We start from the raw sequence: 123,165 nt of genomic DNA, 5'->3' as shown, positions 1-123,165 counted from the left end.
TGTATGTCTTTCCACAACCAATAAAATATAATTCTCTACAAGGGCAGGATTTATTCTCACTTTTGTTCACTGCTGTATCGCCAGCTTCTAGAACCGTGCCTGGCACATAGGAAACATTTATCAAATATTTGTTGAATGAATGAGTGGTTTAACAGCACTTTGTAATCTGCTCTGCCCTTCAGTAAGTAGGTTGATGAAAGCAGTATCTTCAGGGAGACAGACAGACACACCTTGTTCACCAGTAGTAATATCCCCACATTTGATTATGACAGTAACAAATATGTGGCAAGAAATTCAAATGGAATAAGAGGGTGTGCAGTGGAGAGAGTCCGAGAACCCCCAGCTTCGTATCCTAGAGGAAAGCACCACTAATGGTTTCTTCTGCATTCTTCCTGAAAGGTAACTATTAAAAATACCCAAGTATGGCATTACAGAGAAGACATAATAATAATTTTTTTTCTTTAAAAAGCTTTGTTGGGTGGCACCTGTAGCTCAATTGACCAGGGCACCAGCCACACACACCTAGGGTGGCCGATTCGAACCCGGCCTGGACCTGCTAAGCAACAATGACAACTACAACCAAAAAAAAAAAAATATATATATATATATAGCCCAGGGCAGCGCCTGTGGCTCAAAGGGGTAGGGCGCCAGACCCATATGCCGGAGGTAGTGGGTTCAAACCCAGCACTGACCAAAAATTGCAATTAAAAAAAAATAGCTGGGTGTTGTGGTGGGCACCCATAGTCCCAGCTATTTGGGAGGCTGAGGCAAGAGAATCACTTAAGCCCAAGAGTTTGAGGTTGCTGTGAGCTGTGATGCCACGGCACTCTACTGAGGGCGACAAAGTGAGACTCTGTCTCAAAAAAATATATATAAAAAGCTTTCTTTTTCCTAGATGTTAATATATTAATACATAGACTTGACACAGTAATAATTTTTTAAAATGCTAAGATACAAAGGAGAGACAAAGAGGTTTCAGAGAATTTCTACACACTGCCCCTACCCCAACCTCCATGCCCAGGTGCTTTTTCTCACACCTCACATATGCACACTCACGAAGCTTTTGGAAGGAGGTCTCATGCCAGAGGACTTGACAGGCAACCTCCTCAATGTTACTCATCTTCGCTCACATCTTCCCTCCAGATCCCCCGTAGGCGAGGAATACACATGAACACACATGCTCATATATACACAGGCCATCTTGTTTCTGCCTCTGTATCTTATAAATAAATAAACCAACCTGCTCTCATCTCCATAGAGTCCATACCTCTGGTGTGGTTGGCATCCCCTTCTACCTCAGGCTGAAGGACAAAGAGTAGAATGGATAGTTTCTTTCTCCAGATGGGAAACAAGGCCCCAAGATTGGTTCTGTGTCCACTGTCAGGTTGGTAAGGATGCAGAGCCAGCTGCAGCTTCCAGCTCAGACCTTCAGGCTCAGTGCAGAGAGGCCTGAGTTGAGGGGTTGGGGCACTAAGTGACAGGATCTGGGAATAGGGGCAGTGGACAGTCTATTGAGGCAGCATTATGGGGAAAATATCTCAGCAGGTGACAACATACCCGAATTGAGTCCTGACTCAGTTACTAACTAGCTCTGTGACCTTGCTCATGTCCCTTAAGCCCTCTAAACCTGTTTTCTTATCTGTAAAATTGGGGAGCAAAGTTCTCCTGCCTCACTTACTCACCTAGTTTGAGTATAGTGCAATTCCAATAGAGTAAATGAAAGCATGTTAGAAAACACCAAGTGCTCAGAGGATTTTTAGAGCAGTGAAACTACTCTGTATGACATTATAGTGGTGGGGTACATGTCATTATACATTTGCCCAAACCCATAGAATGTGCAAACCAACATTGCATGTAACAAGGCTGGGCAACATAGCAAGACCCTATCTCTAAAAACTAGCCAGGTGTGGTGGCACATACTTGTAGTCCCCAGAAGGCTGAGGCAGGAAGATCACTTGAGCCCAGGAGTTCGAGATTGCTGTGAGCTATGATGATGCCACTGCAGTCCACCTGTCCACAGAGCAAGACCCTGTCTCTAAAAACAAAAAGTAAAAAAGAGTGAATCATAATATAAACTATGGACATTGGATTTTGGGTGATAATGACATGTCCAGTGATTTCATCCATTGTAACAAATGTACCATTCTGGTGAGAAATGTACCAGTCTGGTGAGGGATGTTGACAGTGGGAAGCTATATGTGTTTGGGGGTTGGGGGGTTCCATCTAGTCAATGTTGCTATGAACCTCAAACTGCTCTAAAAAATGAAGTCCTGAAAAATCATTTTACCACAAAGACATTTGCACTAGAATGTTTATTGCAGCTCAATCCATAATTGTCAGGTTGTGGAAGCAACCCGAATGCCCATCAACCCATGAATGCATTAACAAACTGTGGCATAAATATACCATGGAGTACTATTCAGCCATAGGAAAAGATGGAGACTTTACATCTTTTATGTTTACCTGCATAGAGTTGAAACACATTCTTCCTAGTAAAGTATCTCAAGAATGGGGAAAAACATCCAGTGTACTCAAAACTAATATGAAACCAATATATAAACAAGTACACACTCATACGAACAATAAAATACAAATATAGTCTAGCAAGGGGGTGGGGAAAGGAGGGACGGGGAGGGGGAGGGCGATGGTGGGATCTCACCTAATGTGCACCACCCCAATGAGGGGCTCTTCCACAACTTGAAATTTACCTTGGAAGTAAGAACAATGTAATCTAAAGATTTATACCTTCATATTAATTTGAAATAAAAAATAAAGTGCTGTATAAACATAAGTCACTGTTGAATTCAACAGAAATTGTTTTTATTATGAAAAATGTCAGACTTGGGCGGCGCCTGTGGCTCAGTCGGTAGGGCGCCGGCCCCATATACGGAGGGTGGCGGGTTCAAACCCTGCCCCGGCCAAAACTGCAACCAAAAAATAGCCGGGCGTTGTGGCGGGCGCCTGTAGTCCCAGCTGCTCGGGAGACTGAGGCAAGAGAATCGCTTAAGCCCAGGAGCTGGAGGTTGCTGTGAGCTGTGTGAGGCCACGGCACTCTACCGAGGTTCATAAAGTGAGACTCTGTCTCTACAAAAAAAAAAGAAAGAAAAATGTCAGACTTGAACAACGCCCATAGCTCAGTGGTTTAGGGTGCCGGTCACACACACCCAGGCTGGCGGTTCAAACCTGGCTCCGGGCCAGCTAAACAACAAAGACAACTGCAACCAAAAATAGCTGGACGTTGTGGCGGGTGCCTGTAGTCCCAGCTACTTGGGAGGCTGAGACAAGAAAATCGCTTAAGCCCAAGAGTTTGAGGTTTCTGTGAGTTGTGACTCCACGGCACTCTACCGAGAGCCACATAGTGAGACTGTCTCAAAAGAAAAAAAAAGAAAACTGTCAGACTTATATACTGATGCAGAGAATAGCAAAAACTGTATATCGTATGATTCAGCTTAAATGAGATATCCAGAAAGGGCATATTTGGGGGAGACAGAAAGCAGACTAGTTGTTGACTAGGGCTAGGGTTGGGGGTGGGAGTAGGAATTGACTGCAGAGGGCCCAGGAAAACTTTTCTGGGATGATGGAAATGTTCTAAAACTAGTGATGATTACACAACTCTATAAATTTACAAAAAGTTATTCATTATACACTTACAATTGGTAGGTTTTATTGGTATGACACACAAAGATCTGCAGATATTTGTTGTGTACAATTTTATGGATTTGAACACATGCAAACACCGTGATTTCTATCAATACAATCAAAGTAATAAGCATGTCTAGCATCTCCTAAACTTTCCTTGTAGCTCTTGTTTTTGTTTTCTTGATAAGAACACCTAACCTGAGATCTATCTTCTTAACAAATTCTGACGTGCACAGTACTGTGTTGTTCACTATAGGCACTATGATGTATAGCAGATCTCTAGAATTTAGTCATCTAGAATAACTGATTTTTTTTTTTTTTGAGACGTGAGTCTCACTCTGACTCTGTTACTCCAGGCTAGCGTTCAGCAGTGTCAGCCTAGCTCGCAGCAACCTCAAACTCCTGGGTTCAAGTGATCCTCCTGCCTCAGCCTCCCGAGTAGCTGGGACCATAGGTGCCCAACACAACACCCGGACAATTTTTGTATTTTTAGTACAGATGGGGTCTTACTCTTGCTTGTGCTAGTCTCCAACTCCTAAGCTCAAATGATCCTCCTGCCTCAGACTCCCAGAGTGCTAGGATTACAGGCATGAGCCACTGCTCTCGGGCCTGAGACTTTAAATACATTGAAGAGCTCCCTATTTCTCCCACACCCCAGTCGCTGGCAACCACTATTGTATTCTCTGCTTTTTAGAGTTTGACTATTGGGTGGCGCCTGTGGCTCAGTGAGTAGGGCGCCGGCCCCATATGCTGAGGGTGGCGGGTTCAAACCCAGCCCCGGCCAAACTGCAACAACAACAAAAAAATAGCCGGGTGTTGTGGCGGGCGCCTGTAGTCCCAGCTGCTTGGGAGGCTGAGGCAAGAGAATCGAGGAAGCCCAAGAGTTAGAGGTTGCTGTGAGCCGTGTGACGCCATACACGAGGGTGGTACAGTGAGACTCTGTCTCTACAAAAAAAAAAAAAATAGAGTTTGACCATTATAGATGCCTCAAATGAGCTGAATTCTTGTGGTATCTGTCCTGCGTGAAAGGCTTATTTCACTTGGCAAAATAATCCTGCATGTACATTCATCTTGCACTTTCTGATTTCAAAATATACTACAAAGAGGCAGAGTGCAGGGGCTCACACCTGTAATCCTACCACTCTGGGAGGCTGAGGCAGGAGGATTTCTTGAGTTTAGGAGTTCAAGACCAGTCTGAGCAAGAGTGAGACCCTGTCTCCACTAAAATAGAAAAATTAGCTGTGTGTCATGGCAGGTACTTGTAGTCCAAGCTACTTGGAAGGCTAAGGCAGAAGGATTGCTTATACCCAGGAATTTGAGGTTGCAGTGAGCTAGGCTGATGAGTTGTGAACACTCTAGTGTTCTAGTCTGAACACAGTAGGACTCTATCTCAAAAAAAAAAAATTACAAAGCTATAGCCTATAATAAACAGTATGATAGTGGGTGGGATAAAGACATATGAACTAATGAAACAGAACAGAGAGCCCAGAAATAAGCCCATGCATAGGTCAACTCATCTTTGACAAAGGTACCAGGAGTCCACAATGGGTAAAGGAATCCCCTCAACAAATGATGATGGGAAAACTGGATATTCACATACACAAAAATGAAATTGGACCAATTCCTTACACCATACACAAAAATCATCTTAAAATGGATTATAGACTCAAATATAAGACCTGAAATTGAGCTGAGCATGGTGGCTTATGCCTGTAATCCTAGCACTTTGGTAGGCCAAGGTAGGAGGATTGCTTGAGACCAAGAGTTTGGGACCAGCCTGGGCAATATAGCAAGACTCTGTCTCAAAAAACAAAACAGAACAAATAAACAGAAACCCTGAAACTGTAAAACTCCTTGAAGAAAAACAGACTGGGGAAAGGGGGAAAGCTCCTTCCCATTGGTTTGATTATGATTTTTTGATACAACACCAAAAGCATAGAGAACAAAAGCAAAAATAGACACATGGGATTATATCAAACTAAAACACTTCTGCATAGCAAGGGAAACAATCAACAGAGTGAAAAGGCAACCCATGGAATGGGAAAAAGTATTTGCAAACTATATGTCTGATATGGGTTAATTTCCAAAACATATACGGAACTCCTACAATTCAATAGAAAATAAATAATAATAATAAATAACAATAAATGGGCAAAGGACTTGAACAGACATTTCTCCATAGAAGACATACAAATAGCCAACAAGTTTATAAAGAGGCTCAACATCATTCTCCTGGAAATGCAAATCAAAACTACAATGAGATATCACCTTACACCCATGAGGATGGATATTGTCAAATCTAATGGGTGAGGATGTGGCAAAATTGGAACCCTTGTACACTGTTGGTTGGAGTGTAGAATGGCACAGAAACTATGGAAAACAATATTTTTTTCCTCAAAATTTAAAGGTTGGGCGGCACCTGTGGCTCAGGAAATAGGGTGCCGGCTCCATATATTGAGGGTGGCAGGTTCAAACCCCACCCTGGCCAAATTGCAACAAAAAAATAGCGGGGCATTGTGGTGGGCATCTGTAGTCCCAGCTACTCGGGAGGCTGAGGCAAGAGAATTGCCTAAGCCCAACAGCTAGAGGTTGTTGTGAGCTGTGATGCCACGGCACTCTACCCAGGGTGGCATAGTGAGACTCTGTCTTAAATAAAATAAAATAAAATAAAATCTCTGGGCGGCGCCTGTGGCTCAGTGAGTAGGGCGCCGGCCCCATATGCCGAGGGTGGTGGGTTCAAGCCCAGCCCCGGCCAGACTGCAACAAAAAAATAGCCGGGTGTTGTGGCAGGCACCTGTAGTCCCAGCTGCTCGGGAGGCTGAGGCAAGAGAATCGCGTAGGCCCAAGAGTTGGAGGTTGCTGTGAGCCGTGTGACGCCACGGCACTCTACCCGAGGGCGGTACAGTGAGACTCTGTCTCTACAAAAAAAAAAATAAATAAAAAAAAAAATAAAAATAAAATAAAATAAAATCAGGATCCACATAATGTCCACATATTGTGATTGGTTGACATGTCTTTTAATATATACATCCCTCTTGCATATTTTCTCTCTCTCGTCCTGAATTTCTCACATTCTGGAGTTTGCTGATTATATCCCTATGATGTATTTTAACATACTTCTCTATCCTCCTTATTTCCTATAAACTGGAATTGAATATAGAGGCCTAATCAGATTCAGGTTCAAGTGGGGCAAGACTATTTAATAGGTGGTAGTGTCTACTTCCATCATGGGCACACAGTGCCTAAATGTGTCTCTCTTTTTTTATTAAAAAAAATGTTTTTTGGAAGGGGAGAGCACAGAGAGAAAGAAGGAGGGAGGGTGAGGGAGAGGAAGAGCAGAGAGAGGGAAGGAGGGAAGGGATGGGGTCTTGGTGTGTGTCACACCTTTTGGGGGCAGGACACAATTGTAAGAGGGACTTTACCTAACAAATGCAATCAGTGTAACCTGGTTTCTTGTACCCTCAATGATTCCCCAACAACAAAAAAAACAAAAAAAAAAATGTTTTTTGTAGAAACAGTGTCTCACTATGTTGCTCAGGCTGGTTTCAAACTCCTGATCTCAAATGATCTTCCTGCCATGGCCTCCCAAAGTGTTGGGATTACAGGTGTGATCCATGGTACGCCTCTCTTTCTTGATGCGAGCACTCACTGATGCTTGATGTTCATCATTTACTTGTTCATTCATTCAGGGGACATACTAATAAAGATATTTTTATTATAAAATCAAACCCAGCTCCAGAAAACCAACCACCTAAAACAAATGAATTATTATAAGACAAACACTTTTATAATACCCATATCGAGAAGTAGATCTTCTACTACCCAGAAGTTTCCATGTGCCCCATACCAATCATAACCCTCTTTTGCCCTCCAAAAATAACCACTGCCCTTACTTTTATAGTAAGGACAAAAAGGAAGGACTTAATTAAACTTCTTTAGGGTTTTGTCACCCAAATTTGCATCTCTAGATACTACAGTTTAACCTAAATCATTTTTTACATATCTTTTTTAAGTCTCTTTAAATCTACATGTTGGGAACCCCTTTTTTTAGCATTTATTTTGTGTGGGATATTCAATGGACACTAAAGGAGCTACAAAGGGAGTAAAGACGAATTTGAGACTTTGGACTCCATCTGGCTTTGGGAAGGGCCAGCCTTAGCTTGAGAACAGGAGAAACCAGATTAATGTCATGCAGCAATGTGCAAAGGGTTGAATGGCTCAAAGAAGGTAGAAACCATGCATTTGGAGGATGCCTTCCAGTTTATCTTCACACTCCTGCCTTTTAACCACCCAGATTAAATGTCTGCTTCTGGCCAAGATGGAGTAATAGGAAACAGATTTACCCTCTCATGTTTAATAACTAAAAACCTGGACAGAATACATAGGATGGTGATATTTGAACATTGGACATCAGGCAGCATAGAATAGTATTGTTATCCCTGAAAGACTGAAAACAAACTAGGTGAGCTTTGTATTTGCTCCAGCTTATTGCTTGCAAGGTTTCTAGACTGCAGGGAGGAGGAAGCCAGGCTGAGGCTAGCTGTCTCCTTGAGCTGAGGAGATAGAGTTGGGAGTCCAGGGAGGTCAAAGCAGCTAGTTGTCAGGACAGAGTGCAGGATAGGAAAGAGAACTCTGGAGATGTTCAGATAGTTTCCCATGAGTAGATAGCGAAGGACTGATCAGTACATGAATGTAGGAAATGGTGGTGGGGAAAGAAATCAAAGCAGCAGAGTGAACAATTGCTAGAGGTCACACAGGGCTGGAAATAGTGCTTGTTCCTCCAGCTGATGTGGAAAACCTCATAATTCATAGGACATTGGGAAAATTATGCAGAAGGGTTTTGCGTTGGTGATGAGGAAACATTAGCCCCAGGGTAGAGGCTGCTCTGGTAAAGCTTAAAAGTAAATTTTGAAAACATCAAACTGTTGTTTTTTAAATTAACTGAAACCCAGAACAAAGCTCATTAATATTCACTAAAAATGCAGAAATATACAGGACTGAATATAATAAAATTCACAATATTTGACACCTAATAAAAATGACTAGATACGACTTGGCTCCCATAGCTCAGCGAGTAGGGCAGCTGCCACCTACACCGAGGCTGGCAGGTTCGAGCCTGGCCTGGGCCTGCTAAACAACAATGACAAGTGCAACCAAAAAAATAGCTGGGCATTATCTGTAGTCCCAGCTACTTGGGAGGCTGAGACAAGAGAATCACATAAGCCCAAGAGTTAGAGATTTCTGTGAGCTGTGACGCCACAGTACTCTACCAAGGGCACAAAGTGAGACTGTGTCTCTAAAATAAATAAAAAATTACTAGATATGAAAAGAAGCACAAAAATATGACCCATAGCCAGGTGCGGTGGCTCACGCCTATAATCCTAGCACTCTGAGAGGCTAAGGCAGGTGGATTGCCTGAACTCATGGGCTCAAGACCAGCCCAAGCAAGAGCGAGACCTCATCTCTAAAAAATAGCGGGGCATTGTGGCAGGCACCTGTAGTCCCAGCTACTCGTGAGACTGAGGCAAGAGAATTGCTTGAGCACAAGAGTTTGAGGTTGCTGTGAGCTATGACACCAAGGCACTCTACCAAGGGTGACAAAGTGAGACTCTGTCTCAAAAAAAAAAAAAGACCCATAGTATGAAAAAAAATCCATTGCAATGAACCCAGAAATAAATAAATAAATAAATAAATAAATAAATAAATAATTTGAGACAGAGTCTCACTTTGTCACCCTGGGTAGGGTGCCATGGATCACAGCTCACAGCAACCTCAAACTCTTGGGCTCAAGTGATCCTCTTGCCTCAGCTTCTCAAGTAGCTAGGACTATAGGCACCCGCCACAGTGCTGGGCTATTTTCAAAGACAGGGTCTTTCTTGCTCTTGTTCAGGGTGGTCTCGAACTCCTGAGCTCAGGCAATTCACCACTTTGACTTTGGCCTCCCAGAGTGCTAGGATTATAGGTATTAGCCACCATGCCTGGCCTTATTTATTTATCTTAAAACAGAATCTCACTCTTTTGCTCAGGCTAGAGTGGGTGGGATTGGCCCAGCTCACAATAACCTCAAACTCCTGGGTTCAAGCAATCCTCCTACCTTTTTCTCCCAAGTAGCTGGTACTACAGACACCTGCCATAATGCCCAGCTAATTTTTCTGTTTTTAGTAGAGATAGGGCCTCACTGTTGCTCAGGCTGGTCCTGAACTCCTGAGATCAAGGGATCCTCCTGCCTTGTCCTCCCAGAGTGCTAGGATTATGGGCATGAGCCACTGTGCCCAGCCCCTGAAATTATTTAGATAAAATTAATAGGCAAGTACATTAAAGCAGTCATTGCAACTATTCCATATGTTTAAGAAGTTAGAAGAAAAATTGATTAGCCCAGAATGGTGGCATATGCCTGTAATCTCAGCTACTCTGGAGGCTGAGGCAGGAAAATTACTTGGGCCCAGGTGTTTGAGGCTGCAGTGAGCTATGATCACACCACTGCAATCTAGCCTGGGCAACAGAGTGAGACACTGTCTCCAAAAACAAAACAAAACAATCCTGAATGTGGTAAGTAGACATGTGTCAGATTTTTTCAAGACCCAGATTCTAGAGCTGTGAACTATAAAGAAAAATGGATTGGATGAGATTAAAACCAGATTAGATGTTGTTAAAGAAAAAATTAATGAAGTTGAATACACAGCAATATAAACTATCCAAAATGCAACACAGCAAGAAGAAAGACTGAGAACAAAACAAACAAAGCATCAATAAGCTGTGGAACAACATCAAGTGGCCTAATATAAAGGGTAACTGGAGTCCCTGAAGGAAAGAGGAAGGCAGAAAAAAGGAGAAAATAATGGCTGAAAATTTTCCAAATTTGATGAAAACTATAAATGCACAGATACAAGAATCTCAACAAATCCAAACAAAAGAAAACATAAATAAGACTGTATTTAAAAAGGCACATCATGTGCGGCGCCTGTGGCTCAGTGAGTAGGGCGCTGGCCCCATATGCCAAGGGTGGCGGGTTCAAACCCAGCCCCGGCCAAACTGCAACAAAAAAATAGCTGGGCATTGTGGCGGGCGCCTGTAGTCCCAGCTGCTCGGGAGGCTGAGGCAAGAGAATCGCGGAAGCCCAAGAGTTAGAGGTTGCTGTGAGCTGTGTGATGTCATGGCACTCTACCTGAGGGCGGTACAGTGAGACTCTGTCTCTTCAAAAAAAGAAAAAAAAAAGGCACATCATAGTCAAATAACTTGAAACCAGTGATAAAGAGAAAATTGTAAAAGTAGCTAGAGTCAGCCTGGCATGCACCTGTAGTCCCAGCTCCTTGAGAGGCTGAAGCAGAAGGATTGCTTGAGACCAGGAGATTGAGGTTGCAGTGAGCTATGATGGTGCCACTCCACTCCATCCTGGGTGACAGAGCAAGACCCTGTCTCTAAAAAAAAGAAAAGAAAAAATTAAAAGGAGCTAGAGAAGTAAGAAACATATTACAAACAGAAGAACAAAGAAAAGATAATTGTAGATTTCTCATCAGAAGCAATGCAAGTTAGAAGACAGTAGAGCAACATGTTTAAAATACTGAAAATACTCCCCCCCAAAACTGTCTTCCTAGAACTCTAACCTAATACTCACATCAGACAGGGTCTCAGCTCTGCTCAAAATTCTTCAGTAGTTTCCTATTTAAAGGTCAGGAGGTCAAGTTCGCTAGGACACTGCTTATAAGACAGAGATGATCAGCAAAATAGTTTACTGGGAAGTGCTCTGGTGATCAGTATCTGTGGAGGGTGAAAAAGGCAGGATTGGGTCAAGGGGAAGTGGAGCTCTGGCACAATCTCAACAGAAGCCTCCGCTTACCCTATCCTTTTTGAGAATGAGATGTCCCTCCAGAGCTGTCCTGACTTGGGGGAAGAGGACCAGGCCTTTATATTCATCAGTTGGATGTGGGATGTCTCAGGAAGGGGGCGAGATCTTGGGTAAGGCAGCTCCCTTGACCAAGGGCAATTCCCAGAGGGACAGTCAGCTGAAAGCAGCCAGTCTTCAATATTTCACACCTGCGGGAATGAGTACCTAGATTCTGAAGCAGGGTATGGACGGCTCACCACAGTGTCCATTACACTTCTAAATAAACAAAGAGATAAAATCTAATCTTCTTACACTGCATACAAGGTCCATTCCCTGCCTCATTTCATACTGTCTTCTCTGTCTCTTTCACCCTTTGCCCTGGCCCTACTTCTCTAATGGCAAACTTCCACCAATCCTTCAAATTACAGTTGAATGTGCCTCTTGTGGGAAGCCTCCCTGACTACTCTTGTACACTCAATAACCCTTCCTCCCAGCGTGGTTGATTAGGACCATGGATTCTGGAGCCAGGGCTTGAATCCCAGATCTGCCACTTGCTAGCTGTGTAACTGAATGCAAATTACTTAACCTCTCTGTATCTTAGTTTTCTCATCTATAAAACAGGGGATAACAGTAGTCTCAGCTCCATAGTGTTATGGTACTTGTAGATTTCTCATCAGAAATTAAATGAGTTAACATGTACAAAGCTAGAATAGCATCTTGCAGAAGTAAATAGATGCTGCTATTATTATTGTTTTTCTTAATATCCATTTGTTAAAGGCATAAAGAATGGAAAGAAGGAAGAAACTGAGAGAGACAGAGTGCAGAGTTTGTTCAGGGAATGTTGAGTAATTCAGTCTGTAAGAAGGGGAGTAATCACCTTATGGGCCCATGTTGGGAAGAGTTGTTAATGTCACAATAAAGAGTATGAATCTTGGCAGTGCCTGTGGCTCAAAGGAGTAAGGCACTAGCCCCATATGCCAGAGGTGGCGGGTTCAAACCCAGCCCTGGCCAAAAACTGCAAAAAAAAAAAAAAAAAAAAAAGAGTATGAATCTTATTTGGTAAGCAGTAAGAAACAATGACAGATTGTTAACAGATGGGAGAAAGGGCCAAAGAAAGAGAGAGACAGTTTGTGCCAGGAGATAAGGCATATATCTTACCCTCCTTCTTACAGGATGCAAGAAATGCAGGTGAGGGGTGGTGGATGCAAGTGAGGGGTGGTGTTAGAAGAGGTGGTTGATGGGGACCAAGGAGGGGATGAGGGGAAACGGGTTTAGAGGAAGGTAATGTGAACATATAGAAAATATAGAGGGGAAGTCAGGTCAGGCTGATGGGTCGGGCGAGGAATGATAGGGATATGCTGGGAACAGGGAAGATAAAGTGTGATGGAGACAGGTGAGGTTTATGGGGACAGGTAAGAAGTATTGGAGCTCTTGCTGGGCTATGGAGTCAAGTGAACTGCAGAGACCAGTGAGAACCGAGAGCTGGAGGGGGCCTATCAGAGAGAGTCCAAGGACTACGGAGGGTAGAGAGGGGCAGGGTAGACGTGATGTCAGAGAAAGGCCGGTGATGTAAGAGCCGGGGCGGTGGGCGGTGATGTCAGGGCTGGTGCTGATGCTGGCGGCGCAGTGCATTGTGGGCAGCTCCCCGCTCCGCTGCCGCTGCCGCCGCCGTCGCCCGAGAAGGTTCGGGGCCGGGCCGGGCCGGGCCGGGATGGTCCCGGTCGGGAGGCCGCCGCCGCCGCCGCCGCCACCGGAGGGAGCGGGCCGCCCAGCGCCGCACTGAGCCGCCCCCGCCCCGCCCCGGCCCCGGGGGATGCGCCGCCTGGAGCCGCTGCCTCCGCCGCCGCAGCCGCAGCCGCAGCGGGCACAGAGCAGGTGAGGCGGGGCGGGGCCGGGCGGCGGGCGGGCCGGGGTCTGCAGGGGGCTCCTTCCGCGGGCTCAGCGGGCCTCCCCCCGGGCTCGCCTCCCAGCGCAGCCTTCTCGGGCTCCCCCGCCCCGCCGCCACCGTCGCCGCCTGCCTGAGCTGGGACGCTGGCCTACACGGCCTGGGCCGCAGCCGAGGCCTGGAACCGCTCCCTGCCCCCAGCACACAAACCCACCCTCTCCAGCCTGTCCTCCAGGGAGTTTGCTACTCCCTACTCGCCTGGGCCCCTGGCCCTATGGCTTCACCCCTGACTCTCCTGTCACCCCTGACAAGTCTTTCATCAGTCTCCATAACCTCTCCCTGTCCTCAGACCTTCCTTCCTTCCACAGCCTCCTTACCCACTTGCTCACTCCCTCAACTGTGCCCAGAGACCTCTCTCTTGGTCCTGTCCCTTCCTCGCCTGTCATTATCATCTCTGGCCTATCTCTATCTTCTCTCATCCTGTCACCTCACCTCCCCTCTGTCCCCTTCCACACCTCTCTCACCTGTTTCTATTACCCCTCACTGGTCTCCTTCACCTCACCTTACCTGGCTCCCAGATTCACACACACACACACCCGACGCATTACGCATCAACACTTACATTCACATACCATGATGAGCTCCCAACCATTTAGAGATATGCCTCTCCCCCTCACACACACTCACACAAGCATCATTGGTGCTATACACTCTCATACGTGCACTCTGTGGCAGATATGCATATAAACTCCCTCCACAAGCCCTCTCCCTCACTACACACCCCTGCCTCCACACACACACAGGGGACTAAAGGAGGCAGTAATGGGGCAGCCAACTTTCTTGTGTTTGTGTCTGAGCTGAATGTACTTTTCTGAGGCAGACAGTGAGAATAGGGAGAGGCAGGTAAATCTCACATTTATATTCCTGCCTCCACTCTCACTTCTCCCACTTCACCTAATTCTTTTCATTTTGCCCCTCTATAAAATGAGAGCAGGACACAAATTTTCTCATCAACCTCATGAAAATTCTAATGGTGACAGAATCCACCATCACAGAACCGGGCGTCCCACCAGACTTCACCTAGTTGGACTTCCTAAGCCCCCTCCCCACCAGTTCAATTGCTTCTTCAGTCTTGTCCTCAACCTGTCTCCTCCACCTTTATACTAGAACCCTCGTCCCTACTTCCCTCTTCATCCTGCCATTGCCCTCACTGCCCTCCATATTCCTGATGCTCCATATCCCACTTTGGCAGAAGGAGGGAAGAGTCCAGATACTCTGAAGTTGTGTAGATAAAACAGTGTAGCTGAGTCATTTGAAGAAAAAAAGAGTGACAGTGTCCCTCCTCATGAAGATCCTTTCTCCACATGTCCCCCAAGGCACATCATAACCTGTTGAAGGTTGTTTCCACACCTTCACCTTGATCCTGTTCCCTGCAGGGTGTCTAGACACAGGAGGCCTGTGAGATCATCCCATTCCAAGGAAAGACAGGTTTATGTAGTTTTCACCCCATCTGTAGATACTGTTAGTCACTTTCCTGCTGTTCCACCTCTCCTCATCCCCAATCCTCAGCCTAAGTAACTTCCCTCTTTCTCTTCTGCTTGTGACTCTTTAGAGTCATTGTGACTGCACAGCAGTATACATGTAAAAAGTGTAGGGCGAAAGAGGAGAGGAAAAGATCCTGGTTCCAAATCCTGCCCTGGGTTGGCAGAGATCTCAGAAAGTCATCTCCTCTGGCCCTGTGCCTACATACACAAACATCACATGCAGAGAGACACAACCACACTCAGACACATCAATAAACACAGAACACACATGGACTCATTGCAGACACACAGACACAGAAAGATACACAAAGACACACACACAACGGGATACATGCCCAGATACATAGGTATGCACACATACATACATTTACATTTCCCTGTGTAACATGCGCCTGGCTTTCCCAGCCCTGATATCCAACTTTTACCCACCCTAATGCTACAAGAGGTGTAGTCTTTCTTGTTGACTCCTGAGCAGACACAGAAAGTTGTGGTTGGAGGCTCTTTCACCCTATTCCCAGTCAGACCTGCTACCTTCCCTTCTGGTAGGCTGCTCCCATTTTCCTCTACTCAACAGGGACAGCCTGCTGCCTCTGTCCTTCCAAAGTGGCCAAAGGACTGAGGTCCCTCTGACATCCATGTCTTAAGTCCATGGCCTGTGATCACCCCATCCTCACACCATCACTTACATCCTCACTTCCTAAAGCCCATGTCAGGTGCTTCAGCTCACCACTAAGAATGTTGTATGCCTCTCAGAAGCTGCACCCTGCTCACTCAGCACCATCCTCAAGAGGTTGTAGTGTCTCCATTCATTTTCTTGATTATCATATCTCCCAGGGTTGATAAGCGGGTCACTCTGGCATGGGTCACCCCTTGGTCAGCAGGTCTTCCCTTTTTGCCTAGCCTCTGCCTGATACACAGCTCTATGGGTATTTTGTAGCACAGAGAAGGTTTATGTGTGGGCGCTGGGGACCACAGACTGAGTCATCCAGACTGGTCCTTCTTGGCCCAGGTCTCCCTCCTGGTGGGCCTAGGAAGAATGTCTGCCAGGAAGAGTTCAACTTCCCTCCTCCATACTAGCAAGGTGGTCCTGGGTCCGAAGTCTGCCCCCAACTCACAGAACATCCCCACTCCCCCAGGTAGATGGCCCCCCCAGGGCAGGCCCTGCGGACACCCCTCCCTCCGGCTGGCGGATGCAGTGCCTAGCGGCCGCCCTTAAGGACGAAACCAACATGAGTGGGGGAGGGGAGCAGGCCGACATCCTGCCGGCCAACTACGTGGTCAAGGATCGCTGGAAGGTGGTGAGTGAGTGATTGGGGGGGGTGGGGGGAGAAGAGGGAATGGGGAAGGAGAAGAGGACCTGCAGAGTTGTTAAAACAGGTGCCCTCAGCTTCCCTACCCTGAGAGGGAGGTGCCTCTGAGCTCATGTGCATAGTACTCGCAGGTCATTTTTTTTTTGCCTACATGTGTGGACAATCGCTTTCTCCCAGTGCCCTCTCTCCAACCCTGCCTTGTCTCATCCCTTTTCCCGCTAGGTCACGTTGGTCCGGCCAGCCTGGAACAACTCCTGGTTGGATGTCTGGGCAGGAGCTGCAGAGCCTGGAATAGGGAGGAGGGAGGGGGTGAGGGAAGGGGCTCTTTCACCGCCGGACCTTGGAGAAGGGCAGTGAATGAGCATGTGTCCCTCCCCCCGCTTTCGCATAGGACGAAAAAGCTTGGGTTCGGGGAAAGAGGCCCTGCAGGCTGCTCCCACCGCATCCGCACTCCATCTTCTCCATCCACCCTCCTCCCCTCGCCGGTTCCTGCGGCAGGTGCAAAACGCCGAGACTCCATCTCCCAGCGTGCCTTGCTGCTCCAGCCCGGACTTCAGGCTGCTCGGCCTGCTGGGAGTTGTAGTCCGACCCTCCTTGGGGATTTGGGCCTTGATGGGAGGGGGGCACACGAGGGTGGGGAGAATGGCAGTGTCTGGGGAACTCCACCTACTGTAGATTAGCCCTAGTCCCACCTCCTTTTTTTCTGTCACGTAAGAGCTCTCTGATGTCTTATTATTATGGGGGCAGGATGATGTGGGGCAGATTGTGGGGCTGTAGTGTGGGTGGAACCAGTGTGTGGGCTTGTGGATCTATCTGCACCGGAGTGGTGAGCCAAAAGGAAAGGAGGGAAACCGTCAGAGGTCAGGTTCACTCTGAGTCCGTGTGTGTGTGTGTGTGTGTGTGTGTGTGTGTGTGTGTGTGTGTGTGTGTGTGCATGAAGCCTGTGTGCTTTAGTGGAGGAGAGGCTCAGCTTACCAGGGGTGCCAGGTTGGGGAGGAAGGTGGGACCCGAGTGGGGGAGAGTCTCCGTGGTAACAGCCGCCCAGGCCGAGCAGGTCCCTTAGAGGCCCAGGGAGAGAGGCAAAGGTGGGACTTTTGGGGAGGAGAAGAAGGGCCCAGAGTGGGTGGAGAAGAGGAGATTCTTAGGGGCCTGAGAGGTGAGAAAAGGAGGGCTTTATGTTCCAGAGAGGGACTTCCAGAGAGGGAGAGGACTGGTGCAGAAATTGGAGGAGGAGGAGCCAGGGCAGTAATGAAAGGAATGAGGGTCTGGCAAAATAAGGAGTGTTCAAGGGTCCTCTGGCACAGAGCTTAGTTCTGGCAGATTGGAGACTGAATGACATTTGTACTGAAGAGGTGAGAAAGAGTGTTTGTGTTCACACACATATTGAGAGTGTAGCCTAGACCTTTCTTGTGCTTTCTGAGAGAGGGAGCTGGAGATGAATGAAGAGAGAAATGGAGTGAGGAAGTTGGGGGAGGGTGAGTATGCAGTCTTTGCCACCATATGCTGACCTCTCCTTACTCCCACCTCCTACCCCTGCCCCTGGAGAACTAGAGAGGGTGGAGTGCCAGAAGCCATCCATGAGCTTATTCCCAGTGAGGGATGGAACCAAGACAAACTGCCTAGAGATGGGCTGTGGCCAGGAGAAAGTGGGGGGCAGGGTGCTAGGTGGGGTATTTAAAAATAATAACATTTTATTCTTTTTGAGGAGCGCTTCTCAGAATCAGAATAGCAAACAACAATAAAAACTTATCATTTGTTTTGAGCATTTACTGTTGCCAGGCACTGTGCAAAATGATTTGCATGCATTATCTCAGCAACCTGTGGAGTGGAAACTGTTATTACCCCCATTTCACAGGTGTGGAAACCGAGGCACAGAGATTAGCTAATTTGCCAAGTTTCTATGAGCAGTAGGTGGGACCAGGTCTATCTGACAAGAATCAACCCATCCAAGGATCAGGACCATAGAGCAGAAGGAATCTTTGTTTGGGCTAAATCTAGCCCAACTTTCTTCATTTTACAGAGGAGGAAGAGTGGACTCCCAGAGAGTTGAGAAACTCAACCCAGGTTACCCAGAGCTGGGCCAAGAAACCGGGTCTCCTTCCTTCCAAGGACTAGTTCTAGTCCTATTGTGTCATATTTCTCCTCTAGCTTAGAGAGTTCCTTTGGCAGGGTTGGAAACAACTTAGGCAGGGAGGAATAGGGTTTGGCAAAGGGAGTTTGAGAGGATATTTGTGGGCGGGGCTGTAGGTAGGGCCACGTTTTGACTTCACAGGCCCCTTCCTCCAGAAATAGGTACTAAAAATTGTACTTTATGACTCTATTGGTAAAATTAATATTATATGTTAGATTTTTCTCTTTGACCCAGAAGCCCATTTTTTCCCTTCTGATTTTAGCAGAAATTAAAACATTTTCATTGACTCCTAAAAGTATCAGAAGCCTGGTCACTGTGCCTAATACATACGTCACACCTAGTTGTAAGTCACAGGGAGGAGGGGGTATTAGTTAAGGGGTGGCTGCAGACACAGCTCCCCTGCCTTAGGAAGGTTCTGTAATGGGTAGGGGGTGGGTAAGTAAGGAGGGGACTACAGAAAGCTCTCTTTGGAAATAAAGACAATACCCTTGGGCACCCTGGTGTCCTGGTATCATCAATGTCTTGACTGCTCCTAGCCTTCCTTGCTTTTCTCTAGCAAGGATGTTGGAGCTTGGCTTGAATCTCAGCACTCACACTTTTAATACCAGCAGAGTCCACAGTTCCTGTAAAATTGTAGATTTTACATCAGGGTGGTTTCTGCATCAGATTGCCTGGGTTTGAATGAAACCTGGCTTTGCTATTTACTAGCAGGGAGACATGAGGCAAGGTGCTGCACTTCCTGTGCCTCAGTTTTCCCTCTGTGCAGAGTGAGGAGTCATATGACCTTCCTCATCTTTGTTGCCAGGAACCTTTGGGGATTAACTGAGATGACATCTGTGAACCCAAGACGCAGTCATTGTTCACTCCCCCTTGCCCTTCCCTCTATACTCACACAAGCAAACCGTAAATCTGCATCTCCCCTGACTTCAAACTTCCCCAGAGGAAGATGTGCTGTTGTTTCCTTTTAGCCTCAGTCTGTCCCTTCTTGCTTCTGAAATTCTTCCAGAGTCTGACTTTAACTTTCATCTGGAATAGAAAAGTACTGTTTCTCACTGTTCTTCCTCCTTCTTCTTTCCCTATGTCCTTCCTGGGCACCAAAACCTTGAAGTTTCCCCCAGCCTTCCACTTCTCTTTTAAATCTTGCCTTCGTCTTCCTCTCTCTTCCTGAGTGATTTCAATAGTAACATGCTGGGAAATCCCAATCCTCCGGCTCTGCCCTATCCTCTTCCTCCTTCCATTCCCAGGTGTCAACCACCATTAAACCATCACTGGGCATTCAAGTGCTGAACAGATGCTAAGGGACAGGCTCAGAGATGCAGGAGGCTTAGAGTTGGGCGTTTACAGGCTGATCAGAGCTCAGCTACAGCTGGTGAGATACAAGCCAACAGTGAGGGCTCCGAGGCTGCTCAGAGGTCAGACCACCATGAGGGTGGGCTCCCTGAGGGGTTGAAATCGAGCTGTACATCTGAGACCAAATGAGTCCTCACTTGGAACTCAGCATCTTCTTCCTGCTCCTCCGTCACTGCCAGTAGCACCCTCACCCTCCAAGACCCCTCGATCTCTTGAGTTCTGAATGATTTTTAATCCCTTCCTAGAACTCAGCTTTGCTCACCTCCCCTGCCAGGGACTCCATCACAGTCCCCCTTTCTGCCCTTCTCGCTGCTTGCTCTGGGAGCTGGAAGAAGAGGCCTGAGGGGGGTCAGATTGGTTCTGCAATCTTCTCTAAAGCACTGTTCCCACCATGCTCCAAGTGCCTACCGCCTGGAGAGGAGGCTCACCATGGTTTGGGCATCTGACCAGGCATGCAGAGAGGGATGTGAGCTTCAGCAGTGAATGTGGGCCATGAACTCATGGCCCTTTGCTGAGTCTCCTCCCTGAAATACTCTCTCCCTCTTTTTGGAAGGCATCTTTTAGGAGACTGCCAACCCTAAGAAGTGCTGGCTTCTCTGGGGCTTGATCCACCCTGAGGCTGGGAGGTCCTGGAATTGGTTTCCCTCCTAGTCGAGTGGGGGCGGAAGAGTTAGGGGGCATTGCTCAGTCCAGGCAGGGAATGGGGGAAGATTATATTTGTTGAACTTCCAGAGAAGAAAAGAACCAAGATAGCCTATTATCTCTCCGGAATCCTACATAGACTTGTCTCCATGTCTGTAGAGTCATAGTCTCTTACTTTTTCCTACTCCCCATTCTGACATTTGGCCCTACGTGTGTGTGTGTGTGTATGTGTGTGTGTGTGTGTATGGATGGTTGTATACCCATGGGCTGAGCTGTCTGCCTCCAGGCACTAGGAGATGAGGTCAGGACACTGTGGAGTGGGGCAAGGAGACATGGGCTCCTTCCCTTCAAGGATACCCTTGCCCCCAGTGAAAGGTGCAAACCCAGCAGGGGGTGGGGTGAAGAACTGTTCAGGCTGATCTCTGAGCATCACCTGTCCCCCCCATCTCCATAGCTGAAAAAGATCGGAGGTGGAGGCTTTGGTGAGATCTATGAGGCCATGGACCTGCTGACCAGGGAGAACGTGGCCCTCAAGGTGGAGTCAGCCCAGCAGCCCAAGCAGGTCCTTAAGATGGAGGTGGCTGTGCTGAAAAAGCTGCAAGGTATGGGCCTAGGGCACAGGGATGGGAGGGAAAAGATGATGGAGCCAGGGGCTACGAGAGGTGATGGGAGTAGGAGAGGGGCATGATATAGGATGGTGGAGATAAAAGCTGATGGAGCCAGAGTCTAAGAGAGTGTTGGGGGCAAGAGACTGGTTCATTACAGCAGAGGTGAGATGAGTTCCTGGCATAAGGGAGGTAATGGAGCCAGAATCTAGGAGAGATGAGTCTAAGAGCAGGAAATTGATGGCAGAGGCACTCATGGGGCCAGCTCTAGGAACCAGGAATCAAGTGTGCACCAGGAGCCTCCTTTAGGGTAGGAAATGAGGAAGAAAGAGTAAGAGCTGGACGCTCGTGTCTGTGCCCTGCAGGGAAGGACCATGTGTGCAGGTTCATTGGCTGTGGCAGGAACGAGAAGTTTAACTATGTAGTGATGCAGCTCCAGGTGAGCCCCACCACAGCCCTCCCTCCCCTCACCAAGAGCTTGGGCTGCAACTCCAAGATGGGAACTGGGGGAGGAAGACTATGGCCCAGGAAGTGGGGATGGGTACAACCATTTGGGGATGAGGCTGATCAGAGTGTCACAGTGGTGGTGGATGGGAGGGCAGCTGAGACAGGTCTGGCCGCACCATAACTTCCACCCCAGGGCCGCAACCTGGCAGACCTGCGCCGCAGCCAGCCAAGAGGCACCTTCACGCTGAGCACCACGTTGAGGCTGGGCAAGCAGATCCTGGAGTCCATTGAGGCCATACACTCTGTGGGCTTCCTACACCGCGACATCAAGCCGGTGAGCGCTGCCCCTCCCTGCCCCACTCCTCTGTCCCTTCCTCCAGAGCATATCCCCTCCCCTCTGTCTCCCTGGGTCCCAGTCCTTCTCCACAACAGCACTGGGTTGGGAGGAGACAGTCTCTTGTGTTCTCCATTTGAGCCTCATCTCCCCACTCCCCTGCTTCTCAGGAGGAAGCACCCCTGCCTGCCCCTTGGCCAAGCCATGCCCTCTCCTCTGTTCTTCTCTTCTCTTCCTCATCCCTCACTCCTAAAGAGTCCTTGAACCTAGTAAAGTGAAGGGGCTGGAGAAGCATGGAGGGATGGAGGGAAGGGGACTAGGGCTGGGGCTTACTAAGGAATTCTAAGTAGTTGACTTTGTGGCATCTTGGATCTTGGTGCTAAAAACACACCTCCCATTTAAAGGGATGAATACTAAGGCCCAGAAAGGTTAGTTGAATGGTCCAAGGTCACAGAGCAAGAGCAATGCAGGCCTGCTGCCCTAGATCAGGACGATTACACCCAAACCTCACTACCCTGCTGGGAGTCCCAAGGATTTAGACCTGGACAAACCTCGATTCAAACCCTGGCTGAGTCATCACTTGCTGTGTGGTCTCAGAGAAGCTCCCTAAGCTCTTTGACCTTCAGTTTCCTCATCTTGAAAACAAGTGTAATCACACCTGCTCCTCAGATGAGATACTGTGACCTGCACACATGTGATTGTTGATGGTCTCTTTATGTGTGTGAGTGTGTGTGGGTCTGAGGGTCCTTTACCAGCTGCAGATGTGGGCCAGGTAGGGATGGACCCCCAGGGCTCACAGCTTCTGTCTCCTCCTAGTCAAACTTTGCCATGGGCCGGCTGCCCTCCACCTACAGAAAGTGCTACATGCTAGACTTCGGGCTGGCCCGGCAGTACACCAACACTACTGGGGATGTTCGGCCTGTGAGTACCACACACAGAGACCTAGGCTTCCTTGCCTTGTCCCCTCTCCCTCTTTCTTATTTGGGGACCCTTTACCAGCTTTTCCCACAGCTGGCTCAGCTGGCCTGGCCTTGTGCTCAGTATCAGTGCCACCTGACTCTGGGGTCCACAGTCAGCCTGTTCCCTCTCTCCCTCAGCCTGGGCTCTTGAGGGATGTCACTTACACACTTTGTGATCTCTGTTCCCTCTGGGCATTGAGCACTATCAGGAGGCAGGTTAGGACTGCGGGGTGGGGGTCAGAGAGCAGATCCTAGGGTGGTATACCAGGCTCACAGGACAGCTGGTCAGGTTAGGGCAGACAGAGTTGAGCCTGGTAGTAGGGTTGAGATGTGGCCAAGGTCGGGAGTAGTGGATGAGGTTCTTGGTGGTCTCTCCTCTGCAGCCTCGGAATGTGGCCGGGTTTCGAGGGACAGTTCGCTATGCCTCAGTCAATGCCCACAAGAACCGGGTGAGTGGCAAAGCCTAAACTGTGGGGTGTGGGGGCAGAACAGACAAAGTCAGAGGTAAGCTGATGTCAAGGGGGGAGAGAAGAATGAGACTCTAGGTTAGAAGAAGGCCCCACTATAAGCCTCCTTGGATTCACCATGTTCCTTTTGGGAGGCCCTCGTCTCTATGTTCCCACTACAAATTGCCGTGAACTGAGAAAGCATAGACAAAAGTTTTTTTTTTTTTTCTTTGTAGAGACAGAGTCTCACTGTACTGCCCTCAGTAGAGTGCCGTGGCATCACACGGCTCACAGCAACCTCTAACTCTTGGGCTTACGCGATTCTCTTGCCTCAGCCTCCCAAGCAGCTGGGACTACAGGCGCGCGCCACAACGCCCGGCTATTTTTCTGTTGCAGTTTGGTGGGGGCTGGGTCCGAACCTGCCACCCTCGGCATATGGGGCCGGCGCCCTACTCACTGAGTCACAGGCGCCGCCAGCATAGACAAAAGTTTTGACTGTGGGATTCTAAGTGTGTTGGAGGGTTGGGTATGAACTTTGGCCTTGGGGAGACTTTAGCTCTGTCCATAGGGGCCTGGGTGTCAGACCTCCCCGACAGGTGGCCCTCAGAAAAAGAGGGAAGGACCTAAGAGCTGCAGGTGACTCACTCCCCCCTCCCCAGGAAATGGGCCGCCACGATGACCTGTGGTCCCTCTTCTACATGCTGGTGGAGTTTGCAGTGGGTCAACTGCCCTGGAGAAAGATCAAGGACAAGGTAAGCCCCATGCAGCTGGATCTGAGGGGGCAGAGGCGGTGTGGGGGCAGCTGGAACTCCATCTCCCCTGCCCTCTTGCTTCCAGGAGCAGGTAGGGATGATCAAGGAGAAGTATGAGCACCGGATGCTGCTGAAGCACATGCCCTCGGAGTTCCACCTCTTCCTGGACCACATCGCCAGCCTCGACTACTTCACCAAGCCTGATTACCAGGTGGGAGTCTGCCACTCTGTTCCCACCTCCCTGGATGCCCCTCCCCCCCACTGTGGGTGACCGTCCTCCTGCAGCACCCACACCTGCTGAGGAGCTGAGCCCCAAGCATCTCCCTGGGTCTCCCAACTGCACCAGACTGACGTGTGCTCTTACAGACCGTAGTCACAGCTAAGAATTATCAAGAGCCTACCCTGTTCTCAGTGCTTCTCATGCATTAACTCATTTACGTTTCAAATAAGCTTTTGAGGGCAGTGCCTGTGGTTCAAAGGAGTAGGACACCGGCCCCAAATACTGGAGGTGGCGGGTTCAAACCCGGCCCTGGCCAAAAACTGCAAAAAAGGCTTTGATGTTAATAGGTGCTCCTGATACGTAGTATTTATTCCAGCACTTAATAGGTGAAGACAAATGCTTTCAAATTCTTTGCACCAAAACTGCAGGAGGCCAAATGGGGCAATTGTTCCCATTTTACAGATAAGGCCTGATTTCATGGTTAGAAGCAGGGGTCAGGTATGTCTGGCTCTAAGTCAAGGCTCTTTCTAAGCCCTGATTCCCACACCTATGGGACACACTGACCCTGATTCGAGAATAAGAGAAATCTCAGTGATATTCTGCCGGGGATCCAAATGTGCCAGGCACAATGCTGCACAGTGTGGGGGGCTCAGATAGTGTCAGGCACATAGTCGCCATTGAATCAAGCTGTCAGCAGAGAGAACCTGCCCTGTGTTATGGAGAGAGCCAAGCCAGAGTGGAATGGTCTGGGGACCCTAGAGTGTCTACAGCTGCCTGCCATCTCCTGAACCTAGAGCTTCAGTTGCTGGTGGAAGTGTCCCCAAACCCCAGACTACACAGCGGCGAGCACCCCCATGTTGGGCCCTGGATGCTAGGGATGTGAAGTAGGCAAGTGAGCAGCTCAAACCAACACTGTGGCCAGTGATGAGTAAACAGAAGGGAAGCTGTATGGGTGGGGAGACTGCAGAGGAAGCAGTCTGTGCAGAGGCAGGGCCCACGTGGAGGGGTGGGAAACTCCTAGTGGTTCAGGGGTGCTGATGTGTGGAAGTGTCAGAGGAGGCTGGAGATGGCAATCAGGGGACCGATCTCAGAGGGTTTGTGTCCTGCCAGTGGGGCTTAATCCAAGATGATAATTTGCATGCTGATTTGCATATCATGTGCATGTTTTCACTTAAAATCAATGTGCCCTTCTCCTTCCAATGCCCCCTCCCCCAGGCCCATTTCTGTCCCAGGAGGCCCTCTCTTCCCCCTGCAATCGCCCTTCCTCCTGGCTAGCCCCGGGGTCACCTCTCTGTCCTCCGGCCACCCCCCATCCCCTGCAGTTGATCATGTCGGTGTTTGAGAACAGCATGAAGGAGCGGGGCATTGCTGAGAATGAGGCCTTTGACTGGGAGAAGGCAGGCACGGATGCCCTCCTGTCCACAAGCACCTCCACCCCACCCCAGCAGAACACCCGGCAGACAGCAGCCATGTTCGGGTGAGTCTGAAGGGGTGAGGGTAGGGTGAGGCAGAAAGCCAGAAGCCAACCCTCTCCTCCTTCTCTCCCTACTGGACACACTTGGCTGTCTCTCCAATTCTTGGTGCTCAGTAGGGGAGTTCTGGAACTTTGGGAAATTCTGCTCTATCTCTGCCCTCAATCTGAGCATAGAGTGGGAGTCCTTCTCATTTGGAGTTTTTGAACTTGGTGGGTTCCCTACCTGAAATTATCTGAGACCCACAGTTTCTCTCCTTTTTGTCATTCACATTAATCTAATGAACATGCTATACACCTAGACACCATGGGGGCTCAGAGACAAAAGTCATAGTCCCTGCCCTCAATGTACTGTCAACCAAGTCTAGGAAATCAATTTTAGGACCATGTGACAGGCACAAAGAGTTGGCCCAGGGAAGGGCTGGAGTGAGAAAGGGCTCTCCACCCAGTCCCAGAAATAAGCCAAGGAGAGCAGTGGGCAGGGATTCCAGGGGACACACTCAGGAGGGAGGCTTAACAGGACTTGGCAGCCCCTTATGGTGCCCAGCTCTATACAGACATTTCTCAGGGAACTCCAAAATGATTCTTTTTCCTAGACTTATCCCTGGGTCTGAAGGAAGCCAGGCAGTGAATGGCAATGGAAGGTGGGGCCTTGAATAACAGCAGGGTCTCCTAAGTAAATAGAGATGGGTGCCAACTTGAGGGTGGTCTGGTTTCAGAGGCCTTGTGGATGGTGAAGGGCCCGGGATACGCCTGCCCTGCTGGAGCCTCCTCTGTGCCCACTCTCATGGGTGGTCTCTAGTGCTTGTAAAAGGGGCCCTGGGAGAGAGGGCACCCCCATCAGCTTTGCCCATGCCTCCCTTTTGTCCTCTCCAGGGTGGTCAATGTGACGCCCATGCCTGGGGACTTGCTCCGGGAGAACACCGAAGATGTACTACAGGGCGAGCACCTGAGTGACCAGGAGAATGCACCCCCAATTCTTCCTGGGAGGCCCTCTGAGGGGCTAGGCCCCAGCCCCCACCTTGCCCCCCACCCTGGGGCTCCTGAGGCTGAAGTCTGGGAGGAGACGGATGTCAACCGGAACAAACTCCGGATCAACATCGGCAAAGTAACTGCAGCCAGGGAGAAGGGTGCAGTGGTCTTTCCCCCACCTCCATTCCCACCCCTTGGGCCCCCGCCCTATTCCCTTGAGCGCCCTCTCCCCAGCTATCTGCCACTGGCCCTGCCTTCATTTCCTGTCTCCTCCACCACCCTGGCCTTGCTGCCTCTCAGGATTCTTGGATCCCTCCTCCTCCACCCCAAGAAAATCTCTGCCCCTACCTCCTTGCCATCCCATGCCACTCTCTTTTCCTGCAGACCCCCTGTGTGGAGGAGGAACAGAGCCGAGGTGTGGGAGTCCCCAGTTCCCCGGTGCGTGCCCCCCCAGAATCCCCCACTACCCCAGTCCGTTCTCTGCGCTACCGGAGGGTCAACAGCCCCGAGTCAGAAAGGCTTTCCACAGCAGCAGATGGGCGAGTGGAGCTGCATGAGAGGAGGTGGGTCTGGGGCTGGGGGATGGGCAGGGCCCAGAGGTCCCTCTACTGTCTCATGGCTGGTCTAAAGGAAAAGTCAGATGCAGGGGGTGGCAGGGTGAGGAAGTGCTGAGCGGGTTATAGTGGGGCTTGCAGTCTGACTTGGTCTGACCCCAGGAGGGCTTGAGGGGTCAGCTGGTGGGTAGATATGCTTCTGGAATGTCTTCTCTTAGAGACTAATTACAGATGCTTCAGCCTTGTTGGAGGGGGCCTGGGAGCTGCTAGAGACAGGGCAGCTGAGTTTTAGGGGTCAGAACTAAGAGACCTGAGGTCAGACGGGGAGGAAACCAGTAGGGGCCTACTTGGTAAAAGTAAGCATTGGAGTTTAGGTGAGCCTTGTGGATGGGAAGTGGGAGAGATGAGTGGCTGGTCGGTTGATCTTGGTGGTGGATGAGACAACATCAGTCATGAGAAAAGCTCCTGAGAGATGTTTCCACCTTCCTTTGGCCTCTGAGTGGGGCTTCACTCTGCAGCAGGGCTAAGATCTTCTCTGCACCAGGAAAAGGGTCTCTTCCTAAGACCCAGTCCCAGGTGGGGAGGGGGAAACCTTTCTTGCAGCTACTCAGTGTGCCTCCTCATGACCTACCTCGGACCTGGTGTCACCTAGGGATTCTGTCCCAAACTGTTCTTCACTTTCAGGATGGGGTACAGTGCCATGTTGTGGAGACGCCCCAGGTGGGCATGTGGGCCCTGTGTGAGAGTGTGTCACTCCTCACTCACACAGGGTGGCCTACCTGGGACTGAAGACCACTATTTCTATCCATGGAGTTCCTCAGCATGGAAGGTTCTGGAAATGGAGAACCAAGGAGGGGCAGATAGGAAGGGATGTGAGTAGAGAATAGAGCTCTGAACAGGATGGTCTAAGAGCTGCCAGCATTTAGGGAATGATAAGCAATTTGGTTTGGCTCATAGTGAAATTAGGATTTCAGGATTGGTGGGGAAAGGAGAGAGCCAAAGAGAGATTTTCTGGAATAATAGGTTCAGGATCTCATAGATAGCAGAGGGTTTGGTTGGGCTCTGGAGCACTTGGGAGCAGGGGACAGTATGAAGAGTTTGGATTTGGATTTCCATCTCCCTCCCCTTTGTCTTCAACCCTCCCCCATCCCTGCCTCACACAACCACACATGCACAGTCCTGTGCACATACATGTACTCCCCCCACATGATTCAGCCCTGCCCTCACCTTCTCTCTGTGTTTGTCAAAACAAACTGCTCTCAGGAAAGGAAATGATATCATCCATTTATATGGGAGTAGAAGTATGTATAAACCCTAGGCCTCTCTCAGGGATGTTCTATTTTAAGTCTTATTAACGAATCAATAAAAATGTTGTACAGAGTTGGATGTAGCAGGGCCCATTTAGGCTGTGCCAGGTGTATTTTGAGAAAGGCCTGCAGGTGGTTCTGCTCTGCACCCCCCTTCTCTGGAGTAGAAGCAATTCTCCATCTAACCACAGGCTCAATGCTGGGGGAAAATTAAAGTCAGTCTCCTGCCATAAGCCTGAATGTGAGGAAGTGTACAAACCCCAGATGAGTTAGGCCCCTGTGGCATTCTCAGCAGGGTACCTTGGCATTTGGGAGAGGACTATTCTTCCTGTGTAGCACCCTACCTTTACCCCCTCCACATACACTATTGTACAACCAGAAATACTTTCACCTTGGGGCTGGTATCATCCCATGTGGAGAAGGTCTGAAAGTCATGTGAGATTCACAGTTTAAGATAATGACAAACAGAGATGTTCTAAGACAGAATCATTCCCTAAGTCAGATGAGACCCAGTCCCTGACTGGCAGAGCTCCCAGTCTCTTGGGGAGACGGGTAGGTAGCTAGACATGAGGTCCACTCTGTGGTGAGAGGGAGACACAGGATGCGAGCCAATCCTCCTTGCAGGATAGGAAGGGTTACCTCTTAGAGGTGTCATCCAACTCGGGTCAGTGAAGGGTATAAGGACAGGCTTTGTGGGGAGAGTTCAGGCTGGGGGACAGCTTGTTGAAAGGGACAGGTCATTAGGGGGACAGGCCCTGTGGAGGGAATCTGATATGGATCTGGCTAGGAGAATGGGGAAACTGAGTATTAGTCAGGCTGTGAGGGCCTTGAGTGCCAAACTAAGGAATGTGGACTTTGTTTTGGAGGCTGGGGAGTAGCTGGAGTTTGTTAAGCTGGGGCTAACAAGGCACATCTTATGGGTAATGATACCAGCCAGGCAGGTTTGAATGGTGGCGGTAGAAGAGGCTGGAGAAGACATCTGTAAACTCAGCAGCCAGCTGGGTATGTTTGCCCTGGATCAGCAGGATGGAGCCACTGACGGGTATGAGCACTGGACCACTGAGAACGAAGTTGGCTTTAGGAAGATTAGATTTCCTGGGGTGGCCAGAGGAGTGTGTTCCTTGGCACACAGACCAAAATTTATTTTCTCCCATCCAAATACTTATGGATGTACCCTGCTAACCAACCCAACCCTGCTTAGCTTCCAAGATAGATGACATTGGAGCTCATTCAAGGTGGTATGGCCATAGATGAGAATTTGTTTTCTGCTCGCACATACTACATATTCCTGGAATACAGTAAAGGTTCAAAAACATTTGCTGAAATGAATAAACAGATGAACTTGCTAAGTCTTTATAGGAAGTGAAATTGGGGGTGACAACCTAGGAGGAACCCAGCCTGGCCCAGGGCAGGAGTGGTGCTATGGTCACAAAGTTTCTGGAGTCGGGCTCTACCCTGCCCCCTGCTTGTGGGTCCAGGGGAGCCGGGCACTGAGCCAATGTGGGGTGGCTTTGCAGGTCACGGATGGATTTGCCCGGCTCACCTTCGCGCCAGGCCTGCTCCTCACAGCCAGCCCAGATGCTGTCAGTGGACACAGGTCACGCAGACCGGCAGGCCAGCGGCCGCATGGATGTGTCTGCCTCTGTGGAGCAGGAGGCCCTGAGCAATGCCTTCCGCTCTGTGCCGCTGGCTGAGGAGGAGGACTTTGACAGCAAGGAGTGGGTCATCATTGACAAGGAGACGGAACTCAAGGACTTCCCTCCGGGTGCTGAGCCAAGCACATCAGGCACTACGGACGAGGAGCCAGAGGAGCTGCGGCCACTGCCTGAGGAAAGCGAGGAGCGGCGGCGGGCAGGGACAGAGCCCACTGTCCGGCCCCGGGGACGCAGCATGCAGACGCTGGCTGAGGAGGACCTGCGGCCAATGCCGCCACAGCCCTTGCAACCCCAGCTGAGCCAGGCTGATGGCCGTTCAGAGACATCGCAGCCCCCCACGCCTGGCAGCCCTTCCCACTCGCCCCTACATTCGGGACCCCGCCCTCGACGGAGAGAGTCGGATCCCACAGGCCCACAGAGACAGGTAAGATTGGGCTTGCATCCCACTCCCTGTCCCCAGATGACCAGAGTCCTGGAGTATAGGCCGGGAGTGCTCCAGCTGTGTGGGCACTACCCACTAGTAACCCAAAATTGCAGGGCTATGATAAGTATAGGCAGGTTTGAGGGAAGGAAACCATGCCTGAAGGTGTCCACACCTGTGCTGCCATGTGTAGTGCACGTCATGGTGTGGGTGTAGACTATAGAGTAGGAGAAAGTGGGGCCTGAAGACAGTGTGTGCGAAGGCCTGGAGGGGGCGATCAGAGAGCACTGAGCACTTGCACGCCTGGCAGATGAGGCTTCAAATAGATCTTGGGACCTCGTTATGGAGGGAGGGACCTTGGGGCTAAGCCAAGGGGTTGGGGCTTGATTCTGAAGTCTTGGTGAGCCACAGAGGCTTTGAACAGAGGTGCAACTTGATTATACATGTGGTACTGCTGGAGGATCTTTGGGCTGTGGTGTGCAAAATGGATTGAAAGGGCACAAATCTAGAAGCAGGAAGGCCACACAGCAGATGGTAGTGAGAGAGGGCCCTGGTGGCTTGGACTGGAATAGGGATTATGGACAGGTGACAAGGTGGATGGAGCTAAGAGGTGATGGGGAGAGGGTAAGAGGGCTGTGGTGGAGTGGGAGTGACGCCCAGGGCTCTGAGTGGATGGCAGTGCTGTCCCTGAGTGGTTTCTAACAGAGTGTGGATTCATATGTAAATACAGGGACCTCGTAGTATCTGAGGGATTTCCATGTGGAAGCATTTGAGGCTCAGGAGAGAGATGCCCCAGAAATACAGATTTGGGGGGTTTGCTAACCATGGGAATGGATACTGTCACCCAAGAGCACTCCACGGGGTGGGGAGACCCAAGGGTGACAGCAGAAGCTGGGAAGTGCTCACATCTGGGGGGAATGAGAGGAAAAAGTCCCCCTAAGAATGACTAAGGGGGAGAGGTCAGAGTGTGGGAGGAGTGCGGGGAAATCAGGGCAGGAGAGGGATACAGGGTAGCAGGCAGCTCCCCGCATCAGGTAGGCTCCACGGAAGAGGTGAAGCCTGAGAGCTGAGGTGGATGCCATGGGAAGGCTTGGAGCCAGGGCAGGAGGACTCCAAGTTGTGCACAGGGATGGTTGTTTTGGGAGCCCTGGGAGGGACTGGGCTGGCTGGCTGCAATGGCACCTCTTCCTACAGGAGGACTAGAGGATAAGGCTGGAAGGGCAGCAAGGGGCCAGACGGTGGCCGAATCCCAAATGCTGGGCTGAAGGTCTGAGCATGTCTCATGGCATTTTGGTTGTTTTCTTCTAATAAGGAGGGTGTCAGAACAGGCAGAGAGACGCTGACCTGACCAAGCTTCTCTGTGTGAGGTAGCAGCTGACCTCTGACCTGGGAGGTGGACTCTAACTCTTGCACTGTGTGCTGAAAAGTGTCCATGATTCCTAAGAGAGGGTGGGGAGGTGATGCTGGAAGGGGTTCAAGGTCTGTGCCGCATTCCACTCAGTGGTCCCATGTCAGGGGCACACACCCCAGGTGGCTCTGGAAAGTGCCCAGGTGTAGGACCAACGGCCATTTTGGCTACTTGCTGAGACTGGGAGGACTGGCCTGGGATCACCTGGGTGCCCTAGGAAGGGCAGCTCTTGGCAGGAGTGTATTTAGGCTCTATCCTTGTCTCTTTTGGAAAGAACAGAGGATCTCTGAGCCATTATCCTGGGGAGTGTACCTCCTGGCTTTTCCCCGCACCTGGAAATTACGGGCTCACAACTGAGACCTGTGAGTCTCCACCCAGAAGTCCTAGTTGGCCTGAAGTGGGAGGCCGTACCCTGGCAGACCTGGCAGCCATGTGCGCTGGCATGACTGTGCTGTGACCTGGTCGTTGTTCCCACCACAACCAGCACCAGTAAGCAGGAAAAGGAGCAGGATCTGTCCCTCTCGTTCCTTCATGCATACTCACCGGTAGTTTGTGCCCACAGCAAGTACAGAGTCTAGGGAGGGCAGTAGAAGGTGGGGTGAGGTTGTGTCAAAAGAAAGCCCAGAGTTAAAGTCAAAGCCTCAGTTCTGGACTTGGCCTTGCCAGCCTCTTCCCAGTGACTATGGGTCAGGCACTGCCCCTTTCTGGTCCCAGAGTTAGGGAACTGAGGTTCTTCTGAGGTTTATCTCTGAGTTTGTTTTTCTCACCTTCAGATTCCTCCCTGTGTCCTGGGAATCCCCCTCACCATGGAGAATTCTGGCCTAGGGGGTGAGGAGGGAGAGATTTGGGAGCACAGGCCTATTGTAGTCAGTCTCGGGCTCTGGTCTGCTCATGACAGGAATGGGTGCAGCCTTTCTCGGACAAGAGCTGAGCTGAGCATGTCTGTGGGAGTGAGTGAGGTGTCTCACCTTGGTTCGTGGACTCACCTTGTGGCCTTGATTTCTCCACAGTATATAGAACTGCTGATTGGCAGTCTGTGACCACACGCGCACTTACGTGTCAGCTGAGCACGAGAGTGCGCTGGTGTACAGAGGTATCCGTACCCGTGCTCCTGTATGTAGTGCATGTCATTGCGTCGGTGTAGACCACATAGTCGGTCTGCTAGCGTGAAGGAGACCATGGTCGCCTAGAATGTCAAAGCTGGAAGGATCCTAATAACAAGAGTCATAATTCTGATGACAATAACAATAGGTAGCACTTACGTCGCTATGTGCCAGACACTGTTCTGAGCTCTTCCATTTTGTGTGTGTATTCCTCACAACAACACTATGGCTAGGCAATCCCTATTTAAAAGGTAAGAAAATTGGATGGTGCCTGTGGCTCAGTGAGTGGGGTGCTGGCCCCATATACTGAGGGTGGTGAGTTCGAACCCAACCCCTGCCAAACTTCAACAATAAAAAAAATTAAGAAAAAAAAAGGTAAGAAAATTAAGGCTCAGAGAAGTGAAGTTTCTAGCCCAGCTCCACAAGCTGTAAGTGGTAGAGCTGGGACTTGAACACAGGCAGCTGGTTCCAGGGTCTGTGATCTGAGCCACTCAACCTGAGGCCTTTTGTTTAGCAGAGGAGCAAACAAAGGTCAGGAGCAGATGGTTTATGAGGGGCTGGAGAGAGCCTGGAGCATGCTTGTGTGTGTTTGTGTGTGTGTGTGTATACATGAGTGCAAGTGCACACCTGCTAGATGGATCCTGTCAGCTGTGTGCCTATGGGAATGTCAGCGTGCATGGTGGCCTCAGCGTGTGCCTGTGAATGAGCATATGAGGCGTGACGTTTTTCCAAATACTTCGGGACAGCAGGGTAAACGTGAAACAGAGACCTTCCTTCATCAAGGACAGAGGAGAGAGAAATGGACTGGTGTATTTTTTCCTTGTCTTTAGGCTTGCCTGAAGGGAATGCTGAGCCCATCCCAGGGCAAAGTGGGGGCTTCCAAACCTGGCTGCACCCTGGAATCACAGTCTGTGGGACACCCCACTCCTGGGTGACTAGATTATATGGCTCAGGACAGGCAGGAAATCTCTACAGGGGCATACTCCACCTTTGCCCCCTCTCTTCAAGGAACTCTCTCTAGACCTAGCTCAATCTGCTTGGCATCTGATGTGTGAACTTCCTGATAACAGCAATCATTAAAAATATGAACACCTGAAACTCTGTCCCCTGCACATGTGGGGAACAAGGACAAAGATGATGTGGAACCAGGCACAATTTTTAAGCATCTATTGTTCTTTGGTGTGCATGATGTGATACTTAAAAATGTTTTCTGTACACACACCTGGCTTTCTTCTCAGGGAAATGTAAGGTACAAATTAGAAGTGGCCAGGAAAGCTAGGGGGACAGTAAATCAGGTTAGCAAATGTGTAATTTGGGGGAGGGCTGTTTGCCATCCTTTGCTGTTTGTCACTGGCTGATAACATGGAAGGTCAGCATTCCCTGAGTACACAGACATTTGCTTGGCAGCTTCCAAAACATTTCCCTACCACGTGCTGGACAGTGTGCTAAGGGCTGTGGGACAAAGATGAATAAGGTTGCACAGTCCTGCCCTTTTGGAGCTCACAGTCACGAGGGGCGGGGTGGGGATGCCAAGGTCCAGAAATGGATGTTTACAGTCAAGGGCCATCAGGGAGATAACAGAACATTCTTATCTGCTAGGAGCAGAGAGCTTGCAGGGGAAGCTGGGGGGTCTCACAGAGGAGACATTTCAGCTGGGTGTAGAGGACAAGTAGGTGACCATAAGTGGTGCCTGGCCTGAAGGGGTAGGAGTATGCTGTCATTAAATGTCCGCCTAGGAAAACAAAACTCTAGCTGGAATATTAAACTCAAGCACCCACATGTACAGGGAAATGGGCTTTGGGGAACTGAGGGTGCCTCGGTGTTTCTGGGTGGGTCTTAGACTCCTTACCCTCAGTGCAGATGGGACTAGCTTGGCCAGAAAGAAGCTGGAAGGGAAAGCAAGGGAAAGCAAGCAAAGACAACCCTGTTAGAATCTTTTTCTTGGCCAAGTGCCGCGACTCATGTCTGTAATCCTAGCACTCTGGGAGGCTGAAGCGGGAAGATCCCTTGAGCTCAGGAGTTCCAGACCAGTCTGAGCAAAAACAAGATGTCATCTCTACTAAAAATAGAAAAACTAGCTGGGTTTCATGGCAGGCGCCTTTAGTCCCAGCTACTTGGGAGGCTGAGGCAAGAGAATGACTTAAGCCCAAGAGTTTGAGGTTGCTGTTAGCTGTGACGCCATGACACTCTTCTGAGGATGACATAGTGAGACTCTGTCTCAAAAAAAAAAAAAAAAGAAGAAGAAAAAAGAATGTTCTCTCTCATCCTCACCCTGCTGGAGGTTCTGTGCCCCTGTGTCCCCGTTTGACATCACTGACATCAGCAATGGACTCTGGAGCTGAGTGTCTCCTGCCCCTACTCCTTTGGCTTCTCAGAATTGGCACAGCCAGTTCCCCACTGCCACACTAAAAGCTATTTAAATTGGCCTCAGTCTGGTAACTCCCAGGAAACCATTTCCACCCCCACATGCCTGGGACACTTCACCTTCCCTCTGAGGGCATGGGGTCACAAGGGCAGGACTCTTTCTGCTGGCAGAGACTCTTCTACAGTCTGCCACTTTGGAGAGATGATCTCAATTTGTCCCCTCCCCCTAGTCCTCCATCCCTCTCCTCATTCTGAAGAGTTCATTAAAAAAGATACTGCTCACATGACCCCAACATTTACTCTATGGCAGGCACTGTTTTGAGTGCTCTGCATGTTATAACATGAAATCCTCATGTGAGTACCACTATGACCCCCCCCTTTTGCAGACAAGGAAGCTGAGGCTTGGAGAAGTGAAGCGACAGGCTCGTGGTCACCGAGGTAGTAAGTGGTGGAGTTGGGATTCAAACATGCTTCGCTGGGCTACAGCTACCTTAGACCCTGACACCTCTCTGTGTTGGGGGTGGAGATGCCAAGGCGGAGAGTATGCAGGAAATGTTCTTTCAATCTAATGAGGGGCATAGTCTAGATAGGGAGACACGGTGAGGAACAGTCACAGAGCCGCCTTCCCGAGAGGGAGGGTTTCCCCAGCCTAGAGCAACCAGGAGCTGGGTAGAGCTAAGCCGGCAAGGCTTCCCCGAGGAGGTGAGTGGCCAAGGTCTCTGCGAGGAGACCATGGTGTGAAAAGTGCCAGACAGGTGATGGAGGGGGCAGGGTGCTGGAGGCCGGAACCTAAGTTCTGAGGAGGACCTGGGCGGGTGGTCTGCTCCCTCCCCACCCTCCTGGAGCCCGCCCGAGCCCTCCCACCTGCCAGGGACGCCGGCGCCGCAGGGGCTGTGAGCGGTGGGTGGCCCCCGAGACGGAGCTGTCGAGTCTGTGCCTGACGCCTCTTTTCCCTCCACTCTCTTGGTCTCTTTCAGTTGGAGGAGGACAGACTCTCGGGGCACTCCCTCCCGCGGTACAGCCCCCTGCGACGACTGGCGTCTTCCGTGTTCTCCTCCTCCACGCTGGAGACTGAGCATTACCCTCACCCTGGCGGCGGCAGCTCCTCGGGCTCCTCCGGTTCCCTCATTCAGCGCAGCCGCTCGGCCGAGAGCAGCCCAGTGCGGGCGCCCCACCGGCGCCACGCGCCCCTCGCCGCCGGCAACCACAGACTTGTGCCCTCGGTGCTCCGCATCTCGCGGTCCCAGCTGCAGCAGGTGTGGGCCCGGTTCACCCACAAGACCTAGGCTGGGCCCCCCCCCTCCTGGAGGGGGCAGGTGGGGGGGGTGGGGAGCAGACAGAGACCATGGTTTCTTCCCAGGACGCAATAATCACACACTTACACACCCCATCTCACACCATCATGCAATATGGCCCCCTTAAAATGTTGGCCCAAGGTACTGTAATACTCCCACCCACACTAGGGTCTCGGTCCCCCGCCCACTCGGCTCCCCTTGCTAGGTGCCAGCCAAATGGTGTCGGGAGGGGTGGGGCTGGTGGTGCAGTTCCAGGCACGGGGCAGTGGGCTGGAGATACCAGTGGGTCCGGGATCCAGTGGAAACCAAGGTGTCAGGGAGATGAAGCTTGCTAGGCCAGAGTCAGTCTGACAGGGCTTTTTTTTTTTTTCTGTTTAATCTGTGATCTCTTGGCATGGCTGGGTCTGATTCCCCCTTTAGGAGCTGGTGGGAGACAGGACCTTGTCCGAGTGCAGTGTGTGTGTGTACATAATTGGCATGGGGCAGGGCAGGTGGCCTTTTGTTTGGGATGGAGCGCTAACCAGCCATGTTTGGAATGTGACAGAGGAGTATCTTTGCTCAGTGATGGGTGTGGGCCACTCTGGGACCTAGTGAGCCTTTCCCATGCCATCATCACAGAGGTCAGAGTCCTTCCCTTGCACATCTTGCCCCAGGAGGCATAGGGCTCAGGTCCATGGTAGGCTGCCCCTCCCCCAGGACACTGGTAGGATTGGTTGTCTGGCCCCAGCTTCTCAGGAGCTGAAGATGGATGAGAGGGGGCCTGCCCCTGCTCCTCAAAGCAGCCTGGGACCAAGAAGCAAGGAGACCCAGTCTAGAAGTAGTGGCAGAGAATGTGATTGTTAATGTCTCAGGACAAATCCCAACCAGGAGCAGCCCTACCTCTGTCCCTCTCAGGATGACTCCTTCCTGTAGGTGCTCAGCTAAGCTGGTCAGCCCCCAGGGAGGGGCAGTGGTACAGACAGAGAATAGGCAGGCCAGATGGAGGTCTGGAGATGTGGGTGTGTGGTCAGGATGCCAGATTGCTCATGCCCCTTCCCCTCATTTCTTAGCCCCAAACCTGCCACTGCAGGGACCCCATGGTTGCCTTTCTTTCATTCTTACGCATGTCAGCCAGCACCGCTGTTCTCCTGGGGAATCAGTTACCAGTGAAGATGGTGGCAGAAAGGTCCGTGCCTGAGAAGGAGGCAGGAAGATTTGAAAAATGTTTATTTCAGTGAGATTGTATCTGTGTGTGCGCTTGTGTGCGTGCACGTACACTTGTGAGTAGAGTGTGCTTATGCATGGGCATTTGTGCATGTGGCAGGGCTGCCATGAATGAATGCTCAGGCTGTGCATTGTACAATTGCAGGAAGTGCCATTGACATGAACCCCAATGTGAGTGGCACCCACTGAAGTTGCACAGAGCTACAGCCCTATGCATATGGGTGTGTATGAGTGTGTGTGTACGTGTGTTAGGGAGCCAGAAAGATGTTTATGCAGTCCTCAGTAGTTTCCTATGTACCTATTTTCACCTCAGCTTCTCTCTACCCCTCTGACCCCCTAACCTCTGCTGCCCACCCAATTCCATGGCTTGTCAACTCCCCAGTTGCCTCTAGAATAGAGGCCTCAAGGCTGCTACCCTAGCCTGGGGATCCTGTAAGTGTGATGAGCAGTGCCCTGGAACCAAATTGTCTTCACGGGTAGCCAGCATTGTGGTATGGCTCATCCACATGAACTACTCCATACCTACCTTCTTTCTTCAAAATCTTTCTTTTTTAATATTTATTTATTTATTTATTAAGGATGCCTGGGCTAAGAGCACCTTCTCCACCTGGCATCAGAAGCCTACCTGGGTTCTAATACTTGTGCCCAACACCAACCCCCATCCCATCTACTCACTTTTGAACTTCCCAAACTCAAGCCTCTGTTGCCCTATGGGATGTTTTAGATGGCTCTGAACTGCCCAGGAAGACTGTAGAGGAGGGGTCAGGGTCGACCCTTTGAGTAGAGACAGAGAACAAAAAGCACAAAGGTAGAGATGAATAGCAGCCCCTTCCCCCTGTCAGCACTGTCTCCCCTTTCTAGCCCATCCTCTGGTTTTCCTCTCATCCACCTCAGGTAGCGGCAGGGGTAAAATGAAGGGGGTCTGCCCACCAACTGCTTCGTAAGTCAGCCTCAGTGGGGGCAGGGCCCCTTCTATCTGGGGTTAGTTGAATCCTGAAGTACTCTAAGATCCCAAAGTGCCTTGTGACTTATCAAAGATAACGGCACTAGCTTCGGACTCATTTTACCAGTACATACATATTACGGTTTCCAAAGCCTTTGAAGGTGGGGGTTGCATTTGCAAAGTGGCTGAATTTTCAAACACCCCTCACCCCCAGAAGTGATATGTGGGAGAGGATGTGTCCTCTAAAGCAAGACAATGATTCAAATCGTTTTGTCCTTTGGAGGACATCCTTTTACATATCGTCTCTGGTGGAGGACAGAATGTTTTGTAAGCCATAAAGCTCTGAGCTAACAGGAGGGGGTCTTGTTAATAGTACTAGCTTTTCAGGGTGGCTAAGATAATCTAAACCACCTGTGTTGGATCAAACTCACATGATGCATGGCAGAGCCCCACATGGTTTGGGGTTGAGTTGCCAGGCTCTGGGTCCCAGGTTAGGTTAGCGTTGCTGTGAGTCTGCGATGTTATACTCTTTTTTTTCTGAAGGATTTCCCAAGAGGAAGCCAGAATGTTTCAAGAAGTGATACCCTACTTGAGGGAAAGCACAGAGCCTCCAAGGACAGGCTTGAAAAGAGACAGTACACTCTGTTGTACTTTGAAAATGGAATTTTCATACCTGATAGTCACACCTTGCATATAGTGGTGGCTTCCAACTGTTATTTATCAGTTACTGGTACACAGTGCTTATAATGTGCCAGGCAGTGATCTGAGGACTTTACAATATTAACTCATTTATACCTCATAATAGCTTATGAGGTGATCCCAGTATTACCTGCATTTAATGAATTAATCAGAATATTTTATTTACAAGAACATATACAAAACCAATCCATGTCGAATAATCTGAGGTCTTGTTTGACAGGAGTTTTAAAAACTCCTCCTCACTCTATATAGGAAGAGGGGAGTTGTCTATGAGCCATACTTTCCTTCCTTTTTTTTGGCCAGGGCCCACCACGTCCGGTATATGGGGCCGGTGCCTTACTGAGCCACAGGCGCCACCCGTTCCTTCCTTTCCCGTTCCCACCTGGCCATGGGATAGTGTCCAGATGGGAGTCACTCCAGAGTATTGGAGTTGGTTGAAATGGCTGGATCCTGTCTCTCCAGAGACCCTCAACTTCTCAATAACACATGGCCCCAAACCATCCCAGAGTAGCTCTGGTGGATTGGGTGGGCAGGGTAAGAGTTGCGATGAGAAAGCAGGTGCTCAAAAACCTGACCTCAGTGGTCTTGGTGAGGTCCTAGGGGTTAGGCTCACAGATGGGGCAGACATTGGCATCACTGAACACTGACCAGGAAAATCTGAGTGGTTGTCACCAACTCACACATTTTTAATAGGTGTCAACCAGTGTCTGGGACTTGATAGGTTTGAGGACCATGGTAAACAGGGGACCCCCTCCAACCCCCACCATCTTCAACTAAACCAATTCTTGCTACTATCTTCTAATTTTTATGTGAAATTTCCCAATTTGTAATTGTAGGCATCTAATTTTTTAAAAAACAAATTTTTAAAAGAAAAATCACCATGTAAGCCAAACAAAACTGTTTACGGGCGGAGATGACCCAAGCTCATTTTGCAACCTCTGTGAGCCTGAGGACCCTCCACACTACCTTCTGTCCAGGTTGTAGCACTTGAAGAGTGACAGTGTTCTTCCATAAGAACTCAAACTGGGTGGGTTTCTTGGAAGGAGGCAGCTAATGGCCAGTGGGGATGTGTGGTGTGTGCTGTGTGCATAAGTGCCTGACTGTGTGTGTGGGCAGGTGGACTTTAGCATGGTGAGTAGGGTACTTCTGGTAGGATCAGTATTTTCTCAAGGGGAGAGTGTGTGTTCTAAGGACACTGGGTCAGTGAAAAATGCTCTATTAAATTCTCAATAATGAATATATGCACCCCACACACTCAAGGCAACTTGGGTCACAGCAATAACCATTCAACACTCTCATCCCAACCATTAACATCCTGAACCCCCAAATCTTCCTTTTTATTTCCAGTTTGGGGGAAAATAGACGCACACAGTCCTGCCCAGTGGGTGGTGGTGATGGTGGCACCTCTGAGTTATGGCTGGTCCTCCCTTTCTCTCTCCTCTGCCCTGCCTAGTTCTTTTGCTGGGAGGGGCAGTGCTGTCTGCTCAGGCAGTGGGGGGCTGGGGAGGTGCAGGGTCACTGGGGTGGCCACTGTCATGGTATCTGTATGGGTGGTCAGGGATAGGTACCAGGCCTAGAGAGGGTGTGGCTCTGGCTGGGGGTGGGGGGTGCATCTGGCTGTTCCAGCACAGAAAATGCTGTATTCTCTGCTGTCCTTGGGTTGATTTTATTCCACTCCACCCTGCCCCAAACTCTACCTAGATCTGGGACACTCCCAAGCCAAGGGGCAGGAACAAGTTCATCCCTATAGAGTCAATCTCTGAAAATTTTAAAGCATCCTTCTCCCTAAGGGAGAGGCTCCTAGCCTGAGGGCCACATCCCTCAAATATCCCCAGGGTTCCCCACACACCACCCATTGCCCCTGAGTGCCTCCTCCCTTGAAGTAAAGAACTGAGAAAGGGTGAGGAGGAGGGGGGATATCGAGGCCAAAGGACTGTGGGTACCTTCCTAGACCTCTCCTTCCACGCGGTTCCGCCGTCCGTCCTACCACTTACCCTCCCTTCCTGCACAGGCTGTGGGGGTGGGGGGAGTGGGGCTCCCCTGGCCCCCCACTAACCAGCCCTCACTCACTCGCACACACTCTCATTCGGTAGCTGAGCGCACAGTTCATCCACTCTCCGGAAGCAAACAGCAGCCCCCGCCCTTCGGGGCAGGTTTCTAACTGTAAGGGGACCCCTGCCACCTCCGCCCCCATTGGCCCGCGCACCGTTCGGTCCTTTAGGGGCTCCGCGCCCACCCAGGTGCGGCCTGGCCCCATCCCCGCCCCGCGGCGTCCTACCCACTTCACCCCAATCTGTTTACTTTTCCCTTTAGCTGGTTCTCAGCCTCTGGGTCCCTGGCCCGGGGGCGAGGGCTGGAGTCGGGGTTCGCCCCTAGTGCTTCCAGGGCTGGGACATAGACTAGGGGCTGGGGGTTGGGAGGGGGGGCTGGCTGATTCTCCAGGCTCGAAGGCTCCCATCGCCCCACCCTGATTCCTGTTACCTCACTGCCCACAGGGCTGCCCTCCTCCCCAAATAATTGGCCTTGCAATTGGATGCCAAAGAGCCCAGAGTTGAGGGGGAAGCAAAGCTTTGAGCCCAGGTCTCTCAGAGCCGCCTAACGCCCCCATTTTGCCCACGCCGTAGTCTGCGTCCCCTGCCCCATCGCACTCCTCCACTGTGGGCCCTGGAGGTCCCCAAACATGCTCCCCACTTCCAGTTCTTCCTGCACCCCCGCCCCCGAAAATAAAACTCAGGGACCAACATCTGCTTCCTTTGCACTTGCTCCGTCGACCCCTCTCCCCACTTGGAGGCACTTCCATAGGGGAGGGGGCGGGTTCCCGGGACCTTAGAGTTGACAGTATTGAGCGAGGAAAGGGGCTGGCCCCTGCCCCATGAAAGGTGGGACTGGTGGGAAGGGAGGACTCAGTTCTGGGGCCCAGCTGAGTCTTCTACCAGGCACGGGGTTTGCCCCGTCATTGGAGAATCTTCCTAATTGGGGGGAGGGATGGCGAGGAATGGAAGGGGGTGGTAAGAGGACCCCTACCCCCAGGTCCTAAGCCCCAGCCGGTTTATTCCTGAGCCTTTTCTCCTGTCATAAACCCTGACCCCTGGCCCTCCTTTTGTACTGCAATAATACTGTATTATACGCTTGCACTATTCCCCCGACCCCAGCCAGGCCAGCGTAAGCATGCACGAAAAACTCAAAATCACACACACCAAGATGGGACGCTTTTTTCCCCCCTCTTTTCTCTCCGGGGTGCGTCCTCCTTAGTGTACATAACGGCGTCGGGGACCCCGGGCCGGGTAGAAAGCATGCACTGAGCCCCCCGCCCCTAGACTGCGAGTACTGTACAAATCCAACACTTGAAATCGACACGCACACGCGCGGCGCCGCCATGGGGGTGGGACACGGACACGCACCCACGCGCACACGGCCGCGCACGGGCGGGGTGGGGGCGCCCCGCCTCACGCGTCGCTGTGCGAGGGATCTTGTGCCTTTTTAAGTCCCTGTATGTTAATGCAGACAATCCGGAGAGCTTGTGTACTACCAAATCCTGATTAAAGACGCCTTCTAGGAACCTGCGCCTCTGCCTGCTTTCTTTCACCCGCCCCCATCCTTTCCCACCACTGAATGCAGACCCCAACTTCGGGGTCTCTGGGCTGGGAAAGGGGTGGGAAAGTTCTAGGTCAATGGACAGATCAGCTTCTCCTCCATCCTAGCCAGGCAGTTGGGTTGGAGGAGACTCCAGGCATTTAGGTCCAGGGGACTTGTGTAACCCCCCTCCCCCCGCCCCCGCTGGCTGTTTCATCTCATGGTGAGGGGTATATGGCCTCTGGTCTCTGGGCCCCAACTCCAAATCTTGCCAGAGGTGGGTTGTTAGGAAATAGAGGAGTGGGTCTACTGAAGAGTTCTCTATGGGGTGGGGCTAGTGAGGTAAAGTGTATGGTGGGGTAGAAAACAAGGATGCCAAAGAGCCCTGTGAGGAGATGCTGAGGAGCCCTCCACTTCCACTCTGCTGTGATGGGTAACCCTGGCCTGTCTCTACTGACTCTACTGCCCAGGACAGGCGAGAGCCTGTTGGGAAGGGATCCCTGAGTGCTTGGATTGTGAAAGGCTGTGGGGTGGGCAGTGCAGGATGGAATGTGTGGCTTGATGGAGGACTTAAGTCAATGCAAGGGTTGGGCCACTAAGAAGGAAAGAACTGCAAACTTCTGAGACTACACAGAGAGGGTGAAAAGGGATGAGGGGTGCTGCAGAAGAGGAGGTTTTCCCCCAACTCCCCTGGGCACTTTTCTTCTTTGGGCCTAGAGCAAGCACAGGGCAGAAGGGCAAGCTATAGTTGCAGTTCTTAAGCCCTGGGCATTTAGAGGACTCCCCAGGCAGGGATGGATAGGGGACATTGAGATCTGGGGTCAGGTGTGTGAGATTCGACATAGACCTAGGGTAGGTGGCCATGTTTCCAGGTCATCTTACCCCTTCTACCACCTTCCCTTTCCTGGACAAGAGGACCCCTCACACCTGGGGGTGGGGAAGAAGAGCAGAGGGAGATCTCTTGGCTTGGCAGAGATGTTTGGGGAGTGGAGATGCAGACACAGACAGGTGTATGGCCTGTGTAAGGCGGTGGTGGGCAGAAGAGCTGATGGAGACCGTGCAGTACATATCTCCTCTTCTCTCAGGCTGGGCAGGTACACTGAGGTTGGTGTGTGGAGGGTGATTCTTCCAGAGCAAAGCAGGGGGATGGGAGGAGGTGTGCATTAGCAGGGAGGAAGGAAGAGGAGGGGGGGGGCTTCTGTGAGAGGTGCAAAGCACCCACACACACTCAGCAGGGCAGGGGTGGGGTGCCAGGGTGCACCCTCCTGCTTTTTTCACTTATCCCTTCCCCCCCTTCTTTGACCTTGGGACTGTGGGCTGATGTTCAATGCCTGGTGGTCTGGGCTTAGTGATGGCCCAGGTGGGAGAGTTGCTCTATGGACCCTGTGTGAGTACCAGGGATTGGGGGTATGAGTAATAACCTGTCCCCAGTGTCATGGCAGAGAAGTTTCCCAAGACCCTAAGAGCCCAATGTAATTGGTGACAATGGTAGATTGGGATCTATCTAGTCCATCTCCTGCCCTTACTTTTCCTACTGACTAGAATAAACCTGGACTTGGGCTGAGTTCTGAAGCTGATGAAGCCTAGCCCTTCACCCTCTGGACTGGACGGTGCTGAGCAGAGGGAAGGGCAAACTGGGCTTTCATTCTCCCCCACTGCCCCTCCTCCCCTGTGGTCCAGCCTTACCACATCTGGCTTAGGGTGAACTCCATCAGAACAACAGCCAGAGCTCTGAGCCTCATCTCTGACCTAGAGAATCTGGATGGGGGGTAGGAACTAGGGCTCTGTATTTTTAAATAACCCCAGTTAATGGTGTGCCAAGCCAGGCTTAGGAGACACAATTAAGCAAATTGGAATCTTAGAATCATTACCCTGGGAAGGAAGCTAGAAGGTGTGAGCTTCCCCAGACCTGACTTCCCTTTGTTGACTGAGAGCCAGCATAGCTGCTGAGCCCCTCCCATGGCATTCTTAGGCAGATAGGGCCAGGCACACAGAGGTGTGTAGTGATGGCTAGCTGAATGAATGGACACAAGACCAAATGGGGGATTGGATGAATTACTTCTTAGGCATCCAGGAGAGCATGGAGAGGGTTAGGCTACTGTCTGAGGAGAGAGTAACAGGCCCCACCTTTCCCCAACACAGAGGCAGATGGGAGTTGGGCAGAGGGACTTTGAAACAGAACTCATTATGCCTAGGCTGGCGTGGGGGTGGCAATGATCCTTAGGGCAAAGCTGTCCCCACTCTGAGATTCATGGCCCCTTTCCCAAAGGGCAGAGGGCCCCAGGTTTCCCCACATGGAATGGAGTTATAGGGCCAGTGAAGCACTGGAGAGAGTTCTAGATCCTGGGTCCATGCCTAAGACCCTGGGTCTGTGCCTGGAGACAGGCATGACTGTGACAGATTTCCAGTTCTCATTTCTCTTGTCTTCCAGGTAACAGGAGGGGAGGGCTTTAATGTGGAAGGAGAGGGGGTTCTACCTTCAATCATCCAATGTGGGCAGGATATGTGGGAGGGTTCAGTCCTCTACATGGGGCCTTTGCAGAGAAATCCAGAGCCTGGCCAGATGGCAAAGGAAAGGGTGGTTCTAACAGGAATTTCCAAGGTCTCAGGGATTAGACAGGGAGTATAGGCAGAGGTTCTGCCAAGACTGAGTGACCTGGTAAAGAGACATCCCTACTGACTGGGATGTGTCTGGTGCTAGGTGAGTGAATTCTGAGCTGGACAGGAGAGAGACTTGATCAGAGCTCTGTATTTGCCTGTCCCTGGCTCTCAGTGCTAGCACCTCGCCCATGGTCCCCACTTATCTGGGAGGTTACATCAGCCCCATCCACCTCTGCCCAGACATTTTCTCTAGCCTTAACTTTGAGAACTGGACATGGAAAAGCATCCCAGCACAAGGCCTGGTACAGAGTCAGTGTTTAATGTTTACTAAATGAATGAATGGACGAATAAGAATGAATGAATGGGTCAGGTACAGTGACTTATGCCTGTAATCCTAGCACTCTGGGAGGCTGAGGCAAGAGGATCACTTGAGGCTAGGAGTTCAAGACCAGCCTGAGGAAGAGCAAGACCACATCTCTACAAAAATATAGAAAAATTAGCTGGACATGGTGGTATATTCCTATAGCTGGGATTCCTATATCCCAGCTACTTCAGAGACGAAGGCAGGAGAAATGCTTGAGCCCAGGAGTTTGAGATTGCTGTGAACTATGATGATACCACTGCACTGTAGCCTGGGCAACAGAATGAGACACTGTCTCAAAAAACAAACAGAAAAGAATGAATGAATGGTATAGAAAAAGAAAATAATTCTGGAGTCTTCTAACCTGGATGTGGAAGAAACAAAGTTCTAAGGAAGTTCCCTGCCTGCCTCCAACAGGGTATGCTGGGGTCCTGTTGGGATCTGAGGCTACCTTCTTATATCATTTGCATTCCCATCAGCTCTGCAGGGATGGTCTGATCACAAGGAAGATTATGGCAATTGTGGGTGAGGGGAGCAGTTGCAGCATGGGCAGATCCTCAGCCTTGGAGATCCCTGCCTTCCCCTCCACCAGTCTTTGTGCTATTTGTAAGCAGGCCCCAGCTGGCTGAGCCCCCTCCTTTTCCTACACCTTATCCCCCAGAAGTGTGACATCAGGCTTTTCTGGGGTTGAGGAAGGGAGCATTGATCTCCAAACCAGAGAGAGCAGGAGGTAGGGGTTGGAGGGAGCTAAATTAATTGAGCAACTGTAAGACTCTTTGCTGTACACGTACGATCTCATTTGTGACGGCAACCTTGGTGAATATGCATTATCCCCATTTCATTTCTTGATATAGAGATTGTTTCTTCCATGAAAGCAACAACCATGCCTGTCTTGTTCAACACTTGATCCTCAGACTCCTAGCCACATGGGGACCAGGAAAACAGACATTCACATATTATTTTTTTCTTTTTTTTTTTTTGCAGTTTTCAGCCGGGGCCGGGTTTGAACCTGCCACCTCCGGCATATGGGGCCGGCGCCCTACTCCTTTGAGCCACAGGCGCCGCCCCACATATTACTTCTTAAATAAGTGAACTAGTGGGGAAAAAAAATGACCAAAAAACCCTTCGTGGGGCTTTATCAGGAGCATCACATAAATACATGCATGTAAAATAGAGGGTGGAAGGTTCTCTAATGGAAAGATACAGGAAAACAAGTAAAAAGGAGAGTAATGAAGTCTGCTTGGTGGGTAGACGGAAGGCAGGCAGGAAGGCTGTGCAGAAGAGGAGCTGTTTGAGCCAGTCTTGGAGGAATTCATCATGTGAATAGAGGGGAGTGAGTGGGCCCTTAGCAGAGGAATCTTCTGGGCTAACTGCAAGATATAGCACCATTTCGTGAACTACTGGTAACATGAGAATGGCTGGAGTATGAGGCAGGGGTCAGAGGGTGCTTCAGTAAGTGGGGCTGGAGCAGAAGGCAGGAGCCAGATTGTGGAGTGGTTAAGTGTTACTCATGTGGCAAGCCAAGGATCGGCTCCCAAGGACTGTGGGAGCCACTGCAGGTCTGAAGCAAAGAGGGATGGAATCAGATTTGAGTTTCAGGAAGATCACTCAGGCTGCTGTAAAAAGGACAGATGGGGGCGGTGCCTGTGGCTCAGTGAGTAGGGCGCCGGCCCCACATACCGAGGGTGATGGGTTCGAACCCGGCCTCGGCCAAACTGCAACAACAACAACAACAACAACAACAACAAATAGCCGGGCGTTGTGGCGGGCGCCTGTAGTCCCAGCTACTCAGGAGGCTGAGGCAAGAGAATCGCTTAAGCCCAAGAGCTGGAGGTTGCTGTGAGCTGTGACATCACAGCACTCTACCGAGGATGACAAAATGAGACTCTGTCTCTAAAAATAAAGAAGGCCAAATGGTGGCGCAGGATGGAAAGAGCAGGCAGATGGCTGAGGAAACCCCAGATAGGACAAGGATGTGTCCAGGGGCCTGGAGTAGCAGACACAAAGATGTATAAGAAGAATGCTTGGCAGGACTTTCTGGGAGTGTGGATGGGCATGAAGGTGTCAGAGGTGTAGGGATATTACCAGGCTTCTAGTCTGGAAGAGCTATTTTCTGCTAGTTCAGGAAGACAGAGGCCCAGTGAATTAAATAAGGCTAACAGGGTGCTGGACACCATCAGCACCACCCACAATGGAACAAAGCTCTGCGAGCCCTGATGGGCCTAGTGTCGGGAGATGTTTGTATATTAAATAGGGCAGAGCTGGGGAAGGGACCCAGGAGGTGAAGAAGACGCAGCAACTAAGGTCCTGACACGCTGGTCAGGGCTCTCTAGTCTGGAAAGAAGGAAGCTAAGGGGATGGGCAAAAGTCTAGGAAACCAAGAACAGGTTTAGCTACCTTATTGCCAAAGGCTGGGCACAAAGCTTCAAAAAGGAAAATTAATGGAGTTTAAGTACAATTATGGAGGGCTAGAAAATTCCTGGCTCACAAGATGGGGTGGGTGGGAAGAGGGTTGGAGCTCCAGAAAACTATCCTGCACTTCTAGGGGTAGAGGACAGCCCTAACTTTGCCCTTGTCCACTCCAAGATGCAAGATGTGGTGGCCCTGGGCAGCCGGAGTGGGCAGCCAGCAGCTATCTCACTGGCTACAGAGGAACTGCACTTGGTGAAGAGGTGGTGAGGGCTAACCATCCATCTATGAGCCAGCCTGGCACAGCCCATTCCAGGAGTTGACACGGACACTTGCTGCCCCTCTCTGGGCCTGGTTTTCTCATCTGTAAAAGGGAAAGTTGATCTAGTTGCAGTGCCTTCCGGATTTCATTTTCTGTTATTCATTGAACTCTAGGGTTGACTCTGGGTTCAGGGTATATGTGGTGAGGAGAAGAGTGAGGGAAATGGAGAGGACAAGGAGGATGGAAAAGCCACCAGGATCCGGGCTTGGGACTTCAGGGGACCGAAGTATCATCAGAGATTTACTGAGCACTTACTAGGTGCCAGAGATCATTCTAGGCCCTGAGGATAGAGCAATGAACAAAACGGGCCCATTGCCCGCCTTCATGGAGCTCATGCTCTGGGGGATGAACTGGGGCACGTGGAGTCTCCTAGCTTATGGGTGCGGTTGAGGTCTTCTTGGGCCCAAGAGGGTGGGTGACTTCAGAGGGTCCCTGTGTGTGCCCCTTGCAGGTGTTCTCCGTGGCGCCCCTGTTTGAGGTGAATGGTCTCCCACGAGCTGTGCCTCTGAGCCTGCCCTACCAGGACTTCAAGAGAGACCTCTCCGATTACCGAGAACGAGCACGGTTGATCAACAGGGTCCGGAGGGTGGGCTTCTCGCACATGCTGCTCACCACCCCTCAGGTGCCGCTGGCTCCTGTTCAGCCTCAGGCTAATGGGAAGGAGGAAGAGGAGGAGGAAGAGGAGGAGGAAGAGGAGGAAGAAGAAGATGAGGAAGAGGAGGAGGAGGAGGAGGAAGAAGAGGAGGAGGAGGAGGAGGAGGAAGCAGCTGCTGCAGTGGCCCTCGGGCAGGTGCTGGGGCCGCACAGTGACTCTAGCAGTGAGGGGAGTGAGAGGAGCACTGACCGAAGCCAGGAGGGTGCCCCATCCACGCTGCTGGCTGACGACCAGAAGGAGTCCCGGGGCCGGGCCTCCATGGCTGATGGAGACCTAGAGCCTGAGGAGGGCTCCAAAACGCTGGTGCTTGTCTCCCCTGGCGACATGAAGAAATCTCCTGTCACTGCCGAACTGGCTCCCGACCCTGACCTGGGCACCCTGGCTGCCCTCACTCCTCAGCACGAGCGGCCCCAGCCCATGGGCAGCCAGCTGGATGTATCTGAGCCAGGCACCCTGTCCTCCGTCCTCAAGTCTGAGCCCAAGCCCCCTGGACCTGGGGCAGGGCCAGGGGCTGGGGCAGTGACCACAGGGGCAGGGGGTGTGGCAGTCACCTCTTCACCCTTCACCAAAGTTGAGAGGACCTTTGTGCACATTGCAGAGAAAACCCACCTCAATGTCATGTCTTCCGGCGGACAAGCCTCACGGCTTGAAGAGTTCAGTGCTGGGGGCGAGCTGGGTCTGGATGTGCCCTCTAATGGGGGTGCTGAGGAGACGGCTCCAGTGCCCCTGGAGAATGGCATCGCCCCGTCAGGGCTGGATGGGGCTGACATGGTGAGCTGTACTTTGTCCGGCCCTCCCAGGGAAATCCCTTCAGAGGTGGCTACAGACTCACTGCCTAGTGGGCCAGCCATTGCTGATAGGCCAGCCCCAGTATTCCCACTGGAGCCAGGCCCTGAGAAAGTGGCTGTCTCCCCAAGCCGCCATGCCATGTCAGGCACTCTCCCTAGGAGCCGAATCCCTGTCCTGCTATCTGAAGAAGACACAGGCTCAGAACCCTCAGGCTCACTGTCAGCCAAAGAGCGGTGGAGCAAGAGGGCCCGGCCCCAGCAGGACCTGGCACGGCTGGTTATGGAGAAGAGGCAGGGCCGCTTGCTGCTGCGGCTAGCCTCAGGAGCCTCATCCTCCTCCAGTGAGGAGCAACGCCGTGCCTCAGAGACGCTCTCAGGCACAGGCTCTGAGGAGGACACACCTGCCTCTGAGCCCATGGTGGCCTTGTCCAGGAAGGCTGGGCGGGCAGTTGCCACCCGGAGCCGGATTCCCCGCCCCATTAGCACCCGCATGCCCATGCCTGCTGCAGCCCAGCAGCCCCCCAGCAGATCCCATGGTGCGGCCCCTGAATTGGACACAGCCATCACCAGCAGGTGAGAAACCACTGTCAGTCCGGGAGGGTGGCTACAGAAGGCCTCCACCAGCAGGGGCTTCCCTAGAGCCAAAGCCAGGGACTCTTAGCTATACCTCCTGTCCACCAACTCTGACTCAGGTCCTAGCCCTGTCCCTAGGCTTAAGGAAGTGGTCGCAGTAAGCATGTCTGGAAGGGTGCCTGGGAGATCAGGCTTGAGAAAAGTTGCTGGGAGTCAGAGGGGTCCACACAGAGCCTTTGGTATGCCATGGGGCATTGGAAGGTAAAGGATAAAGCCAAGAGCTTTGAATAGTTGGGAGAAAATATTATTCCATATTAATATAAACACAGATATAAGTTAGAATGCAAAATCCAGGAAAATTCTAAAGATGAACCAGGATCTCAAAGAAAGAAGCTACGAGTGTGTGGCCCCTAGAGGTACTGCCCTGGAGGATGGTGCACCAAGGCTCAGTTTACTAATCTGTACCATGGCATCCTCAGTCTCATCCAGCTCTGAGGATGCTGAACTCTAGGGCTCAGTGCCCAAAGGATTCTTAAATTGTCCTTTTTTTCTTTGCACTCTTTTCTCTTGCCTTCTGCTCCTCAAGCAGGCTCCAGCTGCAGAAGCTCGCAGGGCCAGCCACAGCTGCTGACCTCCGTCCCAAACAGCCTCCCGGCCACAGCCTTGGCGCAGGACGAGCCCAGGCCGGCGCCAGGGCTCCTGCCCCCCGCAGTCCGGGCCTCCCACCCACCGCGTCCCCACGGAGCCAGTCCCTGTCCCGAAAAGAGAGTCCCTCCCCCTCGCACCAGGCCCGACCAGGGGTCCCCCCAGCGCGGGGCGTCCCGCAGGCCCGGGTCCAGCCTGACACCACCCCCTCCCCGGGGGGCCCCAAAAAAGGACCCAGAGGGAAACTCCAGGCTCAGCGCGCAGCAACCAAAGGCCGGGCAGGGGGCTCAGAGAGCCGGGCCGGAGCCAGATAATGACGCCCGCGGCTCTCCTCAGCCCCCCACCCTCTCCCTGGACCCCCACCCGCAGCCGGCCACACTGGAAAAGCTCCCAGCACAGCCTTACGCGCCCTGAAGCGCGCCACCCGAGGCCCCAGCTTCCCGCCTGCGCCCGCCAGGACATACGCCGACCGCCAGCCCCCGAAGAACGGTGCGGGATGTTGCGGGCGCTGGGGGAGGGTCCGCCTTCCCCTCTTGGTCTCCTCCCCTCCCCCTTCCCTCCCTCAGGCGGGGCAGGCTGACACCCGGTCCTCTGCCCAGGGGAAGGCTCAATCACTCTTCACCAAGGACTCCACTTCTGGGGACACCCTATTGACCCATCAGGCCCTGGCTTCTCTCCATGCTCCCCCAGAGACCTCCGCTTACACCTCTTGCAGCACCTTGCCCTCCTCCCAACCCTTTTCCAGCTAACACCTCCTACCCCCTTTCAGTGAAGCAGCCTCAATTTCCAGAAGTGGAGGCTCCAGCCTCCCACTGAGGGCTAACCGCACAGTCTCCTGGGAGCGCTGGTGGTGGTGGTTAAGGGAGTGTGGGGGGGAGGAGGAAGACCTCTGGACTGCCCATCAGTCTACTCAGGTGTGAGGGGACAGGTCTGACCTGCCCCATAGTCTGCTCTATCCTGGACAACCCCCTGGGAGGCAGTGGGAAGATGATTCTTGGGGGCAATGTACTCCCCCGCACCACTGGGGTGCAGAGACCCTGGCCTTCAGTGGGAACCATGAGAGGTCTGTGTGGGCTCCCTTCCTGGGTAAATGTTTCTTTGTGGGAAGGTGGAGCTTTAAAAAAGGTTTCACTCTGGTCCATGGTCCCTGATCTAGTGCTCAGGATCCCTCACCATCAGGAATTCCTTCCTGTCATCTAACTTCAAATCTGCCTACTGAGTTCAATGCAGGTGGAGAGTGCCTGGTTATAATCTTTGCGCTGGCCCTTTGGAGATTCAGGGACCCAGTTCTGGTCAGGTTACCCTCCCTGTCCTCCTAGCTGTGGGGAGTGGGTTGGCTCTGGCATTATCTCCCCCAGTGGGCAGAGAGAGCAGAGCTGGCAGACAGCTAGCAGTGGACAGACAGCTGGCAGCTTGCCTCTGGAGACAGAAAGGCCCTTCCAACTTCCTGACTATATGCTTGTATGACAGGTCCCCAGCTCAAGCCCACTCCTCCCTCAGCTCACCCTTATCTAGTCCTCTCTGGCCCTAACCCCAGCCCATGTAGCTGCACTGAATAAACGAGGGGCCTCCTCCTGGGTTCTGGCTCCTACGTAGCTCACCCCACCTCATCAGGAGCCTCAACTGCCTGTATCTGGGGCAAGCAACACACCAGCTGCAGCAGAGACAACCAACACTGCTTGTCTGGGAGAAGCCCCCTACAGGCCTCCTCCATCCTCAGCACCTGCAATCTCTGTCTGCCCTCTGTACTGCCCCCTCTGTCCTTCCCTGAGCCACAGAGAGCAAGCCAAGACATCTAGGGGAAGAGAAGGGAAGGAAGGTCTCAGCATGCCCCAGTAGTCTGGCTGCATCCAGGCACCATCACCCAGAAGGATGCCCACGAAGAAGCTGGCCACAGGGGCAGGCTGGTGGTGCCAGATGAGCCCCTCCTGGAGTTCAGACTTGGGCAGCTGCTTCCTTGTGAAGGTGGCAGCTTCCTTGCAGACCAACCCAGGGGAGGACTCCAGGGTGGACAGCTTTCAAGATCCACCCCATGCTGATGCAGAAGCTCCCAGAACACTCAGGAAACCTCTCTGGACAGAGCCCTCGTTGTCAACCTGAGCCCCTCCTAAGGCCCTCTGGGTCCAATACAGGGGGTGGAGGAGGGGCCACTGCCTCCCACCTAGAGCTTCTCTGAATGACAATCAGCTTGTGCCAGATGGGGACCAGGGCATGAGCCCTGATGCCCAGCCCCTGGGCCTGTTCCTTGCCACCAACCGAACTGTGAATGTAGGGCCCCCAGCCTCACTTTGCTCCAGGACCAACACTACCCTGGTTTGGAGCTGGGAAGAAGGGCGCCTGAGAGAGCCCCAGGTCCATTCTACCCTCAGTTTTACCCAACACTGAAGCTGGCAGAGACACAAAACTCAGTCTGCCCTTGGGATTCCAGATCTTCCTAGGGCTCCCAACTGACCTCAGGCCTCTGAGTCATTGAATGTCACCAGGTGAGGGGGTGGGGAAGAGGGCCAGTGGAGAGAGGGGCAGCAATGGGACTAACTCTGCTCATCTCCCCAGGAAGGGTCCAGGGCAGAGGAAACCACATCACCCAGTGCTCCCACACCTAACTTCAGCCTCTTCTCCCTTGAGCATTGATTCCCTCCACCAGGCCCTCCAGGTCCTAAGCTCCTTCTCTATAAAAGAGTGTCATATCATAGCCGTAGCCCGCCTCCCCAGTATTTCCCCATCATGACATCTATGTTACTGGCTCAGATTGGAGTCTGCTGACCCCAGAATATGCCTTCCCTCTCTGGCCATACCATGCGTGAAGGGGACACTGGAGAGGGACTATGCCCCAGGTCCATGGGCTGCCCCTTCCCAGCTCCTTGCAGTCTCCTTGCAAGACTGGCTTGCTCAGTCTTCTCAGCTCCAGGGACCAGCCCTGGCAGGCATGGGGTGGGGAGCAGGGAGTTGCTCTCCCCCTCCCTTGGGAAGCCACCTAAGAATGTTTACATGCCAAACAGAATGTAACACCCTCCACCCCTTCCCAGTCACTGCATGGCCTCTGCCTATCCTGCGCCTGTCCACCTCACCCCAACACCCTGGAAGCCGCTGTCATGATAGATTGGGTCTCAGAAGGGAAGTAGCCATCAAACCATTAAAAAGCCTGTGGACCTTTCTTTCTGTTGGCCTGAACTCTTCTTCCCTTTGGGAGGGCAGGGCAAAACCCAGCTCTTGTGGCTGGGGGTAGGCAAGAGAGAAGAAACAGATTGGTGGGCAAATGGGGAGAGGTACTCAGAACAGATATAAGTAACTTGCTTGGGTGGCACAGGATGAAAGGCACTGTCCTATCACTGTAATGCACAAGCTGTCACTCTCTCAACCCCCTGGCCACTTATGAGCCAGAGACTCTAAGTCCGGCTTTATGCAGAGAGACAGGGAAGAAGAATTTTCATTGCCCTAAAGATAATGGACAAAAGTGAGAGTGTTTCTAAAACTCTAAAACCCATTAAGTGTAACAGCTCCCAGGCAAGGTAATTATTGTAGCAAAATCTATCAGATCACAAGTGACATAGCTGTGACACAGAATATCCACCTGCAGAAATTTACCCTGTGGATATACTTGTACAGCAAAATTACTGTCCAAAGTTGTTCATTGCAGCTTTCTTTGTATTAGCTCCACAAAGCCTCATCTACAATTCTGAATCCCAGGAAGTTCTGAAAACTGTTGTTTTTTTTTTTCATTAGATTGACACAAACTCATTTAAACTCATTTTAAAACCTGACAAGATCATTTATACAATCTTTATTAATTTCAGTTATCATACATATTTGCAGAGGAAATACTAGTGTGCTTGACTGATCATGGGATACCACTCCAGATCCTGTTATGGTATTTCATATCTGGTATACACGCTGAATTATCTTTCTAACTATATATATTTAAATATACAGTTGACCCTTGAACATTATGGGGGTTAGATGCACTGACTCTCCACACAGTTGAAAAATCTGTGTATAACTTTTGACTCCCCCAAACTTAACAGCTTGCTGTTGACCAGAAGCCTTACTGACAACATAAACAGTCAATTAATACATATTTTGTATGTTATATGTACTATGTGCTGTATTCTTACAATAAAGCTAGAAAAGAAAATGTTTTAAGAAAGTCAAAAAGAAGAGAAGATATGTTTACTATTCATTAAGTGGAAGTGGATCATTATAAAGGTCTTTGGGCCTGGCACAGTGGCTCACTTCTGTAAGCTTAGCACTCTGGGAGGCCAAGGCAGGAGGATAGTTTGAGCTTGGGAGTTCAAGACCAGCCTGAGCAAGACCCCCACCTCTACTGAAAATAGAAAAATTAGCCAGTTGTGGTGGCTTGGACCCATAGTACCACTCAGGAGGTTGAGGCAGGAGAATGGCTTAAGCCCAGGAGTTTGAGGTTGCTGCAAGCTAGGCTGAGGCCATGGCACTCTAGCTTGGGAGGCACAGTGAGACTTTATATTAAAAAAAAAAAAAGAGGGGGGCGGTGCCTGTGGCTCAAGGAGTAGGGCGCCGGTCCCATATGCCAGAGGTGGCGGGTTCAAACCCAGCCCCGGCCAAAAACCACAAAAAAAAAAAAAAAAAAAAAAGAGGGGGTGGGTGGTGCCTGTGGCTCAAAGGAGTAGGGCGCCGGCCCCATATGCTGGAGGTGTTCAAACTCTTCAAACTCGGGTTCAAACTCGGCCTCAGCCAAAAAAACCTGCAAAAAAAAGGGGGGGGGGTTTCATCTGAACCATCTTCTTGTGTAGGCTGAGGAGGAGAAGGAAGAAGTTGGTAGAGGCAGAAGAGGTGAAGAAGATGGAAGGGGAGGCAGGCACACTCAGTATAACTTTTATTGAAAAAAATCCATGTATAAGTGGATCCATGCGGTTCAAATTCCTGTTGTTGAAGGGTTAACTGTGTGTGTGTGTGTGTGTGTGTCTGATCTCAGTGGTTTGGATAAGAGGCTGTGGACATACAAAAATTCAGAAGCAATCTAAGATCCACTGATTGGTCAGTAGAGCATGGCCCATGCAGTGGAGGCCCCTTTGTGGGGTCCTGTGAGACTCTAAAATGAAGGAGGCTAGCTGGACATGGTGGTGCACACCTGTGGTCCCAGCCACTTGAGAGGCTGGGGAAGGATGATTGCCTGATCACAGGAGTTGGAGGTCAGCCTGGGCAACATTCCTTAATTAATTAAATTAAATTCCTTAATTAAATTAAGGAATCATCTCTTTGTATACACTTATGAACCAGTCTTCAAGATCAAGAAATAGAAAAAGAAGTGTGAATTTAATACACAACTCTCTGTGTGGAAAGGCAGGTTAGATGAGTTGGAGGCCTCCAGCCTCTGCAGGATAGGAGAGCTAGGTGGAAGGGAGGCTTCGCTGTCATGTACATGCTGTACCTTCTGCATTTTGAACCCTAGTTCACTGGGTGTGAATCATTCACCTAGTCATCAACAATTTTGGTCCCAGACCAGGTTCCTGGCTACACCTGGAATCGGGTAAAAATGTTCAGGCTCCTAAAGTTCTGCTCTCCCTCTGAGAAGGCCACTCTCTAACATGCCAGGACCATCAGGGCCCCCTGACACCTCCTTTCCTCTGACACAGATGCCAGTGGGCTCTAGGGCCTGACTTCTCAGCTTTCAGTGGAGCCCCACGTGCTTTCACTTTCCTTCTTGTATAAAATGTCCAAAGCAGGACACTTGTAGCCAATAGGCCAATGCCAAAAGCATATGAAACCTGAAAACTCCCCTCCCAGTCTCTGGGGCTAACCATCTGAACTAAGATAACTATTGTGGAGGACTTGGTGTGTACCAATTCAGACCTTCTTTTTCACATTTATAGTACATGTGTATATATATTTATATGTTTCTTATAAAAAAAGGAGCCTATTATACCTACTATCATGAAACGTGATTTTTTTTTTTTTTTTGAGAGAGTCTTGCTATGTCAGCCTTGGTAGAGTGCTGTGGTGTCACAGCTCACAGCAACCTCAAACTGTTGGGCTGAAGTGATTCTCTTGCCTCAGCCTCCCAAGTAGCTGTAACTACAGGCACCCACCACAACACCTGGCTATTTTTTTTTTTTTTTTGCAGTTGTCATTGCTATTTAGTTGGCCTGGGCTGGACTCAAACCTGCCAACCTCGGTGCATGTGGCTGGCGCCGTAGCCACTGTGCTATGGGCACCATCCCTGAAACATGATTTTTATACCCAACAATGTCTTGTCTTAAAGTGACAGATCTTCCTCATCTTTTTAAGAAATGACTTTATTGGGGGCGGGAATGATGGGTGATGTCTCTAGTCATCAGATGTTGGGGCCTGCTGAGATTTTCCCATTGGCTACTGATGAGTCAAGGCCAGGATAAGAGCTAAGACCAACTCAAGGTTGAAGGATGATTAAAATATCCTCTTTTATTTTCTTTTTCTTTTTTTCTTTCCTCTCCTCCCCTCTTTTTTTATTTTTTTTTGAGGCAGTGTTTACTCTGGTTTCATCATAGCTCACTCCAGCCTCAAACTCCTGGACTCACATGATCCTCTTGCCTCAGCCTCGTGAATAGCTGAGACTACAAGGAAGCACTACAACACTCAGTTGATTTTTCTATTTTGTGTAAAGACGGGGGTCTCATTCTTGCTCAAAATGGTCTGGAACTCCTGGGCTCAAGTGATTTCTCCTCCTCAGCCTCCCAAACTGCTAGGATTACAGGTGTGAGCCACCATGCTGGGCTCAAAATGTCCTTTCTAAGTCCTCAGTAGTTGCAGGAGCTTGATCATTGGCCAAGAAGATGAGATGATATGGAGGAAGAATCTGCATGGTTGTGGGAATTTGGTATGGGTCAGCGGCAATATGATCTAAGGCTATTTCCAGCAGCTCCAGGTGGCATCTTCTGCATTCCTCCTCATCATATGTAGCGTTAAACCTGAAGTGGTACACCACCACCCATTACTACCACCCCCGATTCTACTTCAATAATCAGCTTTGTCTCCATTACCCACCATTACGAGTATCATCATCACTCAGATCACAGACATTCTTCTCTCAAGCTATCACCATCACCATTAGCTCTGATGACACAACAAACAAGAGACACAGCCCTTGTTGTCGGGAAGCTCACACATCTTCATCACCTCCTTCCCCACCACCATCATCATTACCACCATCTACCACATAATCCTCATTGCCACCACTACCCTCATGACCACATCACTGCTACCAGTGGTCCTAGCCCCATCTTCCTCCTCCTATCTAATCACTCTTGTCACCATCACTTCCACCACCAGCACCTCCACCTCCTTTACTGTTACACCATCCCATCACCATGCTTATGCTGCAATTAATTCCATCATTACCACCATCATCAGTGTAGGAAATGATTACATGGGATGTAGCAATAGTTAAGGGTTATCAAAGCTCCAACTAAGATGGGGAGGTAATCTGAGATCACTCAACAGGGAGAGGGGTAGAGAGCAAAAGGCCTAAATTGTAAGAAGCTCCTATCACAAGTAATCCCAAATAGAGAATTATTTATCCCAGGAATTCATTCTTTCCTAAACCCACTAGTAGATCTAGTAATAATTCCAACTAAGGAGTTGTTACGTTTCCAGTGCACAAGACTCTTTCTTATCCAGTTTGGTATAAATGAAGGTGTCTAAGTTCAGGTTTGGATTCCCAGATTGATGGGGTGGGAGGATGGTTAAAAATTCAATCAATAGCTGGGCATTGTGGCGGGTGCCTGTAGTCCCAGCTGCTTGGGAGGCTGAGGCTAGAGAATCCCGTAAGCCCAAGAGCTGGAGGTTGCTGTGAGCTGTGTGGCGTCATGGCACTCTACTGAGGGCGGTAAAGTGAGACTCTGTCTCTACAAAAAAAAAAAAAAAATTCAATCAAAACCAGCTCAGCTCTTAACTGGTGATTCAGAGCTGATTTTTCCTCTGGTTAGTCTTAGCATTTCATACCTGCCTGCCCAGCTCCATCATCTGCCTCAAACATCACGGTCAATGTCAACCCCATTCCTCAATGCAATCAAAGAAGAGAGCTGCCAGGTGGGATAGAGTAGGGGAAAAGATGAAGCTGAGGGTACAACTAATGCTTTCTGTGCAGAAATTACTCTGTAGAAAGTGGCCACAGGCCAGATGTGGTCGATCATGCCTGTAATCCAAGCACTTTTGGAGGCCAATGCAAGAGGATCACTTGAGGCCAGGAGTTCAAGACCAGCTTGGGCAGTGGAAAGACCCTGTCTCTACAAACAACTAAAAAATAATTAACTAAGTATGATGGCATGTGCCTGTAGACCCAGCTAGTCAGGAGGCTGAGGCAGGAGGACTATTTGAGCCTAGGAGTTTGAGGGTACATGAGCTATATAATGATGCCGCTGCACTCCAGCCCAAGCAACAGAGACCCTGTCTCAGAAAAAAAGAAAGAAAGAGAAGAAGAAGAGAAAGGAGTGGGGGTGGGGGAAGGAGAAAAGAAGAAAAAGGAAAAAAAGGAAAGAGAAGAGGCCACAGATATAGATCTAAGTTTCCAAGGAGCTAACATAAAGCAGTAGAAAAATTCTCGTTGTGAAAACAAAAGGCTCCAATGCCTGAGGTTGACCTCACTGGCTGTTCTTACTGTGGAAAATCCTCAGATTATTCCCCTGTGGAGCCACTGGATAGGTCATGGAGATGAGGTGACCACAAAATTTACCTTTCAGGAGCTACAAAAGGTTATGGCATTTTATGTCTTTTTTCCTTTCCTTTTTTTTTTTTTTTTTTTTGAGACAGAGTCTATGTAGCTCTTGGTACAGTGCCATAGCATTGCAGCTCACAGCAACCTCCAACTCCTGGGCTCAAGCGACCCTCCTGCCTCAGCCTCCCAAGTAGCTGGGACTACAGTTGCCTGCCACAACACTGGCTATTTTTTGGTTGCAGTTGTTATTGTTGTTTAGCAGGCCCAGGCTGGACTTGAACCCACCAGCCTTGGTGTATGTGGCTGGCGCCCTAGTCACTGAGCTACCAGCGCCAAGCCAACGTTTTATGTCTTTTATATAAATATGATTGTGTGGTGCTTAATGAGGGAACGACCAGCAGTTTCAGGGGTCACACATGAATCAGAGTGAGAGGGATAGGAGGCATCTCCCCTTGAGCTGGTAGGGAGGACTAGGTATCTACCAGGTAAATAAGAAGGAGGAGGAGGCCAGCTCTGTTCAAGGGACCATACCTAGGTGTGATGTGCTGATTTATGGGCTAGAGACCTGGCAGGGAGGGAGTATTTGGGGGAGGGCCAAGGACAGCTAGGGGAGAGGAGCAGATCCTGGGAATATCACATGGACCAAGCTGAGGAGTTGGACTTCCCCGCTCAAGCAGTGGAAGCAGGTGAAAGGTTTTAAACAGGGACGTGGCCCTATTAGATCTGTTTTTAAATGTTTGTTATGGTGGGTATGTGGAGAATGGACTGAAAGAGCTGAGAGTTTAAGCAAGGAGGTTTGTGTAACTTGCTTAAACCCTCCCACGATCTCCCCAAGGGCACTGATTGGCCTGAGGCATCTCTGTGCCTACAGAATGCCTTGGCTGTGCTAGAGGCTCCATAAATATCTTACTATCTTCACCCTGTCACCATCTCCACCATCCTCTGTGTCTTGTTGTCCACCACTACCCTCAGCTCCACACCTGTCAACACCCACCTTAACACACATCATGCCACTGATTTAGCTCCCTTTCCAGAGCTTTCTCAGGAAGTCCAGGCTGGAGCACACTGGGACATCTCTAGCTCAGCAGCTTGGGTCAAAGGCGAGACTTCTGGGTTGGGGTCAGGGGCCCTGGTTTTCTCTTCAGCTCTGCTGCTGAGTCATTGTGTGATCCCAGAAGTTCCCTGCCCTGCCTCTGGTTATCTTTTCTGTTCAAAAAGGGAGCTATCTTAAATTAATGGCTCTGCCATTCTGTTCAAAATGGGAGCTATGGGTGGTGCCTGTGGCTCAAAGGAGTGGGGCACTAGCCCCATATACCGGAGGTGGCAGGCTCAAACCCGGCCCCAGCCAAAATAAAACTGCAAAAATAAATAAATTCTTACTTAAAAAAAAAAAAAGGGAGCTATATTAAATTAATGGTGTTTGGAGAATCAAACTGAATAAATCCGACATTGCTGGTTTCTGCTGCGCTTTTGTGGATAATTTAGCAGGAAGGTTGGATTGAGCAAATCTTGGTTCGCAGGCATTATGAATACCTATGGCAGGACCTTGGCATAGCCCCTCACTTCCTTCCCCTCCAAAGGGTAATTTGGGAAGCTCCTGAAAACAGGGAAATGAGGCAGACAGGAGGGATGATATGTATGGGTAAATGAGTAATGCAGGAGTGTGATGGGTCTGGGATCCCCAGAGTGTCAGACTGCCCAGTGTGATTCCAGGTGAAGCCTTAGGCCAATGAATTAACTCCAGTGGAGCCAGGGTATGATGAAGCTTTGTGGCTCAGCAGAAAGAACCCTTCACTCGGTGAGGGCCCAGCTTTCAGTGCTGAAGTCTGGGCTGTCAGCTAAGCCATGGTTGCAACTCCAAATAGGCAAGGCTCATCTAAGGTCTCACAGGACAAAGGGCACCCAGGGAGAGCTGGTACCACACCCCAGCTGCCTCCTCTTCTTAGGAATCTTTGGAGTGCTGCTGACACCTCCTGCTCTCTCACCCAGCTACCTCTTCATGGTGGCCCAAGGCTCCCTTATTTAGTCCCTAAGCACTGATGTGTAAGCTCCACAGCCATGGAGTCAGTGACCTTTGAAGAGATGGTTGTTCTTCCCTCAGGCACTAGGTCAGACAGGCAGGGGTCCCCGGAGCCCTGGGAGGCTAGGGAGGGCCCAGTCCTAGGCCAGCCCCTGAGGGCTGGATTCTGGCTACAGGCTGTCCACTGATCAGTCCCTCCACTCCTGCCTCCAGAGTCCAAGGGTCCATGTGGTGGGCAGGTTGAGCTGTGCTGGATACACAGAGGGAGGCTATAACGGGACAGTTGGCGGGTGAGCAGCATGGGCTTTGAGGAACTACTGGAGCAGGTGGGCGGCTTTGGGCCCTTCCAGCTGAGGAACTTGGCATTGCTGGCACTGCCCCGAGTACTGCTGCCCCTGCACTTCCTCCTGCCCATATTCCTGTCTGCTGTGCCCGCCCATCGCTGTGCCCTGCCTGGAGCCCCTGCTAACTTCAGCCAGGACACATGGCTGGAGGCCCACCTGCCCCGGGAGCCTGATGGCATGCTTAGCTCCTGCCTCCACTTTGCCCACCCCCAGGCTCTCCCCAATACCACGTTGTGGGGAGAAGGGCAGAGCCCTGGGGAACCAGAGGGCAACCCCTCCACAGTGCCCTGCTCTCAGGGCTGGGAGTATGACCACTCGGAATTCTCATCTACCATTGCAACTGAGGTACTTGAGCCCATTGGGTGAGGAACATGTGAGTGGGATGGGCCTGCCATGGCTGTGGGTGGTTACTTTGTGGGTATTAGATACATTAGTTTCCTTTTAGAGTCTCAGTTTACCAATCTGTAGATAAGATCTATGAATATAAAACATTTAGCTTAGTTCATGGCTGGTAGTAAGGGGCTAGTGCACAGGAGCTGCTATTATTATCATTAATTGCATTAATTGGGAGGTGATTAAGGCAGGAAAGAGCTAAAGGTAGCTCCAGAGAGTTAAGAGTTAAGAGGAGAGAAGGCTGTTTTTGCAGTAAGAGAAACCAAGTGCTTCCTTTCCTCCCTCCCTCTTTGTGGGCCCCAGGTCTGGTATTTACATAAGCCATCTGGAGGTGGAGTGTGGGAGGAGGCAGAGTCTCCTGGTGGGAGGGGGAGGGCAGCAGGATTCCTGTCCATCGTGGCCAAGGCCTTCCCTGGGAAGAAGCTGAGGCTGCAGGATTGGGGAGGGGCAAAGTCTCCTATTCTCCACACTGGGGTGAATAGTTGAGGGCTTTATTATCTGGTATGGAGGTACTGGAATGGCACAGTTGACCTCACAAGGCCCCAGGGTCTAAAGAGGAGGGGCTGGTGCCAGCTGGAAAGGGGCTGGTGCCTATAGGAGGCCCCTTCCTGACTGTCCTTGCAGTGGGATCTGGTGTGTGAGCAGAAAGGCCTGAACAGAGCCGCATCCACCTTCTTCTTCGCTGGTGTGCTGGTGGGGGCTGTGGCCTTTGGATACCTGTCTGACAGGTGCGGTGAGGCATTGGTCCAATCAGGGAATAGGCTGGGGGACCCTTTCCCGCTAGCGGGGGAGGGGGGTATGGACCTGGTCTACCTCTGTCCTGGAACCTCCCTCCGTAGGAAACTGACCCTGCATGACCCCTTTGCAGGTTTGGGCGGCGCCGTCTGCTGCTTGTGGCCTACGTGAGTGCCCTCGTGCTGGGCCTGGCATCTGCAGCCTCGGTCAGCTACGTAATGTTTGCCATCACCCGCACCCTTACTGGCTCAGCCCTGGCTGGCTTCACCATCATCGTGATGCCTTTGGGTGAGGCAGGCAAGGGACAGGCAGGGACTACAGAGGTGGAAGAAGGCAGTTGTCAGGGTGAGACTGAGCCAAATTGGCCCTTACTGTCTTCCTATCTCCTGCCCTGGCCCAGAGCTGGAGTGGCTGGACGTGGAGCACCGTACCGTGGCAGGTGTCCTGAGCAGCGCCTTCTGGTCAGGGGGCGTGATGTTGCTGGCACTGGTTGGGTATCTGATACGGGACTGGAGATGGCTTCTGCTGGCTGTCACCCTGCCTTGTGCCCCAGGCATTCTCAGTCTCTGGTGAGGACTGCAGGCAGCTGGGAGTGGTAGATATGGGAAACCAAAGACAGCATTAATCAGAAACTGAGATTTGAAGACAGAGAGGTTGAGAGATAAAGGAAAAGGAAAAAGAATCAGTGACCAAGAGACACACAGAAAGAGATACACACACAGAGACAGAGACCAATATAATGGAGATGGCAAGGAATAATGAGAAACAGAGAACAAGATAAAGACAGAGATGGAGAGACAGGGAACGAATCAGTGAGAGGAAGTGAACCACTGAGATCAATACTGAAAGATACTGTCAGTCCCTCAGAGGGACAGATGAGACAGATACAGTGAGAGACAGAGAGCTAAAGACGGAGAAACAAAAACAGAGCCAAGCACAAACTGAGGCTGGCTGCTTAGTGGTGTGGGATGGGGGCAGGGCCAGCATGGTGGGTGAGAGGCAGGCAGAGTGGGCATTTCATTGCTTTAGATGACCTTTCTGGGTATTTCTGTATGTCTCTATTATCCTGTGCCCTGCTACCTCTATTGGGAGAAGTGGGTGACTAGTGGTGGGAGGTGAAGTCTTGAGGGTGAGGCCAATTCAGTTGAGTAAGGGACTCGCAGGCCTGGGCAAGAAAGTATGGGAAGAGGTAGCTTTTAAATTGGGCCTTAAAAAAAGTAAGAGTTCGTCAGGTGTGGAAGGGTTGTAGAGGAGACAATGATCCAGGCTAAGGGAGTGCCTGAGAAAGAGCCTGGACCTTGATTGCCTGTGGTGTCCCCAGGAGGGAGATGTGGCTTAGGATGCTGTTCTGGCTGAAGGGCCTCCTCCCTGTCCCCTAGGTGGGTGCCTGAGTCTGCACGTTGGCTTCTTACCCAGGGCCATGTGGAAGAGGCCCACAAGTACCTGCTCCGCTGTGCCAGGCTCAATGGGCGGCCTGTGGGTGAGGACAGCCTGAGCCGGGAGGTGAGGGCGAATGTGTATGTGAGCCTGCATATGTGTGTGTGTGTGGGGGGGGCAGCCCACACATATGGTAGGAACCCCCCTCAACCCTAAGTGGAGAGTTTCGAATTGTTTAGGATGGCCTGCCTGGCTCTGGTGGCCTGCCTCCCTTACTCAGGTCCCATCCTTCTCTGCTCCCCTCTCCACCTCAACCACTGCAGAGGGAAGGAATGGAGACAGAGAAAGAGAGAGAGGAACTCATGCTAGCACTTGAGCAATGTGCCCTACTGAGGCCACAGAGCACAGAGCCAACTCTGATGTCACAACCTCACTTTCTCCCCCACCAGGCCCTGAACAAAGTGGCTGCTGCGGAACGAGTGGTCCAACGACCTTCGTACCTAGACCTGTTCCGCACACCCAGGCTCCGACACATCTCACTGTGCTGCATGGTGGTGTGGTAAGGAGGGGGCTGGCTTAGGTTTGGTGGGATGGGGGAGGAGCTGATTCCAGGAAGGTGCTGAGTATGAGAAGGGTGAGGATGAGGATAGTGTAACTGTGGAGGGCAGGAGGGGATCAGAAAATGGAACGGGCAGTGTAAGATGAAATTCAGGCTCTGCCACTTGGACAGGTCATTTAACACTCTTGAGTCTCAGTGTCCCTTCTGTAAGGATTAAGGTAAAGGCACTTTGACCACTGGCACACGCTAGGCACTCTGGAGGGCTTACTGGTGTTGGGGAAAGTCCTAGGCAGTGTGCTCTGAAGTGGGGAGAGGTCATGTCTCTAAAAGGCAAAGTCTTCTTGACAAGAGAAGACAAAGAGGGATGGGAAGGAAGGTGCCTTGAGTGGCATCATGACTTCTTTCAGGTTTGGAGTGAACTTCTCCTATTACGGCCTGAGTCTAGATGTGTCAGGGCTGGGGCTGAACGTGTATCAGACACAGCTGCTCTTTGGGGCCGTGGAGCTGCCCTCAAAGCTGTTAGTCTACCTGTCCGTGCGACATTTTGGACGCCGCCTCACGCAGGCCGGAACACTGTTGGGCACCACCCTGGCCTTGGGCATTGGACTGCTGGTGTCCTCGGGTGAGCAGGGTCCCATAGGCTTCATCCACCCTGAACCCCACCACTCCCCCCCCGCCCCAGGGCCTTTTCTTGGAGGTGACCGCTCAAGTTTGGTCCACTCAAGATACTCTGTGTCCCCTTGAGGAAACCCTTGGCTCTCCCTCAAAACCCTCTCCGTACCCTTACCACTTCCCTTCCAGAGAGGAAGTCCTGGAGCACTGCCCTGGCAGTGATGGGGAAATTTTTTTCTGAAGCCGCCTTCACCACTGCCTACCTGTTCACTTCCGAATTGTATCCTACAGTGCTGAGGTGAGGCAAGCCTGGGTTGCAGGTAACTGACCTAGGGGGGAGGGCTTGTTAGTCTCTTGTCTCAACCAGTACTTCTACATACATGCTACATCCCAATCATTCATTCTTTACATCACACCCAGAATAGAGTTAATTAGGCTCACCTGTGTTGAAGAAGGCTAAGCTTTTATCTTACATGCTATGGGACCCTGAGCCAAAACAGACAACCTCTCTGGGCCTCCTTTAGAGGAAGGTAGTCCTCAGGATCTCCCTCAGGCCTACTCCCATCCCACTCAGGGCTGGGAGACAGAGCTGCCCTTGAGGATTGTCTCTGGAAATAAGGGAGCTCTTTCATTTAGATATTGGTATGTGTGTGGACTTCTAGGCACCTGGTTATGTTTATCTTTTTTAGAGACTGAGCCTCACTTTGTCATCCTTGGTAAGAGTGCTGTGGCATCACAGTTCACAGAAACCTCCAGCTCCTGGGCTTAGGCCTGATTCTCTTGCCTCAGCCTCCCCAGTTGCCAGGACTATAGGCGCCCGCCACAACATTAGGCTATTTTTTGTTGCCGTTTGGCCAGGGCCAGGTTCAAACCCACCAACCTCGGCCACAGGCGCCGCTCCTGGTTATGTTTAGAAAGGCTTAAGCCTCCCCTTTTCTGGTGACTTTCTTCTCTTTCAGTGGTATTTGATTGGCACTCTGTCAGAATGGGAGCCCCATCCTTTGGTGGGTGCTGACTTGAGGGCTCCTGGAATAGGAGTGGGTAGGAAGACCAATGGAAAGACAGCCTAGCTTGCCTAGCTGTCTGGGGAGAATGGGTATCAGGGAGGGAGCCTTTGGGGCATGACTCTTAAGTAGGTGTGAGTTCCACCTGCCTCCTTAATCCTCTTTCCCTGAACAGACAGACAGGTTTGGGGCTGACTTCACTGGTGGGCCGACTGGGAGGCTCTTTGGCCCCACTGGCAACCTTGCTGGATGGAGTATGGCTGTCACTGCCCAAGCTTGCTTATGGAGGGATCGCCTTCCTCGCTGCCTGCACTGCCCTTCTGCTGCCAGAGACAAGGCAGGCACAACTGCCAGAGACCATCCAGGATGTGGAGAGAAAGAGGTGTGTGCACGGGACTATGTGTACATGTGAGCACATGCACGTGGATGCAGGTGCTCAGATACCTGACACCTTAGGATTCAGAGAAAGACATATCTGCACATGAGTACTTGGTGCATGTATGTGAGTGTACACAGGTTGAGTGTTTCAGGGTGCATGACCTAGGCTTTGTAAACTGCATATAAGTTTACATGAGTCCATATGTGTGTGTACATAAATAATTAATTTTCAGGAAGAGGTGTATATGCGCAGACTCAAGTATGCCTATACACCAGGAAATGTACACATGCTTGTATGTGAGTCACTTGTGTTTGCATACCAAGAGCTGGGGAGAACCTTGGGCCTAATGGGGCTAGCTGGGGTGGTTGGCTCAGGGATTAAACCCCATCATTGCTCATGACTCCTTCCTCTTCAGTGACCCATCCAGTCTTCAGGAGGAAGAGATGCCTATGAAACAGGTCCAGAACTGAGTGGCACTGGAAGGCCTGCCACAGCAGCTCTGCAGCAGGGGCTAGAAGAGCAGAAGGGCAGGGCCTGTGACTGGGCCTGAGGCCATCTCTGCTAGGGCCGGAGTTGCCACTGGTGCCCCTTCTTGTGCTCATTTAGCCTTGATTATTCGGGTTCCAGGAACAGGTGACTTCCCAGAATTTGGTGGGCTGCTGGAGATTCTGGCTACCCCTCTTGTGGCTGGGGAGGATTCTGTAAACAAAGGTATCCCTTGGGTTTGGGCAATGGTGATGAACTGTGAGAAGAGCCCTGATGGGAATCCACTGAGTTTGCCCTGGGTTCTGATCCTGGCTTCATGATTGATTTGCTGTGTAATCTTTAGCATGTGATTTTCCCTCTCTGGGCCTCAGTCTGTTCTTCCAAATGGATAATGAAGCCTCTTGGTAGACCTTAGCACAAGATCTGTTGTCATGCTCAAATGAGATGCTGAATAAGGTGTTTCTTCTAGAGATGGTGCTAAAGACAAGAATGTCCTATGATGACTTCTAGTACCAACAGGGCTAGTGGGCATGCTGTCCACTCTGTGGTGCTAGGGGCTTCCAATGCCAGACCTCAGGGAATGGAAGGACAGACCTCTTTGTTCCCATGGCTGGCCTAGCTACCTCTGAGGCACTCTGCAGGGCAATGCCTCCCTCCACCCCTACGTTGCTCATCCTCCAACCTACTGTCTAGGCCTCATGCTCAAAGAAAATTAGAAGACATGGGAGCCCACATTTTATTGGAGAAGGCAGAGATGCTGAGACTTAATAAAGTTTAACAAGTTTTATGAGTACCACGAAGCTCCACAATTTGCTGGGGAAAGGGTATGGGAGGGCCAGGAGGTCACCCTTCAAAATGGGGTGGCCTATATCTTCTCATCAAATAAGAATGGGAAAGGGAAGAATTGGCAGAGAAAATTTAGACTTTCTGGCCTACCACGGAGCCTAGGTCCAGGTCCCCAGGATCTCATCTTCCCACGTGCTAATAAGACTGGAGAATTTTGCAGTTCCCACTGGACCAGAAGGGGATGGCAGGAACCTGATTTAGGGTGGCATCTTCTGTGCACGTCTCATTTGGATTTTATCTCCACTGGGTCATAAATGTAGCAGCCCACATCACCAATGTTCACACCTGAAGGAGAGCCCAATCACCAAAGGCCTTGGGTCTGGTGGGTGTTGGGTTTAGAGCTGGAGGGAAATGGAAGGGGCCTGGGATATGTCTGACCACCAGGGAAGTTGTTTACACATCCCTATAGACCGTGTCATGCCATACTTTAGGCCTGGTGTCTGGGGTTGGGCTGCCCACCTTTAGGGCCAAACAGGTAGCCGTAGCAGGGGATGTGGCAGTAGGGGACTCCATCATGCTGGGACACAGAGAGAAAAGAGAGCTGTCTTAGCCTGGCTCTCTTCCCATCTCCAGCCTCCTTCCTCCCAACATTTACCCATCCATCCCTGCCTTGCTTACTTCGGCATGACTCCCAGCAGTCAGGGTCTTCCGGCAACGCTGGCACCTCAGACAGGGTCGGTGCCAATTTCTGCCCAAAGACATTACCTTCTCAGCTGGTGGTAGAGAGAAGTGGTAATTCTTCCATTGTAAGGGGCAATGCCCCTTACATCTGCCTTGGATTTGCCTCCCTAGCCCTTGCTGCCCACCATGTTCTCCCCTCCCCAACTTTTCCATTGTCACTTACCAAAATAGACAGGTTCACCACAGGCAGGGCACAGCGAGGTCTCCCCAGTGAATGTCTTCATGTGGGGAGGGCCTTTAAGGGGAAAAGGCCCTGGCTAGGGCTGAAGTGGGGGCCAGGGCCTAAGCAGGGTTAACGAAGAGCCTGACTTAACAAGGCACTGTCCTCTTCCATCCCAGAGCCCTCCATATGGGCAGCCATGAGTCTGCCTTCCTCGGGTTCAGAAGTGAGCCCTTTCTGACTCCACCTCTTGCCCCATCCCTTTCTGCCTTAGGGACTACCTGCTCCCTTCTCATTCTCTCAGGGGCTCAGGTGCCCACCAGCCCAACCCTGTCAGCAACTCAATCCTCAGGAAACCTGAGCTGATATAAGAGCTGGCCAGGGCAGGGGTGTCAGGTGTTGGGGAGCACAATGTCACTGCCCACTCTAGGGAGTGAGAGGAAAGAACAAGGACCAAAGGAGAGAAGTTGAAGAATATGAGGGGCTAGCCCCACTCCAATGACCCCTCACCCCATAAGTCAGTTCTTCCACGGTCCTGCTCTGAGAGAGGCCTGGAGCTTTGCCTCTGACTAGCTGTGTGACTGTACAAGGTCACTTGTCCTTTCTAGATCTATTTCCTCACCTATAAAATGGAAGTGACAATGCCCTCTGCACAATTTACCTCTTAACTCGGCAGCTGACATGAAAGAATATTAAAAAAGAAGGAGGGGGGCATGGATAGAAAAGACTTTGCCAAAACAAAATATAGAAGGCTGTCACTTGGCCCTGCTCCCTCCTCTAGCCTGGGTATGAGTTGGGAGAAGGAAGAGGAGAAAAAGCTGAGGTCTAGCATCACTTACTTTTCTTGCTTTGGGGGAGGCCAGTCCTTGGCCTGGGAGGGCTGAAGCTACTGGGGCTGAGGGGAGTAGTGCTGGCAGGAGTGGAAGTGGGGGAGTTGTACAGATAGGCACCCACACCACCAATGTTCACCCCTGCAGAGATTAGGGGAGGTCAGACTTGAGCCTCCAGCTCCCAGTCACAGGAAGCTACCCCCTGTGACTCCCGGCCCGTCTAGTCTGGTACTTACCCCTGGGTCCAAAGAGAGCCCCATAGCACGGCTTGTGGCAGTATGGCCTCCCGTTGTGCTAGGCATAAGCAGAGGAGAGGGGTCACTCTGGTCCAAAAGATGCCATGCCCCACAGGCCTTCCCCCAAGACAGCCTGTCAGGTATGTCTGTCCTCTGGCCTGGTCTGAGGGGTTGGGGAGGGTGGGGTGGGCTGGCATACCAGAATTGCCACTGTGGTCAGAGAGGAAGGACAAGAGTGGCCAGGAGGTAATTCTGGTTCCCTCCCTCCCTTCCCTGACCCCAAAGCCATGGGATCCACTGTCATAAATCAGGCTCCAAAAATCCCGGCTGACATGGGCCCACTGACAGGTAGTAATCTTGGGGTTGGCTGCTGAGGTTGCCTTTTGTAGGCCTTCAGGGTTTAATTTAGGAGGTTGATGCCAGGCAGGCAGCAACAAACACAGGGCTGTGCACCCTGACCAAGCCTCACCTCTGCATGCCCACCAGGAGACAGGACACTGTGGCAGCGCTCACATTTCAGGCAGAAGCGGTGCCAGTTTTTGCCCAGGGAGCTCACCTTCTCAGCTGTGGGGGAAAAAAATGGACTGGAGTTGCAAGGAGCGGAGCCAAATGCGGGGCACCTTCCTTTTCCCCCTCAGCACTCTAGGGGAACCAGCCAGGCCCACACTGCTCCTTGAACATGTAAAAGTCTTCTGAGAGGTCAGCACCCCCCTCCCCCATGCCAAACTCCCCCGCAGAGCTCCCAGTGGAGCGGAAATTGAACGGGAGCGAGTACTGGTGTGAGACCACACGGCTGGCGTTGCTAAGGTGGAAAAGGGTGTCTGGAGACCACGATGTGGCCAACACTTGCATCCTTGGGGAACCCTGAGGCTTACACTCGTCCCATTTTCTCCCCCTCCTCAGCCCAGGCCTCACCAAAGAAAACGGGTTGCTGGCAACGGGGGCAGGTCCAGCTCATGGCTCTGCTCCGGGCAGCCTACACTGCACTCACTAGGTAGATACAGCCGCTTGGGCTACGTTTTGCCCTTCCGCTGACTCCTCCCACAGCTGTTTTGTGCCTTACTGGATCCGGGCAGGCGCCGCAGCACTCACTGGCCACCAGAAATTTAGAACCATTCCATCTAGGAGACAAAGGCAATTTTGCAGTATTTTCAAAAACGTTAAAGCCCCCGTCTGACCCATAGAGAGGAGGGAGGGTTCTGAAGCGAATGGGCTCCAGACTGGAGGGTAGGTGGGCAATGAAGACACCAGAATGGGTGGCACTACTAGTTCTGGACTGGGAAGGACAGGAAAAATGTCCACAGTGCAGATGCCATGAGAAAACTATTCCCTCCCCAAAGCGAGAAGGCATTCTTTGAAACATTTTAATTCCACCTTGTCAGTCAGTCTAGCAAGTGGTTAAGAGCAAGGGAATCTAGGACCCATGTTTGCTTACTCTATTCTTTGGCTTCAGGCACATTACTGGACCTCCCTCTGTCTTCATTTTCTTATCTGTACAATGAGTATAATAGCAGTCTCTACCTCACAGTATTGTTTTGAGAATTACGTGAACTAACACCTGTAGGGTGCCTGAACAGCTTCTGGCACATAAATGCTATAAAAATGATGGCTATCACTATGATGGGTCTCTCTCTCTCTCTCTCTTTTTTTTTTTGTAGAGACAGTCTCACTTTACCGCCTTTAGTAGAGTGCCATGATGTCACAGGACTCACAGCAACCTCTAGCTCTTGAGCCTCTGCAATTCTGCCTCAGCCTCCCGAGCAGCTGGGACTACCAGCGCCCGCCACAACACCCGGCTATTTTTTGGTTGCAGTTCAGCCAGGGCTGGGTTTGAACCCGCCACCCTCGGTATATGGGGCCGGCGCCCTACTCACTGAGCCACAGGTACCACCTATGATGGGTCTCTTAATGAACTCAAGAAATTAAGTTTGAGTTTGGAACCCTCAAAACTGGTCTGCATATAGGGGTTTGCTTATTAAATTGTAATGCTTAAGTTTAAAAGCGTAATTTAAATACCAATTACATATTTTAATGTAGTTTAAAATTTTAAAATATTTGTTAAAATTAGCACAGCAGTGTTTCAGAGGATGCTTCAAGAAACTTAAATCCAGGGCGGCGCCTGTGGCTCAGTGAGTAGGACGCCGGCCCCATATGGCGAGGGTGGCGGGTTCAAACCCAGCCCCGGCCAAACTGCAACCAAAAAATAGCTGGGCGTTGTGGCAGACGCCTGTAGTCCCAGCTGCTCGGGAGGCTGAGGCAAGAGAATTGTGTAAGCCCAGGAGTTAGAGGTTGCTGTGAGCCGTGTGACGCCACGGCACTCTACCAAGGGCGGTACAGTGAGACTGTCTCTACAAAAAAAAAAAAAAAGAAAAGAAACTTAAATCCACAGAATGGGAGGAAATATTTGCAAATCTGATAAAGGACTAGTAACCAGAATATATATATATATTTTTTGTACAGACAGAGTCTCACTTTATGGCCCTCGGTAGAGTGCCGTGGCCTCACACAGCTCACAGCAACCTCCAACTCCTGGGCTTAAGCGATTCTCTTGCCTCAGCCTCCGGAGTAGCTGGGACTACAGGGTAACCAGAATATTTAAATAACTCTTATAAGGCAATAATAAAAACACCATTAAAAATAGGCAGAGTCTGAAGACATTTTTCCAAAGAAGATATACAAACAGCAACAAGCACATGAAGAAATGCTAAACATTATTAATCATTAGGGAAACGTAAATCAGAACGACAATGAGATACCATTTTATAGCCACCAGGATGATATGAAAAAGTTGGATTCCTCTTACATTGTTGGCAGCAACGTAAGTTGGTGTAGTCACTTTGGAAAACATGTAGTTCCTTAAAAAGTTCAACACAAAGTTATCAGGTGTCCCCAGCATTCCAACTTCTATATACACTCAAGAGAAACAAAAATATATGCCTACTCAAAAACTTGTACTGTGGGTCATGACTGTAATCTTAGCACTTTGGGAGGCTGAGGTGAGAGGACTGCTTGAAGCCAGGAGTTTGAGACTAGTCTGAAAAAGAGCAAGACTTCATCTCTACAAAAAATAAGAAAAATTAACTAGGTAGTGTGGTGCACACCTAATCCTAGCTATTCAAGAGGCTGAGGCAGGATTCCTCAAGCTCAGGAATTTGAGCTGCATTGAGCTATGATGACGCCATTGCACTCCTGCCCAGGCAACAGAGCAACTCTGTTTTAGAAAAAACACCACCCCCAGATAAAAAACTTGTATGTGAAATGTTCATAGCAGCAGCACTATTTATAATAGTCCCAAAGATAGAAATAACCCAAAATTCATCAACTGATAAATTTCGAATAAACAAATGTGGTACATTCATGATAGAAAATTATTCAGCCACAAAAATGAATCAAGTACTGATGCATGCTACAACATGCATAACCCATAAAAACATTAAGAAGCCAGATACAAAATGCCACAAATTGTATGATTACATGTTAACCAGTGTGATGAAAATATGTCAAATGATATATAAAACCAGTGTATGGTGCCCCATGATTGCATTAATGTACACAGCTATGATTTAATAATAAATACATTTAAAAAAACAGATAAAAGGTAGCTCAGCTAATGAGGGGCAAGAGGGAGAGCTGATCACTTTGTGCCAGTAGTTCCAGCAGAGGAGACAACAATCCCTTGATGAAGGATGGTGGTCAGTTTTCTGAAGCTCCTTAGCTCCATCAAGTTTGTTAAAAAAGGGATGAAGGGAATGTACACTCATTAGACTGCTGTGCTCTGTGCTGGACTGGGTGAAAAGAGCACTGCCCCAGGAGTCCCCTCTTGGGACTTTAGTCTTTTCCTCAGGGCAAAGGGGATGGAATTAGTGTCTATGAATTTCCACTCAACATCTGTTTTCTGAATTGTCTTCATCAATAATTTTTACTGGCTCAGCACCTATAGCTTAGTGAGTAGGGCACCGGCCCCCTACCCTGAGGGTGGTGGGCTCAAACCTGGCCCTGGCCAAACTGCAGACAAACAAAAATAGTCCCACTAACATACTTCATGGGTTTTGTTTTTGAGAGTTTTTCTTGTCCAGGTAGAGTGCAGTGGCATCATCATAGCTCACTGCAGTCTCAAACTCTTAGTCTAAGCAATCCTCCTGCCTCAGCCTTCCAAGTAGCTGGGACTACAAGCATATGCCACAACACCCAGCTAATTTCTCTTATTTTTTGTAGAGAGGGGATCTTGTTTCTGCTCAGGCTGGTCTCAAACTCCTGAGCTCAAGTGATCCTCCCACATTGGCCTCCCAAAGTGCTACATACTTCATGTTTCTAAGCTCTTTTATTAGTTATATTAGTTTTAAGATAATTGTGTTTTTCTGATGAATTGACCATTTATTGTTACAAAATCTGAATAAACAAGCTTTTCAACTCTAGGTGAATTTATGAATGGTGGTGGAGATAATGACTTTAAGCTCCTGGAGGTTTGGAAGAGGCATTATTATTAACAAAGGCTAGGTTGTAGCCTACAGAGTGAAATAAGGTATGCCAACTTCCTGCCCACCTCCACTTCAATCTAGGCTTTGTATGCCTCCTTAGTCTGTGAGCTCCATGAGTGTAAGGACCTTCTTTGCCATAGTGTTTCCAATGCCTATTTAATCTCCGTCACAGAGTGCTCAATAAACATTTGTTGGTGAATGATTGTTAAATGTTATACACAAGTCCCCTTGAGGTATGAGTAGATGAGTGCTAGTGGTAGAGAGGTGGGAATAGGAAGGGACTGGCAGGAGTTGAGAGTTAGTAAACAGCTCTGGGGTGAGGGAAATTCAGCTTCATAGGAATAAGGTCTTGGGAGTTTCTTAATACACATGAGGATCACTAGATATGACACAAAAAAGGAATATGATTTAACGTGATCCTAATTATAAATAGTAGGTAACTAGGGCGGCGCCTGTGGCTCAAGAAGTAGGGTGCTGGTCCCATATGCCGGAGGTGGCGGGTTCAAACCTAGCCCCGGCCAAAAAAAAAAAAGCTCCTTTGTTTAAAAAAAAAAAAAAAATAGTAGGTAACTGATAAAAAGAGAACTGAAAATTTGCTCTGGCAGCCAACTAGTCCCACTAATTGTAGACACAAGAATTAAGCTTAATTAGCATGTAGCACAATTATTTCTATCATTAAATATGTGGCAATAAGAGAATGTGGGAAAGTGTTATACAAACTATAAATAAATGTATTAATATTGCTGCTAGGCTCGGTGCCCGTAGCTCAGTGGTTAGGGTGCCAGCCACATATACCAAGGCAGGCAGTTTGAACCTGGCCCAGGCCTGCTAAAACAACAACTGAAACAGTAACAACAACAAAAAAAATAGCTGGGCATTGTGGCAGGTCCTATAGTTCCAGCTACTTGGGAGGCTGAGGCAAGAGAATCGCTTCAGCCCAACAGAGGTTGCTGTGAGCTGTGATGCCATAGAACTCTACAGAGGGTGACATAGACTCTGTCTTAAAAAAAAATAAAAAAGGGCAGCGCCTGTGTGACTCAAGGAGTAGGGCGCTGGCCCCATATACCAGGGGTGGCGGGTTCAAGCCTGGCCTCGGGACAAAACTACAAAAAAAAAAAAAAACATTGCTGCTATTGTGTGTCAGGTTAGCTTTGCAGTGAGTTTGATCACTACAAACTCACTACAAACTCCACCTGTTTTATATCTATATAGATTTGCTCAAGTACACGGTCATATGCTTGTGACTTTTAAGGCATCATCTATAACTTTATTCCTAGACGACTCTTTTGAAAGGGAAATCACTCCATCTGGTAAGTTAATAAAAAATCAGTCTTATTTCTTTAGAGTTGTGTTTCTTAATCTTTATTACCCAAAACCTTCTTACTCTGACACCCTGGCTAGAGTACAGCTCACTGCAATCTCAAACTCATGGGCTACCCCTGTGCTTTTCTCACTGCATCTTTTACATATCTCCTCCAACTAAAAAGCTTTACTTTCTATAATTTACATTACCATTTATTTAGACAGAGTCTCACTTTCTCACTCTTGTAGAGTGCTGTGGCGTTACAACTCACAGCCAAACTGAAATTCCTGGGCTCAGGTGATCCTCTTGCCTCAGCCTCCTGAGTAGGTGGAACTACAGGTGCCTGCAATAACACCCAGCTACTTTTAGAGACAGGGTCTTGATCTTGCTTAGACAGCTTGAATTTCTAAGCTCAGGCAATCCATCTGACTTGGCCTCCCAGAGAGCTAAGATTACAGGTATGAGTCACTGCACAGGCCTACATTACTTTTTAAAAAAGGAAACATACACACAAAAGACTGAATTTGCTTTCTTAAAAGCATAGTAACTTTCCCACCTGTAGAAAATTGATGCTGTATAATCACACATCATTTATGTTTCTTGCAAACATAAATTTTGCAAGAAACAAAATTTGTCTGATTTTTCCCCCTTGTTTTCCAGCATCATCTTGCCATTACACAAACCCATCAAATGCACTCTATATATGGGTACTAGTGGTTAGCTCCTTGAGGCCAGTGACTAGGCTACATTTTGTGATTTAGTGGCATTAACTGGACTAACTCATAATCAAGACTGCAGGGTAGAATCATGGCTGCTTTTAACGTATAATTGTGAAGAAATCAATAACAGCTTTGATGGTTTTCCATGTAAAAATGGATTTGGCTTTTCAAGTATCACTTAGAAATGTGTATTTCACCTGAGAGCATGCAAAAATAACTACTTCCAAACAATTTGCAGCACAAAAAAATGTACCCATATGCTAGAAACTGAAGAGAAAAAGAGAGGAATATAACTTTGTAGTCAGCTTATTTATAAATCTGACAGATGGTGGCAATGCTCCTTGGAGCTGGTGTAAAGTACTAGTAACTTCCTCATCTTCATAGTAAGGTCTTGCAGGTAATTTTTAAATAATATACAAAAATAGTGCAGTCAGGTCAAGTCATGAGACTGTATTAATGAAGCTAAAACAGGCAGAATTCCTACGAATTCAGACAAATGTAAATACTTACCTTCTATAGAGGAGTCTTTCATCTCCTCTATGAAAGTTCAAGGTCACAGAATCAGGAGTCAGGGTCTAGAGCCTTTTCCTAAATCCAAAATGACTAGACTTTCCTCCAAGCTTTGAAATAGGCAGGGCTATAATGTCTTTAATTGTAATCTCTACCTTTCCACCACCCACACTTATCAAAAAAGGCAGCATCTTAGTGGGGACAAGAATCTGAATACTCATCTCTAGATAAAAAGCCACAGTCTACAAGGAAGGGACTGAATCTTTATAGCTTCCTATTTTTATTTTCTTCCTAGAAGCATTTCCTTGGAAACATCATCTCTCCCTATTCCATGTCAATTCAACTTTGTCTAGATGGTTTGGTAGGGCAGACTCAAGAGTACTCTATCCACCTGGCCACAGTAACTGTTCAGGAATAGAGATGTGATTCAAATAAGACTAGTCAGTATCTTCCTGGGACTTTCTGGTACTATAAGAAAAGATAAAAGCCTACAAGGACCATGGCAGCCTGAAACTGAAGGGGCTGTTTTGCCCCTGAGAGACCTCTAAAAATGAGGCCACGTAGAGTAGAGGGAGTGGGGAAGAAAGAGTTCTGATGACATTTCTGATCTCCTAGATGTAACCTTTGCCTTGGTTTCCCAGTTCTAAGCCATAAGTTGCCCAACATCTATTGTTTTTCTTAAGTTTGTTTGCATTAGGTTTCTGATACTCAATAAAAAGGGTTCTAATAAATATAACATGCACCTTTATACTGACAGAATTGTTTCTTCTTACATATAAGAATTATGTTATATGGAGTTCTAACACTGTAGTTTTACATGCATATTTCCTTAATGCATGATTTTTAAAGATAACTTTTTTTTTTTTTGAAACAGGTCTTCCTCTGCTGCCAGGGCTAGAGTGTAGTCACATCATCACAGCTCACTGAAGCCTCCAACTGCTGGGGGTCAAGTCATCCTCCTGCCTTAGCCTCCCAAGTAGCTGGGACTACAAGTGCATACCACCACAGCTGGCTGATTTTCCTTATTTTTGGTAGAGATGGGGTCTTGTTCAGTTTCCCAGGCTGGTCTTGAACTCCTGGCCAAAAGTAATTCTCCGGCCTTAGCTTTCCAGAGTGCTAAGATTTCAGGCCTGAGCCCCACAACCAGCCCAAAGATAACCTTATAGAAAAAAAAACACACACACACAATTAAAAAGACAGTATTGGAAAAAGAGCAAAAAGGATGTAACTTATAGAAAACAAGTAACAAAGTGTCAATAGTCCTTTCTTATTAGAAATCACTTTAAGTGTAAATGGATTAAACTTACTAATTACAATAGTCTGAATGTTTGTGTGCCCCCCAAACTCATTTGTTGAAACCTAATCTCCAATGCAATCAGAAGACTAAGGGAACTTGTTTGCCCCTTCTTTGATACGAGGTTACAGCAAAAAGACTTCCATCAATGATGAAGGGGTACTTATAAGATTCTGAGTCCAGGGTGGCGCCTGTGGCTCAAGGAGTAGGGCACCAGCCCCATATACTGGAGGTGGCAGGGTCAAACCTGGTCCTGGCCAAAAACTGCAACAAAAATAAAAAAAAGATCCTGAGTCCATAGGTGCCTTGATCTTGGACTTCCCAGCCTTCACAATTGTGGGCAATGAATTTCTGTTGTTTTTAAGTTACCTAGTCTGAAGTATTTTGTTATAGTAGCCTGAACAGCCTAAGATACCAATTAGAAGACAGAAACCGCCAAAATGGCTTAGAAAAAAAATATAATTCAACTATATATATGCTGTGTATAAGAGACTCACTTTAGATCCAAAGATACATATAGGTTGAAAGTGAAAGAATGAAAACGCTATTCTATGGAAATGGTGACCACAAGAGAGTTGAGGTGGCTATACTAACATCAGACAAAATAGACTTTAAGTCAAAAATTGTTACAAGAGACAATGTCATTATATATTGATAAAAGGGTCAATGCATCAGGAAGATACAGCAACTATGAACATCTACATATCAGTCATCCTTTGGTATCTGCAGATGATTGGTTCCAGGTCCTCCTATAGATACTAAACTCTGAAGATGCTCAAGCCTCTTATATAAAATAAAATACCATTTGCATATAGCCTACACACATTATATACCTTGTTTTTTTCAAGATGGGGTCTTGTTATATCACCCAGACTGGTCCTGAACCCCTGGGTTCAAGCAATCCTCCTGCCTCAGCCTCCCGGTTAGCTAGTCTGGAGTCAAATTCCTGGCCTCAAATAATCCTCCTGCCTTGGCTTCTCAAAGTGCTGGATTTATAGACATAAGCTATGGCATCTGGCCTTGTATTATTATTTTAAATTTTTTCAAATATTTTTGATCCATGTTTGGTTGAATCCACACAAGTGGAATACATGGATATGGAAGGCCAACTGCAGGCAGGTCCTACAATAATTTTGGAGACTCTAAGACTCTACTTCAATAATAAACAGAACATCCAGACAGAAGTTTGATAAGGAAATAGAAGACTTGAATAACACTAAACCAAGTAGACCTAATAGACACACACAAAATACTTTATCCAATGACAGCAGAATACACTTTCTTTTCAAGTAAATGAAACATTCCCCACATATTAGGGGAATTTCTCACGTGTTAGGTCACAAAACAATACAATAAAAATATCTAAATTGACTGGGCATGATGGCTCATGCCTGTAATCCTAGCACAGTAGTTCTCAACCTGTGGGTCTTGACCCCTTTGGGGGTTGAATGACCCTTTCACAGGGGTAGCCTAAGACCATCCTGCATATCAGATATTTACATTACAATTCATAACAGTAGCAAAATTACAGTTATGAAGTAGCAACGAAAATAATTTTATGGTTGGGGTCATCACAACATGAGAAACTGTATTAAAGGGTCACAGCATTAGGAAGGTTGAGAATCACTGTCCTAGCACTCTGGGAAGCCAATGGGAGAGGATCACTTGAGGTCAGGAGTTCGAGAGCACCCTAAGTAAGAGCAAGACCCCGTGTCTACTAAAAATAGAAAAAAAATGTAGCCACATGTTGTGGCATACACCTATAATCCCACATACATGAGAGGCTGAGGCAAGAGGATCGCTTGAGTCCAGGAGTTGAGGGTGCAGCAAGCTGTAATGAGGCCACCGTACTCTAGCCCTGGCAACAGAGCAAGACTCTGTCTCATTTAAAAAAAAAAAAAAAAATATATATATATATATACACACACACACACACATATATATATATAAGCTAAGTTAAAAAATATTGACAGAGGTCATATATGATTCCATTTATATGAAACGTATAAAATAGGTAAATCCATAGATACAAAAAGCAGACTAGTGATTGCCAAGGGCTGTGGGCCGCATGAAGGTGAGAATGGAGACTAACTGATTATGTGGTATAGGGTTTTATTTTGGGGGGAATTAAAATAGCACCTGAGGGCGGCGCCTGTGGCTCAGTCGATAAGGCGCCGGCCCCATATACCGAGGGTGGCGGGTTCAAACCCGGCCCCAGCCAAACTGCAACCAAAAAATAGCTGGGCGTTGTGGTGGGCGCCTGTAGTCCCAGCTACTCAGGAGGCTGAGGCAAGAGAATCGCTTAAGCCCAGGAGTTGGAGGTTGCTGTGAGCTGTGTGAGGCCACAGCACTCTACTGAGGGCCATAAAGTGAGACTCTGTCTCTACAAAAAAAAAAAAAATAGCACCTGAGATAGCAGTCAGAACAGTGGTTACATTTTGGGGAAGTAGTGACTGGAAGAGAATATAAGAGGGGTTCCCGGGATGTTGGTCATATTTTAGTTTTTGATTTCAGTGTTGGTTATCCAGCTATATTCATTTTGTGAAAAATTTTAAGCTTAATAGTCGTGATGTGTGTTTTTTCTTTTGTGTATGCTTTTTTCATGTGAACATTATACTTTAATACAAAAACTTACTTCAAAAAAGTTAAATATAGTTATGACTATATATGACTCAGCAGTTCTATTACTAGGTATACATCCAAGAGAATTGAAAACATGTGTGCACAAAAACTTGTATCTGAATATTTATAGAAGCATTATTCATAATAGTTCCAAAGTGGAAATAATCTAAATGTTTACCAACTAGATGGATGAATGAAATAGTGATACATGACACAATAGAGATGAACCTTGAGAATATTATGCTAAGTGAAATAAGCCTGACACAAAAGATCACATATTGTATAGCTCCAGATACATGAGATGTTCAGAATAGATAAATCCATACAGGCAGAAAAGAGATTGGTGATTGCCAGCAGCTTGGGAGTAGGAGATAATTATGTCTGCTAATGGGTGTTTTTTTTGGGAGGTGATAGAAATATTCTGGAATTAGTTGTGATGGCAACAATGAAGATATTAAAAATCATAGAACTGTACATTTTAAAATGATGAACTTTGTCATGTGAAATATTATAGACAGTATTTCAATTAAAAAGTGAACCTTAAACTTTCATCTTTCAAAATATATGTGAATGCTAGCATATCAAAAGAAGTCCGAAGTGTTCTAAGAAAAGTTCTTTTTCCTCTGCCCATCCCCCCCACACCATTGGAAAATTGAGGTCTAAGCAGCAAAGCAGGGGATGAAGGTAGGACTGTGAGTCATAGTTCAGTATACAAGCTTGGGACCAATATCTTTGTCCCTGAACAAAGGAATGTGATAGTTGATGAGAAACAGATCTTAAGCTGGAGCAAAGGAAAGTGGTTGTGACAAAGTGTTGGCACCCTGGCACCAGGCTGCTTCCCATTGCTTCATCCAATGTGTCATCATGCATTAGAAATGAGTTGTCCTGGCTTGGTCCCCATAGCACAGTGGTTACGGAACCAGCCACATAACCAAGGCTGGGGGGTTGAAGCCCGGCCAAGGCCAGCTGAACAATGACAACTGCAACAAAAAATAGTTGGGCATTGTGGCGGGCGTCTGTAGTCCCAGTTACTCGGGAGGCTGAGGCAAGAGTATCACTTAAGCACAAGAGTTTGAGGTTACTGTGAGCTGTGACTCTACCGCACTCTACCGAGGGCGACATAATGAGACTTTATCTTGAAAAAAAAAAAGGAGTTTTCCTGTTATAATCACAGCAGGAAAAGGCTCTAAAGTACTTTTTACCCTTTACTAACTTCTTTTTTTTCCACTGATGGCTTTGGTTATATATTATCATAGATTTATTAAGCTAATAAATTAGACCTCCAGAACTCTAAAAGTATCTGGGTTTATAAATCAAAACCAAAACAGACTGACAGTTTTCTGGGTAAATCTGGAATTGAGGCAGCTTAGAATTAAATAAATCTCAGAGTTGATGGGACTTAAAGGTCAACAAAATTTTACTGGGTTCTGGTTCTCATTCCTGCTGTGTTCTGGAGCACACAGTCCCAAAGTACAAAGAAGAGTAAAAGAAGTACCTACTGGCATTTTAGAATATCAGAGAGTAGTAAGGGGTTTCACCTAGGTGTTTTGAAATAACACTTTCCTGCTCCAGTGTTCCAGAAGTTTCAATATTGTAGGAGAAGTAGTAAGACTGAGTAGAAACTGATAGATAGTTGTCTGGTATTTTTTTCAAATACCTTCTTTGTGATTGTCCCCCTTGTTGAGCCTCCTTTGCCTACATGTACACTATTCCTCTAAGGACATACTCAATTTTACTTTGTTTTTGTATAGACCAGTAAAGGAGGCTGGAACTGAGATGGGAGACATTCTACTTGATGAGGACTTTGGGGTCCAGGGCCCAGGAAGAACAGCAAGACCTGAACTCAACAGCATTTATATATCATAGCACAAAATGAAAAATGGAAATTCAGGAGCTAATTTATTCAGTGCCAAATGAGGTAAGAAATGCCAACTCTAAAATATATACCCTTGGCCAGGCATGGGCACTCCTGTAATCCTAGCACTTAGCACTCTGGGGGGCTGAGGCAGATAGACTATGTCAGCTGAGGAGTTCGAGACCAGCCTGAGCAAGAGTAAGACCCTGTCTCTACTAAAAACAGAAAAAACTAGTCAGGCACAGTGATGGCTACCTGTAGTGTCAGCTACTCGGGAGGCTAAGGCAAAAGGATCTCTTGAGCCCAAGAGTTTGAGGTTACTGTGAGCTATAACATCACGGCATCCTACCCACGGCAACAGAAGTGAGACTCTGTCTCAAAAACAAAAACAAACACATGCACACACATAAAAAGCATACCTTCTATGTCCATTCTCATCTTGTTCCTCTTCTACTGTTGTGTGTGTGTGTATATGTGTGTGTGTGTGTGTGTATATATATATATATATTTTTTTTTTTTTTCATTCACTTACCATTTCCTAGCAGCTAAAATGACAGGGCCTTCTCCACAACCCACTGAACTCCCAACAGCCATACCCACCTTCTGGAAGTCAGACCCTTGAAATGATTGCCTATTGGCCACAAGGGCGTTCATTATTCCCATGGTCTCTGTGGCTTCTATGTCTGCCTCCCTGGTCCAGAAATGTCTGCTGTAGTCCTTCCTTTTGAAAATCTGAAGACTTCTGGAATTGCCCCTGAAAAGAAAGGAAAACAGGTAGGTGAAGAGTCAGTAACAATGTGATCATAATCATCTTTATGTAGGTGAGCTATAGGAAGGCTGGATGAAACCTTAATAGGGGCAGAGTATCAGAGAAATGAAAAGAAAATAACACCTCAACATGGTTGATTTTATCTCTTTGCTATCTTTCTCCACATTCTCTACCTTTTGTTTTCCCATTATGTTAATTCAGCCTCTATTTTCATCCTGTTAATTCATTTCCCTTAAACATACTCACTTCCCTTATTTCCTAAAAACTCTTTTCTTGCTTGATCCTCTGCAAATAGAAGGAACAAAAGCCTACAAAGTTTTAAATCATTACATCTAGATATCTGAATTATCTTCTGTTCTTTTGCATGTAACAAACACTTTGTGATGTCGTTTCTGTAACTGCATTAAATTAAGCTTTGTGAAGACAGGTATCTTGATTTATGTCGCTTAATGTAGAAGTGCTTATACAACATTAATGGATATGCACAATCCGCTCAATTGTGCATAGAGGGGCAAGAGAAGGGGAAGTGAAAAAAGAAACGAGGAGGAGGAGGAAATAATGGTAACAGATTCTTGAAGAAGATATGTTGTCCAGCATTGATGGGAAGAGAGGAATTTAGGTAGTCTTGAGGAAAAAGGAGCAGACTTACTTATAATGATGAAAAATAGGCAAAAGAAGTGAAGACAGGGATTCACTGAGCATAAGATACACAACTTAAAAAAAAACCCAAACCATTATTTTTTAATACATAAAATTGTACAGCCTATACACAATACCAGATGACCCTTAATTATATAAACATTACATATTGTATGTGTTTGCATGTGTACACATTTTATGCATAAAAAATGTTTTTTCTAGAAAACGCATTTTCATGGTCAGAATGTTGAAACAAAACAAGAGATACAAATAAAAAGTGAAACCATCCCTCTTCCCAAGGCAAATTTTTTTTGATACGATTTAGTTTTGATGAAATGGTAAGAAAATTTGGGGCCATAAGGTACTGAATTACTCCTTTAGCCAAATCAGAGAGATCTGGGGCTGAACTGACTTCAACATGCTTATGGAATCTAGTTGGAAGGAGAAAGAGAGCCACCTAAAATTACAGACCCCAAACCTTTCTCTGCTACCTCTAATGTTAACGTTCTTTCCCATCCTCAGGTTCTCTTCTAGGAGCTGCAGGAGCAGTGTATTCCCCTTCTAGCCTAGCATCACTATTCCGAAATGCTGTGGAAATGAGGGAAATAACAGCAGCTTTCATATGTACTCACTGCTATTGATAGTGATTTGTATGCAAAGATTTAGGACACAAGCGAGAGGACAGTTAGCTTCAGAAGTGCTAAGCATCCAGCAAATACAATCAGCAATTTACAGTATTTATCTATTTATAAATTACTAAGTATCAACAATCAGTTAATAAAAACAGCTGATACTACCACATTAATTCTTTCAACAAATTTTTTATTGTGCACCATCTATGTGCCAGGCAATTGCACCGTGAATACAATGATAAAAAAAAAAAAAAAACAGTTAAGTAAAGACAAACTTCCTGCTTTGGAGAGTTTATAACGTAATTGGGAGAAGGTGGGGGAAACATATTAGTCAAAGAAACATACATGTAGAATTACAACTATGTTAAGTGCTACAACACAAATATACATATTTATTTTTTTTCTGAAAATTTATATGGATTGAGGGCAAATCAGGAGAGATGTACTATTTTTTTAAGAGAAGATTTTGATTATAAACTCTGATTTCCTTGGGTTATCAATAAATAGTTATCACATAGTTTTTTAAAAATTATATAAATATTACTGTAAAATAAAATTCCAAATAAACATGAAATGTGCTCACATTCCCAAACTATTTTCATTTGTTCATGCTTTCACATAAATGGTTAATAAATGAATACTTTGCTTAGGTTCTCATCCTGGGCTTGGTAGGTAAGCTTTGTTGAGGTAAGGAGAACCAAAGTTTAGGAATATATACATATATTTTTAAAAACCACTCCCCTTACTTCTTTTGTAGGTTACCACCTCCTCTTGAAACCTACCCCAAATTTTTAAACAATACACTTAATATCCCTATAGGATGCCTGTATCTGCCCTACCCCCTACCCCATTCTTCCTTAGTACCCAAACCTGGTAGTCTGAAAAATTATGGACTCATATTCTGGCGTACTGTTACCAAAACATTAACTTTTTGACTTTTTAGAGAGATGAAGTGGCTTGGGGTAAAGTGGTAACACTCACCTATATTATCAGCAGAAACAAAGATTATGTGCCCTGTGAACAGCTTTGAATAGAAGAATGATGCTTATAAATCAGGAGGCCTTCATTCACAAAGCTAAGTAGACTTTTTAGGGGCTTATTTCTACAATGTAAATAAAATTAGGTATTTGCCCAATTCAAATGTAAGTGCTGATCATTTGTTTTCACAGTTGAAGGAGTCCAATAAAAATCTGTCTTGATGTTTGTATAAATTCAAAAGTTATAACACAAGCCACATGTAAAGATCAGAGCCCACTGCTTACATGCTTGTGTCGTAATTACAAGTTGAACACTTATTTAGTATTGTGATAACAGTGAATAAAACGAACGAATATGCTCTAACTCTAGGCACTAGGCTATTGGGTTAGAATTCTGCCCTTTCTTTTACCTGGCTTCTCTGGATGGGCTGCAAAGCTAGATCCTGTTGATTGAAGGAGAAGCTAACAATACTGCCTGTCTATACTGCAAAATACTAAAAGCTCTTCCTCTGCTGGTTCAAGGAAGGTAAGAATGACATTCCTTAATTTCTTAGAAGTGAGCATTAATCCAGAAAAAGCCCCAGATTGGTAGACACATTTGGTGTAAATCTTGAAGTTGTCCATACAGCACAAGAGGAACGGCTACCAAAGCTTAGGCTCAAAATACTCTAGCCCCAGCTACTTGTATTAGTTCTGCCCTTCCTAGGCTCTGCCTCTCTCTTGTCACCCCTCTCAAGTGGACCCTTCCTAACCTAGAGAGTAAGATTGTGACTCTGAGAGGAAGTGACATTAGATTGGGACCTGGGTATGATCAAATTTCTCCACTCTTCCCTAAAGCCACCTGTCTCTCCCCAAATAGAGGTGAATTTATAAGTGAATAATCCTGACCATCAGTACAACTGGCATTTAAAATTCTTATTTTTACGGAATTCCTATAGATAACCTATAAGGATGGGGAAGGAGAATTTCTCTGGGAAAACAAATTTCTCTGAAGCTCAGCTCACCTGGGCTTAAGCTTTACTAAAAGATACCTTTTGAGCTAGTCCATTATTTCTAAGCCAGAAAAATTCACTGGATTTAGGCTTCACTAAAAACAAAAAAAAAAAAACAAAAACAAAAAAACCCCACAAACAAACAAACAAAAAAACAGGCCTAGAAAGATTACACAGACAGGATGGCCTAGCACTGTACATATTTGGTGCCGAGATGGAGATGATCTTTTTAAAAACAGGAAAATGAAACAACCCTATGACACAGAAGTAAAGTAACCTGTCACAAATCACAGCAAGCAAATTGCTGAGGTATATTCAAGGATCTAGCTCAGATCTGTGCCCTTTCCCCAATATGATGAAGAAAGACCAGGATAACTTCCAAACTGAAATTAGTCAAGGTTCTAAAATTAAATAACCTCCCAAACTCAACCTAGGGATTCTATAGCTCTGCACACAAAGAAATAGAAAAAAAAAAATCTTAGGAAAAAATGATCAGCAATTTCAAATTATCCCTGAGGAACAGGAGGGGACTAGGACTCTGGGACAGAGATTAGAAAATCTGAGGACTCAGTTCTCTGGTTCCCAAGAGCACCTTTAACAAGAACCTGATTGTCCTAGGGGACCTTACTTCCCAGAAGATCCTTGGGAAAGTCAACACAAGGATATATAAAAAGCTTCAAATTGGAAAATGCCAATACCAGACCAGCTGACTACTCACTACCCATCCTGGCAGCACTGGGGCACAGATTATATGATTTAACATTCTGGCATGAAGAAAGTAGCTCTAACAAGTGAAAGAAAGGGTGTCAGTTGACAGTAAGGCAGCCAAGAGTTCATTATTCTAGTTTTCCTTTCAAGTTCAAACATGTGTGGTTTCAAAACAAAAATCCAGAAAGAAACATGAGATTAATGCATTTATTCCAAGTAATTAACACATGAAAAATAAAGTTAAACATGCCCAAGACAACTCATAAATTTCTTTAATCTTTTAAACAAAATGTACAACCCAAAACATCACACTATGGTGGACATAATTCAGGGAAGGAGGAAGAGGAAAAGATACATCAGGTTTGTGGAACAAGGAATGAGTCCAATCCCAAGACAAATTTGAAATTCTACCTCTTCAGTACAGAAATGGCCACTGAACAATTTAACACAATTTAGTACAAAGTGTTACTGAATCACAATACAATGAAAAAAGGCCATTTCAAAAAAAAGTGATCCCCAAAAGTGTATCTGCTTCCAACACTGAGCCACGAATATTAAGCCTTACCGATTTGTCGTCTTCCAAAAGTGAGCCTGCCAGATTTTCTTCCATGTTTACTGAGGCCATTTCCATCCAGGTCTGTGAGTTAGCAGGACCATCTCAAGCAAAGGCAACAGAGTAAGGGATGCACATACAGGAGTTGACATGCCAATAAGGGAAGTAGCCAGTAACAAAACAATTATTAATGGTACATTTCAAACAATGTTAAGGCGTCCAAATGAAAGCCTAAAGATGAACAATTCCTCCTTCAAGTTTTCCACTTTAGTAAGCTCTCTGGTGTTCAGAGATCCATCAGCTGCCCAGGAAATTGGGTAGGAATACAACACAAAAATCGGAGAAGTCATCTCTCCCTTCCTCCTCCCCCACATTCCAGGAATGGCAGAGTCAAAGCCAAAATACAATCGGAGCACACTATGTGGTGAGGCAGATAGACATTTGATTTTAATGACAAAATTGGCCAAAACAAACAAACAAAAATTAACAGAAAACACTTTTTACAGATATGTATAGAAGTTATGATTGATTTGTCTAGTATCTTAAAGGGAAAGGGAAAAGGGAGGTAAATTTTTTAGTTTCCACAAACATATACTGTAGCTGACTGCATCTCTTGGTGTAGGTTCCAGGTGAGATAATAAACTAGTCCTGAATCCTCTGGGTGTCTGATTTCTAGAAGCCAATTAGATTCATCCACAAATAACTCTGGGTATTTATTCTTGCTTGTAAACACTGGATTCTGTGTGGTCCTGGATGGCATCAATTGTAGCTTCTTGTTCAACCATTTCCTCAGGGACCACATTGCCTCCAACTACCTGTTCCCTTGGAGAAGACTGTGAAGCTGAAATTTTTACCAAATTCAAAGTGTTGCCATTGTCTTCATCTACTTGAGGAACTGCTGTGTCTGTGATGGATGCATCAGGTATTTCTAGTGGTAGTGGGCCCATCTCCAGGGAACTATACTTAGGAGGGTCACCTGGCTCAGAGAGTAGAGAACACAGTTTCTCTTTCTGAACCCCAGAAGTCCGAGTTACAAAGTCAACAAGGTCTGGAAGGCAAGGAGATGGCCCAAGGCCTGCAGGATTAACTGTTTCTGATTCTAATCTGAGTGACTCTTGTTTCTCTAATTGGCAAGTTTCTTCTACTTCCTCAGGCATCATTCCTCCTGCTAAAAGGTCGAGGGCCTGGTGCATTCCCTCTAGGGCCCCCAAGCCACGGTCAACATTTTCTAGAGGAAATTCAGTTTTCACAATGTTAGAAGTGATTCTGCTTCTTGGATTAGATGAGTTTAGTTCACTCTCCGTCTCAAATTTAAGCACCAAGGTTTTGGGAGAATCTAATGGAAAACCAGAAAAAGATGGGATTGATTCAAAGTCAGTGGAAACAGAGGGATTACACTCTAGAGGTGATATAGAATTTTCTTCACACACTTTCTGAGACAGGGTGGCTGGTGATCTATGTGCTGGGTCTACTTGAGTATTGCAGATATCAACATGCATACTCCTCAGATTTTCCAGAGTGGCAAGCTCCTCTACCTTTAAATCTGTAGCTTCAAAGTCTTCTAAGGCCTTGCTTCCTATTGTCACTGTTAATTCTGGATGGACATCTCGTAGCTCCAGAGCTTCTACTTCTGGTTTTTCTGGGCTCTCCCAGGTCTTTGGCTTCTTATTGTTCTCATCCCAAACAGCCAGCTCATAGATCTTTTGACCTTGAAAGTCTTTTGATCTTTCTCTCTTGAGTTGGAGGCTTCTGTACCTAAAAGTTCTAGATGCTGGTTCTGGAGCTGAATTTTCTAACCATTCCTCACTACCAGCTGAAACTCTTTGTTCCTGTGAACTATCTGTTAAACACACAGTAGATCTGACTGGAGTCTCAAGATGCAGTTCTGGAGCAGAAATTTTCACAGGTTTATCTTGTGGGTTCAGGAGTAATGACCTAGCTTCTGATGGATATGTGTCTAGTTTTGTCTTTGTGGACGAGAGAGCTTGTGCACTCAATTCAATCACTACTTTACTTGTAGTTTCACTTCCTGTCAATTTCTTGGACTGTTCAGCCTCCTTGTCAATCATTAGCAACTTAGGCTGTTCTACTTCTCCTTCCCACATGTACCTGTTCCCATGGTTTAGATTAGAATTTTCTATGCTGTGTGGCCCAGCGTTGCTCCTGGTTCCCTCTTCAATTACCCCCTCACAGAGTTTTGCTACCCTTCCTTTTAGTTCAGTGTGTGTGTCTACCTCACTTTCTCTAAAATCCTCAGGATAATGGAGCTCTTGGCGTTCTTTATTCTGCTTACCAGATTCTATGAGGTGGATTTCTACCAACTTCTTAGACTTCTTGGTATAGCAGTGTATATCTAAGAGCTGACGGGCTGGTTCTACACCAGGTGGCCCCGGCTCTCCTAGGTCAAGCTCAGTTTTCTCCTCTGGAGCTATATCCCTATTAGTGTCATTCTGGAAAGAACTAGAAGTCCACAAAGCCAAAGTGTCTGTCTTTGGTGTAAGAGTTTCGTAAGGTCTGCTTTGACATAACCTTGTCAGAGGCTGTAAGAAGCCATAGCTGCTGCCTCTGCTTTTTGGGTCTATGTGTTCTACCACTGACCACTTCCCTAGGGGCACCAGAGTTTTTGCAAGGGGCTTTTCAGAGTTGTTGACTACAGAAGCAGTAGCCAAACCACTATCTTGAGACTTCTCTTGGGATGCACTGCTGTTCAAAGAAGAAGTGGAAGAGTTGTCTAAACTTTCAGGTCTAGAGGGGTTGCTGTTTTCCCCGTTGGCCAATAGACCACCACTCAGCTTAGTCTCAGGGCCCCCCTTTCCCCCACTACTATAGAATATGTCATATAGGTCCTTAGCATTGGCTGTGGCTAAGCATGAATTTCGTTTCTCCAATTTTTTTGCTTGTTCACTGAACACACTTGAGAGGGGTGGCGGAGGACGTACTAACACAGAGAATAGGGTCTGGTCCCGGTCACTCTCACTCACCCCAGGAGCTGTCTCATCAGAAGGAATGGGAGTTGGCTGTGCTGAGGCCATGATGGCCGCAGGCAACACTGGGTTCAAAATGGTAGGGCCCTGGAATCCAGGGCTGAGAGTCTGAGATACAACTGATTTTACTGGAGTCAAGACAACATTTGCTTGTGCAGCAGATGGGGCAGCTGGATGAGGTATAGCTGGGGGTGGGGGAGGTGGTGGTGGTGGTGGTGGTGGTGGGAGAGGTGGTAGCATTTGCTCTGGTATATGGGATGGCTCATTTTTTTCAGCCAGCACCATTTTTTCCTCTGGAGACCCTTTTAGAATTACCTCTTCCCCTCCAAATGCCTTAGAGATGATGTCTGGAGGTAAGAGAAGATCAGCTGAAGACTCTTTAACCACTGGCAGAGGTTTAGCAGTGGTTCCAGACGATTTGATGGACAGAAAGGTGTTAAGAGGAGCTGGTTTGCTCACTGTGGCTGAACCTGACTTGCGGAGTATCGTGGATGGAATAGGCAGGTTGGGTCGGATCTTAGTCTGTGTTGAAGTTGTCACAACAGGCATCCAAGGGCTGGTATGTGCAACAACAGTTTTCCCGGAGAGCTTGATTTTGATGGGTTTTGCCTTTCCAGCTTCAGCTTTGCCATCCTCTTTGTCTTTACTGTTTTCCATGATCTCTTCTTTAGGGATACTTGGGGTTACCACTGAACTTTTTTCCTCTTCTTTTTCTGGCTTCTTCCAGCTGAATTTCCCAAAAGAAGATGAAGTTGGTGATTCCTTCTTTACCTCTTCTTTTAATTGAAGTTTGATGGTGTTCCTTTTATTTTCGGCTTTTTCAGGGGAATTCCTACCCTCGGAGAGTTGGTCTTCTAATTCATCAGAGACCTTGTCATCCTCCTTCATTTCCTTCATGACCTTTGCCTTTTTTTCTTTCTTCTCCTCCTTTGGTTTCTCACTAAGCTTGCGCTTTAGCTCACTCTGCCGTCGCCGTTCTGTCTCCAGGACCACGGCCAAGCCAGCTTGGCGGTCCAGATTCCGCCGCTCCTCATATAATGGGTTTTCATCCACATATTTCTGGGAAGAGAAAATATAAAGGCTCAACAACTAGACAACATACTATAAGAGAAAAATCTTGGCCCCACCACTATTAAGAGTTCACATAGTAGAAATTCCCAGTATAATCTTCCTCAAGGATATAGGTGGTTCTATCAGTTCAGTATCTCTCATTAGGATCGAGGAGAACTTCCTCATGGTTATATAAAATGGGAAGTGTCAATGACTTTTTCTGGCTCTGAAGTTGTTTGACAAAGTCAAAAGAATTACTGCAGGAAGGTGGAAACTCCACAGACTACTACAAAGACCAACCTTATATTTCTCATTATGTTGGTGACCCTTCACGTGTTGCTCCCCAGAAATTGGATCCCCCAAAAATTCCTCACACAGCTGGCAGTAAAATCCAGTGACGGGAATCAGAAACTCAGAGCCTAGAAGAAGTAAAAAAAAAGTCAAAGAAATAAGCTGTTTCCATCTAGAATAACAGCAACTAAGGGAAATCCCATCACCTCTCTGCAGTAAAATGGTTACAGTATATAGGAGTAGTACACTTTGAAGTCAAAGTAGCAGTTAGGTGAATTACATTGGTATAGTTTTCTCAATCTAAGGCTTAACTCTAGACCTCTATTCTTTCTACCTCTTGGGAACACTAACTGGTTAATTCACAAGTTTCCGGTGCTAGACCCATTCCTGTTGTTGATTCTCCTCAAACTCTAGTACAAAGCCTGTTAGGAGATTTAAAAATTATACTCCCAAACAGACCACTACCATTACCATTTATATAAGGATCTCTCATGTTGGTAATTCATTACTCAGGAAATCTTTATATAATAATCAAAAAGGACAGGGACAGGAGTGGTGGCTCATGCCTGTAATCCTAGCACTCTGGGAGGCCAAGGCAGGTGGATTGCCCAAGCTCATAGGTTTGAGACCAGCCTGAGCAAGAGTGAGACCTTGTCTCTAAAAATAGCTGGGTGTTGTGGCAGGCGCCTATAGTCCCAACTACTCGGGAGGCTGTGACAAGAGAATCGCTTGAGCCCAAGAGTTTGAGGTTGCTATGAGCTGTGACACCATGGTACTCTATCGAAAGAGACAAAGTGACACCCTGTCTCAAAAAAAAAAAAAAAAATCGAAAGGACATAGTAGCAACTCTGGCAACTTATGAAAGTTAAGTACTTGAAAAGTTTGGCTCCACACCTGTGGCTCAAGCGGCTAAGGTGCCAGCCACATACACCTGAGCTGGTGGGTTCAAATACAGCCTGGGCCCACCAAACAACAATGAACCCAGGAGTTGGAGGTTGCTGTGAGCTATGATGCCATAGCACTCTACCCAGGGTGACAGCTTGAGGCTCTGTCTCAAAAACAAACAAACAAACAACAACAACAAAAAAAACTTGAAAAGTTTAAAGACGAAGAAACTTTCTACTTCCCAGCTTTTTAAATGGAAATTACCTCTTAACAATGACTCAAAATATTTCATACTTCTTAGTTGAAAAGCAATTAAATTACTGTATTCCTCAATGTCCTTTTCCCCTAAACTTTAAGTAAATAAGATTTTGGTACGTAAACCAATGATATTACAGTTTTAAGAGTATATGTTTAAAATCTGTCTTATTTTTGACCATATGGGTAGAAATCATTGTCTTATAGATCTCTTTATAGCTTCAGGACCCCGTATATTGTTTTATACACAGAAGGCATTCTTGGCTTGGCATTTGTAGCTCAGCAGCTAGGGCACCGGCCACATACACCATGGCTGGTGGGTTCAAACCTGGCCCGAGCCTGCCAAACAATAATGAAACTATAACAAAAAAATAGCTGGGTGTTGTGGCGGGCACCTGTAGTCCCAGCTACTTGGGAGGCTGAGGCAAGAGAATTGTTTCAGCCCAAGTGTTAGAGGTTGCTGTGAGCTGTGAAACCACAGCACTCTACCAAGGGCAAATAGTGAAACTGTCTCAAAAAAAAAAAAAAAAAGAAGGCATTCTTATAGGTTTGTTAAAAGAAATGGCTATGCTGCACACTATGCTGCTTCCTAGCACCTTAGTTTAGGGACACCTCTTCCTTGGTAGACATAGGGAAATCACAAAGAGGGCACAGAGGAAACATACCTTTTGCTGGAACAGTTATCTTGTCAGTGCGCTTTATAGCATCTTGCTTGGCCTCACTCTGGGTCTTTGAAGCCCAAGGTCTGTTGTAGGGATCCAGTGTCTATTTGTAAGAGGCAGAGGCGCTCACTCAACAGCACTAAAAACTCAATGACCCACTTTTCTTTTTTTCTCCCACACATAAGACCAGGGACCAGAAGCCCCAGTTACCCACCCCCACCCCCTCTGCCAACTGTTTAAACGGAAATCACCTGTGGAAAAGGTAAACATGTGTTAGAGCAAATACTAGAAAGATAAAATGAAACAAAAAATCAGGTACTCAAGGAATCAAAAGAGGCAGAAGCCTCACTTACACTTATCATGGTGTTTAGTTACAGGCAGGTCCCCTGCACTGAGACCTGGGGACGGTGTCTCCTTTGTTGGTAATTCTTGGCTCTTCAGATTGGGACTCCTTCCCATGTGAGAATATTTCATTTTCCAGCTTTGTAATGCAGATGGGGGTATAGAAGTTTGAGGGGAATAAGGATGAGAGTAGAAATAACAGAGAGCAGGACACCTACCTGTGTGTGCTTCTTATTGTGCATATGAGTGAAGAAGTCAAACATGGTCCCACAGATGGTATTACAGTCTTTGCACCAGTGATTGCCAGCATCGTAATACTCATAAGCAGCAGTGGGCTGATCCGACTGCTTAGTAGCTGCCTGGGGGCTTTCGGCAGGCTTAGGGCTCTTAGTATGGGACTTCTCGTTGTTTACTTTTGACTCCTAGAGAGGAAAAACCTGCACTTACAAGGAATTCAAAGCAATCTCCATCTGTCTGAAAAAAAGTGGCAAAAATAGAAATATGACCACATGACCATATTTCCAATGCCTAAAGTTGCACAAGCTTGGAGGAACCCCAAGAGTAATGTGTCTCTAGGCTCAGAATCTATAGTGCTATTGCACCATGAAGAATAAATCACAGTGGCCAATATATTTATTTACATATCCTAAAATATCTCTAGAGTATCATCCAAGATTATAGAAACATTAGCTACCTCTGGAAAAAGGAATTGGAGAACAAAGTATGGATAGGAGTCTTTTCACTGTATACTCTCTGGTAGATGTTGAATGTGTTACCTATACAAGTAAATATGTTAGTTAAATTTGAAAATCATAATGGAGGGCGGCTCCTGTGGCTCAGTGGGTAGGGAGCTGGCCCCATATACTGAGTTTGGCCCCTCGGCCAAATCCAGCCCCTGCCAAACTGCAACAAAAAAACTAGCCGGGCTTTTGGTGGGTGCCTGTAGTCCCAGATCAGGACTCTGAGGCAAGAGAATCACCTAAACCCAGGAGTTGGAGGTTGCTGTGAGCTGTATGACACCACGGCACTCTACCAAGGGCAATAAGGTGAGACTCTGCCTCTAAAAAAAAAAAAAAAGAAAATCATAATGGAAACTAGGGAGGGAAAAAAGCCAAAATGGAAAAAGTAATTGATAGGTTAAACAAAGCAAATGCAGAAAATAGGTGATACTGAATTCACTTATCACATGCATCCTGGTTTGGAAAACTAGAGAGTACGGTTGGTGTTGTACATAGACAAAGCAGACAAAGGGAAGAATTAAAAGAATCTAGGTAAAATATTCCTATCTGCCTAAAATATCACTGTTAATATTTAACACCTCTGTATTAACCTGAATATATTTTTTTAAAGATTATCGACTCCCCAACATTAAGTTACCAATAATAAATAATATAAATTAATTTGTTACCACGCTGTGAACAAGATACTCAGGAAATCAGAATTTTGGTTAAGGCTGATGAGTAAGGCACAGAAAAAAAGATAATTTTGCAACAAAGAGGGTTAAGTATGAAGTGCTATAGTAGACAAGATGAGGGAATTGGGCACCTGTAATATTAGTTGGTGGGGAGAAGACAACAGGATACAGAAAGATAAACAATTAGAGATTTCAAAGATACTCTTTCCCTACCAGAATCCTATTCAAGAGTCACTAAAAAGATCACCCCACCTCCCCAAAAAAAGATCACACCCAACAGGTAGGGGATGGGAGAGTTCATATACTACTGGTGGGAATATAACTGGCATCATCTCCTAAAAGATAATCTAAGAATATCTATTACACATCTCAAAAAAAGTGTTTTTGAAGCACAAAAAGATTTTAGTTTGCCCATTTAATTGTTTTTCAAACCAACCACACAAAATATAAAATTTACAAGTAAGACCAAGGAGGGGAGAATAAGCACTGGGAGAAATTTTACTTTTTTTTTTAGAAATAGACTCATTCTGTTGCCCTAGGTAGAGTGCAGTGGGATTATGATAGCTCAAACTCCTGGGCTCAAATGATCCTCCTGCATCCGCCTCTAAAATAGCTGGAACTACAGGTGCTCACTACCATGCCTGGCTAAGTTTTTCTACTTTTTTTTTTTTTTTTTTTTGTAGAGACAGAGTCTCACTTTATGGCCCTCGGTAGAGTGCCGTGGCCTCACATAGCTCACAGCAACCTCCAACTCCTGAATTGCTTAAGCAATTCTCTTGCCTCAGCCTCCCGAGTAGCTGGGACTACAGGAGTTTTTCTACTTTTTGATAGAGACGGGGTCTTGCTCTTGCTTGGGCTGGTCTCAAACTCCTGAACTCAAGTGATCCTCCTGCCTTGGCTTCCCAGAGTGCTAAGATTATAGGTGTAAGCCATCATGCCTGGCCTAATCAAAGTTTTGTATAGCTTTTGACCCACCAATTACATTCCTTGACATTTATCCTAAGAAGATTATTATGTCAAACAGGTCCTCTGAACAGTTAAATAAATTTTGCAATCCATATAACAAAAACAACAACAAAAATTAAGATTGTTAAAAATGATATTGTAGAACTGTTTACTAATATAAAAAGATGTTTCTGATATACTGAGAAAAGTAACAACATGCACTTGAATAATCAATAAACGTATGTAAATAAAGGTAGAATGTTAAACATCACTTTCTCCAAAAGACCTTCCCTAACCACTCTATATCTCTTATCCTGTTTTCCTTTTTTAGGCCCTCATCATTATATAACATATATTTATTTATTTATTTATTGCCTGTCTTCTTTTCCATGAGAATAGGAACCTTGTCTATACTGTTCCCTACTATACTTCCCATATCTGGACTAGTAAGTGATCCTTTCTTTGTGATCAATTAATATTTGTTAAATGAATTAATGGAAAAAAGACTATTTGGAATAATATGCACCAAATTATTAAATAATAGTTGTCTCTAGACAGATGGAAATGTGCATTTTTACTACTTTTCTGAAATAAACATAAAGAAAAAGAAAACCTCAAACCAACTAAACATTTTAAAAAGTGGTAAAGAAAGAAGAAATACTAAGGACAGATAAGAAAGAAAGGTTATAGATACAACATTCCTTACTGCTGAGGTGAAAACCAAAAGCATACCCCATTAGCTTCAGAGAACATAAAGACTCACCCCAATCAAGATGATAAATTATCATGGAGTGAGTGTAGAACAAGAATGTGTAAGTCAACTATAAAGGTCCATCAATGGCCCTGGACTCAAGACCTAGGTATAAAAAGACTACACTTCTACCTGTCTGAGAAAGAGTACTCTCCCAGGAAGACAAGGAGAAATTAGAGATCGGGTGATAGGTAATACAGAATATATCTTTTTTCCTACCCCTCAACATTAATTGAACATACTATACTATATGACAGACATACTGTATGCCATGAAAAATATAAATAAGCTATATTCTTTTACTCTCAAGAAGCTCTCATTTAGTGGAGGAGACAGACATGAGAACACTTGTTAAGTACAACAAAATGAAATAAATCTTACAAAGAAACAATGCTATTATTATGTGAATGTTAAAGAAGAGTGGAATTCTGGGAATTCTTCATGTATTCAAGTTAGGCCTTAATAGATGAGTGGAATTAAGAGAAATATTATTCTAGGCTTAGAGGATTCTAAATGCAAAATCAGAGAAGTATAACAGTATATTGCACATCTTGAAAGCTATAAGCATTTTGAGGTACTGGGAGTATAAGATATACTGTAATGTTTCTTGAGCAGTAATTACTACTATGTACCAGGGACCAAATTATATACTGGGGACTATATTAGAGAATGAGACAGATATGGTCCCTGATCTTTTGAACCTTAAAATCTAGGCCAGGCATGGTAGCTCATACCTGTAATCCTAGCACTTTGGGAGGACGAGGCAAAAGGATAGCTTGAGGCCAGGCGCTTAGAACCAGCCTGAGCAACATAAGTGAGTCCCTCGTCCTACAAAAAACAGAAAAATCAACTGAACTTGGTGGCACATGCCTGTAGTCCTAGTTACTCTGGAGGCTCAGGCAGGATACTTGACCCCTAGGAATCTGATGTTATAGTGAGTGATAGTAACACCACTGCACTCTTTCCTGGGCAACAAAGTGAGGCCCTGTTTCAAAAAAATTTAAAAATGCAAAGAAATCTGATTGGGGGAACACATACAAATGCCATAATAAGAAAATTACAAGGTATCACCAGAGTGTGTATCAGACACCAAAGGTGTCCAGTCTGTGGTCCATGGCCTGTATGCTTATTATTTGAGGCCTGGTTTTGCTTATCTGTGGTGTTGGATATAGCAAAAAGTATGCACAGATCTTTCTTTGCTCATCAGCTTTTGTTAGTGTTTGTGTATTTAATGAATGGCCCAAAGGAACTCTTATTCTTTCAATTTACAACAGAAAACAAAAAGTTGAACATCTCTGGTAGGCAATCAGAAATTGAAGTTTGCTAAACTAAGATCTGAAGGATAAATATGAGTTAGTTAGAAGGGGGGATGAGGAAAGAGTTTAGCTTGCTTAGTGAAAAAAAAAAGGGAACAGACGGATGACATTTAAGGAATGAAAAGGATAATAATGAAACTATAGGGAGCAAGGTAGAAAAAGACATGAAATGAGGCTGAATAGGTAGGCAAGGAAATAAATATCACTCTCACTGGCTATATGTGGCTAAAGGATTAAGAATATAGCAATACAGGGTGGTGCCTGTGGCTCACTGAGTAGGGCCCCATATACCAAGGGTGGTGTTCAAACCCGACCCCAGCCAAACTGCAAAAAAATTGCTGGGCGTTGTGGTGGGCACCTATAGTCCCAGCTACTCGGGAGGCTGAGGCAAGAGAATCGCCTAAGCCCAAGAGCTGGAGGTTGCTGTGATGCCACAGCACTCTGCCAAGGGCAACAAAGTGAGACTGTCTCTAAAAAATAAACAAACAAACAAACAAATAAATAAATGTAGCAATACAAATTGCTATATGTGTCTTGGACTTGGATGGCAATGTGATGATAAACTAGATGGAATTAAGATTTATTCTGATGTGTCTTGGACTTGGATGGCAATGTGAAGATAAACTGGATGGAATTAAGATTTATTCTGGAGGGGGAGCTGACAGAATATATAATTGATTGGGTATGGAGAAGTTAGAAAAGGAAAGCACTAAGAATGCTTTTTAGGTTACAGGCATGAAAACTGCTGGATAGTGGTGCTATTCATTGAGAATGGGTAACACTAGAGAAGAAAAAGTTGGAGGTAGATTAGACATTATCATTAATTTAGTTTAGGACATGATGAATTTGAGGTGCCTATACAAGGAAGTAGAAATGGTAAGCAGGCTGTTAGACACTCAGAAGATACATGGCTTTTTAGCATTGAAAGGGATAAAATGGCCTAGGGAGAGAACAGAATTCTGAAGAACTGGACTAGAATTGAGCCCTGAGAAACTCAAATACAGCAGAACTTCCATAGTTGACTATATACCTACATTGACCACTTTCTGAAGTTGACCTAATTTTCATAGACTGGGCACGCACCACATGTACATACCACAACCGTAGGCCTAGTTCCTTATGTTGACCACCTCCATATGTTGACCAGTTTGTTACAGGCCCTTGGGTTGTCACCTTACAGAGGTTCCACTGTATTTGAAGATCATATACAAGAGGATAGACAGTAAAGGAGGCTAAGAAGCAGTAGCCAGTGTAGTAGGAGGAAAAAGAAGTGTAACAGAAGCCAAGGGGAAAAAATATTTGTAGGAAAAAGCAGTTCTCTGCATCAAATGCTGCAAACTGAATTGTATCTACTGGCTTTAGCAACATGGTGGTGACCTGAACATGAACCTGGTTGCTAAACAAGAAGCCCCAAGAAAGTGTGAGATTAGAAGCCAGACTGGAGTGGGTTAAGGATAAATGCTAAACGACATGGAAGGCCCTAAATAATGAGGATTTTTATTTTGTGAGTAATAAAGAACTACTGAAGCTGGGCGCAGTGGCTCATGCCTGTAATCCGAGCACTTGGGAGGCCGAGGTGGGTGGACTGCCTGAGCTTACATATCCGAGACCAGAGCAAGACCCTGTCTCTAAAAATAAAAATAGCCAGGCGTTGTGGCAGGCACCTGTAGTCCTAGCTATTTGGGAGGCTGAGGCAAGAGGATCACTTGAGCCCCAAAATTTGAGGTTGCTGTGAGCTAAGACACCACAGCCCCCTACTAAGGGTGACCAAGTGAGATGCTATCTCCAAAAAAAAGAAAAAACCCTACTGAAATTCTGAAGAATACTGTGATCTCATCTATACTTTGAGAAAATTACTAATAAGAGTTAAGAAGAGATTGGAAAAATAAGCTAGGAAAATGGTTACAAAGCTTCTGTAGGAGTCTATGGAGAGAAAGACATAAGATAACAGAAATGGAAAAGTTGAGTTGTTACCTTGTTGGACGAGGAGTTAGAAGACGATGATACTTTTTCCGGGCTCTTAGATTTTTCTGCTTTCCCAGGCTTTTCTGTAGCCTCTTTACTGTCATTTGAAGACTTCTGGGATTTATCAAAGATGTTAATTCCCAAGATTTGAGCCACTTTGTCCAGTTCAGATTGCTTCTTTTCTGCCTCTTCTGCCTGTTGTCGGAGCTCTGCAATGTCCTTCATAATGTTATCCTGAAGCCGACTCACCTCCACCAGGAGCGGGTCTTTGTGGCCATCCTTCTCCCTTCGTTTCTTGCGTAGCATTTCCCCTGCATAGTCAAATGTCAACAAAAAGAAACAGAAAAAATAAGTTAAGATGAGTAATTTTCATTTGTAAGTAGTAATCCATTAGTTTTATGGTTACAAAATCTTTTCCCACAAAAGTTTCTAAGAGCAAGTAAGACTCTCTTTCTACATGGGCTGGTATAAGTGAAGCTTTTTTTTTTTTTTTGTGGTTTTTGGCCGGGGCTGGGTTTGAACCCGCCACCTCCGGCATATGGGACCGGCGCCCTACTCACTGAGCCACAGGCGCCGCCCAGCTTTTTTTTTTTTAATAAGTGAAGCTTTTATGAAGGTAAAGAAGAATAATTACCTTGTGTGTAAGGGTTATTAGCTTAGGATCTATGGACAGGCTTCACAGGCTCTGTAAACTTCCATAATAGTATATACAAATTTTGTGTGTATATGTGTCCTGAAAAGGTTAATAAATGCTGTAACTATGAATCTAGCTGCTGTCTCCTTTTTAGGCAGCCAAACAATTATTCAGAGGATAAAAACCATTTAAAGTCACATATTTAACTTTTTCTGATTTAAGGGGATCTTAATTTGTCCTTTTTTTTGAGACAAGAGTCTTATTCTACTGTCTAGTCTAGAGTGCTGTGGCATCAGTCCAGCTCACAGCAACCTTAAACTCCTGGGCTCAAGTGATCTTTCTACCTCAGCCTCCTGAGTAGCTGGGACTATAGGTGCCTACCTCAATGCCTACCTACTTTAACAACTTCTTTATTGAGTTTTAGATTTTGCCTCAGACTCACCCAATGTTATCTTCTAGGCTAAATTCCAAGTCCTCATATTAATTATCACAAGATAAATAATTTCTCATCTACGAACGTGTCCAAATCCAGACATTTTAACTGAATTTCTCATCCTTAAAGCAATTATTATTTTCTTCTACTCTGTTCTTTCATACTAATCACCAAGCTTCATTATTTAGAAGCCTTGTAATATTCTTTCCTCATTATATATATAAATTCCTAAAAGCACAGATGTAAAGATGGAATAAAAAGTGAAGCAGCATAACAGCCAAGCATTGTGGCGGGTGCCTGTAGTTCCAGCTACTTGGGAGGCTGAGGCAAGAGAATCGCTTGAGCCCAAGAGTTTGAGGTTGCTGTGAGCTATAATGCCATGGCACTCTAACAAGGGCAACGAAAAAATAAGGCCACATACAAACATCTTTTCTGTGTCAAAAAGTAAAGAAATATTGGGCAGTGCCTGTGGCTCAAAGGAGTAGGGCGCCGGCCCCATATGCCAGAGGTGGTGGGTTCAAACCCAGCCCTGGACAAAAAAAAAAAAAAAAAGTAAAGAAATACTAAAAAAAATGATAGGGCTATATTAAAAGGACATAGGAACCAACTCAAAGGGGCTCCCACTGGCCAAATCTGGACCAATTTGAGCATGAAATAAGTAATTATAATAAATAATTGCTGGACGCGGTGGCTCGCGCCTGTAATCCTAGCACTCTGGAAAGCCGAGGCATGTGGATTGCCTGAGCTCACTGGTTCAAGACCAGCCTGAGCAAGATCAAGACCCCATCTCTAAAAATAGCTAGGCATTGGCCGGGAGCAGTGGCTCAGTGGCGCAGTGTAATCCTAGCACTCTGGAAGATTGAGGTGGGTGGATTGCTTCAGCTCACAAGTTGGAGACCAGCCTGAGCAAAAGTGAGACCCCATCTCTAATAAAACATAGAAAAAACTGAGACAAGAGGATCACTTGAGCCCGAGTTGGAGGTTGCTGTGAGCTATGATGGCACAGTACTCTACCCAGGGTGACAGCTTAAGACCTGTCTCAAAAAAAAAAAAAAAAAAAAGCTGGGTGTTGTGGTGGGTGCCTGTAGTCCCCAGCTATTGGGGAGGCTGAGGCAAGAGAATCACTTGTGCCCAAGAGTTTGACAGTGCTGTGAGCTATGATACCACGACACTCTACTCAGGGTGACAGAGTGAGACTCTGTCTCAAAAAGAAAAAAATTGTAACCTACTGAAGAATCCATGAATTCACACTGACATAAATGAATAAACAAATAGGGGGGTTCCTTTTTATCATAAAAGCCATCTAATAAAGATAGAAAGAAAGATCAAATTAGAAAATCACTATTCAGGGCAGTGCCTGTGGCTCAGCGAGTAAGGCACTGGCCCCATATACCGAGGGTGGTGGGTTCAAACCTGGCCCTGGCCAAAACTGCAACAACAACAAAAAAATAGCTGGGTGTTGTGGCAGGCGCCTGTAGTCCCATCCCAGCTACTCGGGAGGCTGATGCAAGAGAATCACCTAAGCACAAGAGCTAGAGGTTGCTGTGAGCTGTGATACCACAGCACTCTACCGAGGATGACAAAGTGAGATTCTGCCTCAAAAAAAAAAAAAAAAAAAAAGAAAATCACTATTCAAGAACTATCATGGATATTAAGTGATTCAGGAAAGAATCATCAATGGATGCTAAAACCAGTAGGTGGAAGTTTGAGGAGTAACTGAATATTTACATAGTCTCCAAGTATCTCCCCTATAAAGATACTTAGGAATTAAAAAGGATAGAATAAATAGTTAAGTTAAGGCCTGGTGTGGTGGCTCAGGCTTATAATTCTAGCTCTCTGGGAGGCTGAGGTGGGAGAGTACCAAAATCTCCCTTAAGTTCAGAAGTTCAGGGCCAGGCTGACCAAGAATGACACTCTGTCTCTACTAAAAACAGAAAAATCAGCCAGGTGTTGTAGTGGGCACATGCAGTCCCAGATACTCAGAAGGCTAAGGCAGGCGGACTGCTTGAATCGAAGAGTTTGAGGTTGCTGTGAGTTAGGCTGATGCTATGGCACTGTAGCCTAGGCAACAGAGTGAGACTGTCTCAAAAAAAAAAAAAGTTCAGAAAAAAATCACATGCAGGCACATACATAAGACTGAGAGAGAGAAATAAAAGGATAGAACAAATGTTGCAAAATGTTAATCTGGGAGAATACCTGAATACTCTGCACTACTATTGCCACTTTCCTGTAAGTCTAATTATGTCAAAAACTTTTTTAAAAAGTGAGGCTTCAGGTCACTGACCCTATCAGAGAGTACCAAAATCTCTACATTTAGGTCTCCTATTCATGTTACTACAAAAAGGCATTCATGCAAAGTAGCTAGCTGGCACCTTGTTGTTTATGAAGCCGCTCCAATTCAGTCCTGAGATAGTACATCTTTTTCTGACGGGCTTCCCGGTCACTCTTTAGTTTTTCCCTCTCTTCGATAACCTGCAAAGTACAAAATGTTAGGCAGTCCTGCATCCTCCAACATTCTCCCTTTTTTATTTCTCTCTTCCAGAAACCCTTGCGCTAGATGCTATCTGAACGTTAAGGTCCCAAATGCTGCATGTAAAGGCTCTGACTTTACAAAGTGAGATTTCACTCCCATTTAAGTTTCTGAATAGAATTATCCTTCTTTTCAGAATCACCTTGCCCAGAAAGTATTGTTTTTATGTAGCACTTATGAAAGCCACTGAAAGCAACTATTAAATAGTGGTTCTGAGCCCCAAAGGGAACCACGGAGAAAGGAATTAATGTGTGTTATGAGTGAGGTACGGTATTAGTTACATTTTATATTTCATATTATTTAATCCTACAACATTCTATTTTACAGTAGGAAAACTGAAGTTGTACAATATTAATTTTTCCAAAGGTAAGTCTCTAAGAATAGATTTAAAATCCAGGTATGTCTACCATAAAGTTCATCATCTTTCAACTATTATTACTATCACATAATGTAAAGAAGCAAATTTGGCGGGCGGCGCCTGTGGCTCAGTCGGTAAGGCACCGGCCCCATATACCAAGGGTGGCGGGTTCAAACCCGGCCCCGGCTGGCCAACCAAAAAAAAGCTGGGCGTTGTGGCAGGCACCTGTAGTCCCAGCTACTCGGGAAACTGAGGCAAGAGAATCACTTAAGCCCAGGAGTTGGAGGTTGCTGTGAGCTGTGTGATGCCATGGCACTCTACCGAGGGCCATAAAGTGAGACTCTGTCTCTACAAAAAAAAAAAAAAAGAAGCAAATTTGGCTTGTCTGTAACAGGCTAATGTACGATAGCAGGTCTATGTATTATCAGTCCTGACTTAAGTGCTAGGCTTTTAAAGGGAGAGTAAAGAGACCCTACACCCCTTTTCCCCAAAAGACGTCAATAAAACTAAAGACAAATTCAGGGTAACAACAGAAAATTAAAAGGAAGTATTAGCTAAATTTTTTTAGCTGGAAAAAAATAAGATTGCCCCTCTAATTTCTCCTATATATTTTTTTTTGTTTATTAGTTTTTTTCTTGGCAGTTTGGTGGGAGCTGGGTTTGAACCTGCCACCTCTGGTATATGGGGCCGGCACCCTTCTCCTTGAGCCACAGGTGCTGTCCTAATTTCTCCTTTTTAATTTTCTTCTCAGGTCTGAATTACTGTATAAGCTAATCAAATTTATAAAAACTACATTTTTATATTCCTAAACAAAGTGACTTATCTGTTGAAGACCCTTAAAATTTATAGCATGTGTTAATTTTTCCATTCAAAATTCTCCTATTCCAGCTCAGCACACATAGCACAGTGTTACAGCGTCAGCCACATACAACAAGGCTGGTTGGTTCCAACCCAGCTTGGGTCAGCTAAACAATGACAAGAACAACAACAAAATAGCCGGGCATTGTGGTGGGCACCTGTAGTCCCAGCTACTTGGGAGGCTGAGGCAAGAGAATTGCTTAAGCCCAAGAGTTTGAGGTTGCTGTGAGCTGTGACGCCACAGTACTCTACCAAGGGCAACATAGTGAGACTCTGCCTCATAAAAAAAAAAAAAAATTCTCTTACTCCTTATTCCTATATAATTTTCACTTACCACTCTAAATTATCTGAAATATGACTAGGGAAGCCACTGCTCCCTTTCCAGTCTGAAAAGCCAATGAACCCTGATAATATAAAAAGCCCTGGCTGAACTGCAACCAAAAAATAGCTGGGCGTTGTGGCGGGCGCCTGTAGCCCCAGCTACTCGGGAGGCTGAGGCAAGAGAATCGCTGAAGCTCAGGAGTTGGGAGGTTGCTGTGAGCTGCGTGATGCCATGGCACTCTACTGAGGGCCATAAAGTGAGACTCTGTCTCTACAAAAAAAAAAAAACTGCTTTTCAAAAAGTCTCATAAAAACACATTATTGTTAATCCTGGCCTCTACAATTAATCACAAGCAAAGCTTATTTCTTGGTTTGCTTTACTTATCAAGCAACACATAATTATTTACTTTTAATTCCCATAATCATTATAGGAGAATGCTCCAGAACTAATAGGGATGAAATAGGTTTACTGATTGTCCTTCACCCAAACCAATTTTGGTTCCTCATTCTGTGATGAGGTCACATTGAAGACTCTAAGGCTCCCAACTCCTACCCAGTGTTCTAAGCCAATTAATATAGAAAAATAAAAAAAAATTCTAGCAATCACAATAGGATCTAGAGCCAGATTTCTGTTTAATCTAATGACAATACATGAGAAAAAAGAAGAGCTATTATCTACATTTCTTAGGATGATAACAGCAGCCTCCAAAGAACTTAAGGTGAAAGGGCCTTACAAATTTCTAGCAGATAATTCAGGTATAGGATATGCAAAGCTAACATTCACCTTCTGCTTCTGGGAAGCACGGTTCTTCTCATCAGAGATCTTCTCCGGATTGTATCTTATGAGTGATGGGATGGACACCTGGACAGGCACTTGGGCTGCAGGAATTGAGCCTAGCACTGACTCCTCCTGTTTAGGCTCATCAGGAGTCACAGTGGGGATCACACGGAGGTTAGGACGGCTACGAGTAGCTTGTTTGGTTACTGGCATTATTCTGTGTGGTTCAGCTAAAGGGTGGTTTGATGGCTGAGAGGTGGGGTATATGGGCCATCTTGAAGCTGCATATGCCATATAGTGCCTATAGGCATCAAAGGAAGCAGGGGGAATGGCAGGTCCCTGGTAGTTTGGAGGTATCCGTGCTGCAGAAAACTGAGAGGCCCGTGGCATATGAAACTGAGATAAAGAAGCAGAATGTGGAAGTCTAATTGGGGCAGATGGGGCTGATGGCAACATGCACCTGACTGCAACAGAAGACTGAAACCCACTGCCAACCACTTCTGGTCCTGAAATATGACCCACTGAATGATCAGACTTTAAGAATGGGGGGCTATTTTTTGTGAGTAGGTAAGGATCCACAGGGGAGGCTGGGTGTGGATGGGACACCTCTGGGGAATGAGTATTGCTATGGTGTGCATCCCTGCTTTCCAGTCTGTGGGGATCTGAGGAGCGTCGATCAGCTGAGAAACGGTGGTCAACTGAGGAACAGCGGTCAGTCGAAAAATGTCGGTCAACTGAAGAACGACGGTCAGCTGAGGAGCGTAATGATGGCTTTTTGCCATGAAGTCGTTCCTGGGTGCGCACAGCCAGTTTACTAATCTCTGCTACCCCAATATCCAGCCCTACAGTCTTAAGCAAGTCATGAATCTTAGCATATTCAGGATTGGTCTCTTCTAATGATTCTAGCTTTACAGTTGGAGCTGACGAGGGCAGAGAGCTTGCCTTTTGCCTCACAACTTCATTCTCAGAGCCCCCAACAGACTTTGGTAGGGATTCTGCCTTTAAATCCTCTTCTTCATCCCCATAGAGAAATTTCTCCTCATCCTCAATATCAGGGAAGCTACGCCGCCTTTTTTCCTGTGTACTGGTAGAATCAGCCAACATGCTCAGAATGCGGGAAAAGCCACTGCCATCCTGGCTAGCTCTTTCATGGGGCAGTAAGAAGTCTGTGTGTCGCTCAGGTCCCTCAGCCTTCAAATCCAATTTTTCCTTGTGGCACAGAAAACCTTCATATTTTTCTCTGAGAGGACTATTGTCTTTGGGCATCCCAGGAAGGGGACCCCATTGGTAGAGGTTGCTCTGGGGTTCTTTCAGTGTAGTCTCTACCACAGTCCCCTTATTTTCAATCTCTGAGGCAAAAGCAGCAATAGCACCACTTAGTGGAATAGGTGGGTGTCCAGAGTAGAGAGGGTGATCCCGGCTGGGGTTGGTACTGCTGGAAAAATTCTCAAGCTGCAAAGACATAAACAATTGATTTAGCCCTTATGCAAAATCTCAGAACCCTAGTAATTGAGAAAAATATTTAAATACTTTGTTCTTCTCACTTAATAGGGGAGATATGAGTATGGAAAAAAGGGAGGTAAAATATCCTTAGCTGGGTTCAAGTTATGGTCCTCATGTCTCCAGATGTCTCTGCTATGGCAAAGAGAAATAGGAAAAGCCAGATTAAACAGAATTCTGACCTTTGCCTATTTGTTACAGTCTTATCAAAGAATCTGAATTCAAAATGATGTTAAAGATCTCTTTGGTTTTTTTCCTCCTCTATGGATCTCCAAAAGAAAAAAAAAACACACAAAAGTAGAGCTGCATTAGCTGAAATGGGAAAGGAAACTCTGGAACCCTAACTCATCAATTTTGCCTTATTTTCCTTTGTGCCGTTAGGCTTTCTTTCAGAAGTCCTTAGCTCTTAAGAGAACTGCTAAAAACTAGTGATTTTGCCTAAACATTCTTTCATAGTTGAGGGAAAAATATCAAGGCCCAGAATGGTGAAGTGAGTTGCCTAAAAATTACACAGCAAGCTGGTTGCAGAGGTGGGTCCAAAATCAGAATTACCTGATTTCTTGACTAATGTCCAATTCATACATTTTTTTTCTTTTCTCTGAGGAAATTAAGATCACCTCCTACCTTTGCTCTTCAAGCTTCCCTTCCAGGAAACCTATATTCAAAAATTCCTACTGGCTATCCGATACTAAGAAAAAACTTAGATACAAAACAATACTCTCTAAAATGTCTATTTAGAAAGCAATAGGGCAATGTAAGTTCTCTAGTGATGCTTAACAAGGCCTATAATTTCATTTAGAGAGTCCTGTAAGATACTGCTCATAGGCATAATAATGTTGGCCTAGCATATATTACAAACATACCATAAGGGACACAGCCCCCAGGCAAGTAACCAGGCTTTAAGATAGCAGAGGGACTCATAAGATACCCTAGAACAGTGGTTCTCAACCTTCCTAATGCCGTGACCCTTTAATATAGTTCCTCATGTTGTGGTGACCCCCAACCATAAAATTATTTTCGTTGCTACTTCATAACTGTAATTTTGCTACCTTTATGAATTATAATGTAAATATCTGTTATGTAGGATGGTCTCAGGTGACCCCTGTGAAAGGGTTGTTTGTTGAGAACTGCTGTAGAGACAACAGCAGACACCTGCATAGAAGGCTCCATGTCCACCTCAATTCGCTTCTTCAGAATGGACTTCTTGGGCATCACAGACACTTCATCAGGCCGATGCAAAGAATATCCTGGCTCCGATGCTGTTAGGACACCTGACAAGCCAGGGATGGAACAATTAGTGCCACCACCATCAACTCCCACCAGCTCCTGACTCAAGCTCCTGCTTCGCTCCTCCTCTTCCTCTCGCTTTCGCCTCGCAAGATCCAGCTCTCGAAACTCAGGGTCTAGAAACCTAGGGCTTGGGCTTCGTCTACGCTGTCGATAATTCCGAGTTCCTGATGTAAAACTTGGGTGATCCCCTCCCATGCTGTGTATCTTCTCTGTGTCATCGTAACGGGGTCTTTTGGCCTCTCGACTCCTCTCCTCAGATCGTACAGAGTAGGAGCCTTTGACTTTTTCTCTATTTCGTTCTGTTCCCCGCAACAGTTCCTCATGACAACTGATATGGGGACTATAATTAGATCGATGCAGGAAAGTTTCTCTTGTTCGGTAGTCTTCATCAAGTTGTCCCAAGAAGGGACTGAGAGCTTCCTCCTCCTGGGAAATGTATCTTTCAAGACCCCGAGAGCACTGAGAGCTTCGAGTGAAGACAGAATCATCAGTCAGGTCATCCCTAAGGAAAGAGACAAGCATTACTGAGTATCATGGACTTGAAAAGAGTAAGAGTGGACAAGGCAAAGAGACTGAAATTTGGCAAGAGAGGTGTACAGTGATTGGAGCAAAAGACTATCATCCTGAAGTCCAAGAACAGATCTACATACAATATGCAAAACATTTCCACTCTCTTTCCCCAGGGTTATAAGCAGCTTCAGTCTCTCTAACCAAGGAATGATATTACCAATATATCTAGATAGAAAGCTTAAGCTAATTTCAGACTAGACTTGGGGGATGCAGAGTATCATGCAGGTTATACAACTTCACATTAGCTAAAATCTAGCTCTTTGCTGCTAGAAGAGTGGTATGGACCAGTAGTATTAGCATTACCTTGGAACTTTTAGAAATACAGATTCTTAGGCTCTATCCTAGGCCTAGTGAACCAGAATCTGCATTTTTAACAAGATCGCCAGGTGATGTGTTCATAATTTAAAGTTTAAGAAATAACAGTCCAGATTAATGGTTTTTAAGCTGTAGCCCACAGATTCTAGAGTTCTCAGTTATCAAAAGTGCTACAAAAGCAGAACCAGCAATGTTCTGGGCCTTCCACTGTATTTAAATCCTACTAGCCCCAACCCTACGTCTGTGTAATATTTCATTTGAAAAAAAAGGGTTTTGCCATGGGGAAAATGTTTCTAACAAGTCATCTATCTAATTAGCATGATTTCTTCATATATTTTGTTATTTTTATTTTTATTTAATTTTTTGTAACAGTCTCACTTTGTTGCCCTTGGTAAAATGCTATGGTGTGTTAGTTCACAGCAACCTCAAACTCCCAGGCTTAAGCAATTCTCTTGCCTCAGCCTCCCAAGTAGCTGGGACTACAGGCACCTGCCACAATGGTTGGCTATTTTTAGATATAGGGTCTCACTCTGGCTCAGGCTGGTCTCAAACCTGTGAACTCAGGCAATCCACCCGCCTCGGCCTCCCAAGTGCTGGGATTAGGTGTGAGCCACTGTGCCTCGCTGATTTTCTCATATATTTTAGGGGGTTCTTTAATGTTTTATCTCGCTGGCTCACATATCAAAACCACAAAACTCCCTCACAGCATGTTTTGTCACCCACTTTCCAGCCTTGCCTAGTCATCCACAAGCATTCTGCTAATCTTGGGCCCAGGAAAAAAAGTTAAGTGATGGTTTACTTCATTATATATTCTTATTTTATAGAATTAACAAAGTCTTGAATATTTGTGGCATGAAGGTAAAAATACGGATGGGATGGGACATCTGTCCTTTTAGCTTAGAGCTCTACACCACACACAGTAGTCCTAATCTTTTGGTGCACTATGGCTACAGAACTTCTGTGACTCAAAAAGATTCTGATTTAAATCACAGATAGAAATAAAGATCTGGCAGTGTGCGGTGTCTGACACTCGTAATCATAGCACTTGGGAAGCCGAGGTGGATGGACTGCCTGAGCTCACAGGTTTAAGATCTGCCTGAGCCAGAGCGAGACCCCGTCTTTAAACATAGCCGGGTGTTGTGCTGGGTGCCTGTAGTCTCAAGCTACTTGGGAGGCTAAGGCAAGAGAATCACTTGAGCCCAACAGTTTGAGGTTGCTGTAAGCTATGACGCCACAGCACTTAACCAAGGGTGACAAAATGAGACTGTCTCCAAAAAAAAAAAAAAATTACAAAAAAAATCTTAAAAATACAAATAAATAGGGCGGCGCCTGTGGCTCAGTGAGAAGGGCACCAGCCCCATATACAGATGGTGGTGGGTTCAAACCCAACCCCGGCCAAACTGCAACAAAAAAAAAAAAAATAGCCGGGCATTGTGGCAGGTGCCTGTAGTCCCAGCTACTGGGGAGGCTGAGGCAAGAGAATTGCCTAAACCCAGGAGTTGGAGGTTGCTGTGAGCTTTGATGTCATGGAACTCTACCAAGGGTGATAAAGTGAGACTCTGTCTCTAAAAAAGAAAAAAAAAAAACAAATAAATAAAGATCCTCTGGTACTTGAAGCATGTAATTTTTATATAATCTAAATGAAAAACAAAGGTACTTACGTGTCACTCGCATTCCAAAGTGAATTACCCTCTAGAGCAGCAATTTTCAACTGGTGCACCACAAGCATTTTTTAATTAAATTGTTTTGAAAGAAGTTCAAAACACAGTCTTTATTTTTATTCTTTTTTTTTAATCGACATAATTTAAGTGTACCACAGAAGTTTTACTATAGGTTCAAGTGTGCCATGAGATAAAAACGGTTGAAAAATACTGATCTAAAGATGGTAATTATTGGTGTTTTCTACAGTTTCTAGTAGCAACTTTTGTTTTTGTGAGTTTCTAGAAATGACTTTTCCTTGTTTTTTAATAGTTGCTTTCCCATCTCTGGGACTACATTAGCAGAACATCAAAAAGTTGCCTTTTCTTATTTACCAGCCCTGCCTTTACTCAAAGGCTGACAATAGCTATAAAATAATGCAGGAATCCTGAGTAGCTGAGACTGTTTTCTTTTTTTTTTAAATCATAGCTGTGTACATTAATACAATCATGGGGTACAATGTACTGGTTTTATATACAATGTGAAATATTTTCATCAAACTGGTTAACATAGCCCTCGTGGCATTTTCTTAGTTACTGTGTTAAGACATTTATATTCTATACTTAGTAAATTTCACATGTACCCTTGTAAGATGCCCCATAGGTGTGTTCCCACCAACTACCCCTTCTCCACCTATCCTCCTCCCTCTCCCCTTTCCCCTTCTTCTTGGGCTATAATTGGATTATAGCTTTCATATGAAAGCTATAAATTGGTTTCATAATAAGGCTGAGGATATTGGATACTTTTTCTTCCATTCTTGAGATTGGAACTTATTTCTTATTACCCATCTCCTCCCCAAGAAGCTGGGGAATTTTAATATTTCAATGTCCTATGAAATAGGAAGGAATGGAAATAAACCATGGATGATTTCTGAAGTCAAACATAACTGGGGTAAAAAATTCAACTCTGTAGATTAGCTGAAAACAACATCTATTTCCAAGGAGGAATGTTCATGAGTTGAATCACTCCATTGGTAAAACACTATCTACCATACAAAAAGTCTCTGCTGATATTAGTGTTAGGGGGAAAAAAAACAGAGGCTCCATGGGCAGTGGCAAGTTCATCTACATTCCTATGTTCAACTTCCCCACTAGAACTATCACATGTCACCATCAAATGGTATACCAGCCCATGATCTACCCCAGCACTATTAATATTAAGAAGCTAGAAGTAATAAGATGGCTCACCCCAAGCCTTAGTCCAGATTTGAAATCTCCAGCAAAAGAAGACATAGAACAATGAAAGAAGGCATAAAAAACATTTTTTAAAAAGCTATCATGTAAATATAGGCAGAAATCAGCTTGCTTATTAGAAGTTCATGTTCTCCTTCCTTAGGACTCTCAAAGGATAAGAGAGAGAATTGGCTACAGTAAGAGTGAATCCTAAAAAGGGTCCCAATTTCTATAGCCTGAAATAGTCAGTGACGGATACTTTCTGAAAGCCTTGGTTAAGTCCAAATGTTTTCTAAAATAGGTCTATTTAAAAATTGATTATTGAACAAGGGTGATGGGTACATGAGAGTTCCCTCTACTTTTCTGTGTTTATAAATTTCTATTAAGACAGAAAATATATGTGTCTACATAAAAGCTCATAACTAATGTTCATAGCAGCATTATTTATAAAAGCTAAAAAGTGGCCAGGCGCAGTGGCTCACACCTGTAATCCTAGCACTCTGGGAGGCCCAGGTAGGTGGACCACTTGAGCTCGGAAGTTGGAGACCAGCCTGAGAAAGAGCAAGATCCTGTCTCTAAAAATAGCTGGGTGTTGTGGCAGGCGCCTGTAGTCCCAGCTACTCGGGAGGCTGAGGCAAGAGGATTACTTGAGCCCAACAGTTCGAGGTTGCTATACGCAATAATACCATGGCACTCAACCCCAGGATGACTGAGTAAAACTATCTCAGACAAAATGAAAAGCTAAAAAGTGAAAGCTATGGGCCAGGTGTGGTGGCTCACACCTGTAATCCCAAGCACTTGGGAGACCAAGGCAGGTGGATTGCCTGAACTCACAGGTTCAAGACCAGCCTGAGCCAGAGCAAGACCCCGTCTTTAAAAAAAAAACATAGCCGGGAATTGTGGGGGGTGCCTGTAGTCCCAGCTACACGGTAGGCTGAGGCAAGAGGATCACTTGAACCCGAGAATTTGAGGTTGCTGTGAGCTAAGACACCACAGCACTCTACCAAGGATGACCAAGTGAAACTGTTTCAAAAAAAAAAAAGTGAAAGTTATCTAAATGTTGCCCATTCATTGGTTTTGTTTGTTTTGAGACAGAGCCTCAAGCTGTCGCCCTGGGTAGAGCCTCAAGTTGTCGCCCTGGGTAGAGTACCATGGCATCACAGCTCACAGCAATATCCAACTCCTGGGTTCAAGCGATTCTCCTGCCTCTGCCTCCCAAGTAGCTGGGACTACAGGTGCCTGCCACAGGCCTGGCTATTTTTTGGTTGCAGCAGCCATCATTGTTTGGTGGGCCGGGGCTGGATTCCAACCTGCCAGCTCAGGTATATGTGGCTGGTGCCTTAGCGGCCATTCATCAGTTATGAATGAACTGACAAACAAAATATAGTATATAATTTAATGAAATGTTACCAGTAATTAAAAAAAATGCTATAGGCTCAGTGCCTGTAGCTCAAGCGGCTAAAGCACCAGCCACATACACCAGAGCTGGCGGGTTCGTATCTGGCTCAGGCCTGTCAAACAGTGACAACTACAACCAAAAAATAGCCAGAATAGCCGGGCGTTGTGGCAGGCATCTGTAGTCCCAGCTACTTGGGAGGCTGAGGCAAGAGAATTGTTTAAGCCCAGGAGTTGGAGGTTGCTATGAGCTGTGACGCTATGGTACTCTACCCAGGGTGATAGCTTGAGGTTCCGTCTCAAAAAAACAAATGCTACAAAATGGACGAACCTTAAAAACATTATGCTAAATGAAAGAAGTCAGTTACAAAGGACTAGGTATTGCATAATTCTACTTATATAAAATGTCCAGAATAGGCAAATCTATAGAAATAGAAAGTAGCTTAGTGAAAACATAGGGTAGGGAGTACGATGGAGGGGGAGTAATAGCTAAAAGTCAGGGTTTCTTTCTGGAGTAACAGAAATATTTTAAAATCAATTAGATGGTAGATGGACAACTCAGTGAATATACAGAAAGTCACTGACCTGTACATTTCCTCAGGGAAGAAGAAAAGTAAACATTTACATACAAAGGATGTAAATGGCCTAGCCACGTCACAGAGGCTGCCCGGGCCAGCTAAAACAACGACAACTGCAAAAAAAAACAAAACAGCTGTGTGTTGTGGCAGGCGCCTGTGGGAGGCTGAGGCATGAGAATTGCTTAAGCCCAAGAGTTTGAGGTTGCTGTGAGCTGTGACACCGCAGGACTCTACTAAGGGTGACACAGTGACACTCTCTCAGAAAAAAAAGACACATCATGATCATGGCAATGGTCCTGTGGACTGGTTTCAGTGCCCGATAATTACTCATACAAATTATACTGAATAAGTGAAAAGGAACACAAATGTATAGGGAGCAAAAGTGTAAACAATGACCCTGCACCTACATTTAGAACCTTAATCTCAATTTTCCTAAAGTGTATTTGTCTATCTAAAACACACGAGTCTGGAAGATTACTGTCTCAAATTCCCTAAAATTTTAATTTTTATAATTTAGAAATACAACTGATTATCTAAAGAACACATGCAGAACAAAGTTTATGCAAAGGGGAGGCACATTCTATGCCTAACAAGAGGAAATGCTTAAATTAACCAAAACCTCAGCAAGGAAGACAATCATACCATGCACCATCCACCACCCAGACTACCTACTTAATCATTTCCCAAAATAAAAGTACCTGGAAGGGCAAGTACCAAAAGTACCTGTTGCCTCAATTAAGTGATACAGTCACATATCTTAAAGCCCTATCTTCAGAAATCTCAGTGTTATATGACCTGAGACTGTCCTGCTTTGTTATGCTGCAACCACAGCCACTGGGGCTTTAAAATATATGTCACTACTGGCAGCATGGTCCTCAAGACTTCCCTGTCCAGCTGTTCCCCACCTGCCTGGCTATGCTCTGTGCACCACTGTACCCACAGTCATTAACTGATCTAGTGCTACTTTATTGATAACCTTTTGTGAAACTCCCAATGTGCTGGACAAAGACCTAACAGTTTCAACTCTGAGAGAGTGCTTTTCTGCATTCCCATCCTTACTTTTTTACTTCTGTGAGGTGAAAAACACCCAACGTACCTAAGGTCTATATTCAATACTCCATGGGGTATATTTGCTCTTTCTTGGTACTTAATAGTTATAAAGTAATAACTAAACTAAAACATTTTTAAAGATCTCCATATTAATGCTTTATATATTTAATATACATAATATATTAGATATGAAATTATCTAAACACTGTCTGAGCCTGTATTTTAGCTTGGACAAGCTAAAAATAAAAAATACAATTAAAAAAAGATCTATTTTGTCCAGAATGTTCCTTTGAAGAGACTCCCTTGTAGCTCCAGTATTTTAGAATCCATGCCATCTGAGCTGTTTTGATTTGGGGCACTCTGATTATGCCTCCTCTGTTTCTTCCTTTTAGTCAGACTAGGATGATCTTTTAAGCCTTTTCTCTTATACAATTCATTCAGCAAGAGTCTAAATCAATAAACCTTCCCCACTTGCAAAGCTTTTTTTCCAACATCATCCTTTGTACTAGATATGTGGACACAGGGAATAACTTTAGTGCTGGAACCATCCTTCAAATGTGTCAATTGAGAGAACAGTAATATTTCTGCCTTCAAGTATAGTGCCACCCTGCCTTAGATGAAACCTACCTATCCATGTCATCCAGATTGTCCACTGGTGACCCCAGACGATCACTAAGCCGTCGCCGTTCTGGTGTGCCAACACAGAAGTGATCATTGCCAACAGTGATCCTTAAGTTCTGTTCCAAAGAAGAATCAGAACACAGACCAGGAGAGCGTCTCTATAATAAAGATAATATGGTTAGTCAACACAGTCAAAACATTCTCCTCCCTAGTCATTAACTGTGGCCCAACAAGGTGAGAAATGGTTATGGTAAGATACTATTCCAAAAATAAAGCACTTTTAGAAAATTTCCATTTTCTGGGCACTGCCTGTGGCTCAGTGAGTAGGGTGCTAGCCTCATACACTGAGGGTAGCAGGTTCAAACCTGGCCCTGGCCAAACTGCAACAAAAAAAAATAGCTGGGCATTGTGGCAGGCACCTGTAGTCCCAGCTGCTCAAGGAGGCTGAGGCAAGAGAATTGCCTAAGCCCAAGAGCTGGAGGTTGCTGTGAGCTGTGACGCCATAGCACTCTCCCGAGGGTGACGAAATAAGACTGTTTCTTAAAAAAGAAAATTTCCATTTTCTTAGAGAAAAAAAGTCCCTATCTCTAACCCTCCCAAATAGTGACCTCCAATTCCTACTGGGTGTAGGAATACAGAGGTCAATAAAGTCCCTACTCTAAGAACCTATACTTTTAGTGAAGGAGGCAAGCCAAAAATAAGTTTTAAAAAAGTACTTCTGGGCAGCGCCTGTGGCTCAGTGGGTAGGGCGCCGGCCCCATATACCGAGGGTGGCGGGTTCAAACCCGGCCCCGGCCAAACTGCAACCAAGAAATGGCCGGGCGTTGTGGCGGCCGCCTGTAGTCCCAGCTACTCGGGAGGCTGAGGCAGGAGAATGGCTTAAGCCCAGGAGTTGGAGGTTGCTGTGAGCTGTGTGAGGCCACGGCACTCTACCGAGGGCCATAAAGTGAGACTCTGTCTCTACAAAAAAAAAAAAAAAAGTACTTCTGAGGTGGCGCCTGTGGCTCAGTGAGTAGGGCGCCAGCCCCATATACCGAGGGTAGTGGGTTCAAACCCAGCCTTGGCCAAACTGCAACCAAAAAATAGCCGGGCGTTGTGGCGGGCGCCTGTAGGCCCAGCTGCTCGGGAGGCTGATGCAAGAGAATCGCGTAAGCCCCAAAGCTGGAGGTTGCTGTGAGCCGTGTGACGTCATGGCACTCTACAGAGGGCGGTAAAGTGAGACTCTGTCTCTACAAAAAAAAAAAAAAAACAAAAAAAAGTACTTCTGATAGGGCAGTGCCTGTGGTTCAAAGGGGTAGGGCGCCAGCTCCATATGCAGGAAGTGGCAGGTTCAGACCCAGACCCAGACCCAGCCAAAAAGTACAAAAAAAAAAAAAAAAAGTACTTCTGATAGCCATAAGTGCTATACAGTCATTAAAACATGACACCAGGAAAGAGTATGGGGAAAAGAAGTTACTTCAGATAGGGTGGTTAGAAAAGGCTTTTCTGAGGTGATAAGCTGAGGCTTGAATGAGATGCCAGCGTTGTAACAGGTAGAAGGATGTTTCAGGCAAAGAGAAGAACCACCTCAGTAATGAGCTTGGTAAATTTTAAGTAACAGAAAGGCAGTCAGTGTGACTGCAGCAAGGTGACGTAAGAAAAGACAAGCAAAAATCAGTTAGGAAAGTTGGAATTTATGCTTAGTGTAATAAAAGCCACAGGAGGATTTTAAGCGAGGAGAATGATGTGATCTGACTACATTTTTCCTCCAGAGGCTATACTGCTCAAATCCTTATCTCCTGAAGGTCTTTATTAAGTCAACTTTTAGAGCTGGGCATGATGGCTCAAGCCTGTAATCCTAGCACTTTAGGAGGCTTAAGCAGTCCACTCACTGCTTAAGCTCAGGAGTTCGAGACCAGCCTGGGCCACAGTGAGACCTTTTTGGTAGTAAAAATAGAAAAAAACTAGCTGGGCATTGTGGCAGGTGCCTGTAGTCCCCAACTACTTGAGACATAGAAAATCTCTGGCTCAAGAGTTTGAGATTGCTGTGAGCTATGAGGCCAAGGCACAGAGTGATAGTGAGAGACTCTGTTTCAAAACGAACAAAGTCACCTTCTCAGAAGGTCTTCTCTGGCTACCTTATCAAAAATTATTTAACTCCCTTCTCTGCTTTATTTTCTTCTTAGTGCTTAATCACATTTAACGTGCCATGGCATTTCTAACTTCTCCATCTTATTTATTATTCAATTCTTCCTGTTAGAATAACTCTACCAGAGTAGGAATTTTTCTTTGGTTTGTTTACTACTGTACCCCCAGGTCCCAGAACAGTGTCTACAACAGTAGATGTTCAACAAATACTTGTCAAATGTATAAAGTGAAAAAATTATTTTTTTTGAGACAGAGTCTTACTCTGTCGCCTTGGATAGAGTATCCTGGCGTCATTGCTCAGAGCAACATCAAACTCCTGGATTCAAGCAATTCCCTTGCCTCAGCCTCCCAAGTAGCTGGGGCAATAGGCACCCGCCACAACACCTGGCTTGTTTTTTCTATTTTTAGTAGAGACAGGGTGTACTCTTGGTCAGACTGGCTTTGAACTTTTAAATTCAGATGATCCACCCACCTAGGTCTCCCAGAGGCATGAGCCACTGCACCAGGCTAAATTATTTTGATTGCTATATACAGAATAAACTAGTGCTTATCAAGAGTGGAGCCAAATGCAACAGTCCAGGAAAGAGAAAACAGGACTTAGACCGGAGTTATGGGAGGAGGATAGTTTGGGTGATGTATTTTGGAGCTAGAGGTAACAGGTTAGATGGATGAGGTTAATCTGGCAGATTAGATGTTGGAACCAGGGTAATGATGACTGTTTCTGACTTGACCATTGAATGATGCCATTTACTGAGACAGAGAAGACTGGAGCAAATAGACTGTGCACTGGAGAAAAGGGAAATCATGAAAACATGCATTCTGTTTTCCATGCCTCCTCTGCAGTGCTTGACACACTGATATTTCTCAGCTCTGAAAATCTTTTTTTTTTTTTTTTGTAGAGACAGAGTCTCACTGTACCACCCTCGGTAGAGTGCTGTGGCGTCACACGGCTCACAGCAACCTCTAACTCTTGGGCTTACGCAATTCTCTTGCCTCAGCCTCCCGAGTAGCTGGGACTACAGGCGCCCGCCACAACACCCGGCTATTTTTGTTGTTGTTGTTGTTGCAGTTTGGCAGGGGCTGGGTTTGAACCTGCCACCCTCGCATATGGGGCCGGCGCCCTACTCACTGAGCCACAGGCGCCGCCCAGCTCCGAAAATCTTAACACAGGGACCAGGGTCAATTCACCTAGGACCAGAGTGACCAAAGTACTTGGATACATGTTAGAGAACCACTGGAGAAAACAGAAACTTTGTCACTAGGTTGAAAAAAAAAGGTTCAGGAACTGAAAATAAAAACAAATTCCCAAACACCAAATCCTGCCCAGGGGTGCCCAGAGTTTCTACTGAAGTAGTGATGTTGAGAGATCAACGTTATTTCTAAGATAAACTTCTTAATCTCATGCTGTCACTCCAGCAGTGAGTTAGGTCAAAAATCAGAGATTTGGGGAATCCGACACATTTAAGTTCCATCAATCAGAACCGGGTCTCCCTGTTGAGTTACTTGAACCTTTGTAGGTTGGTTTCTCAGCTACACAACATGGAATAATATTAACTGCCTCAGCTCAAAGGGCTGTGTAAAGCAAGGGGCTGAGTATAATCTCAGCTATGGCACTCAGTGAGTGGTAGTGACTGCTCCGATGCCGCTGGTTATGCACACTTTACTGCAGAGAAGCAGCTCCAGCTTACCTCACCTAAATTCACACTCTAAAAGTCTAGCCTAGTCAACCGTATTAGGATAGCTCTCCAAACTCGCCAGAAACACAGGGATCTGTTTCTTTTCTGGAATCCAAGGGGGTAGCTCAGGCTTAAGGGAATACAAAACAAGCAAACCCATGGAAACGTCAACTCTCTAAAAAGTACCAGACACTTCCAGTTCGGCACCTCTTTAAAAAAAAAAAAAGGACGAGACACCGGCAGGGACCAAGTCCCCTCGCCCTGGCGAACTTTTCCACCCATCGTCCAGAGTGAAGGGAACAGCCGGTTCCTGAGACAGGGATGCGCCCTCGGGAGTCCGAGTCCGTTATTGTGCCCACGGAGCTCGGGGCCCTGCATCCTCGCCGACCGGGCTGGGGGTGCGGGTCCCCGGCCTGGAGGCCTCAGAGCGCCCGAGTCACAAGCGTTTGTGGAAACGGAGATTACGGGCGAAGGGGCTGGGGTGGAGAGGGCGTCCCGGAGGAGGGGTGAGATTACCCGGCTATCGCCTGGATGGTCTCCGCGGCCGTCCCGGGAGAAGTCGGCGCGGGACTCCCCCCGGCTGCTGCCTCGGAAGCCAGCCGGGCCTGGCGGGAAGAGTCGTCGGCCCCGCGGTGGCGACGGGGAGCCGCGACGTGCCCGCGGCGGGGGCGGGGAGCCGCGGCGACCCCGCGATGGGGACGGCGAGGCCCGGCGGCTGCGGTGTCCTGAGGGCGAGCGAGGCCGGCGAGCCGAGGTCCGCGACGAGGAGGAGCTGGAGGGCGGCGACGAGGTGCGGCGAGCCGGGCCCGAGGAGGAGCCGGAGCTGCGGCCGCTGCGCGGGCCCCCACAGCCGCTGTCTTTAGGCCGGTGGGAAGAGACGGAGGAGCGGGAGCCGCTGCGGTACATGGTTGTGGAAACAGCGGCCACGGCTGCAGCTCCGAGCCGGGGGAGCCCTAGACGTGGGCCCCGAGCGCGCCGCCACCTCAGCCACGGCGCGCCGCTTCAGCCGCCGGAGCAGCCCCCTCCCCTCGGCCCCGCGCCACAGCCTGGGGCCCGGCCGAGCGCGCCCCCGCGGCCGCAGCCGGCGGTTGGAGGGAGCGAGCACGCGACCAACACTTTCCCCGCCCCCCGCCTCCGGGCTCCAGGTTCCTCCACTCAGGGAGCGGCCACAGAGCCAGGAAAAGTGGGGAGGAGCGCGGAAGCCGGAGCAAGGCTGACGAGGGGCGGGGAAACGAGGCGCGCGCCCTGAACTCGGCACGCTCCCTCTCCAAACCCTCAAGATGGCGGGCGCGGAACCGCCCACTTACCCTCCCCGGAGGCCACGTGACCCTGAGGGACTCCGTGTGGAGTGGGCGGGGCGAGAGGGAGGGATTGGCGGGAGAAGAGTTGTTCTTCCAGGCAAGCCAGAGGCCGCCTGGCTAGGCGGGTTTCGGGGTCTGGGAGCGTCTTGGTCCTTTCCTTTCCCGCCCCCCCGAGTGTAAATGAACCCCCCCCAAAAAAACGATGGCTGCGTGGGAGGTTATGCACCTCGAAAAGCGCGCCCGCAGAAATCCTGGCCCCTACCGAAGCAGCATGACAACTGAGGAGTCATTTTACTCCACTTTGATTTCTA

At 47.2% G+C, this 123,165-nt stretch overlaps 4 protein-coding genes across 16 annotated transcripts; 2 read left to right on the top strand and 2 right to left on the bottom strand.

Moving 5' to 3' along the window:
• The first annotated feature begins 13,129 nt into the window (after positions 1-13,129).
• On the top strand, positions 13,130-55,904 carry TTBK1 (tau tubulin kinase 1). 7 transcript variants are annotated; one of them, XM_053602797.1, is made up of 16 exons: positions 13,130-13,339; positions 16,034-16,191; positions 20,781-20,928; positions 21,297-21,370; positions 21,572-21,712; positions 22,529-22,633; positions 23,055-23,120; positions 23,777-23,869; positions 23,955-24,080; positions 25,412-25,566; positions 26,437-26,668; positions 26,917-27,095; positions 29,911-30,472; positions 36,322-36,600; positions 49,202-50,766; positions 51,353-55,904. In XM_053602797.1, the coding sequence occupies exons 2-16, from the start codon at positions 16,084-16,086 to the stop codon at positions 51,723-51,725; spliced, it is 4,206 nt and encodes a 1,401-aa protein (XP_053458772.1). In that variant the 5' UTR covers positions 13,130-13,339; positions 16,034-16,083; the 3' UTR covers positions 51,726-55,904. The 7 variants fall into 7 exon arrangements, with proteins under 7 accessions (XP_053458772.1, XP_053458773.1, XP_053458771.1 ...); XM_053602798.1 differs by having other exon boundaries at positions 16,030-16,191; positions 51,356-55,904; XM_053602796.1 differs by having other exon boundaries at positions 16,030-16,191.
• Positions 55,905-62,290: 6,386 nt separating this feature from the next.
• SLC22A7 (solute carrier family 22 member 7) lies at positions 62,291-68,778 on the top strand. Of its 2 annotated transcripts, XM_053601718.1 has the most exons (10): positions 62,293-62,785; positions 63,458-63,561; positions 63,702-63,856; positions 63,969-64,137; positions 64,948-65,071; positions 65,395-65,504; positions 65,912-66,126; positions 66,306-66,414; positions 67,296-67,502; positions 67,915-68,778. In XM_053601718.1, the coding sequence occupies exons 1-10, from the start codon at positions 62,396-62,398 to the stop codon at positions 67,967-67,969; spliced, it is 1,638 nt and encodes a 545-aa protein (XP_053457693.1). In that variant the 5' UTR covers positions 62,293-62,395; the 3' UTR covers positions 67,970-68,778. The 2 variants fall into 2 exon arrangements, with proteins under 2 accessions (XP_053457692.1, XP_053457693.1); XM_053601717.1 differs by lacking the exon at positions 67,915-68,778 and having other exon boundaries at positions 62,291-62,785; positions 67,296-67,734.
• Positions 68,779-68,924: 146 nt separating this feature from the next.
• On the bottom strand, positions 68,925-75,667 carry CRIP3 (cysteine rich protein 3). Of its 4 annotated transcripts, XM_053601719.1 has the most exons (9): positions 73,495-75,663; positions 71,654-71,859; positions 71,208-71,302; positions 70,739-70,796; positions 70,512-70,643; positions 69,676-69,747; positions 69,450-69,544; positions 69,291-69,348; positions 68,925-69,116 (listed from the first exon to the last, which is right to left on the bottom strand). In XM_053601719.1, the coding sequence occupies exons 2-9, from the start codon at positions 71,694-71,696 to the stop codon at positions 69,055-69,057; spliced, it is 615 nt and encodes a 204-aa protein (XP_053457694.1). In that variant the 5' UTR covers positions 71,697-71,859; positions 73,495-75,663; the 3' UTR covers positions 68,925-69,054. The 4 variants fall into 4 exon arrangements, with proteins under 4 accessions (XP_053457694.1, XP_053457696.1, XP_053457697.1 ...); XM_053601721.1 differs by lacking the exon at positions 69,291-69,348 and having other exon boundaries at positions 73,495-75,667; XM_053601722.1 differs by lacking the exon at positions 70,512-70,643 and having other exon boundaries at positions 73,495-75,661.
• Positions 75,668-75,828: 161 nt separating this feature from the next.
• On the bottom strand, positions 75,829-122,613 carry ZNF318 (zinc finger protein 318). 3 transcript variants are annotated; one of them, XM_053601714.1, is made up of 12 exons: positions 122,070-122,613; positions 117,757-117,908; positions 110,214-110,853; positions 107,568-109,013; positions 105,089-105,188; positions 101,659-101,960; positions 95,477-95,680; positions 94,920-95,019; positions 93,124-93,242; positions 91,771-92,832; positions 84,120-84,273; positions 75,830-79,306 (listed from the first exon to the last, which is right to left on the bottom strand). In XM_053601714.1, the coding sequence occupies exons 1-11, from the start codon at positions 122,457-122,459 to the stop codon at positions 84,151-84,153; spliced, it is 4,638 nt and encodes a 1,545-aa protein (XP_053457689.1). In that variant the 5' UTR covers positions 122,460-122,613; the 3' UTR covers positions 75,830-79,306; positions 84,120-84,150. The 3 variants fall into 3 exon arrangements, with proteins under 3 accessions (XP_053457690.1, XP_053457689.1, XP_053457688.1); XM_053601713.1 differs by lacking the exons at positions 75,830-79,306; positions 84,120-84,273 and having other exon boundaries at positions 85,774-92,832; XM_053601715.1 differs by lacking the exons at positions 91,771-92,832; positions 93,124-93,242; positions 94,920-95,019 and having other exon boundaries at positions 75,829-79,306.
• Positions 122,614-123,165: the final 552 nt, after the last annotated feature.

This window comes from Nycticebus coucang, chromosome 9, assembly GCF_027406575.1.
Source record: "Nycticebus coucang isolate mNycCou1 chromosome 9, mNycCou1.pri, whole genome shotgun sequence".
NCBI classification, from domain to species: Eukaryota; Metazoa; Chordata; class Mammalia; order Primates; family Lorisidae; genus Nycticebus; species Nycticebus coucang.
The sequence above is the reverse complement of the archived record's forward strand: the minus strand, read 5'-3'. Positions and strand labels throughout refer to the sequence as shown.

Bases quoted from the DNA above. Each gene is read 5' to 3' on its own strand.
- TTBK1 (XM_053602797.1), top strand. From the start codon at position 16,084: ATGCAGTGCCTAGCGGCCGCCCTTAAGGACGAAACCAACATGAGTGGG. The intron at 24,081-25,411 runs GTGGGAGTCTGC...CATCCCCTGCAG, and splicing joins TCACCAAGCCTGATTACCAG to TTGATCATGTCGGTGTTTGA. The intron at 36,601-49,201 runs GTGTGGGCCCGG...TGCCCCTTGCAG, and splicing joins CGCGGTCCCAGCTGCAGCAG to GTGTTCTCCGTGGCGCCCCT.
- SLC22A7 (XM_053601717.1), top strand. From the start codon at position 62,396: ATGGGCTTTGAGGAACTACTGGAGCAGGTGGGCGGCTTTGGGCCCTTC. The intron at 64,138-64,947 runs GTGAGGACTGCA...CCTGTCCCCTAG, and splicing joins CCAGGCATTCTCAGTCTCTG to GTGGGTGCCTGAGTCTGCAC. The intron at 66,127-66,305 runs GTGAGCAGGGTC...CTTCCCTTCCAG, and splicing joins TGGACTGCTGGTGTCCTCGG to AGAGGAAGTCCTGGAGCACT.
- CRIP3 (XM_053601719.1), bottom strand. From the start codon at position 71,696: ATGAGCTGGACCTGCCCCCGTTGCCAGCAACCCGTTTTCTTTG. The intron at 69,545-69,675 runs GTAAGTGACAAT...CTCTACCACCAG, and splicing joins TGGTGAACCTGTCTATTTTG to CTGAGAAGGTAATGTCTTTG. The intron at 69,117-69,290 runs GTGGGCAGCCCA...GCTCTCCTTCAG, and splicing joins CTACCTGTTTGGCCCTAAAG to GTGTGAACATTGGTGATGTG.
- ZNF318 (XM_053601713.1), bottom strand. From the start codon at position 122,459: ATGTACCGCAGCGGCTCCCGCTCCTCCGTCTCTTCCCACCGGCCTAAA. The intron at 117,909-122,069 runs GTAATCTCACCC...TCTTTATTATAG, and splicing joins ACCATCCAGGCGATAGCCGG to AGACGCTCTCCTGGTCTGTG. The intron at 92,833-93,123 runs GTTGGTCTTTGT...TTCTCTTCCCAG, and splicing joins AACATAATGAGAAATATAAG to AAATATGTGGATGAAAACCC.